At 45.2% G+C, this 144179-nt stretch overlaps 2 protein-coding genes across 6 annotated transcripts; both read left to right on the forward strand.

Annotated features, from left to right (window-relative positions):
- The first annotated feature begins 10881 nt into the window (after positions 1 to 10881).
- Positions 10882 to 115178, forward strand: STARD3NL (STARD3 N-terminal like). 5 transcript variants are annotated; one of them, XM_040434165.1, is made up of 11 exons: positions 11035 to 11229; positions 26168 to 26226; positions 52589 to 52735; positions 64513 to 64796; positions 68384 to 68461; positions 73168 to 73245; positions 75947 to 76000; positions 78679 to 78796; positions 94530 to 94628; positions 95695 to 95751; positions 110927 to 115178. In XM_040434165.1, exons 4-10 carry the CDS (start codon positions 64572 to 64574, stop codon positions 95748 to 95750), a joined length of 708 nt encoding a protein of 235 aa, XP_040290099.1. In that variant the 5' UTR covers positions 11035 to 11229; positions 26168 to 26226; positions 52589 to 52735; positions 64513 to 64571; the 3' UTR covers position 95751; positions 110927 to 115178. The 5 variants fall into 5 exon arrangements, with proteins under 5 accessions (XP_040290101.1, XP_040290103.1, XP_040290099.1 ...); XM_040434166.1 differs by having other exon boundaries at positions 26168 to 26222; XM_040434167.1 differs by lacking the exons at positions 11035 to 11229; positions 26168 to 26226 and adding an exon at positions 10882 to 10961.
- Positions 54027 to 57024, forward strand: LOC121002478. The gene is made up of 3 exons (XM_040433929.1): positions 54027 to 54207; positions 54745 to 54898; positions 56349 to 57024. Exons 1-3 carry the CDS (start codon positions 54027 to 54029, stop codon positions 57022 to 57024), a joined length of 1011 nt encoding a protein of 336 aa, XP_040289863.1.
- Positions 115179 to 144179: the final 29001 nt, after the last annotated feature.

Below are 144179 nucleotides of genomic sequence, written 5' to 3' on the forward strand. Positions count from 1 at the left end.
AATGCTTCTAAAAATTGCTAAGTAACCATGGCAACCAGGACTGTGATGACTAATGCACTGGAAGAGCTGAAGGACCTGTGGTGACATCACAGGTCATGTGACCAATAAAACAGGCTTTGGTTGAGGAGGACCTGCGATGATGTCACCATCATGTGACCAGTGCAGGAGATGACGGCAGTGAAGAGAAGTCCTGGGGAAGAAGCTGTGGTGATGTCTGCCACATGAGGAGAGGCAGAGGAATGCTGGGAGTTGTGGGTATTTAACTGGGACTGTATGTTAGGGCTGAAGAGAGGGATTTTATTTACATGGGACTGTGTGTTGGAGGTGGTTGGGGAGGGGGTCATGTTATTTACATAATACTGTATGTTGATGGTGGCTGTAGGAGGGAGTGATTCTATTTACATGGGACTGTATGTTGATGGTGGCTGTAGGAGGGAGTGATGTTATTTACATGGGACTGTATGTTGGAGGGGGCTGGGGGAGGAAGTGATGTTATTTACATAGGACTGTATGCTGGAGGCAGCTGTGGGATGGAGTGATGTTATTTACACGGGACTGTATGTCGGAGGGGGCTGGGGAGGCAGTGATGTTATTTACGTGGGACTGAATGTTACAGGTGTCTGAGGGAGAGAGTGATGTTATTTACAGTACAGACCAAAGGTTTGGACACACCTTCTCATTCAAAGAGTTTTCTTTATTTTCATGACTATGAAGGCATCAAAACTATGAATTAACACATGTGGAATTATATACATAACAAACAAGTGTGAAACAACTGAAAATATGTCATGTTCTAGGTTCTTCAAAGTAGTCACCTTTTGCTGTGATTACTGCTTTGCACACTCTTGGCATTCTCTTGATGAGCTTCAAGAGGTAGTCCCCTGAAATGGTCTTCCAACAGTCTTGAAGGAGTTGCTTAGCACTTGTTGGCCCTTTTGCCTTCACTCTGCGGTTCAGCTCACCCCAAACCATCTCGATTGGGTTCAGGTCCGGTGACTGTGGAGGCCAGGTCATCTGGCGCAGCACCCCATCACTCTCCTTCATGGTCAAATAGCCCTTACTTTCAAAGTTTTCCCAATTTTTCAGCTGACTGACTGACCTTCATTTCTTAAAGTAATGATGACCACTCGTTTTTCTTTACTTAGCTGCTTTGTTCTTGCCATAATACAAATTCTAACAGTCTATTCAGTAGGACTATCAGCTGTGTATCCACCTGACTTCTCCTCAACGCAACTGATGGTCCCAACCCCATTTATAAGGCAAGAAATCCCACTTATTAAACCTGACAGGGCACACCTGTGAAGTGAAAACCATTTCAGGGGACTACCTCTTGAAGCTCATCAAGAGAATGTCAAGAGTGTGCAAAGCAGTAATCAAAGCAAAAGGTGGCTACTTTGAAGAACCTAGAATATTACATATTTTCAGTTGTTTCACACTTGTTTGTTATGTATATAATTCCACATGTGTTAATTCATAGTTTTGATGCCTTCATAGTCATGAAAATAAAGAAAACTCTTTGAATGAGAAGGTGTGTCCAAACTTTTGGTCTGTACTGTACATGGGACTGATTGTTGAGGGGGCAATGTTATTTTACATGGGACTGTATTTTGAAGGTAGATAGTGGGGGGAATGATATTATTTGCACGGGACTGAATGTTGAGGGGTTGATGTTTACATGGGGTGCATGTTGGAGGCAGCTGGGGAGGGGGTCATATTATTTACTTGGGACTGTATGTTGAAGGCAGCTGGGGAGGAGGTGATGTTATTTACATGGGACTATATATTGGAGGGGGCTGGAGAGATGGTATGATGTTATTTACATGGCACTCTAAGGCGGAGGGAGGGAAATAGTGTTATTTACTGGGGCACTTTAGGGTAAGCATTATAACAGCAGGGGGCTGTATAAATACGATGGGCACTGTAGGGGTATTATAAATCCAGGGAAAATTATAGGCATTCTTATTACTACTGGGGGCTCTATAGGAGGGACTTATAGATCCAAATTATTTCTACTAAGCGCACTATGGGGGGCCTTATTACTACTGAGGGGTCTGTAGAGAGCTTTATTACCACCGGAGGAACAATAGGGGACCTCTACTGGGGGCTCTGTGAGGGTATTATTAATAGTGGAGGGCTCTTCTACTAATGGGGGCACTCTTGGGGAGCATTATTACTGTTGAGGGCACTGTAGGGGCAGTATCACTAATGAGGGCATTCTAGACGGGAATTACTATTGGTGGAACTATGAGGAGCACTATTACTATGGGGGGCACAAATTTTTCTTCAGGATAGTATTTGGGGGTATTGGGGAGCACAGCGAGCAGCAGGATAACACTGTGAGGACTCCAGGTTGGGGGATGAATGATAGAAATATGAGGAAGCTAAGAGAACTGGGCTTGGGCCCCGGATATTTTGAGACCCAATCAACGTCCCTGAACAGCAGAGACCTGTGGTTAATTATCGTGACCGGCAATAATGCCAATTGCAGTAATTAAAGGCTTTAGATGCCGTGATCAAGTGATATCATGGCATTTAAATGGGGCTGTCGTTAGTTGCTCTGAATACTATAAGCTTCGCTGATAAGGCTTATGCTGGGTTCACACCTGAGCGTTTTACAGCGCGTTCCTACGCGCTGTAAAATGCTCAACAGGCAAGAACCAATGATCCCCTATGGGCATGGTTCTCACCTGAGCGTTTTACAGTGCGTACGAACGCGCTGCAAAACGCCCTACGCCCCAAGAAGTATAGGAGCTTCTTTGGGGCGTATGGTCGCGCATTCCCGTACATAGACTTCCGGGAACGCGCGACAATGGGCGTTGCTTGTTGCCGGAGCTGCGTCTGTAAACGCCCGATAAAATCGCGCATGTGTGAACCCAGCGTTATAGTATTCATGCTGCAATTCTTATTTTGGCCACCAGATGGCAGGCCAACATAAGAAATGAGCAATGGACAGTCATAAACTCAATTGAAAAATCCCTGATTGTACTAAATCAGTGATGCCCAACCTACGGCCCGCGGGCCAAATGCGGCCCGCGAAGCCGTCTCATTCGGCCCGCGCACTAACAGGACTTTAACAGCGCAGGGCTGGCTGCGAATGGCACGGGCAGCAAAGCGATGCTGCCTGTGCCTGCAATCTCCCCGCCCAGCGCCACCTCCAAGCTAATTTATTCACTGCACTTGCCTCTGTGAAATTGAAGAGAAGCTCCATAATCTCGCACAGGCGCACTGGCAGAGGAATCGAAGTGCGCATGCACCGTCTTCCTGGCCTCTGCCAGTGCGCCTGTGAGGGATTACGGTGCTTCTCTTCAATTTCACAGAGGCAAGTGCAGTGAATAAATTAGCTAGGAAGCGGCTCTGGGTGGGGAGGAGATCTGTGGATGACACTGAGGGGGGGATCTGTGGATGACACTGAGGGGGATATTTGTGGATGACACTGAGGGGGGGATCTGTGGATGACACTGAGGGGGGGATCTGTGGATGACACTGAGGGGGATATCTGTGGATGACACTGAGGGGGATCTGTGGATGACACTGAGGGGGATATCTGTGGATGACACTGAGGGGGATATCTGTGGATGACACTGAGGGGGATATCTGTGGATGACACTGAGGGGGATATCTGTGGATGACACTTAGGGGGATCTAGGGAGGGGTGTGGGGATGTTGGGGTGGGAGGTCCTGGAGGGGTGTTTGGGTGGGAGCTCTGGAAGGGGTGGGAGGTCCAATAGGTATGTGGGGGTGGGAGATCCGGGAGGGGGGGGGGGGCCCATAAAATGTTTTGCTATGGGGCCCAGTCATTTCTAGCTACGCCCCTGATTGGTAAGATTGGGCAGGCACTGGAGCGATAGAGCGCCCTGCTGTAGAAGAAGCCGGCGGGAGATGAAAGGAGGAGGGGCCAGCTCCTGGTGGTGTCGGGCACACGGCGCAAGCATGGCGGTGGAGGATCTGACTGAAGCCTAAAGACCAGACATCAAGTTAGACCTGCAGAAGAAAGTGACAGCGCAGTATGTGATGTATACATGTGTGTAATGTATGTAGTGCAGTGTGTGATCATCACATATTGCACTACATACATTACACACATGTATACATCACATGCCCCCTCACAGTAATAATGCCAAGATGTGCCCTCTTCACAGTAGTAATGCTCACACATGCCCCCTCACAGTAGTTATGCCCAGATATGTGCCCCCTCACAGTAATAATGCCAAGATATGTGCCCTCTTCACAGACGTAATGCTCACACATGCCCCCTCACAGTAGTTATGCCCTGATATGTGCCCTCCTCACAGTAGTTATACCCCGATATGTGCCCCCTCACAGTAGTTATGCCCAGATATGTGCCCCCACACAGTAGTTATGCCAGATATGTGCCATCTTAACAGTAGTAATACTCACACGTGCCCCCTCACAGCGTTTGCATTTCTTTCTGGCAAAGCTACCTGGTTCTGGCCCACAAAATTTATACCAAGTCTAGTGCGGCCCTCAGACGAAAAATGGTTGGGCACCACTGTACTAAATTAAAAAACAGAATTTATAGGCTCATATATGAGCTTCAAAATAATTGCACATTTTTTTTTCAAATTGTTAAAAAATATAAAAGTTTAACCACTTCAGCCCCCAGTGCTTAAACACCCTGAAAGACCAGGCCACTTTTTACACTTCTGACCTACACTACTTTCACCGTTTATTGCTCGGTCATGCAACTTACCACCCAAAAGAATTTTACCTCCTTTTCTTCTCACTAATAGAGCTTTCATTTGGTGGTATTTCATTGCTGCTGACATTTTTACTTTTTTTGTTATTAATCGAAATTTAACGATTTTTTTGCAAAAAAATGACATTTTTCACTTTCAGTTGTAAAATTTTGCAAAAAAAACGTGATCCATATAGAAATTTTGCTCTAAATTTATAGTTCTACATGTCTTTGATAAAAAAAAAATGTTTGGGTAAAAAAAAAATGGTTTGGGTAAAAGTTATAGCGTTTACAAACTATGGTACAAAAATGTGAATTTCCGCTTTTTGAAGCAGCTCTGACTTTCTGAGCACCTGTCATGTTTCCTGAGGTTCTACAATGGCCAGACAGTACAAACACCCCACAAATGACCCCATTTCGGAAAGTACACACCCTAAGGTATTCGCTGATGGGCATAGTGAGTTCATAGAACTTTTTATTTTTTGTCACAAGTTAGCGGAAAATGATGATTTTTTTTTTATTTTATTTTTTTCTTACAAAGTCTCATATTCCACTAACTTGTGACAAAAAATAAAAACTTCTATGAACTCACTATGCCCATCACGAAATACCTTGGGGTCTCTTCTTTCCAAAATGGGGTCACTTGTGGGGTAGTTATACTGCCCTGGCATTCTAGGGGCCCAAATGTGTGGTAAGGAGTTTGAAATCAAATTCTGTAAAAAATGACCTGTGAAATCCGAAAGGTGCTCTTTGGAATATGGGCCCCTTTGCCCACCTAGGCTGCAAAAAAGTGTCACACATCTGGTATCTCCGTACTCAGGAGAAGGTGGGGAATGTGTTTTGGGGTGTCTTTTTACATATACCCATGCTGGGTGAGATAAATATCTTGGTCAAATGCCAACTTTGTATAAAAAAATGGGAAAAGTTGTCTTTTGCCAAGATATTTTCTCACCCAGCATGGGTATATGTAAAAAGACACCCCAAAACACATTCCCCAACTTCTCCTGAGTACGGAGATACCAGATGTGTGACACTTTTTTGCAGCCTAGGTGGGCAAAGGGGCCCATATTCCAAAGAGCACCTTTCGGATTTCACAGGTCATTTTTTACAGAATTTGATTTCAAACTCCTTACCACACATTTGGGCCCCTAGAATGCCAGGGCAGTATAACTACCCCACAAGTGACCCCATTTTGGAAAGAAGACACCCCAAGGTATTCCGTGAGGGGCATGGCAAGTTCCTAGAATTTTTTATTTTTTGTCACAAGTTAGTGGAAAATGATGATTTTTTTTTTTTTTTTTTTCATACAAAGTCTCATATTCCACTAACTTGTGACAAAAAATAAAAACTTCCATGAACTCACTATGCCCATCAGCGAATACCTTGGGGTCTCTTCTTTCCAAAATGGGGTCACTTGTGGGGTAGTTATACTGCCCTGGCATTCTAGGGGCCCAAATGTGTGGTAAGGAGTTTGAAATCAAATTCTGTAAAAAATGACCTGTGAAATCCGAAAGGTGCTCTTTGGAATATGGGCCCCTTTGCCCACCTAGGCTGCAAAAAAGTGTCACACATCTGGTATTGCCGTACTCAGGAGAAGGTGGGGAATGTGTTTAGGGGTGTCATTTTACATATACCCATGCTGGGTGAGATAAATATCTTGGTCAAATGCCAACTTTGTATAAAAAAATGGGAAAAGTTGTCTTTTGCCAAGATATTTCTCTCACCCAGCATGGGTATATGTAAAATGACACCCCAAAACACATTTCCCAACTTCTCCTGAGTACGGCGATACCAGATGTGTGACACTTTTTTGCAGCCTAGGTGGGCAAAGGGGCCCATATTCCAAAGAGCACCTTTCGGATTTCACAGGTCATTTTTTACAGAATTTGATTTCAAACTCCTTACCACACATTTGGGCCCCTAGAATGCCAGGGCAGTATAACTACCCCACAAGTGACCCCATTTTGGAAAGAAGAGACCCCAAGGTATTCGCTGATGGGCATAGTGAGTTCATGGAAGTTTTTATTTTTTGTCACAAGTTAGTGGAATATGAGACTTTGTATGAAAAAAAAAAAAAAAATCATCATTTTCCACTAACTTGTGACAAAAAATAAAAAATTCTAGGAACTCGCCATGCCCCTCACGGAATACCTTGGGGTGTCTTCTTTCCAAAATGGGGTCACTTGTGGGGTAGTTATACTGCCCTGGCATTTTCCAGGGGCCCTAATGTGTGGTAAGTAGGTAAATGACCAGTGAAATCCTAAAGGTGCTCTTTGGAATATGGGCCCCTTTGCCCACCTAGGCTGCAAAAAAGTGTCACACATCTGGTATCTCCGTACTCGGGAGAAGTTGGGGAATGTGTTTTGGGGTGTCATTTTACATATACCCATGCTGGGTGAGAGAAATATCTTGGCAAAAGACAACTTTTCCCATTTTTTTATACAAAGTTGGCATTTGACCAAGATATTTCTCTCACCCAGCATGGGTATATGTAAAATGACACCCCAAAACACATTCCCCAACTTCTCCTGAGTACGGCGATACCAGATGTGTGACACTTTTTTGCAGCCTAGATGCGCAAAGGTGCCCAAATTCCTTTTAGGAGGGCATTTTTAGACATTTGGATACCAGACTTCTTCTCACGCTTTGGGGCCCCTAGAATGCCAGGGCAGTATAAATACCCCACATGTGACCCCATTTTGGAAATAAGACACCCCAAGGTATTCAATGAGGGGCATGGCGAGTTCATAGAAATTTTTTTTTTTTGGCACAAGTTAGCGGAAATTGATATTTTTAATTTTTTTCTCACAAAGTCTCCCGTTCCGCTAACTTGGGACAAAAATTTCAATCTTTCATGGACTCAATATGCCCCTCACGGAATACCTGGGGGTGTCTTCTTTCCGAAATGGGGTCACATGTGGGGTATTTATACTGCCCTGGCATTCTAGGGGCCCTAAAGCGTGAGAAGAAGTCTGGAATATAAATGTCTAAAAAATTTTACGCATTTGGATTCCGTGAGGGGTATGGTGAGTTCATGTGAGATTTTATTTTTTGACACAAGTTAGTGGAATATGAGACTTTGTAAGAAAAAAAAAAAAAAATTCCGCTAACTTGGGCCAAAAAAATGTCTGAATGGAGCCTTACAGAGGGGTGATCAATGACAGGGGGGTGATCAATGACAGGGGGGGTGATCAATGACAGGGGGGGTGATCAATGACAGGGGGGGTGATCAATGACAGGGGGGTGATCAGGGAGTCTATATGGGGTGATCACCACAGTCATTGATCATGCCCCTGTAAGGCTTCATTCAGACGTCCGGATGCGTTTTGCGGATCGGATCCATCTATCAGTGCATCCGTAAAAATCATGCGGACATCTGAATGGAGCTTTACAGGGGGGTGATCAGGGAGTCTATATGGGGTGATCACCACAGTCATTGATCATGCCCCTGTAAGGCTTCATTCAGACGTCCGGATGCGTTTTGCAGATCCGATCCATCTATCAGTGCATCCGTAAAAATCATGCGGACATCTGAATGGAGCTTTACAGGGGGGTGATCACCACAGTCATTGATCATGCCCCTGTAAGGCTTCATTCAGACGTCCGGATGCGTTTTGCGGATCGGATCCATCTATCAGTGCATCCGTAAAAATCATGCGGACATCTGAATGGAGCTTTACAGGGGGGTGATCAGGGAGTCTATATGGGGTGATCACCACAGTCATTGATCATGCCCCTGTAAGGCTTCATTCAGACGTCCGGATGCGTTTTGCGGATCGGATCCATCTATCAGTGCATCCGTAAAAATCATGCGGACATCTGAATGGAGCTTTACAGGGGGGTGATCAGGGAGTCTATATGGGGTGATCACCACAGTCATTGATCATGCCCCTGTAAGGCTTCATTCAGACGTCCGGATGCGTTTGGCGGATCGGATTCATCTATCAGTGCATCCGTAAAAATCATGCGGACATCTGAATGGAGCTTTACAGGGGGGTGATCAGGGAGTCTATATGGGGTGATCACCATAGTCATTGATCATGCCCCTGTAAGGCTTCATTCAGACGTCCGGATGCGTTTTGCGGATCCGATCCATCTATCAGTGCATCCGTAAAAATCATGCGGACATCTGAATGGAGCTTTACAGGGGGGTAATCAATGACAGGGGGGTAATCAATGACAGGGGGGTGATCAGGGAGTCTATATGGGGTGATCACCACAGTCATTGATCACGCCCCTGTAAGGCTCCATTCAGACGTCCGGATGCGTTTTGCGGATCCGATCCATCTATCAGTGGATCCGTAAAAATCATGCGGACGTCTGAATGGAGCTTTACAGGGGGTTGATCAATGACAGGGGGGTAATCAATGACAGGGGGGTAATCAATGACAGGGGGGTGATCAGGGAGTCTATATGGGGTGATCAGGGGCTAATAAGGGGTTAATAAGTGACGGGGGGGGGGGGTGTAGTGTAGTGGTGCTACTTTACTGAGCTACCTGTGTCCTCTGGTGGTCGATCCAAACAAAGGGGACCACCAGAGGACCAGGTAGCAGGTATATTAGACGCTGTTATCAAAACAGCGTCTAATATACCTGTTAGGGTTTAAAAAAAACACATCTCCAGCCTGCCAGCGAACGATCGCCGCTGGCAGGCTGGAGATCAACTCTCTTACCTTCCGTTCCTGTGAGCGCGCGCGCCTGTGTGCGCGCGTTCACAGGAAATCTCGGCCATCGCGAGATGACGCATATATGCGTGACTCTGCGCAGGGCTGCCACCTCCGGAACGCGATCCTGCGTTAGGCGGTCCGGAGGTGGTTAAATCAGACCCCCCTTTCCGTATAATAAAAAAAAAAAAAAATAACAATAAATATAAACATCATGGGTATCACCGTGACCGAAATTGTCCATACTATTAAATTCTAAAAAACATTTTCCAAAACAGCGAATGGCGTAACGGAAAAAAGTCAAAATGTTATTATTGCTTCTGTTACAACAAAAAAACGTAATAAAATGTGATCAAAAAGTCACACACACTCTAAAATCGTATCAATAAAAACTACAGATTATCCCACAAAAAATGAGCCTCTGTACAGTTCTGTAGACATAAGTATAAAAAAGGTTTGGAGGTCAGAATATGGTGATGTAAAAAAAAAAAAAAAAAGTTTAAATTTATGTTTACACTACAAAACCTATACATATGGGGTATCGTTGTAATCGTACTGACCCGGAGAATGAAGGGCATGGGTCAATTTTTCTGCAAATTAAACACCGTGGGAACAAAACCTGTAAAACGGTGGAGGAATTGCGTTTTTTTTCAATTCCACCCCATTTGGAATTTTGTACCGCTTCCAACTACATTGTATGCCATAATTATTGGTGGCATTAGAAAGTAAAACTTGTCCGCAAAAAAATAAGCCCTCATACAGCTATGTAAACGAAAATATAAAAAAGTTATGGCTCAAAGAAGATAGGGAAGAAAAATGAAAATGCAAAAAAAACACAAAAAAAAACCCTCTGGTAGTGAAAGGGTTAAATCTTTATTTTCTCTTATCTTGGATGACATTTTGGGGCTTTGGAACCAATTACTCAACATACAATGGTCATCCTGTAACTTGAGGGACCACTTGTATTATAATTTATGGTGGAGCTATGAGGTGGGAATATTTCACAAGTGTTATGGTGGAGCCTTTCACATGAGGTAACAAGTGTTATTATATGGTGGAGCCATGAGGTGGGAATATTTCACAAGTGTTATGGTGGAGCCTTTCACATGAGGTAACAAGTGTTATATGGTGGAGCCATGAGGTGGGAATATTTCACATGAGGTAACAAGTGTTATTATATGGTGGAGCTGTGAGGTGGGAATATTTCACATGAGGTAACAAGTGTTATTATATGGTGGAGCTATGAGGTGGGAATATTTCACAAGTGTTATGGTGGAGCCTTTCACATGAGGTAACAAGTGTTATTATATGGTGGAGCTGTGTGGTGGGAATATTTCACATGAGGTAACAAGTGTTATTATATGGTGGAGCTATGAGGTGGGAATATTTCACAAGTGTTATGGTGGAGCCTTTCACACGTGTAAGTGTTATTATATGGTGGAGCTGTGAGGTGGGAATATTTCACAAGTGTTATGGTGGAGCCTTTCACACGAGGAAGTGTTATTATATGGTGGAGCTGTGAGGTGGCAGAACTGCTGCTCTCCTCCGCTCACAAGCTGCTGCGCAGAACTGCGTCTGCACGGTCACCGCTGCACTGCCCAGGTAACCAGCGGCCGCCGTCTCTCTGCCACACACAGAAGAGGCAGACGCTGGGTTGCCAGAAGTGACGGGAGGAGGCGGGGTCACACCGGGGAAGTGACGGGAGGCTGCCGGGATGTGACTGCGGCCTGAGCGACGTGAGCGTCTGACGGGCAGGATATAGGGAAGAGAGAACAGCGGGAGGGAGAGGCGTTGGCGGCAGAGGCGGACGCTGCATGTAGAGCACGGCGCCCTGCTGCTGCCTGTGACAGCGAGGAGAACTGTGGCACTGGTAAGGACAACTCATCCCCTGATATACAGTAATGGGGAGAGCTCCGCTGGAGCTGACATAATGGAGAAAGCTGTACTGCACCTGACACACTGTAATGTGGAGAGCTCTCCTCGACCTGACATTATGGGGAGAGCCCTACTGCACCTGACACACTGTAATGTGGAGAGCTCTCCTCGACCTGACCTTATGGGGAGAGCCCTACTGGACCTGACACACTATAATGTGGAGAGCTCTCCTCGACCTGACATTATGGGGAGAGCCCTACTGGACCTGACACACTGTAATGTGGAGAGCACTACTGGACCTGACATAATGGGGAGAGCACTACTGGACCTGACATAATGGGGAGAGCCCTACTGGACCTGACATAATGGGGAGAGCCCTACTGGACCTGACATTATGGGGAGAGCCCTACTGGACCTGACACACTGTAATGTGGAGAGCACTACTGGACCTGACATAATGGGGAGAGCACTACTGGACCTGACATAATGGGGAGAGCCCTACTGGACCTGACATTATGGGGAGAGCCCTACTGGACCTGACACACTGTAATGTGGAGAGCACTAGTGGACCTGACATAATGGGGAGAGCTCTACTGGACCTGACATAATGGGGAGAGCGCTACTGGACCTGACACACTGTAATGTGGAGAGCCCTACTGGACCTGACATAATGGGTAGAGCCCTACTGGACCTGACATAATGGGGAGAGCCCTACTGGACCTGACATAATGGGGAGAGCCCTACTGGACCTGACATAATGGGGAGAGCCCTACTGGACCTGACATAATGGGGAGAGCCCTACTGGACCTGACATAATGGGGAGAGCCCTACTGGACCTGACATAATGGGGAGAGCCCTACTGGACCTGACATAATGGGGAGAGCCCTACTGGACCTGACATAATGGGGAGAGCCCTACTGGACCTGACATAATGGGGAGAGCACTACTGGACCTGACATTATGGGGAGAGCTCTCCTCGACCTGACATTATGGGGAGAGCCCTACTGGACCTGACATTATGGGGAGAGCTCTACTGGACCTGACATAATGGGGAGAGCTCTACTGGACCTGACATAATGGGGAGAGCCCTACTGGACCTGACACACTGTAATGTGGAGAGCACTACTGGACCTGACATAATGGGGAGAGCTCTACTGGACCTGACATAATGGGGAGAGCCCTACTGGACCTGACATAATGGGGAGAGCCCTACTGGACCTGACATAATGGGGAGAGCACTACTGGACCTGACATAATGGGGAGAGCTCTCCTCGACCTGACATTATGGGGAGAGCCCTACTGGACCTGACACACTGTAATGTGGAGAGCACTACTGGACCTGACATAATGGGGAGAGCTCTACTGGACCTGACATAATGGGGAGAGCCCTACTGGACCTGACATAATGGGGAGAGCCCTACTGGACCTGACATAATGGGGAGAGCACTACTGGACCTGACATAATGGGGAGAGCTCTCCTCGACCTGACATTATGGGGAGAGCCCTACTGGACCTGACACACTGTAATGTGGAGAGCACTACTGGACCTGACATAATGTGGAGAGCACTACTGGACCTGACATAATGTGGAGAGCACTACTGGACCTGACATAATGGGGAGAGCACTACTGGACCTGACATAATGGGGAGAGCCCTACTGGACCTGACATTATGGGGAGAGCCCTACTGGACCTGACACACTGTAATGTGGAGAGCACTAGTGGACCTGACATAATGGGGAGAGCTCTACTGGACCTGACATAATGGGGAGAGCGCTACTGGACCTGACACACTGTAATGTGGAGAGCCCTACTGGACCTGACATAATGGGGAGAGCCCTACTGGACCTGACATAATGGGGAGAGCCCTACTGGACCTGACATAATGGGGAGAGCCCTACTGGACCTGACATAATGGGGAGAGCCCTACTGGACCTGACATAATGGGGAGAGCCCTACTGGACCTGACATAATGGGGAGAGCCCTAATGGACCTGACATAATGGGGAGAGCACTACTGGACCTGACATAATGGGGAGAGCTCTCCTCGACCTGACATTATGGGGAGAGCCCTACTGGACCTGACACACTGTAATGTGGAGAGCACTACTGGACCTGACATAATGGGGAGAGCTCTACTGGACCTGACATAATGGGGAGAGCCCTACTGGACCTGACATAATGGGGAGAGCCCTACTGGACCTGACATAATGGGGAGAGCCCTAATGGACCTGACATAATGGGGAGAGCACTACTGGACCTGACATAATGGGGAGAGCTCTCCTCGACCTGACATTATGGGGAGAGCCCTACTGGACCTGACACACTGTAATGTGGAGAGCACTACTGGACCTGACATAATGGGGAGAGCTCTACTGGACCTGACATAATGGGGAGAGCCCTACTGGACCTGACATAATGGGGAGAGCCCTACTGGACCTGACATAATGGGGAGAGCACTACTGGACCTGACATAATGGGGAGAGCTCTCCTCGACCTGACATTATGGGGAGAGCCCTACTGGACCTGACACACTGTAATGTGGAGAGCACTACTGGACCTGACATAATGGGGAGAGCTCTACTGGACCTGACATAATGGGGAGAGCCCTACTGGACCTGACACACTGTAATGTGGAGAGCTCTCCTCGACCTGACATTATGGGGAGAGCCCTACTGGACCCGACACACTGTAATGTGGAGTGCACTACTGGACCTGACATAATGGGGAGAGCCCTACTGGACCTGACACACTGTAATGTGGAGAGCACTACTGGACCTGACATAATGAGGAGAGCCCTACTGGACCTGACACACTGTAATGTGGAGAGCACTACTGGACCTGACATAATGGGGAGAGCCCTACTGGACCTGACACACTGTAATGTGGAGAGCCCTACTGGACCTGACATAATGGGGAGAGCCCTACTGGACCTGACATAATGGGGAGAACCCTACTGGACCTGACATAATGAGGAGAGCCCTACTGGACCTGACACACTGTAATGTGGAGAGCACTACTGGACCTGACATAATGGGGAGAGCCCTACTGGACCTGACACACTGTAATGTGGAGAGCCCTACTGGACCTGACATAATGGGGAGAGCCCTACTGGACCTGACATAATGGGGAGAACCCTACTGGACCTGACATAATGGGGAGAGCCCTACTGGACCTGACATAATGGGGAGAGCCCTACTGGAACTGACACACTGTAATGTGGAGAGCACTACTGGACCTGACATAATTTGGGAGAGCCCTACTGGACCTGACATAATGGGGAGAGCCCTACTGGACCTGACACACTGTAATGTGGAGAGCACAACTGGACCTGACATAATGGGGAGAGCCCTACTGGACCTGACACACTGTAATGGGGAGAGCCCTACTGGAGCTGACACACTGTAATGTGGAGAGCGCTACTGGACCTGACATAATGGGGAGAGCCCTACTGGACCTGACATAATGGGGAGAGCGCTACTGGACCTGACACACTGTAATTTGGAGAGCCCTAATGGACCTGACATAATGGGGAGAGCCCTACTGGACCTGACATAATGGGTAGAGCCCTACTGGACCTGACACACTGTAATGTGGAGAGCCCTACTGGACCTAACATAATGGGGAGAGCGCTACTGGACCTGACATAATGGGGAGAGCGCTACTGGACCTGACATAATGGGGAGAGCCCTACTGGACCTGACATAATGGGGAGAGCCCTACTGGACCTGACATAATGGGGAGAGCCCTACTGGACCTGACATTATGGGGAGAGCCCTACTGGACCTGACATTATGGGGAGAGCCCTACTGGACCTGACATTATGGGGAGAGCCCTACTGGACCTGACATTATGGGGAGAGCCCTACTGGACCTGACATAATGGGGAGAACGCTACTGGACCTGACATAATGGGGAGAACGCTACTGGACCTGACACACTGTAATGTGGAGAGCCCTACTGGACCTGACATAATGGGGAGAGCGCTACTGGACCTGACATTATGGGGAGAGCCCTACTGGACCTGACATAACGGGGAGAGCCCTACTGGACCTGACATAACGGGGAGAGCCCTACTGGACCTGACATAACGGGAGAGCCCTACTGGACCTGACATAACAGGGAGAGCCCTACTGGACCTGACATAACGGGGAGAGCCCTACTGGACCTGACATAACGGGGAGAGCCCTACTGGACCTGACATAACGGGGAGAGCCCTACTGGACCTGACATAACGGGGAGACCCCAACTGGACCCGACATAACGGGGAGACCCCAACTGGACCCGACATAACGGGGAGAGCCCTACTGGACCCGACATAACGGGGAGAGCCCTACTGGACCTGACATAACGGGGAGAGCCCAACTGGACCTGACATAACGGGGAGAGCCCTACTAGACCCGACATAACGGGGAGAGCCCTGCTGGACCTGACATAACTGGGAGACCCCAACTGGACCCGACATAACGGGGAGAGCCCTACTAGACCCGACATAACGGGGAGAGCCCTGCTGGACCTGACATAACGGGGAGAGCCCTGCTGGAGCTGACACACTGTAATGGGGAGAGCCCTGCTGGAGCTGACACACTGTAATGGGGAGAGCCCTACTGGAGCTGACATAATGGGGAGAGCTCTGCTGGACCGGACATGATGGGGAGAGCTCTGCTGGAGTTTTTAGAATTGGGCAGGTTGGGAGTTGACCTCTGTGTGTTCTGATTCCTTCCCGTTTCCTGTGCCCAGTCTGTTTCTGCAGAATACAGGTTGTAGTAAACTGCGACTGCATAACATACTCTGCTAACACACGGGCAGAACAGCAGCACGATATTTCGGGGGTCATTTGTTACAAAATATACGCCACTTTTTGGCACATGGGGTTTTATGGCAAAACCATCAACTTCTTCCTGCTCACACTACTTTTCCGAGGTGGCGAAAAAAGGGTGTGTGGCGTGGATGGGGCAGAGGGCGGTCCAGATGGCCCGTCTCATTTACTTTTTTCTTTGGAAAATGGTCTTAAACTATGCAAGGGAGCTGACGTACCGTAGTTTACGCCGGGGGAACCAAGTGCCAAGGTTATGTAGCTCCCTGCACCTCTACATAACTTGGCACATCTGCCACCAGCACAAGGGTATTAAAACCGGCATCTAAATGGCTGGTCTTAATAAGTGCCCCCCTTCATTTTGTTCTTGGGTGCCCTCTCTATTTTTGGATTGCTTTTCTGCCTGACCCTGCTATGCTATGTAGTCTGCAGTTCCCCAATGTACATGTAGACACCCACGACAGGTAAGTGGTCCTTGTAATAACTGACTGCTGCTATTCCCGGGGGTAATAACTGACTGCTGCTATACAGCACCTTGCTGGTTTTTCTGTTTTCTTGCATTTACGGCCTGGCATTCTATTGGATTTTTGGGAGGTTTATCCCATTTCATTTACACAAGGGGTCAAGTATTCATCCCCTGAAAGGCAGTGCTTTGTGGAGCCACCGTTTTCTGCAATTGTATAGACAGATCTCTTGGGTTATGTCTCTATTAGCTTCCCACATCTAGACACTTATCATCCCCCACACCAGTTTTCTGGCCGAAAAAGTCACTTACACTGGCGTTTCTCTACTGGTGTAGATTTCAGTTTTGGCACAAAAAGGGAGAATTAGCAAAACTACTGTAAAGTAGAACTGGATCAGCTGCCCACAGCAACCAATCAGATTCCACCTTTCATTTTCCAAAGACAATGTGAAAAATGAAAGGTGGAAGCTGATTGGTTGCTATAGGCAACAAAGTCAATTTCCCTTTACACCAGTATCGATAAATTTCCCCCAGCGATGGCCGGAGAGGTGCATCATTTATGACTAAGCGTGTGGCTCATAAATAACGTGTTTCTCCGAAAATAAGACATACCCATAAAATAAGCCGTAGCAGGATTTCTAAGCATTTGCGCAATATAAGCCATACCCCGAAAATAAGACCTAGCGATAGGCGTAGCAGTGTACCGGCACGGAGCGGTAAAGAAGACGGGCTGCCCTTCTCATCTGTACCATCGTGACAGCTGCCAAGCTGCCATCTCAGAGGTGATCGGAGAGGTGCGGGCAGCCCCATCAACAAGATGAGCTCCCCATGTCAGGTCTCGGTCGTTCTTTGCATGCTGCAAGCTGAGACATAGAGAGAGACATAGAAAGTGAAAGTAAAAGTCTCCTCGGTGAAGTGAGGAGCAGGACACTCTGCTTTAGGTATTGTGTGTCCTCAGGGGGAAGTAAAGCTGTGGCTGCCGGTTTACACAGCACTGTGGGTCTCTCTCCCCCAGCACTGACCAGTAAAGCAGCTGCTCCCCAGCACTGACCAGCAACAGTCTGTGGGTCTCTCTCACCTTCCACAAACACCAGTAAAGCAGCTGCTCCCCAGCACTGACCAGCAACAGTCTGTGGGTCTCTCTCACCTTCCACAAACACCAGTAAAGCTGCTGCTCCCCAGCACTGACCAGCAACAGTCTGTGGGTCTCTCTCACCTTCCACAAACACCAGTAAAGCAGCTGCTCCCCAGCACTGACCAGCAACAGTCTGTGGGTCTCTCTCACCTTCCACAAACACCAGTAAAGCTGCTGCTCCCCAGCACTGACCAGCAACAGTCTGTGGGTCTCTCTCACCTTCCACAAACACCAGTAAAGCTGCTGCTCCCCAGCACTGACCAGCAACAGTCTGTGTGTCTCTCTCACCCCCGACAAACACCAGTAAAGCAGCTGCTCCCCAGCACTGACCAGCAACAGTCTGTGGGTCTCTCTCACCTTCCACAAACACCAGTAAAGCTGCTGCTCCCCAGCACTGACCAGCAACAGTCTGTGGGTCTCTCTCACCCCCGACAAACACGAGTAAAGCAGCTGCTCCCCAGCACTGACCAGCAAAGGTCTGTGGGTCTCTCTCACCTGCCACAAACACCAGTAAAGCTGCTGCTCCCCAGCACTGACCAGCAACAGTCTGTGGGTCTCTCTCACCTTCCACAAACACCAGTAAAGCTGCTGCTCCCCAGCACTGACCAGCAACAGTGTGTGTGTCTCTCTCACCACCCACAAACACCAGTAAAGCTGCTGCTCCCCAGCACTGACCAGCAACAGTCTGTGTGTCTCTCTCACCTTCCACAAACACCAGTAAAGCTGCTACTCCCCAGCACTGACCAGCAACAGTCTGTGTGTCTCTCTCACCCCCGACAAACACCAGTAAAGCAGCTGCTCCCCAGCACTGACCAGCAAAAGTCTGTGGGTCTCTCTCACCTTTCACAAACACCAGTAAAGCTGCTGCTCCCCAGCACTGACCAGCAACAGTCTGTGGGTCTCTCTCACCTTCCACAAACACCAGTAAAGCAGCTGCTCCCCAGCACTGACCAGCAACAGTCTGTGTGTCTCTCTCACCTTCCACAAACACCAGTAAAGCTGCTGCTCCCCAGCAGTGACCAGCAACAGTCTGTGTGTCTCTCTCACCCCCGACAAACACCAGTAAAGCAGCTGCTCCCCAGCACTGACCAGCAAAAGTCTGTGGGTCTCTCTCACCTTCCACAAACACCAGTAAAGCTGCTGCTCACCAGCAACAGTCTGTGGGTCTCTCTCACCTTCCACAAACACCAGTAAAGCTGCTGCTCCCCAGCACTCACCAGCAACAGTCTGTGGGTCTCTCTCACCCCCCACAAACACCAGTAAAGCTGCTGCTCCCCAGCACTGACCAGCAACAGTCTGTGGGTCTCTCTCACCCCCTACAAACACCAGTAAAGCTGCTGCTCCCCGGCACTGACCAGCAACAGTCTGTGGGTCTCTCTCACCTTCCACAAACACCAGTAAAGCTGCTGCTCCCCAGCACTGACCATCAACAGTGTGTGTGTCTCTCTCACCCCCCACAAACACCAGTAAAGCAGCTGCTCCCCAGCACTGACCAGCAAAAGTCTGTGGGTCTCTCTCACCTTCCACAAACACCAGTAAAGCTGCTGCTCCCCAGCACTGACCAGCAACAGTCTGTGGGTCTCTCACCTTCCACAAACACCAGTAAAGCTGCTGCTCCCCAGCACTGACCAGCAACAGTCTGTGTGTCTCTCTCACCCCCGACAAACACCAGTAAAGCAGCTGCTCCCCAGCACTGACCAGCAACAGTCTGTGGGTCTCTCTCACCTTCCACAAACACCAGTAAAGCTGCTGCTCCCCAGCACTGACCAGCAACAGTCTGTGGGTCTCTCTCACCTTCCACAAACACCAGTAAAGCAGCTGCTCCCCAGCACTGACCAGCAACAGTCTGTGTGTCTCTCTCACCTTCCACAAACACCAGTAAAGCTGCTGCTCCCCAGCACTGACCAGCAACAGTCTGTGTGTCTCTCTCACCCCCGACAAACACCAGTAAAGCAGCTGCTCCCCAGCACTGACCAGCAAAAGTCTGTGGGTCTCTCTCACCTTCCCCAAACACCAGTAAAGCTGCTGCTCACCAGCAACAGTCTGTGGGTCTCTCTCACCTTCCACAAACACCAGTAAAGCTGCTGCTCCCCAGCACTCACCAGCAACAGTCTGTGGGTCTCTCTCACCCCCCACAAACACCAGTAAAGCTGCTGCTCCCCAGCACTGACCAGCAACAGTCTGTGGGTCTCTCTCACCCCCTACAAACACCAGTAAAGCTGCTGCTCCCCAGCACTGACCAGCAACAGTCTGTGGGTCTCTCTCACCCCACACAAAAAGCTTCAGCTTTTGTAGATTGTTCTACTATACGTAATCAAAATAAGACATCCCCTGAAAATAAGCCATAGGCCTCATGCACACGACCGTTGTTTTGGTCCGCATCGGAGCCTCTGTTTTTGCGGCTTGGATGCGGACCCATTCACTTCAACAGGGCCGCAAAAGATGCGGTCAGCACTCCTTGTGCTGTCCGCATCCGTTGCTCCGTTCCGTAGCCCTGCAAAAAAAATCTAACATGTCCTATGCTTGTCCGTTTTGCGGACAAGAATAGGCATTTCTACAATGGGCCACCCGTTCCGTTCCGCAAATTGCGGAAGGCATACGGGCGGCTTCCTTTTTTTTTGCGGATCTGCGGTTTGCGGACCGCAGAAAATGTAACGGTCGTGTGCATGTAGCCATAGTCTGTCTGTCTTGAGGAAAAATAAATATAAGACTGTTTGTTTTATTTTCGGGGAAACATGGGTAGGCACATCTTACGGCAGTGCAGGGGAGATCGTAGACTGGAGTAAGATGCCGTTCTATCATAAATCTCCCCCTGGGATTTTTGCCCACAATTCCAGGGAAAGCCTACTACAATTCCTTCAAGATGGGTTAAGTTGGGTTGGTGGATTGAGGCCTGGGCTTTGACGAGGTCAGTGTTTTCCCTTCCATGATTCCAGTGTAGCCCTAGCAGTATGTTAGGTGTCATTGGGAAAGATTTATCAAAACTGGTGTAAGGCTGCGTTCACACGGGCGAGATTTCCGCGTGGGTGCAATGCGGTAGGTGAACGCATTGCACCCGCACTGAATCCGGACCCATTCATTTCAATGGGGCTGTTCAGATGAGCGATGATTTTCACGCATCACTTGTGTGTTGTGTGAAAATCGCAGCATGCTCTATATTCAGCGTTTTTCACGCAACGCAGGCCCCATAGAAGTGAATGGGGTTGCGTGAAAATCGCAAGCAAGTGCGGAGGCGGTGCGATTTTCACGCATGGTTGCTAGGTGACAGTCTATTCACTGTATTATTTTCCCTTATAACATGGTAATAAGGCAAAATATTAGCATTTTGAATACAGAATGCTTAGTAAAATAGCGCTGGAGGGGTTAAAAAAAATAAACAAATTAATTCACCTTCTCCTCTTGATCGCTTAGTTCCCGGTCTCTTCTTTACTGATGAGCTGTCGGCTAAAGGACCTTTGGTGACGTCAGATCACATGCTCCAATCACATGGTCCATCACCACGGTGATGGACCATGTGATTGGAGCATGTGATATGACGTCACCAAAGGTCCTTTAGCCGACAGCTCATCAGTAAAGAAGAGACCGGGAACTACGCGGAGGAGGTGAGTTATTTTTTTTTATTTTTTTTTAACCCTCAATTGATCACCTACTATGCATTCTGTATTCAGAATGCTATTATTTTCCATTATAACCATGTTATAAGGGAAAATGATACAATCTACAGAACACCGATCCCAAGCCCGAACTTCTGTGAAGAAGTCCGGGTTCGGGTCTGAGTACCACAGTTGGTTTTTTATCACGCGCGTGCAAAAAACATTGCACCCGCGCGATAAAAACTGAACATCGGAACGCAATCGCAGTCAAAACTGACTGCAATTGCATTCCTACTCGCGCGGGTTTGCCGCAACACACCGGGACGCATCCGGACCTAATCCGGACACGCTCGTGTGAACCCAGCCTAAAGTAGAACTAGCTTTGTTGCCCATAGCAACCAATCAGATTCCACCTTTCGTTTTTCAGAGCTCCTTTGGAAAATGAAAGGCGGGATCTGATTGGTTACTATGAGCCTCTAGGACAGTTCTACTTTACACCAGTTTTGATAAATCTCCCCCACTGCCTTCTGGAAGGTAAACTTCCCATCACAGGCTCAAACCTCTGTCAGAATGAAGCAGGTGCCCTGTATTTACTGCCGTCCCTCTTTCCTTCAATCCTGTCCAGTTTTCTAGTCCTAACGGAGGAAAAGCCTCTGCACAGTATGAGGCCTTATTCACACGAACGTAAGGGGCCCGTGCTGTGGACCGCAAATTGTGGTCCGCAGTGCACGGGCACCGACCGTGGGGCAGCCACATGCGGATCGCAGACCTATTCACTGGAATGGGGTCTGCGATCCGCCCGTTCCGCAAAAAGATAGAACAAGTTCTATCTTTTTGTGGAACGGTAGCACAGAACAGAACACCACAGAAGCACTCCGTAGTGCTTCCGTGGTGTTCTGTTCCGTGCTTCCGTTCCGCACCGCGCACCTGGATTTGCGGACCCATTCAAGTGAATTGGTTCGCATCTGTGATGCGGAATGCATGCGGCTGTTGACCCGTGTATTGCGAAACTGCCGTATGCGGTCTGCAACACGTCTATGGGTGCACTACGGCCGTGTGAACAAGCCCTGAGGCTGAATTCGCACTTCAGTGATTTGGTCAGTGTTTTCCCTCAGTTATTGTGGGTCAAAAACACAGAACAGATGCCGATCCTTCCCTTATCCTTAACCTCTCAAATGTATGTATACTAATGCCAGAAGCCTGACTAATAAAACTGGTGAACTGGAATTAGTGATGTGTGAGGAGGACTATGACATAGTGGGAATAATTGAGACATGGCTGGATGATAGCTATGACTGGGCAGTTAATGTACAAGGTTACAGTCTGTTTAGAAAGGATCGTCAAAACCGGAGAGGGGGAGGGGTCTGCCTTTATATAAAGTCCTGTCTAAAGCCCACAGTCCGAGAAAATATAAGTGAGGGACATGAACATGTGGAGTCACTGTGGGTAGAGATACATGGAGCTAAAAACAACAATAAATTACTAATAGGAGTTTACTATAAACCACCGAATATACCAGAGTCCACAGAAAATCTACTACTAAACGAGATAGACGAGGCGGCAAATCATAATGAGGTGGTTATTATGGGGGACTTCAACTACCCAGATATAGACTGGGAAACTGAAACTTGTATATCTCATAAGGGAAACAGGTTCGTGGCAATAACCAAAGACAATTACCTCTCCCAACTGGTTCAGGACCCGACTAGAGGGACGGCCATACTGGACTTAGTATTAACCAATAGACCTGACAGAACAACAGACGTGCAGGTTGGGGGACACCTGGGAAATAGTGACCATAAAGTAATAACCTTCCAATTATCATTCAAAAGAGCGTTTCTACAGGGAGGAACAAAAATACCAAACTTCAAAAAAGCTAAATTTAGCCAACTAAGAGAGGCCATAGGCCAAACTAACTGGGACAAAGTCCTCACAAATACAGACACAAAATGGGATATCTTTAAAAACATCCTAAAAACTTATTGTGAGAGGTACATACCGTATGGTAATAAAAGGTTAAGGAACAAAAAGAAACCAATGTGGATAAATAGAACTGTAAAGAAAGCAATAAATGACAAAAAGAAAGCATATAAAACACTAAAACAGGAGGGTAGCACGGAAGCACTGAAAAACTATAAGGAAAAAAATAGAACATGTAAAAAACAAATAAAAGCGGCCAAACTAGAGACCGAGAGATTAATTGCCAAAGAGAGTAAAACTAACCCTAAAATGTTCTTCAATTATATAAATGTTAAAAAGTATAAATCTGAAGGTGTCAGCCCTTTAAAGAGTAATGAGGGGGGAGTCGCAGAGAGCGACGAGGAGAAAGCAAAGCTGTTAAATATTTTTTTCTCCAATGTATTCACTGAGTAAAATAAATTGTCAGATGACATGCAGAATGTAAAAATAAATTCCCCATTAAAAGTGTCCTGTCTGACCCAGGAAGAAGTACATCAGCGACTTAAAAAGATTAAAATAGACAAATCGCCAGGACCGGATGGCATACACCCCCGTATCCTAAAGGAATTAAGTAATGTCATAGCCAGACCCTTATTTCTGATATTTGCAGACTCTATACTGACAGGGAATGTCCCACAGGATTGGCGCGTGGCATATGTGGTGCCAATATTCAAAAAGGGGCCAAGAACAGAGCCTGGAAACTATAGGCCGGTAAGTTTAACATCTGTTGTGGGTAAACTGTTTGAAGGTTTTCTGAGAGATGCTATATTAGAGCATCTTAACGGAAATAAGCAAATAACGCCATATCAGCATGGCTTCGTGAGGGATCGGTCATGTCAGACTAATTTAATCAGTTTCTATGAGGAGGTAAGTTCTAGACTTGACAGCGGCGAATCAATGGATGTCGTATATCTGGACTTCTCCAAAGCATTTGACACTGTACCACATAAAAGGTTAGTATATAAAATGAGAATGCTCGGACTGGGAGAAAACGTCTGTATGTGGGTAAGTAACTGGCTGACGGATAGAAAACAGAGGGTGGTTATTAACGGTACATACTCAGATTGGGTCACTGTCACTAGTGGAGTACCTCAGGGGTCAGTATTGGGCCCTATTCTCTTCAATATATTTATTAATGATCTTGTAGAAGGCTTGCATAGTAAAGTATCAATTTTCGCAGATGACACTAAACTGTGTAAAGTAATTTACACTGATGAGGACAGTATACTACTACAGAGGGATCTGGATAGATTGGAGGCTTGGGCAGATAAGTGGCAGATGAGGTTTAACACTGATAAATGTAAAGTTATGCACATGGGAAGGAAAAATGCAAGTCACCCGTACATACTAAATGGTAAAACACTCGGTAACACTGACATGGAAAAGGATCTAGGAATTTTAATAAACAGCAAACTAAGCAGCAAAAACCAGTGTCAGGCAGCTGCTGCCAAGGCCAATAAGATAATGTGTTGCATCAGAAGGGGCATAGATTCCCGTGATAGGAACATAGTCCTACCACTTTACAAATCGCTAGTCAGACCACACATGGAGTACTGTGTACAGTTCTGGGCTCCAGTGAACAAGGCAGACATAGCAGAGCTGGAGAGGGTTCAGAGGAGGGCAACTAAAGTAATAACTGGAATGGGGCAACTACAGTACCCTGAAAGATGATCAAAATTAGGGTTATTCACTTTAGAAAAAAGACGACTGAGGGGAGATCTAATTAATATGTGAGGGGTCAGTACAGAGATCTATCCCATCAGCTATTTATCCCCAGGACTGTGACTGTGACGAGGGGACATCCTCTGCGTCTGGAGGAAAGAAGGTTTGTACACAAACATAGAAGAGGATTCTTTACGGTAAGAGCAGTGAGACTATGGAACTCTCTGCCTGAGGAGGTGGTGATGGTGAGTACAATAAAGGAATTCAAGAGGGGCCTGGACGTATTTCTGGATCTTAATAATATTACAGGCTATAGCTACTAGAGAGGGGTTGTTGATCCAAGGAGTTATTCTGATTTATTCCCCTAAAGTGGAGAAAATTGGCTTCTACCTCACAGGGTTTTTGGCCTTCCTCTGGATCAACTTGCAGGATAACAGGCCGAACTGGATGGACAAATGTCTTTTTTCGGCCTTATGTACTATGTTACTATGTTACTATGGTGGAGGTCACTGAGCAAAACGCTGACCTGTGAACTAGGCCTCGTGCTGCCCCCACCATGCTTCACTGTGGGAAGGTTCTTGGGGTGATGGCTTCTTGGTGAGGGTAGCAGTGGTCAAGCAGGCTGTGATAGGGTGTTTGTCGCTGGTCCTGTGTGTAGGTGATGGACAACCCTTCTTTTTTTCATTCATTCATTCATTCATTCATTCATGCATGCTCCTGAATACTATTCGATCATGTTCTATAAGTCATGAAGTCCCAGTCTGAAGAAGTCATTGCATTGTAACATAACAATGTTTATTGCTTCAGGGGCCTACGGCGCCTCTCACACGAGCGATGTGGATTGTGTCAGGACCCGTTCAGGGAAAACTGCTGGTTTTGCACGCTAGTTCAATCAGTTTTGTCTGCGATTGCGTTCTGCCTTTCAGTTTTTTCCACGCGGATGCAATCAGTTTTGATGCGTTTTTCACGCGTGTGAATAAAAACTTAAGAATAACACTCAACGTCCAGCATCATCAGTAGGAAATGCATTGTATCCGTATTGCAGCTAGATGCCGTGCATTTTTCACATGAGGCCCATTCATTTCTATCGGGCCAGGGCTGCATGAAAAGCGCACAATATAGAACCTGCTGGGATTTTTCCTGAACGCAGAAATGATGCGAGAAAAGTGCTGAGGGCGGCGCAGAGGATCCAGTGGTGACAACATTTTAACACCTAAAAAGAGCCAAAGGGAGATAATAAGTCTCCCCCATGTGTGTTCCTATGTGACATCACTAATGGCCACCTGGTGTGTGTTTTTTTTTTTTTAGGACAAGGCTGCAATGTGAAAAATGTGAAAGGGTCTGAAGACTTTCCAGATACACTGTAGGTGTGTTTTCTTATTTTTTTTAAATTAAAAGAAAGATGTGGGTACAGAGCCAGCACAGGAGACGCCACATTCACCGCTCCCGGGTCCTCCTGTTCTAATAATCGCTTCCATTTTTGGGGGTGAAATATACAGTATGTAACAACTGCTATAAACCCTGCAGACAGACTGTGATCTGCAGGAACAGGTTCTAGTATATATACATGTGCTTGGGTCACACTAAATGTTTTCCGCCCTATTTACTATTAAATTACATTAAAGGGCTTCTGTCACCCCCCAACCCCCAATTTCCAGTTTTTGACTTATTATATTTGTTAATGTAAGCAGATTCCATATATGCCCCTCTTACCTCGGGCTGTGCAGTAATTACAGTAAAAAACGTACTTTTAGTATATGTACATTTCTTCACTACCAGCAAGTTGGGCGGACTTGCTGGTAGCAGCCGCATCCTCTGTTTGAAAAAACGCCCCCTTCTCCACTTGATTGACAGGGCCAGCGAGCGCTCTCCTCCTCTCGCTGGCCCTGCCTGCAGCCTCAAATCCCGCGCCTGCGCCGTAACGGTCGTCATTCAGCGCAGGTGCTCTGAGAGAAGGAGCGGCCGTCCTTCTCTCAGAGCACCTGCGCTGAATGACGACCGTTACGGCGCAGGCGCGGGATTTGAGGCTGCAGGCAGGGCCACCGAGAGGAGGAGAGCGCTCGCTAGCCCTGTCAATCAAGTGGAGAAGGGGGCGTTTTTTCAAACATAGGATGCGGCGGCTACCAACAAGTCCGCCCAACTTGCTGGTAGTGAAGAAATGTACATATAATAAAAGTAAGTTTTTTACTGTAATTACTGCACAGCCCGAGGTAAGAGGGGCATATATGGAATCTGCTTACATTAACAAATATAATAAGTCAAAAACTAAAAAATTGTGGGTTGGGGGGTGACAGAAGCCCTTTAAAGCAAATTAAATCTTTCTTGGCTAAAAATACTTCTTGAAAATGCTATGAAGGGGATTTTTACTCTGCTGAAATTTAGTGCGACCTCTGTTTAGTATTGCTTTATGGTTGCTTGTTCCCGTTGTCTTTCAGTAATTCTGTGTTTTAGATTTTCTTTGCCTATTCTGCCATTATTGCATTGCAGACATTTCCAGAGAAGTAAGGGCTCATTCAGACGGCCGTATGCTGTCCGCAAAAAAACGGATTGCATTCCGTTTTTTTGCTGACCCATAGACATCAATGGGGTCATGTCCTGATTTTCACTGACAAGTATAGGACATGTTTTATTTGTTTTAATGAGCTGTGCAATAGAAGAAAAGTCCCCATTGAAGTGAATGGGACAGCATCTAATCTGCAAAAAAACTGATCCGCATTTTTGCTGACAGCATACGGCCGTCTGAATGAGCCCTAAAACAAAGCATGTATTCAGCTGGCAGCCATCCCACTCATTCCTGCTGTATCTGCTATCTGAATATTCGCTTCTAATGAACGGCATGCATTTAGTTACATTTCTGTACCGAAGAGGACCTGTCTGCGCTACTGACATATTTATTAGTAAATTCTTATTCCATTTGGAATAACAAAGCTGAGTGTTTAGGGACAGGTGCTACTTGCCTTTGTTCACATCTGAAGAATATTGCAGATTCTGTTAAAAAGATGGACAAAATATCCCATGGCCAGACTGTCTAACCGAAATCCCGCAGACACCATGGTAATCAATGAGATCTATCGGGTGCCACTTGTGTCTGTTATACAGCAGACTGGCACTTGCATTATTATTGTTCTTCCCCTATAATGGAGCAGAACAATGGAAATAATTAGTGCAGATGTGAACAAACCCTTACAAGAGGAAAGGTGCTTCAGAACCCAGCATTCTACTGAGCGTTGAAGACGTCTCAGTAGAACTCTTTTAGTCTACTTGCAAAAAGGGCGGCTTTACTAATAGATTTTGCACGTGGATTTTGACTGAGATTTGACCCCGATCTCAGCCTTTGCATTGCAATCCGCACAAACAATTAACATGCTGCAGATTTCAAAATCCGCATGGCGGTGAATTTACGGACATCATGTTACACTTTAAACTTGGTACTGTCCTCGAAATCAGATGAAACCATAAAAAAAAATACTTTGCCTCTTGCCCTGTACATCAGATGAGGAATACCTAACACTCTGTGTAATGGAACCATACATATTTCGTCTGCCATTGCTTCTAAGGGACATTATCTCCTGAACAAAGGATGTGATGGATGTACCTCAAACTCAGTTTGCCCAAAATAATAATTATTTTCACCTGCACATATAACATCTGTCTCAGAGAGACACTTTGTTCCTCTGAGAAGCAATGCTTCTAAGGAACATTGCTGCCATGTGATACAGTGACGTGCCTATGTTGTTTGGCACCCGGGGCGGGTCCTTTCTCTGGCATGCCCCCCTAATATTTTTTTAAAAATCGAACCCCCTCACAGTAGTATTGCCCTCATTGTGCCCCTTTCACAGTAGTAATGCCCTATCTGTGTCCCTTCACAGTTGTAATGCCCTCTTTGTGCCCCCTTCATAGTATTAATCCCCATTGTAACCCCTTCATAGTTTTAATCCCCATTGTGCCTCCTTCACAGTAATAATGCCCCTTATTAGTAGTAATGCCCTCTGTGCCCCCTCCATAGTAGAAATCCCCATTGTGCCCCTTAATAGTAGTAATGCCCTCTGTGCTAGTAATGCCCATTGTGCCCCCTTCATAGTAGTAATGCTGTGCACTGTGCCCCCTCCAGAATATAAAAGCCCATCGTGCCCCCTCCATAGTAAAAATGCCCACTGTGCTCCCTTTACATTTGCAATGCCCCTTGTGTCCCCTCCATAGTATAAATGCCCATTGTGCCCCCTCCAGAGTAGAAGTGCAAATTGTGCCCTCTCCAGAGTAGAAATGCCCATTGTGCCCCCTTCAGAGTAGAAATGCCCATTTGTGCCCCCTCTGTGTTAAAAAACAAACAAACACAATACCTACTTACCTTGTCCCGTTCCTGAAGCTCACATCCAGCTCTCCATTGCAGGCGCTTTGCAGCAGTGTGTGGGAGGAGTAAAGGCAGGCTCCTCCCACACAGGTCGGCAGCACGATCTGTGCCTGCAGGATGAATGGTTGTCTTCCGGCTTCTCCATTCAGAGTGCTGCCGGCCTGAAGGAGGGGAGGAGCGTGGGGAGCTTAGCGGTGAGTGACAGGACTGCAGCTCCCAGCGCTCCAGCAATGAGTGCTTCCATCTGTATTGATGGAAGCGCTCATTGCTTCTGGACTCTGGCACCCCCTGAGAGCCGGCACGGGGGTTCTCCTTAGCACGCCACTGATGTGATATGTAAAATCATAGGTACACACATTGGCATGTTATGGACCCTTACAACACAGATCTGCAAAGATGGGTTCACAACTAGCACAGTGGGTCATTGGTTAGCACTGGTGCATCCCAATAATCCACTTATTTACTTTTTCTTGTGTTTTATAACATAAAAAAAGAAAAACTTTGAAAAAAAAGTTTTTTTTTTTCTTTGCATCGTCATATTCTGACCCACATACTTTTTATATTTACATCTATGGAGCTGTGTGAGGGCTTGTTTTTTGCAGGGCGATCTGTATTTTAAATTTTTAATTTTTTTTTGTGTGTATGACCTGTTGATCACTTGTTATTCAGTTGGGAGGTGAAGTAACACATGCCATAGTTAGATCCGTACTCCAATAGACAGCAGTGAATTACCATTACAGCCTATTGGAGATTCAGTGTGTTTGTATGGAGCCATAAGCACATCACTGTGGTTAGCCTAGGAGCCTCTAGCAGGCTCGAGGCTGCCACAACAATTGAATGGCTCCCGCGATCTCCGCATGGGAGCGCAGTGCTGCTGGGGTAAAGCCTCTGAGGTGCTGTGATCACAATTGCTCATGGCATCGGAGTTATTACTGATCACAGACATTAGCTCCAGGTGTCTGCTGTTTAACCACTTAAGGACCACAGGTTTATACCCCCCTAAAGACCAGGCCCTTTTTTACAAATCGGCACTCCACAACTTTAGCGGTTTATTGCTCGGTCATGCAACTTACCACCCAAATGAATTTTACCTCCTTTTCTTCTCACTAATAGAGCTTTCATTTGGTGGTATTTCATTGCTGCTGACATTTTTACTTTTTTGGTTATTATTTGAAATTTAACGATTTTTTTGCAAAAAAATGACATCCATATATAAATTTTGCTCTAAAATTATTGTTCTACATGTCTTTGATAAAAAAAAAATGTTTGGGTAAAAAAAAAAATGGTTTGGGTAAAAGTTATAGCGTTTACAAACTATGGTACAAAAATGTGAATTTCCACATTTTGAAGCAGCTCTGACTTTCTGAGCACCTGTCATGTTTCCTGAGGTTCTACAATGCCCAGACAGTACAAACACCCCACAAATGACCCCATTTCGGAAAGTAGACACCCTAAGGTATTCGCTGATGGGCATAGTGAGTTCATAGAACTTTTTATTTTTTTTCACAAGTTAGCGGAAAATGATGATTTTTTTTTCTTTTTTTTTTTTCTTACAAAGTCTCATATTCCACTAACTTGTGACAAAAAATAAAAACTTCCATGAACTCACTATGCCCATCAGCGAATACCTTGGGGTGTCTTCTTTCCAAAATGGGGTCACTTGTGGGGTAGTTATACTGCCCTGGCATTCTAGGGGCCCAAATGTGTGGTAAGGAGTTTGAAATCAAATTCTGTAATAAATGGCCGGTGAAATCCGAAAGGTGCTCTTTGGAATTTGAGCCCCTTTGCCCACCTAGGCTGCAAAAAAGTGTCACACATGTGGTATCTCCGTATTCAGGAGAAGTTGGGAAATGTGTTTTGGGGTGTCATTTTACATATACCCATGCTGGGTGAGATAAATATCTTGGTCAAATGCCAACTTTGTATAAAAAAATGGGAAAAGTTGTCTTTTGCCAAGATATTTCTCTCACCCAGCATGGGTATATGTAAAATGACACCCCAAAACACATTCCCCAACTTCTCCTGAATATGGAGATACCACATGTGTGACACTTTTTCGCAGCCTAGGTGGGCAAAGGGGCCCATATTCCAAAGAGCACCTTTCGGATTTCACTGGTCATTTTTTACAGAATTTGATTTCAAACTCCTTACCACACATTTGGGCCCCTAGAATGCCAGGGCAGTATAACTACCCCACAAGTGACCCCATTTTGGAAAAAAGACACCCCAAGGTATTCGCTGATGGGCATAGTGAGTTCATGGAAGTTTTTATTTTTTGTCACAAGTTAGTGGAATATGAGACTTTGTAAGGAAAAAAAATAAAAATAAAAAATCATCATTTTCCACTAACTTGTGACAAAAAATAAAAAATTCTAGGAACTCGCCATGCCCCTCACGGAATACCTTGGGGTGTCTTCTTTCCAAAATGGGGTCACTTGTGGGGTAGTTATACTGCCCTGGCATTCTAGGGGCCCAAATGTGTGGTAAGGAGTTTGAAATCAAATTCTGTAAAAAATGACTGGTGAAATCCGAAAGGTGCTCTTTGGAATATGGGCCCCTTTGCCCACCTAGGCTGCAAAAAAGTGTCACACATGTGGTATCTCCGTATTCAGGAGAAGTTGGGAAATGTGTTTTGGGGTGTCATTTTACATATACCCATGCTGGGTGAGATAAATATCTTGGTCAAATGCCAACTTTGTATAAAAAAATTGGAAAAGTTGTCTTTTGCCAAGATATTTATCTCACCCAGCATGGGTATATGTAAAATGACACCCAAAACACATTCCCCAACTTCTCCTGAATACGGAGATACCACATGTGTGACACTTTTTTGCAGCCTAGGTGGGCAAAGGGGCCCATATTCCAAAGAGCACCTTTCGGATTTCACTGGTCATTTTTTACAGAATTTGATTTCAAACTCCATAACACACATTTGGGCCCCTAGAATGCCAGGGCAGTATAACTACCCCACAAGTGACCCCATTTTGGAAAGAAGACACCCCAAGGTATTTGCTGATGGGCATAGTGAGTTCATGGAAGTTTTTATTTTTTTGTCACAAGTTAGTGGAATATGAGACTTTGTAAGGGAAAAAAATAAAAATAAAAAAATCATCATTTTCCGCTAACTTGTGACAAAAAATATAAAAGTCTAGGAACTCGCCATGCCCCTCACGGAATACCTTGGGGTGTCTTCTTTCCAAAATGCGGTCACTTGTGGGGTAGTTATACTGCCCTGGCATTTTCCAGGGGCCCTAATGTGTGGTAAGTAGGTAAATGACCTGTGAAATCCTAAAGGTGCTCTTTGGAATGTGGGCCCCTTTGCCCACCTAGGCTGCAAAAAAGTGTCACACATGTGGTATCGCCGTATTCAGGAGAAGTTGGGCAATGTGTTTTGGGGTGTCTTTTTACATATACTCATGCTGGGTGAGAGAAATATCTTGGCAAAAGACAACTTTTCCCATTTTTTTATACAAAGTTGGCATTTGACCAAGATATTTATCTCACCCAGCATGGGTATTTGTAAAATGACACCCCAAAACACATTGCCCAACTTCTCCTGAGTACGGCGATACCAGATGTGTGACACTTTTTTGCAGCCTAGATGCGCAAAGGGGCCCACATTCCTTTTATGAGGGCATTTTTAGACATTTGGATCCCAGACTTCTTCTCACGCTTTAGGGCCCCTAAAATGCCAGGGCAGTATAAATACCCCACATGTGACCCCATTTTGGAAAGAAGACACCTCAAGGTATTCAATGAGGGGCATGGCGAGTTCATAGAAAAAATTTTTTTTGGCACAAGTTAGCATAAATTGATTTTTTATTGATTTTTTTCTCACAAAGTCTCCCTTTCCGCTAACTTGGGACAAAAATTTCAATCTTTCATGGACTCAATATGCCCCTCACGGAATACTTGGGGGTGTCTTCTTTCCGAAATGGGGTCACATGTGGGGTATTTATACTGCCCTGGCATTCTAGGGGCCCTAAAGCGTGAGAAGAAGTCTGGAATATAAATGTCTAAAAATTTTTACGCATTTGGATTCCGTGAGGGGTATGGTAACTTCATGTGAGATTTTATTTTTTGACACAAGTTAGTGGAATATGAGACTTTGTAAGAAAAAAATTATAATTTCCGCTAACTTGGGCCAAAAAAATGTCTGAATGGAGCCTTACAGAGGGGTAATCAATGACAGGGGGGTGATCAATGACAGGGGGGTGATCAGGGAGTCTATATGGGGTGATCACCCCCCTGTCATTGATCACCCCCCTATAAGGCTCCATTCAGATGTCCGTATGTGTTTTGCGGATCCGATCCATGTATCCGTGGATCCGTAAAAATCATACGGACATCTGAATGCAGCCTGACAGGGGGGGTGATCAATGACAGGGGGGGTGATCAATGACAGGGGGGTGATCAGGGAGTCTATATGGGGTGATCACCCCCCCTGGAAGGCTCCAGGGAGACGCCTGTATGTGTTTTGCGGATCCGATCCATCTATCAGTGGATCCGTAAAAATCATGCGGACGTCTGAATGGAGCTTTACAGGGGGGTGATCAATGACAGGGGGGTAATCAATGACAGGGGGGTGATCAGGGAGTCTATATGGGGTGATCACCACAGTCATTGATCATGCCCCTGTAAGGCTCCATTCAGACGTCCGTATGCGTTTTGCGGATCCGATCCATCTATCAGTGGATCCGTAAAAATCATGCGGACGTCTGAATGGAGCTTTACAGGGGGTTATCAATGACAGGGGGGTAATCAATGACAGGGGGGTGATCAGGGAGTCTATATGGGGTGATCACCACAGTCATTGATTATGCCCCTGTAAGGCTCCATTCAGACGTCCGTATGCGTTTTGCGGATCCGATCCATCTATCAGTGGATCCGTAAAAATCATGCGGACGTCTGAACGGAGCTTTACAGGGGGGTGATCAATGACAGGGGGGTAATCAATGACAGGGGGGTGATCAGGGAGTCTATATGGGGTGATCACCACAGTCATTGATCACGCCCATGTAAGGCTCCATTCAGACGTCCGTATGCGTTTTGCGGATCCGATCCATCTATCAGTGGATCCGTAAAAATCATGCGGACATCTGAATGGAGCTTTACAGGGGGGTGATCAATGACAGGGGGGTAATCAATGACAGGGGGTGATCAGGGAGTCTATATGGGGTGATCAGGGGCTAATAAGGGGTTAATAAGTGACGGGGGGGGGGTGTAGTGTAGTGTGGTGCTTGGTGCAACATATTACTGAGCTACCTGTGTCCTCTGGTGGTCGATCCAAACAAAGGGGACCACCAGAGGACCAGGTAGCAGGTATATTAGACGCTGTTATCAAAACAGCGTCTAATATACCTGTTAGGGGTTAAAAAAAAATGACGGTGGACTGATGCCTATAGGGCCACCCTAGCCCTCCTCACTGCTGCTGGCCTGGTACATACAACGGGGGGAACAATGGGGGTCATTATTAGAGGGCGTCCAGGCAGCATGCTGAAGGTAGGGCTGGTCTGGTGTTGTGGCCCACGTCTCGCTTCCCAAGCACCCTGCTCCATATCCATATTGGAGACAATTGGAGGAGGAGGACAATGACAAAAATAGGGCAGCTATTGTATTTTGTGCCACACTAGGGTATTTGGTTCTGATGAATAGTATTCTGAGCACCACCTTCTGTCAGTTTGGAGCAACCTACAACATTGGGGCCACTTTAATTTCCCAATCTGCCCAGAATGCCAGACCTGCGCCGTACATGTATGGCAGGGTCTGGAAGGAGTTTAGTGCCCTGAGGGCACTCTGTGCACCGTTGCTACTCTTGCTTCCTCTTCCAGCTGCTCCCTCTACCTGATTGATAGGGCCAGGTTTCTGCATGGTCATCTCAGCTTGCCCTTTCAAACAAAAAGTATAGGGAGAGGTTGGAAGAGGAAGCAGTAGGAGCTTGGCAAGGCTTGGGCCTTCCGCCAGGGCACCTAACTGTTCATTTGCATCTGTATTAAAAGTACTAGGCCTCCGGAAAGAAGCAATGGGTCTCTAAGTGAAAGGTATCATTACATTCATCTGAGGCATTGTGCCTGGTTTATCAGTAGGTTTCCTGCTGACATTCCCTTTAAGGGAATTATAAAATCTGGCTGACAACAATGTTCTGCTTTGCACTTCTAATCTTATCTGTCAGAACTTCCTCAGTCTTTAAACCTGTTTGTCATTTGCTATATAATACCGTACTAATGTATTGTTATTGTTCATATTGCCTCCTTTGCTGGCTGGATTATTTTTTCCATCACATTATACACTGCTTGTTTCCATGGTTACGACCACCCTGCAATCCATCAGTGGTGGCCATGCTTTAACACTATAGGAAAAAGTAACAGCCTCTCTGGTGACTGGGACCATAGGAGCTTACATAGATTGGTTAGATTATTTTTTTTATTTTTTTTGATAGTATGCAAGCACGACCACCACTGATGGACTGCATGTCCAACAGTGTATAATGTGATCGAAAGATGAATCTAGCCAGCAAAGGACGCAATATGAATGCAATAATACATTAGTAAGTGGCTTGTTAACTGTGACACAACCCCTTTAAGGCCTCTTTACAGTGATGGAGCAGACACTTGTTGGAAAGAAAGGTTCCTTCCTGACAATTGATTGCTCGTCAGTGGAAGAGATACTGCATTTACATGCAGCGATCTCCTCCACAGTATGGGGATGAGCGATCACTAATGCCAGCACTTGTCCCCATACAGAATCATTGTTTGCCTGCAGCTGATGATGTTTAAACGGCACAATCTACTGCCGGCAAACAATGATTTAGTTGACTGCACCAATGATCTATTACCTGATAAAGGAGCGTTCACCGGGTAATCGGCGGCATCTTAAAATGGGCCGACTATCCCTAAGTTAGCAATAATGTTCTTGAATAACGGGCAGTGTAAAGTGGCGTTTAGGCTGGCCTTACATTACCTGCAGAGGTCGCACTACATTTTTTCCAGAAGAAAAAAAATTCTCCTCTGACCATTTTTGAGGAGTATTTTTTACCCAAGGAGGAGTACGAAAGTTGCGGTAATTCAAATACATAATATATGGGCCTGCACTCGCTCACATCTGCGTTGGAGGCTGTTGCAGATTCTGTTGAAGGACCAGACAAAAAAGCCTCATATGCAGCTCTTTTTTTAGTCTGGTAAGAAGACAGGTACTGAATGGACTCCTTCATAGTCGTCGGAATCTGTTCAGCTTCTTCCTTGTCAGTTAGACTTGGTTCACATCACATTTTTATCATACATTTAATGTACAGGAAAAAAAAGTATATATGTAAAAAGACGCCTCAGACAGATGCCATACTGTGGCATCCGTCACCATAGATTTCCATTGTACGTATCCTTTTTTTTTTTAAGCTACCATGTTTTTTTTGATTGATTTTACAGGAAGGAAAAACGTGGTACATTACGCTTTTCCATCCTGCAGAGTTATACTTTTTTGTTTTGTTTTTTTACAATGGAACTCCATGGTGCTGGAGGTCACCTGTCTGAGGCGACTGTTAATGTATACGGTTTTTCTGTATGTTGAAGGTATGACAAAAACCCACCCTTACGTGCCCGATCCAGCACTTCCGTTATGTTAGTTTTTCTACTCGGGTAACTGAGCAGAACAACATAAATAAATGGCGGTGGTGTGAACGGGGCCAAAGAGGTGAGTATTTATGTGGGGGACCATTACTGATCTGAATAACAGCAGACAATTATAGCAAAGTGATAAAGTCCAGTCCAATATGGCGGATCTTTCCTGTACTTTATCACTTGGCACTCCACACTGCACCAAATGCATCACACTAGGGTTGTTTCGGGTATCGAACTTTCGATACCCAATTGATACTTTTAGCCCGGTATCGATACGATACCGGGATTTGCCTTTTATCGATGCTAGGCTGTGCTACTGCACAGCCCAGTAGCAGAGAACATGGATCGTGCTGCTCTCAGCGTGCACCATATTCCCTCAGCAGCACAGGGAGAAGGAAGCAGTCTCTCCCACCCCCTGTGCTGCTGCTGCCACTGCCACCAATGAGAGCGCAGAGGGGCTGAGGAGGGAAGGGGCTGTGGCCACTGCGCCACCAATGATATCTAATGTTTAATACATTACAAATACAAGCGGCAGAAACACATTGCTGACACCCTGCCTCTGACAGGGCGCTGCGATCCACGACAATTAACACCTCAGGTGCCGCACCTGAGGGGTTAACTGACGCTGATCGCAGCGCCCTGTCAGAGATCGTGTGCCAGCAATGTGTTTCTGCCGCCAGCTGTATTTGTATATTAAACGTTAATTATTATTGGTGGCGCAGTGCACCCTCCCCCCAGTCCCCAGTATTAAAAACATTGGTGGTGCAGTGCGCCCTCCCCCCCTCCTCCACAGTATTAAACATTGCTGGCAGTAGCCACAGAGTCCCCTCACCTCCTCTCATTGGTGTCAGTGGCAGCTTCTGATCGGAGCCCCAGCAGTTAATCCTGGGGCTCCGGTCGTTTACCATGGCAGCTAGGACGCTACTGAATGTGCTGTGTGCACTATGCACAGGGCAGCAGGGAGAGTGTAAGATCCTACTCACCCTAATAGAGCTCTATTTTGTGAATAGGACAAGGGATTAAAAAAATCCTTGGTTCTAGCCCCTAAGGGGGGAAATAGTTATTAAATAAACTGTAAAAAAAAAAAAAAACACCAAAATATTAAGTATAAATCACCCCCTTTCCCAATTTTACATATAAAATATACAGTCAGGTCCATAAATATTGGGATATCGACAAAATTCTAACATTTTTGGCTCTATACACCACTACAATGGATTTGAAATAAAATGAACAAGATGTGCTTTAACCGCCTCACGTCCGCCCATAGGATATAAACGTCCTATGGGTGGACGTCTATTTCTGACAGCACGTTTTAAAACGTCCTGTCAGAAATAGCAGCTGCACGCTAATCGTGCAGCTGCTGATCGGGTTGCCCGCTGTCAGTGACAGCAGGGCAACCCAGAGATAAGGCAGGGACAGTGCCCAGGTGTCCCTGCCTTCACGATCGCTGCAGACACAGCGCTCACCGAGCGCTGTGTCTGCAGAGCAGGAAGCGCTGTGCGCTTCCTGTTTCGGCCCGGCGGTCATGTGACCGCCGGGACCGGAGAGTGCAGGGGCTGTGTGAGGTCTCTCAGAGACCTCGATCAGCCCTGCACTGAGGCTGTACAGCGCAGGATTGCTGCTGTACAGCCTCTATAGGGGTGCATTTCCACTGTAACTGGGGCTACTATGTCAGCCCCAGTTACAGGAGAAATCAACAGTGAAAAAATAAAAAAAAAGTGAAGTAAATGTCCCCCAGAGGTCTTGTATGACCTTATGGGGGACGAAAAGTGTAAAATAAAATAAAAATAAAATAATGTGTTGAAAAAATAAAATAAAAAAAAGGTTCACATGTAAAAAAAAAAAAAACCCAAGTAAGGAATAAAAAAATAAAATAAAAATAGAAAAAATAAAATAAAATAGACATATTTAGTATTGCCGCGTCCGTAAAAACCAGCTCTATAAAAATATCACATGACCTAACCCCTCGGGTGAACACCGTAAAAAATAAATAAAAAAAACTGTGTCAAAACAAGCAATTTTTGTCACCTTGCATCACAAAAGGTGCAACACCAAGTGATCAAAAACGCGTATGTCCCACAAAATGGTACCAATAAAACCGTCACCTCATCCCGCAAAAAATGAGCCCCTACATAAGAAAATCTCTCAAAAAATAAAAAAACTATAGCTCTTAGAACATGGAGACACTAAAACATCATTTTTTTGGTTTCAAAAATGCTATTATTGTGTTAAAGTGAAACAAATAAAAAAAAGTATACATATTAGGTATTGCCGCGTCCGTAAAAACCAGCTCTATAAAAATATCACATGACCTAACCCCTCGGGTGAACACCGTAAAAATAAAATAAAAAAAAAAGTGTGTCAAAACAAGCAATTTTTGTCACCTTGCATCACAAAAGGTGCAACACCAAGTGATCAAAAACGCGTATGTCCCAGAAAATAGTACCAATAAAACCGTCACCTCATCCCGCAAAAAATGAGCCCCTACATAAGAAAATCTCTCAAAAAATAAAAAAACTATAGCTCTCAGAACATGGACACATTAAAACATAATTTTTTGGTTTCAAAAATGCTATTATTGTGTAAAACTTTAATAAATGAGAAAAAGTATACATATTAGGTATCGCCACGTCCGTAACAATCTGCTCTATAAAAATGTCACTTGACTGAACCCCTCAGGTGAACGCTGTAAAAATAAATAAATAGAAACTGTGCTAAAACAACCAATTTTTTGGTCACCTTGCCCCATAAAGTGTTATAATGAATGATCAAAAAATCATATGTACCCAAAAATAGTACTAATAAAACTGGCACCTTATCCCCTAGTTTCCAAAATGGGGTCACTTCTTGGGAGTTTCTACTGTATGGGTGCATCAGGGGGCTTCAAATGGGACATGGCATCTAAAAACCATGTGGAGTTCCTTTCCTTCTGCGCCCTGCCGTGTGCCCATACAGCAGTCTACGACCACATGTGGGGTGTTTCTGTAAACCGCAGAATCTGGGTAATAAATATTGAGTTTTGTTTGGCTGTTAACCATCGATGTGTTAAAGAAAAAAATTGATTAAAATGGAAAATCTGCCAAAAAAGTGAAATTTAAAAATTTGATCTCCATTTTCCTTTAATTCTTGTGGAACGCCTAAAGGGTTAACAAAGTTTGTAAAATCGGTTTTGAATACCTTGAGGGGTGTAGTTTCTACAATGGGGTCATTTATGGGGGTATCCACTATGTAGGCCCCACAAAGTGACTTCAGACCTGAACTGGTCCTTATAAAGTGGGTTTTGGCAATTTTCTTACAAATTTGAAGAATTGCTTCTAAACTTCTAAGCCTTCTAACGTCCTAAAAAAATAAAATGACATTTCCAAAATGATGCCAACATAAAGTAGACATATGGGAAATGTTAAATAATAACTATTTTATGAGGTATCACTTTCTGTTTTGAAAGCAGAGAAATTGAAATTTAGAAAATTGCGAATTTTTCAAATTTTTGGGTAAATTTGGGATTTTTTCATAAATAAAGGTGAAATATTTTGACTCAAATTTATGACTATCATGAAGTACAATGTGTCACGAGAAAACAGTCTCTGAATGACTTGGATAAATAAAGGTGTTCCAAAGTTATTACCACATAAAGTGAGATATGTCAGTTTTGCAAAATTTGGCCTGGTCAGGAAGGGGGCAAAGGGCCCAGATGGGAAGTGGTTAACTGCAGACTGTCAGCTTTAATTTGAGGGTATTTACATCCAAATCCGGTGAACGGTGTAGGAATTACAGCAGTTTACACTTGTTAAGGGACCAAAAGTAATGGGACAGTTGGCTTCTCAGCTGTTCCATGGCCAGGTGTGTGTTATTCCCTCATTATCCCAATTACAATGAGCAGATAAAAGGTCCAGAGTTCATTTCAAGTGTGCTATTTGCATTTGTAATCTGTTGCTGTCAACTCTCAAGATGAGATCCAAAGAGCTGTCACTATCAGTGAAGCAAGCTATCATTAGGCTGAGAAAACAAAACAAACCCATCAGAGAGATAGCAAAAACATTAGGCGTGGCCAAAACAATTGTTTGGAACATCCTTAAAAAGAAGGAACGCACCGGTGAGCTCAGCAACACCGAAAGACCCGGAAGACCACGGAAAACAACTGTGGTGGATGACCGAGGAATTCTTTCCCTGGTGAAGAAAACACCCTTCACAACAGTTGGCCAGATCAAGAACACTCTCCAGGAGGTAGGTGTATGTGTGTCAAAGTCAACAATCAAGAGAAGACTTCACCAGAGTGAATACAGAGGGTTTACCACAGGATGTAAACCATTGGTGAGCCTCAAAACAGGAAGGCCGGATTAGAGTTTGCCAAATGACATCTAAAAAAGCCTTCACAGTTCTGGAACAACATCCTATGGACAGATGAGACCAAGATCAACTTGTACCAGAGTGATGGGAAGAGAAGTTTATGGAGAAGGAAAGGAACTGCTCATGATCCTAAGTATACCACCTCATCAGTGATGCATGATGGTGGTAGTGTCATGGCGTGGGCATGTATGGCCGCCAATGGAACTGGTTCTCTTGTATTTATTGATGATGTGACTGCTGACAAAAGCAGCAGGATGAATTCTGAAGTGTTTCGGGCAATATTATCTGCTCATATTCAGCCAAATGCTTCAGAACTCATTGGACGGCGCTTCACAGTGCAGATGGACAATCACCCAAAGCATACTGCAAAAGCAACCAAAGAGTTTTTTAAGGGAAAGAAGTGGAATGTTATGCAATGGCCAAGTCAATCACCTGACCTGAATCCGATTGAGCATGCATTTCACTTGCTGAAGACAAAACTGAAGGGAAAATGCCCCAAGAACAAGCAGGAACTGAAGACAGTTGCAGTAGAGGCCTGGTAGAGCATCACCAGGGATGAAACCCAGCGTCTGGTGATGTCTATGCGTTCCAGACTTCAGGCTGTAATTGACAGCAAAGGATTTGCAACCAAGTATTAAAAAGTGAAAGTTTGATTTATGATTATTATTCTGTCCCATTACTTTTGGCCCCTTAACATGTGGGAGGCACATATGCAAACTGTTGTAATTCCTACACCGTTCACCTGATTTGGATGTAAATACCCTCAAATTAAAGCTGACAGTCTGCAGTTAAAGGGCTTCTGTCAGCCCACTAAACCGTTTTTTTTTTTGCTTAATAATAACCCCTACACTGCGATTTATCCATACATAAGTAAAATAATAATTTTGGTTCAGTAGAATTTGCTAAAACCCTATTTTTATAATATGTAAATTACCTTGCTACCAGCAAGTAGGGCGGCTACTTGCTGGTAGCAGCCGCATCCTCCGATGGTAATGACGCCCCCTCTGCTTGTTGATTGACAGGGCCAGCGGACGGGATCTTTCTCCGCTGACCCTGCCTGTTTTCATTCAATATCTGGCGCCTGCGCCGCGGCCGTACCTATCTTCAATCGGCGCAGGCGCACTGAGAGGCGGCCACTCACTCGGCCTCTTCATCCTCAATGCGCCTGCGCCGGGTGTAGATGTGACGTCATCGGCGCAGGCGCATTGAGGATGAAGCGGCCGAGTGAGTGGCCGCCTCTCAGTGCGCCTGCGCCGATTGAAGATAGGTACGGCCGCGGCGCAGGCGCCAGATATTGAATGAAAACAGGCAGGGCCAGCGGAGAAAGATCCCGTCCGCTGGCCCTGTCAATCAACAAGCAGAGGGGGCGTCATTACCATCGGAGGATGCGGCTGCTACCAGCAAGTAGCCGCCCTACTTGCTGGTAGCAAGGTAATTTACATATTATAAAAATAGGGTTTTAGCAAATTCTACTGAACCAAAATTCTTATTTTACTTATGTATGGATAAATCGCAGTGTAGGGGTTATTATTAAGAAAAAAAAAAAAAAAACGGTTTAGTGGGCTGACAGAAGCCCTTTAACCACCTCCGGACCGCCTAACGCAGATTCGCGTTCCGGAGGTGGCAGCCCTGCGCAGAGTCACGCATATATGCGTCATCTCGCGATGGCCGAGATTTCCTGTGAACGCGCGCACACAGGCGCGCGCGCTCACAGGAACGGAAGGTAAGCGAGTGGATCTCCAGCCTGCCAGCGGCGATCGTTCGCTGGCAAGCTGGAGATGTGATTTTTTTTAACCCCTAACAGGTATATTAGACGCTGTTTTGATAACAGCGTCTAATATACCTGCTACCTGGTCCTCTGGTGGTCCCCTTTGTTTGGATCGACCACCAGAGGACACAGGTAGTTAAGTAATATGTTGCACCAAGCACCACTACACTACACCCCCCCCCCCTGTCACTTATTAACCCCTTGATCACCCTTGATCACCCCATATAGACTCCCTGATCACCCCCTGTCATTGATTACCCCCCTGTCATTGATCACCCCCCTGTAAAGCTCCATTCAGATGTCCGCATGATTTTTACGGATCCACTGATAGATGGATCGGATCCGCAAAACGCATACGGACGTCTGAATAAAGCCTTACAGGGGCGTGATCAATGACTGTGGTGATCACCCCATATAGACTCCCTGATCACCCCCCTGTCATTGATCACCCCCCTGTCATTGATCACCCCCCTGTAAAGCTCCATTCAGATGTCCGCATGATTTTTACGGATCCACTGATAGATGGATCGGATCCGCAAAACACATACGGACATCTGAATGGAGCCTTACAGGGGAGTGATCAATGACTGTGGTGATCACCCCATATAGACTCCCTGATCACCCCCCTGTCATTGATTACCCCCCTGTAAGATCCATTCAGATGTCTGCATGATTTTTACGGATCCACTGATAGATGGATCGGATCCGCAAAACGCATACGGACGTCTGAATAAAGCCTTACAGGGGCGTGATCAATGACTGTGGTGATCACCCCATATAGACTCCCTGATCACCCCCCTGTCATTGATTACCCCCCTGTCATTGATCACACCCCTGTAAAGCTCCATTCAGATGTCCGTATGATTTTTACGGATCCACTGATAGATGGATCGGATCCGCAAAACGCATACGGACGTCTGAATAAAGCCTTACAGGGGTGTGATCAATGACTGTGGTGATCACCCCATATAGACTCCCTGATCACCCCCCTGTCATTGATTACCCCCCTGTAAGATCCATTCAGATGTCCGCATGATTTTTACGGATCCACTGATAGATGGATCGGATCCGCAAAACGCATACGGACGTCTGAATAAAGCCTTACAGGGGCGTGATCAATGACTGTGGTGATCACCCCATATAGACTCCCTGATCACCCCCCTGTCATTGATTACCCCCCTGTAAGATCCATTCAGATGTCCGCATGATTTTTACGGATCCACTGATAGATGGATCGGATCCGCAAAACGCATACGGACGTCTGAATAAAGCCTTACAGGGGCGTGATCAATGACTGTGGTGATCACCCCATATAGACTCCCTGATCACCCCCCTGTCATTGATTACCCCCCTGTAAGATCCATTCAGATGTCCGCATGATTTTTACGGATCCACTGATAGATGGATCGGATCCGCAAAACGCATACGGACGTCTGAATGGAGCCTTACAGGGGCGTGATCAATGACTGTGGTGATCACCCCATATAGACTCCCTGATCACCCCCTGTCATTGATTACCCCCCCTGTCATTGATCACCCCCCCTGTCAGGCTGCATTCAGATGTCCGTATGATTTTTACGGATCCACTGATAGATGGATCGGATCCGCAAAACACATACGGACATCTGAATGGAGCCTTATAGGGGGGTGATCAATGACAGGGGGGTGATCACCCCATATAGACTCCCTGATCACCCCCCTGTCATTGATCACCCCTCTGTAAGGCTCCATTCAGACATTTTTTTTGGCCCAAGTTAACACTAACTTGTGTCAAAAAATAAAATCTCACATGAACTCACCATACCCCTCACGGAATCCAAATGCGTAAAAATTTTTAGACATTTATATTCCAGACTTCTTCTCACGCTCTAGGGCCCCTAGAATGCCAGGGCAGTATAAATACCCCACATGTGACCCCATTTCGGAAAGAAGACACCCCCAGGTATTCCGTGAGGGGCATATTGAGTCCATGAAAGATTGAAATTTTTGTCCCAAGTTAGCGGAAAGGGAGACTTTGTGAGAAAAATAAAAATAAAATCAATTTCCGCTAACTTGTGCCAAAAAAAAAAAAATTTCTATGAACTCGCCATGCCCCTCATTGAATACCTTGGGGTGTCTTCTTTCCAAAATGGGGTCACATGTGGGGTATTTATACTGCCCTGGCATTCTAGGGGCCCTAAAGCGTGAGAAGAAGTCTGGGATCCAAATGTCTAAAAATGCCCTCATAAAAGGAATGTGGGCCCCTTTGCGCATCTAGGCTGCAAAAAAGTGTCACACATCTGGTATCGCCATACTCAGGAGAAGTTGGGGAATGTGTATTGGGGTGTCATTTTACATATACCCATGCTGGGTGAGAGAAATATCTTGGCAAAAGACAACTTTTCCCATTTTTTTATACAAAGTTGGCATTTGACCAAGATATTTATCTCACCCAGCATGGGTATATGTAAAATGACACCCCAAAACACATTCCCCAACTTCTCCTGAATACGGCAATACCACATGTGTGGCACTTTTTTGCAGCCTAGGTGGGCAAAGGGGCCCACATTCCAAAGAGCACCTTTCGGATTTCACAGGTCATTTACCTACTTACAACACATTAGGGCCCCTGGAAAATGCCAGGGCAGTATAACTACCCCTCAAGTGAACCCATTTTTGAAAGAAGACACCCCAAGGTACTCCGTGAGGGGCATGGCAAGTTCCTAGAATTTTTTATTTTTTGTCACAAGTTAGTGGAAAATGATGATTTTTTTTTTTTTTTTTCCTTACAAAGTCTCATATTCCACTAACTTGTGACAAAAAATAAAAACTTCCATGAACTCACTATGCCCATCAGCAAATACCTTGGGGTGTCTTCTTTCCAAAATGAGGTCACTTGTGGGGTAGTTATACTGCCCTGGCATTCTAGGGGCCCAAATGTGTTGTAAGGAGTTTGAAATCAAATTCTGTAAAAAATGACCAGTGAAATCCGAAAGGTGCTCTTTGGAATGTGGGCCCCTTTGCCCACCTAGGCTGCAAAAAAGTGTCACACATGTGGTATCTCTGTATTCAGGAGAAGTTGGGGAATGTGTTTTGGGGTGTCATTTTACATATACCCATGCTGGGTGAGATAAATATCTTGGTCAAATGCCAACTTTGTATAAAAAAATGGGAAAAGTTGTCTTTTGCCAAGATATTTCTCTCACCCAGCATGGGTATATGTAAAATGACATCCCAAAACACATTCACCAACTTCTCCTGAATACGGAGATACCACATGTGTGGCACTTTTTTGCAGCCTAGGTGGGCAAAGGGGCCCACATTCCAAAGAGCACCTTTCGGATTTCACTGGTCATGTTTTACAGAATTTGATTTCAAACTCCTTACCACACATTTGGGCCCCTAGAATGCCAGGGCAGTATAACTACCCCACAAGTGACCCCATTTTGGAAAGAAGACACCCCAAGGTATTCGCTGATGGGCATAGTGAGTTCATGGAAGTATTTATTTTTTGTCACAAGTTAGTGGAATATGAGACTTTGTAAGAAAAAAAAAAAGAAAAAAAAAATCATCATTTTCCACTAACTTGTGACAAAAAATAAAAAATTCTAGGAACTCGCCATGCCTCTCACGGAATACCTTGGGGTGTCTTCTTTCCAAAATGGGGTCACTTGTGGGGTAGTTATACTGCCCTGGCATTCTAGGGGCCCAAATGTGTGGTAAGGAGTTTGAAATCAAATTCTGTAAAAAATGACCAGTGAAATCCGAAAGGTGCTCTTTGGAATATGGGCCCCTTTGCCCACCTAGGCTGCAAAAAAGTGTCTTACATCTGGTATCTCCGTATTCAGGAGAAGTTGGGGAATGTGTTTTGGGGTGTCATTTTACATATACCCATGCTGGGTGAGAGAAATATCTTGGCAAAAGACAACTTTTCCCATTTTTTTATACAAAGTTGGCATTTGACCAAGATATTTATCTCACCCAGCATGGGTATATGTAAAATGACACCCCAAAACACATTCCCCAACTTCTCCTGAATACGGAGATACCAGATGTGTGACACTTTTTTGCAGCCTAGGTGGGCAAAGGGGCCCATATTCCAAAGAGCACCTTTCGGATTTCACTGGTCATTTTTTACAGAATTTGATTTCAAACTCCTTACCACACATTTGGGCCCCTAGAATGCCAGGGCAGTATAACTACCCCACAAGTGACCCCATTTTGGAAAGAAGACACCCCAAGGTATTCGCTGATGGGCATAGTGAGTTCATGGAAGTTTTTATTTTTTGTCACAAGTTAGTGGAATATGAGACTTTGTAAGAAAAAAAATAAAAAATAAAAAATCATCATTTTCCGCTAACTTGTGACAAAAAATAAAAAGTTCTATGAACTCACTATGCCCATCAGCGAATATCTTAGAGTGTCTACTTTCCGAAATGGGGTTATTTGTGGGGTGTTTGTACTGTCTGGCCATTGTAGAACCTCAGTAAACATGACAGGTGCTCAGAAAGTCAGAGCTGCTTCAAAAAGCGGAAATTCACATTTTTGTACCATAGTTTGTAAACGCTATAACTTTTACCCAAACCATTTTTTTTTTTACCCAAACATTTTTTTTTTTATCAAAGACATGTAGAAAAATAAATTTAGAGCAAAATTTATATTTGGATCTCGTTTTTTTTGCAAAATTTTACAACTGAAAGTGAAAAATGTCATTTTTTTGCAAAAAAATCGTTAAATTTCGATTAATAACAAAAAAAGTAAAAATGTCAGCAGCAATGAAATACCACCAAATGAAAGCTCTATTAGTGAGAAGAAAAGGAGGTAAAATTCATTTGGGTGGTAAGTTGCATGACCGAGCAATAAACGGTGAAAGTAGTGTAGGTCAGAAGTGTAAAAAGTGGCCTGGTCTTTCAGGGTGTTTAAGCACTGGGGGCTGAGGTGGTTAAAGCACATCTTGTTTGTTTCATTTCAAATCCACTGTGGTGTTGTATAGAGCCAAAAATGTTAGAATTGTGTCGATGTCCCAATATTTATGGACCTGACTGTATAAACAATAAATAAATAAAATAATACATATCGCCACGTCTGAAAAGTCCAAACTATTAAAATATAAAAAAAATATCTCCTATGCAGTGAACGCCGTAAAAGAAAAAAAAAAAGAAAAACTGCGCAATTCGATTTCTTTTTTGTCACCTTGTTCCCGGCCAAAAAATAGGACTGTTCGATTATGGGCTGGACGTTCCATAAAATGCGGAATGCACGCGGCTTTTTTGGGCATTTATTTTTTTCCGCGTGGTATTGCATGGTATCGAGTATTGCAATACTTTTTTTTATAGTATCGAAACCGAATCAAAATTTTGGTATCGAAACAACCCTACATCACACACACTGCACCACATATATCAGTGTGATGTACAGGTGAAACTCGAAAAAATTAGAATATCGCGCAAAGTTCATTTATTTTAGTAATGCAACTTAAAAGGTGAAACTAACATATGAGATAGATTCATTACATGCAAAGCGAGATATTTCAAGCCTTTGTTAGTTATAATTTGGATGATTATGGCTTATAGCTTATGAAACCCCAAAGTCACAATTTTGAGGTACCCTTTGCTCAGGGGGTATGGATTAATTAGCTGACTAGAGTGTGACACTTTGAGCCTAAAATATTGAACCTTTTCATAAAATTCTAAGCAGCATTAATGCAATTCCTTTTATTTAGCATTACTGAAATAAATGGACTTTTGCACGATATTCCAATTTTTCGAGTTTCACCTGTATGTGGGGCAGTGTGTGTGGTTAAGGTCATGATCAGGAGAATTGAGCGGTATGAGTGAAATTTAAGGTCTATGGATGCTGTTAGATTTAATGAGGCCATAACACAGAATGTTGTTGGAGAGGGAATGTGTTACTTAGGTCCATTATAGGGTTAATACTATAATATAAAAAGGAGCCAGGATTAAATCAAACCTTTAACCATTATTGAGATGGGGCTGATCTTTTCTGGACCAGTGCTGCAATTGCTTCTCTTCCAACTAATTTGAATGGCACAAACTTGGATGCTTCTGTCCCTGGCTGCGGTGGGTGGAAGAAGACACAGTTACCTGGTAACTTCGGCATCATTGGCTGCTCTGCTTGCTTCCAGGATCTTATGTCAGCCTGGGGTGGTATTATCTTCCTTTTTCAGGTCACAGCATGTTTTGCTGAGCACCAAACTGGGCCATGGCTGGCAGGGTCCTTGCGCAGCGTGCCCTTCACTCCTTGCTGCAGCCACCCCCGGGAGCTGGCCCCTCCTCCTTCCAGCTCCCGCTGGCTTCCCCTCCTGTAGGACCTTCCAGCACCCGCCCAAAATAACCAATAACAAAGCATCTTGCTGTGAGGAACTTTGTTATTGGTTATTTAAAGCACAGGCAGCATCGTTGCGCCACCCGTGCCGTTCACAGTGCTCACTGCGCTGATGAATGTGAGGGAAAAGTCTAAGGTGTATTGGTACGCCTTAGACTTTTTACATGGAGTAAAATCGCCTGAACACGCGTCTGATGCTTGTGCAGGCGTTATTGCGACCTCTGATTAAGGCCTCATGCACACGACAGTATTTTTTCACGGTCAGCAAAACGGGGTTCGGTTGGTCCGTGATCCGTGACCTTGATTTTTGGAGGATCCACAGACATGAAAAAAAAGTCGTTTTGGTGTCCGCCTGGCCGTGGGGAGCCAAACGGATCCGTCCTGACTTACAATGCAAGTCAATGGGGACGGATCCGTTTGACGTTGACACAATATGGTGCAATTGCAAACGGATCCGTCCCCCATTGACTTTCAATGTAAAGTCAGGAGTCCCTATTATACCATCGGATCGGAGTTTTCGTCCAATCCGATGGTATATTTTAACTTGAAGCGTCCCCATCACCATGAACGCCTCTATGTTAGAATATACCATCGGATTTGAGTTACATTGTGAAAACTCATATCCGACAGTATATTCTAACACAGAGGCATTCCCATGGTGATGGTGACGCTTCAAGTTAGAATATACTACGAACTGTGTACATGACTGCCCCCTGCTGCCTGGCAGCACCCGATCTCTTACAGGGGGCTGTGATCCGCACAATTAACCCCTCAGGTGCCGCACCAGTTTGAATATCATTGGTGGCCAGTGTGCGGCCCCCCTCCCTCCCTCTATTGTATTATCATTGGTAGCCAGTGTGCGGCCCCCCTCCCTCCCTCTATTGTATTATCATTGGTGGCCAGTGTGCGGCCCCCCCTCCCTCCCTTGTATTATCATTGGTGGCCAGTGTGCGCCCCCCCTCTATTGTATTAATATCATTGGTGGCCAGTGTGCGGCCTCCCCCCCCCCCCCCCCCGATTATTGGTGGAAGCGGAGAGTTCCGATCGGAGTCCCAGTTTAATCGCTGGGGCTCCGATCGGTAACCATGGCAACCAGGACGCTACTGCAGTCCTGGTTGCCATGGTTACTTAGCAATATTAGAAGCATCATACTTACCTGCTGCGCTGTCTGTGACCGGCCGGGAGCTCCTCCTACTGGTAAGTAACAGATCATTAAGCAATGCGCCGCACAGACCTGTCACTTACCAGTAGGAGGAGCTCCCGGCCGGTCACAGACAGCGCAGCAGGTAAGTATGATGCTTCTAATATTGCTAAGTAACCATGGCAACCAGGACTGCAGTAGCGTCCTGGTTGCCATGGTTACCTACCGATCGGAGCCCCAGCAATTAAACTGGGACCGTGATCGGAACTCTCCGCTGCCACCAATGATCGGGGGAAGGGGGGGGGGGGGGGGAAGGCCGCACACTGGCCACCAATGATATTAATACAATAGAGGGGGGGCCGGAGGGGGGGCGCACACTGGCCACCAATGATAATACAATAGAGGGAGGGAGGGGGGGCCGCACATTGGCCACCAATGATAATACAATAGAGGGAGGGAAGGGGTCCGGGGGGGGCGCACACTGGCCACCAATGATAATACAATAGAGGGAGGGAGGGGGGGCCGCACACTGGCTACCAATGATAATAATATAAAGGGAGGGAGGGGGGCCGGGGGGGCCGCACTGGCCACCAATGATATTAATACAATAGAGGGAGGGGGGGCCGCACTGGCCACCAATGAAATTAAAACTGGGGAGGGAGGGGGGTCTGCCCCCTGCTGCCAGGCAGCCCCTGATCTCTTACAGGGGGCTTTGATACGCACAATTAACCCCTTCAGGTGCGGCACCTGAGGGGTTAATTGTGCGGATCACAGCCCCCTGTAAGAGATCGGGTGCTGCCAGGCAGGAGGGGGCAGTCATGTACACAGTTCGTAGTATATTCTAACTAGAAGCGTCCCCATCACTATGGGAACGCCTCTGTGTTAGAATATACTGTCGGATTTGAGTCTCAGCTCTGAAAAAGCTTTTATGCAGACGGATCTTCGGATCCGTCTGTATCAAAGTAGCCTACGGACACGGATCACGGACACGGATGCCAATCTTGTGTGCATCCGTGTTTTTTCACGGACCCATTGACTTGAATGGGTCCGTGAACCGTTGTCCGTCAAAAAAATAGGACAGGTCCTATTTTTTGGACGGACAGGATACACGGATCACGGAGGCGGATGACAAACGGTGCATTTTACGAGTTTTCAACGGACCCATTGAAAGTCAATAGGTCCGCAGAAAATCACGGAAAACGGAATAACGGCCACGGGTGCACACAACGGTCGTGTGCATGAGGCCTAACTGTGATTTTCTTCACTTCATGACTTCAGATAATTCTAAGGCCTAGTTCACACGAACGTGTGTGATCCGTGGCCGTATTGCGGCCCGCAATACACGGCCACAGTTCCGTGTGCATTCCGCATCACGGATGCGGATCCATTCACTTTAATGGGTCCGCAAATCCGGAATTGCGGAACGGCCGCACCGTACGGGACCCCTCGGAAGCACTACGGAGTGCTTCCGTGGGGTTGCGTCCCGTACTTCCGTTCCGCAAAAAGATAGAACATGTCCTATCTTTTTGCGGAACAGGCGGATCGCAGACCCATTAAAGTGAATGGGTCCGCGATCCGATGCGGCTGACCTACGGCCGGCGATCGTGCATTGCGGCCCGCAATTTGCGGGCCACAGCACGGGCACGGGTCACACTCGGCCTAAGAAATGATTCTCTTGTCCTAAATTTCGGGTCATTTCACTTGTGTGAAACTTGTATTTACAGTAGTATAACTGGCAGAAGGTTTCCCTCGTCTTCCACTTACTGCTTATAGGTTTGGTTGAACTGTGACATACCGTAAATACCTTGTTAGGGTCATACACACAGATGTAGTTTTGGTCCACCTCCAATCCGCATTTTTTGGGGATCAGTGGAGGACCCATTCATCTCAACAGGGCCGCAAAAGGTGTGGACAGCACACTGCGTGCTGTCCATATCCTTGTGTCTGTTCCGCTGCGCCGCAAAGAGATAGCATTTGTCCTGTTGTCTGTTTGGCGGAAGAATATGACCTTTCTGCAGGAAGAATAATGCCGGCAGGCTCTCAGCCGGCATCCGTGTTTTAGGCTTCCGCGATTAGCAGACTGCAAAATGCCCTTAATGGGACAGTTATAAAAGGTTATATGCATCCCACATGACACACAGGAGAAGTTGTAAAATACGAATTCCTCTTTATCTTTGGACAGAGTTCAGCAGCACAGCCTTTGTTTACAATACTGTCACATGAGGAAACTGACGTTTTCTGGAATCTGGCCAATAACGGGACCTTTCAGAACTTTTTTTTCCTTCTGTCTATGGAGAAGTGTGAAGAATTGTTCGTCCAGATATGCAGAGTAAGTACTGATGCCTGCGCACATTATTGTATTTTTCACATAAGTAGAAGATAGGCAGAGAAGACTTGAGAACTGGGGCTACCCTTTACTTGAAGTAACAGCAGATAAAATCTGGGAGTGTTTAGAAAAGTACATTTATTAGTCTCGAGTTACAACGCTGTTCAAGGCATAAAGCCCCATAAAATATGTCTCGGATTTCTTGTGACGGTTTTTATTCTCATGTATCTTATGTAAAATGGAGTTTCCATGAGAGGACCACCCCAGCAGTGGGCTGTTTTTCGAAGCATTTTGTGGGGTTGACTGAAAAGATGTTTTACAGTTGCTAATAGTTTTGGCCCCTATAACTTATAATTTATAGCTATTAGTATAAAAGTTTATGTGTTGCTGAGATGAGTATGTAAAAAGGTCATTTAGACTACTTTCACATCTGCTTTGTGCTGTCCGGTTTTGAGATCCGGCACAGGGTCTCAAAACCACAGCATATTGCTTCAGTTTTGTCCCCATTCATTCTCAATGGGGACAAAACTGGAACGGAGTGCACCAGAATGCATTACGTTCTGTTTGTTGCGTTCCCATGTCGGGAAGAAAATCGATGCAAGTAGCGTTTTTGTGTGCGGTATAGGAAACTAAAGAAGCCGGATCTGGCACTAAAAACCAAGTCAATAGTGCTGGCTTTGCCCATTGACTTACAAAGGTTTTTGTGCTGGATGCGGTTTCTTCAGTTTCCCATACCCCATATCTGGGGTACTCATTACCAGTACAAGGAGCCCATTGATATAAATGGATATCCTGAGTGACAGCTTTCCTCTGTTTTTTAGTAGAGGCTCTGTTTTAATAAGGCCTCATGCACACGACCGTTGTGTGCACCCGTGGCCGTTGTTCCGTTTGACGTGATTTTCTGCGGTCCCATTGACTTTCAATGGGTCCGTTGAAAACTCGGCTGCTGCACCCGTTTTGTCACCCGCGCCCGTGACCCGTGTTTCCTGCCGTGAAAAAAATATAACCTGCCCTATTTTTTTCACGGCTAACGGTTCGCGGCCCCATTCAAGTCAATGGGGCCGTGAAAAACGCGTTTGCACACCCGTTTGACAGCCGTGCCCGCGTCCGCGTCCGCGCCCGTTTTATTTATTTCTTTTGCCATGTTCAAACTGTTTGCCAAACTTTGTGCCAATAAAATTTAAAAAAAATATGTACAGGAAGTTTAAGGTCACAGGTTATGCTAATTTCTAGCCACTTGTGCCTGGAAGCTTCTGTGTGGTGAGGCAGACGTTTAGGATAGTTTCCTGGCACCATGCCACGCTGGAATGTGGAGAGGCTCATCACCCTGGTCCAGGAGAGGCCAGTGATTTGGGATTCACGCTCCAATGACTATTCGGACCGCCTAAAAAAGGATGCTGCGTGGGAGCAAGTTGCCCGGAGCCTGAGAAAAAACGAATGGGCCAAGGCGGATAGGCGAGGCCGGGCCGATTTACGTAAGTGCTAGCAATGCAGTTGTGCTGTCCTTGGCCTGTGTGTGCCCAAAAATATAATGTTTCTAACTCCCTCTGGTCCCATTTTTGGAATTGGGGTGGTCCTGCTTTTTTGGCCAGGAAGGCCTGGACTTGGTTTACCAAAGTGACGACTATTAAATTGCATCCCCCCCCCTTTTTTATCGACAAATGGCTTTGGCTCCTTTTGCACAGTATACAGTACTCATGTCTAATCACATGTCTATGACCTTTTTTTGGCCTGCGCCATGTGCCATTGTAATTGAGCATCTTACAGTTGTCACCTTCACATATATTGCAAATTGGTTTGGACCAAATGGCTTGCACGACTAGTCTCCTCCACCTTGTTCTTCTTCATTAGTATACACACACCAGCTGCACTGTTCCATGTGCTGTTGAATCTCTCCATTTTATATATTTTGTTCTTAGTTCCTATTTTTTTACCATTTTTGTAAAGTTAATGGAGAATTGGTTTGGCAAATTTGGGACTCACAATTGTTTGTTATGTTTTATTTTTTACAGTAAAACTAACTAAAACCCGCTGGGCCAGTTGCCGGGACCAATTCCGGCGGGAGGTCACTAAAAAAGGACGGAGTGGAGAGGGGACGTCAGGGAAGCGCCCCTACATCTACACTGCCCAGTTGCAGTTCTTAAGACCGGTCATGGATATGAGGACGTAAGTTTCATTTTTTGGTTTATATGCATCACAAATTTGAATTATACACTTGCATTTAAATCTTGGTGCCCGAAAGTGTACACAAAAGTAATGGGTTGAGTGAAGTAGGAGAATGGAAGACAGATACTTACAGTAGGCCTGGCATGTCATAACTGACTTCTCCTAGCTCGTTTAAAATTTAAACACCAAGCATGCCAGAATAGCTGTAAGCTAACCAGTCCTGCTTGGAGTTGTAGTTGGGCATCAGATGGTGGGCAAGAGTTTGTACATGCCTGGTGTTGGTTGTCTACATGACTGTTTGTCAACTAGTGTGCCTCCAGCAGTTGCAAATCTCAAACTCCCTGCATGCCCACACAGCCAAAGGCTGTCGGGGCATGCTGGGAGTTGTAGTTTTGCAACAGATTGAGCCACACTGGTTTGTCACACCAGGCTCCACCGCTGAAGAGCTGTCTGATGAGACGACACGTGCCGTGCGCAGACAGCGCCTACCCTCTCTGTTTTGTTCCTGATGAATCAATTCTTTGCTGGTTCGGGAACATTGATGTTTGCAATCTGACCTAGAATAGAGATGCGAGATGACATGTGTGCACTGCATGCATTATCTCTGCAGACAGATGTTCAGTGTGTTTGACGGCTGTTGCTCCCACACCAATTTATGTTTTTAGGGGATTTTTGTTGTTTTGGTTTTCGAATTTGGAGAAATGTGTGTCCAACTAACTTTTTAATGGTAGTTTTGAAAAATATGATTCGTAAAGGGTTTCATAGGGTGTCCATATTTGGCCCATGTAATCTACAGATTTATGCCCTTTTGAAAGTTTGGAAAAATGGGACACATTCGGGATTTGCACAGTCAACTATAATGGTTTAATGTAATAGCACCAACCACGACAGGGATGCCTTACTTAGCACATATAAAATGTCAATACCATAATCCATGGAAAATGGGTATAAAAGATGTTCCACCAATGCTTGCCCAGCCGCATTAAAACTACTACTCTCCATGCTCAAGTGTGGCCTAGTTTTTTTTTATATTCAGAAGAAACTGAGGTGCTCCAAGGGTTAAACCTTACAACATGTATGTTTGGATGGTTGAAGCAGGCCACAGACTATTGAGTTGGCCAAAATATCCACACTGGTTTTATCCCTTGAATGTTTGTTCCTCTACTGGCGCAGGCCAGCCTCAAACGGCAAACAATGGTTTACCATGACATTAACATTAGCCCACGACAAGACTTGGCCATTCGTTGCATTTCCAAGGTATTTTTTAAACGAACTGCACTATTCCACCAAAAGAGGACGGTCATTGTGTTCAGTCAAATATCTGATGTATGATGCTACTCTCTCTACATTATTTTAAGAACACGCCTGGTTACACCTAATATAAATGATGTACTTTAGAAATGTTGAAAGCAAATGCTCTAATTTTTACTTTTGGTTATTTCAAATACAGAACTGTGGACAGTCTGGATCCTACGGAAGATTCCGACTCAGGTGGGAGTGAAAGCCCAGCCGTCTTTTCACCTGAACCAAGTCCAGCACCTACGCCGGCGGAGGACGTGGACGACTCCACACTGGCCCAGGCCCCCCTACCACTAGCCAGTCCATCGCGGAATCCTCAGCCGCAGCCAAGACGTCGCCGCCAAGTCCCTCCTGCCACCTCTGAGCAAGAGAGTCGTGCGGCAATTGATGCACGCCTCATTGAATTTCTTGCTCAGAGGCGGAGTGATGGTGTGGAGGACAAGATGCTTAGGGGACTTGGGCCCCTATTGAAGCTTGTTTCGCCAAATGACCAACACCAGTGCCTGGCTTCTTTGATTGTGGTCCTCAAAATGTTCACCCTTCCTAATCATGGTGACATTCTAGCGCAATTAAATAACATGAGGAGGGAAATAGAGGATGCCGCACAGCCCCCACCTCCTGACCCCTTTCAATTTGCTCCACAACACACCCAGCCACCTTCTTTCCCCCCACACCACCAGTATGGCCTACCCCAGGGCCAAAGGCAAGGTGTGGCTCAGCCCCTTTACCCGGGCAGTTTGCCACCATGTCCACCACAGCAGGCCCAAGGAAGGCCACGGTCATCCTATCCAGTGGGTTCCTTCACGCAGGACCTGCTGAATATGTGATTTGTTTGATTTTAAGTTTTGTTTATGTTTGTAAAATGTTTGGCCCTTAATTTGGGCAACTTAGTATATCGTTCTTGAACGTGCAGGCCATTTGTTTTGATAAAACAGTGTTTGTGGCCCAAAATTGTGGTCTGTTTTGTTTTTTTGCACAATACACCAAACAGTTTCCATGAACAAAAGTAATATTTTGTAAAATTACACGCACAGGAGCTCACAAAACAACACTTTATTTGTATTGACAAAAACTTTATTTAAGGCAACTTTGGAGTCGAGGTATTAGAAGATTTTTCGGACAATATACTACACAAAAAAAGATGTTTTAATCAATTTGACCAAAGCATCGTTTCCAAATAGTTATATGCAGAATTCAATATGATCTGTCCAAAAAATCTCAGCCCGCAAGCCCACGTCAAGGGTCCTCTTTATCTTGCGAGTCCCTACACTCAACTATCACAATATTTTTACGTAATCTATCTACAAAAAAAAAAAAAAACTAAAGAGCCCAGAAGATTTCAAATACTGCCACGAATAGCGTCCCTCTGCCATGGCACGGACCCCTCTGAGCTGAAAAAGTAGTCTGCATAGAGTTCCCGAACTGCAATGCCAGCAGTCCCAGGTCGTCTATGCAGGGACCTTTCCAAACCCAAATCTGAAGACGTAGGAAGATCTGCCAGGTCAACAGAAGAGGAAGCCTCGTGAATCCTGGTGAAGTTGTGGAGAACAATACAAGCTTGAATCACCAGGGTAACATTATCCGGATCCATCTGTATGGATGACAAAAACACCCTCCACTTGCTAGAGAGAATACCAAAAGCGCACTCCACATACCGACGGGCACGAGTCAACCGGTAGTTGAATATACGCCTCCTGACATCCAAACCACGCTTTGGAAAGGGCCGCATAACATGGGGAGTCAATGCAAACCCTTCATCCGCCACGATGACAAATGGAGCCGGCGGACCTGCATATCCGGGCAGTCTTCTGGACTCGGGCAGGGCAAGCTGGTTGTCACGAAGCCGCTCACCCATTCTAGAAGCACTAAAGATGCGAGCATCCGCAGTGCTTCCATAGGCCCCGATATCAACCATTATAAACCGGTAATGACTGTCAGCAACAGCCATCAGCACTACCGAAAAATATTGCTTATAATTGAAGAAACGGCTCCCTGAGTGAGGCGGCTTCTTCACACGGATGTGCTTGCCATCCATTGCCCCGATGCAGTTTGGAAACTGCGCAGAAATTTGGAAGCCCTCAGCGATCCGAACCCAATCGTCCGCCTTGGGCTGCGGCATCACCGTCTCTCGGAGTTGCTGCCAGATGACATGGCAAGTGTGTCGTACAATCCGAGATATCGTCGAGGTTCCTAACAGAAACTCAAAATGCAGGGATGCAAAAGAGTTTCCAGAGGCAAGGAATCTGTTGACAAAGGAAAAAGGCATCAGTAAATGCAAGGAAACCACAGATTCATGATTCTAGTCGAATTTTGAATACACTACATGATTGTAAACACCCTATGTGTAGAGAAGCGGAAACCTATGGGACAGGTTCCAGAGGCCCTCTGTGTGGGCACCCCCAACCATTGAAAAGTCTAGGGCTTTCCAAAAAACTCCATCGACTTTCAAAAGCATTCATCAGCACAGGGCACACTATGAAAACGACAGGCAGCCTGGAATTACACTAGGCATTTAGGGCACAATGCGAAAAGGCTTAATCGCTAAACTATATTGGACTACAGTATTCCTGCAAATTGGCCGTGTGTACATTTTGCATTAAACTGGAAGGATCGGGATTGATATTTCGCATCCCGGGCGCAAAACGGCTCGCCATCACTGCCCCTTGACCATGATTGCTTAAACTCCCGTTACGGTTTAAAATGCAAAGGGCAAACCCAAATCAGCAAATGGGGTGTGGCCAGGACTACCACAAGTAAGTTCCAACAACTGTGTTTAGCCCCTTGGAAATGGAGATAGTCATGCGCAAGTCCAAAAAGATGAGAACATTAGGCATAAAGAGTACAATAGCAGACAATCGCAGGTGTTGACAGCAGCACAATCCTCAATAATATGGAACAGACTGGTATCTAGACTTCAAATAGGGTGGTGCACGCAGCTACATATCCTGACCGAGGAACCCAATTCTTATAGACACTCCAAAAATCCAAGGCACCCAACAGCAATTGAAAAAAAAAAAAAAAAAAAAAAAAAAAAGGTTACAGCCTGCTGGAACATGGCTGACTGACTGACTAAAGCAACCTTTTACAAAACCTACTGGCGAGTGCAGAGGATTCATGGAGTGTCTGGAGGCCGTTAGCTGAACACACGTTTAAAACTTGCACAAAATAAACTAAAAACTGCAATAATGGATTCTTAGGTGGCAGGGAATAAAGGGGTAAAGCAAAAAACAGCTCTAAAAAGTTTTAAACAACAAATAGAAACGTTAACAAAGCAAACAGTAGCACATGTTTCACAGCAGCCATTTTCAAGCACATGTTACTCCTGACACAAGCACTGCACATTACTGGGTAAAGTTAAAATGTTCAATATTGCTTACCTCAACGTGACAATGAGCCTTTCCGTAGGAGAAATGCTGCGCCTCATATTGGTGTCCATAAAGGTAAGGACAGTACGTAGAGACGACAGCAAGCGATCAAATGTACCCACTGACATCCGACAGAAGGAATAGAACTTCTCAGGATGCTGCCGCAGATCATTGTAGAGGGTATGGAAGTGTCCTTTCCGGTAGCGTTGGGAAACAATCGGATGGACCCAAAATCGTCGCCGTCTAACAGGTTGCTCATTCAACAAAGGAGTGCGCGGTCCCCATTGCCGACAAACAACCCAATGCAGTAAGAACTCTTCCTCTGAATCCGACATGGTGAAACAGCAAAGAGAAGCAGCCAAAATAACCTCTGTACTCTGGAAAGACTACAGAAAATGGCCACAAAACCAAACTCAGGTGCCCTTCATTTATACCAGTATCCAGGGTGGAGCTATTAAAATCACATTCTTTAAACCATCCCATGTTTTATGACGGGCCGCAAAAAAAACGGGAACACGGACACACGGAAGCACAACGGTTGCAAAAACGGTCACGGATCACGGACCAACGGAACCCCGTTTTGCGGCCCGCAAAAAAATACTGTCGTGTGCATGAGGCCTAATCCTGCTTAATTCAAAGTTCCCTATTAGTGCACTTTAGGGGAATGTATTATCAGAATAATTACTTATTGTTTAAATCATATTTTTATTTTAAAACTAACATCGCCAAAAATGATTTAAAAATGTTAAATTTTGCAGGTCCATAACTATTTTTTAAAAATAAACAAAATCCTGCAGTTTTCTCACTGGCCACTAAGCCTAATAATAGGAGCCACTTCTTAGTCTGTACAGATCACTTTACTGCAGTTATCTGCTTCTCATTACAGGTAGTAGGGCAATGACAGATATCACCTATGTATAGATAACACAGGATCCACCATTCACAATAGGTGATATCGCAGCTTATCTACTCCCTCCTAACCTCTGCACAGGTCATACAGCATGCCTAGAAAACTCTTCTATAGAAGTCAATGAGGTCCCCTCCTGTCCATTGTGTCTATGGCACCTGCTGGTTGCTGTAAAGCATATCTCTCTAAATGCTTTTAAGAACAGCTCAGGCAAGATAGTCACCCCCATAATCATGTTCAGCAAATAGAATAAGAAAATCTGAAATCAGAAAATAAAAACAGATTAGAAAAAAAAATAGTTGCTGCTACCTGGTTTTTAACTGGCAGAAAAGATTTTAAGTGGCTCATTCCTGTTAAACCTGTTATACAGTGGTACTTAAGGCATTGACAAACCAGAACACAATTCTGCAGAGGAAGTATAGTCCAATTAACATTGAAAGGCAATCTGGTTGGCACCACTGCTGTACTCCAGACACTGATATATGTGCTGCGTGATGGCAGAAAAAATCATGACACTCATAATCTTTGGTAAGTGTTGTCATTGGAATCTAATGAGTTGAACATTCTTTTTAGCCTTTGCCCTCTAAGTTCTTACAGGAGATGTTACTGTTGGGCGTGGTGAAATGGTAATCTGCCCAGTTATGTAGAGATCTATCCTATGTTACTAAATAACTCTGGAACTAGTTCTCACTACTAGGGATCGACCGATATTGATTTTTTAGGGCCGATACCGATACCGATAATTTGTCAACTTTCAGGCCGATAGCCGATAATTTATACCGATATTCTGGGTATTTTTATTTTTGAGGAAAAAAAAAATTTCCTACACAAATCTGCTGAAAATTAATGTTTATTGTTAACGTGTATTATTATTTTATTTTTTTTGTAAATCTTTTTCATTTATACTTAATGTTTTTGTGTTTTTTTTTACTAACTTTTAGCCCCCTTAGGGACTAGAACCATTGTCCCATTCACCCTGATAGATCTCTATCAGAGTGAATAGGATCTCGCATGCTCCCTGCTGCCCTGGGCTCTGTGCACACAGCAGCATGGAGCTGACTATGGCAGCCAGGGCTTCAATAGCGCCCTGGCTGCCATGGTAACCGATCGGAGCCCCAGGCTTACACTGCTGGGGCTCCGATCGGAGGAGCAGGGGAGAGCGGATCCTGTGGCCACTGCCACCAATGATTAGAACTGGGGGGGGGGGGGGCGCACTGCGCCACCAATGTTTTCACTATTGGGATGGGGGTGGGGGGCGCACTGCGCCACCAATGACTAATACTAGGGGGCTTGAGGGGGGGGGGCGCACTGCGCCACCAATGTTTTTACTATTGGGGTGGGGGGCGCACTGCTTGAGGGGGGGGGGGGGGGGGCGCACTGCGCCACCAATGAAGATACCTCTCTTTCACATACAGGAGGCGGGAGCTGGCTGCAGAATCACATAGCCGGCTCCCGACCTCTATGAGCGGTAGCTGCGATCCGCGGCACCTAAGAGGTTAACTACCGCGGACCGCAGCTGCCGTTCATAGAGGTCGGGAGCCGGCTATGTGATTCTGCAGCCAGCTCCCGCCTCCTGTATTTGAATTAATGAAAGACTCATCTTCATTGGTGGCGCAGCGGCCACAGCCCCTCCCCTCCTCTTGTCTTCCGTCCTGTCATTGGAGGCAGCGGCAGCAGCATCACAGGGAGAGGAGACACTGCTTCCTTCTCCCCTGTGCTGCGGAGGGAACACAGAACGCGCTGAGAGCAGCGCATTCTGTGTTCCCAATACGTTATCGGTATATCGGCAAAATCGATGCCGATACCGATAACGTTCAAAATCCTCAATATCGGCCGATAATATCGGCCAAACCGATAATCGGTCGATCCCTACTCACTACCATACCAGTCACTACCATATTCGGTTATGACCCAGCTTTCCCAGGAAGAGAAATATTTAAGACAGAAGATGACGGCGGATTTTAATGTCTTTTTTTAGACTATACATGCAGTCATCCACTCTGGAGGTCTGGTATTTCATTAAAACCAGCTTAGAAATCTGGTTACCCACTCCCCTTTCCTTCATCCACATCCCCTCCCATCCCTCACTCAGTGGACATATATGTTATTTTTTTTCCAACCATACTTTTTATTTATCTGTGTAACCATACCACGGCTGGAGAGTATCGTGCACAGGTCCAATTCAAGTTAGTTGGCCCAATGCATTATACTCCTTTGGGTGTGCACCTGCAACTGTACCGCCAAGTATGCAGGAGTGCTGCGTCACAACAGATGGTCAGTGCGCCCATGGGCATGCGACCAAAGACTGCTGTGTAGCCAGCTAGAATTGCAAATAATGAAGGAGAATAGGGTCACGTGGAAACCCAGAAGTTGCCATGACCTGACAGTCGCAAACAATTCAACCTTGAAAGGGTTGTCTGATCACAGACAATCACTTTGATATGAGACCTGCTACAGCCTCCGAGTCCTGAAACCCCAGTCCTGAAATAACCGCATTTGTGAGGATAGTTTCCTTAGGATGCTTATTTGCTGGTGTAGCTGCTACATGATGAGAAATGCAGTGTTACATATGGCCATTCCGATATATACAGCCATTCAGGAAATGCATAAATGGATTGGATTGGTTAAAGCGGCTCTTTGTTCTGGCTCATGTGCCGCTTGGGAGACACGTCACTGCTGTGTCCAGTGATTGGCTGCAGCAGCACACGTGACCCCGTTTGTGGCGCTGTAAGCCTGGAGAAGACATTGGTGAACCCTAGGAGCTGTAAGCAAGCGTCAGGGAGCACAGTTTGCTTCAGCCAACAAATCTTTTAGGGGTGGGGTGGGGCGGTTGAAAATGTATAGGCGGTTGGACAACGCCTTTACTGTAAAAGACTTGCCATTAACACAATAAAAATAATATTCAGAGCCGAGTGACCATCGCTAGGGGCCCTTTCACCAAGGATCAGAACAGTTATCAGGATGTTCGTATGAAGTATGAACGATCATTTCTGATTATTTAATTGCATAAAGAGGCTGCTGATCAACCATACAGAACCTGAAATCGTCATTTGTGGGCAGCACATCGCCCTATGCATACAGGAATGCATCTGTGGGCAGCAGAGAAGAACGATTGCATTAACGATCATTCAGCCCTGTACGTAGGAGATGATTGCTGCATCTAAATAAAGTTCTACAGCATATGAATCTTCAGGAAGGAACAGTTAAAGGGGTTATCCAATTATAAGAAAACCTCCCCACATGTGCTGGGCCCCTCACCGGTAATATACTTACCCCTCTCCCGGCGCCGCTCCTGGTCCCCGCACTGCTGCTGCTTCTCTCTGCAAACAGATGAAAACATCTGGTGTCGGGTGGGGGGAGGACGAGCCTCCCTAGCATCAGTGGTGACGCTAGGAAGGCTCGTCCGTGTCCCCGCCTACCATTGGCTGCTCCCCCACGACACCGGATGTTTTCATCCATGTGCAGGGAGAAACGGAGGTGCGGGGACCAGGAGCGGTGTCGGGAGCAGGGTAAGTATATTACTGGTGAGGGGCCCGGCACATGTGGGGGAAGGGGGTTTCTTGTAATTGGATATCCCCTTTAAATCCCCATTATTGCCTTGGGCATCGGCCAGTGTAAAATACTTTCCAAGACTTTATAACTGATGACTTATCCTCCGAATAGGTGATCAGTATCTGACACCCGGTAACCCTGCCAATCAGCTGTTTGAGATGCCACAGGCGCACCTGTGAGAGCCGCAGCCTTCTTACAGCTCACCAAGCACAACGCCGTACATTGTATAGCAGCTGTGTTTGGTATTGAGCTCCGCCCCATTCACTTCTATTGGGTTGAGCTGCACCTAGGCCATATGACAGCTGAACGTGTCGTCACTGGCCTAGGGAAAGCTGAGAGAAGGTGAGCGCCGCTGCTTTCTCAAACATCTGATCAACAGGGTCCTGAGGATAGATCATCAGTTAGAAAGTCTCAGAAAACTTTTTTAAACATAGATCATTCTTGACCTTAATATTAAGTAATATATGAATAATGACAATTCATTTCCACAGATTCAAATACTTTTAGGTGATGATACAGAAGAGAAGAAGGCATCCTCTGCTCAGTCACAATGAACCAGCAGCAAATTAACAGCGACTATGCACGGAGCAGTGTCGTGGATTCCCATGGTTCACTGCTGGACGTCCATTCAATTAATAGTGCTGAGTTGGTGGCAAGACTTGAATCCTACGAGAGCTCAGGGAAAAAAAGCATATCTGATGTCAGAAGAACATTCTGCCTCTTCGTCACCTTTGATTTCCTGTTTGTCACTTTATTGTGGATCATAGAGCTAAACGTGAGTTATTGCTTATTTCTGACTCTTCAGATTAGTAGAGCAATTATTCACCTTGCGAATTATATATTTAATGTTAACAGGAAAAGTTTATTATTTATGCAAATTTATTTTTTGCTTTTATTTTTACTAAGAAGCACCCACGCATTTGAGGGTCACATTTCATTAAAATAAATTGGAGAGCCAAGTGCGCTTACACAACTGTTTTGTATTTTTCTATTCCCAAGGGCAATCTCTGCTTCATTTTTGAGTGTGATACTCTTACTTAATGGTGTTGTCCAGCGGGGAGAAATTGTATGCAGAGGTCTGAAGTTAGGTTAAAAATATAAAAAACACCATACTCCCCTCACTAATCCCCTGCCACTCCTGATCTGATGCTTACAGGGTCCTCACTGTTCTCTAATACTTGGTTGTCTCTTTGCACAAATGGAATGGTCACCGCTGCACCCAGTGATTGAGCGGAAGTAGAGACCAGTGGGGACCTGGTAAACATCAGAACTGTTCCGGTCGGGGACCCTTAAGGTGAGTATCAACCTACTCTAACCATTTGCATACAATTTTCCTACATTGGTCATTCTCTTTAACGTGTCATGCAAGTATATAAGTTGGAAACCTCTTTAATATTGCTGTACAGTGCAAGCAGACATCCTGTTGAAACCGCTAGTTTGAGAGAGAACCCTAAGGCTGCTTTCACATTAGCGGCAGCCTTCTCCGGCAGGCTGTTCTGGCGGGTGAACAGCCTGCCGGATCTGTGCTGCCGCTAGTGCACGTGTGCCGCCAGAAGTCCGCTCCAGACCCGCTCGCTGTAATGGGGGCGGGCCACAGGTCTGGCCGCAGCACGGCAAACATGCCGAGAGGTGGCCGGATTAAAACTACAACATGTCGGAATTCTGGCGGCACGCATGCACTAGCAGCAGCACAGATCCGGCAGGCTGTTAACCCGCCGAGACAGCCTGCCGGGGAAGGCCACTGCTAATGTGAAAGTAGCCTAATCTTGGCCGTTCAACACTTTAAATTCCATGATCTCTAGAGACCCAGTCATCCTATTGGTGACTTTGTTAAAAACTATACATATAGGATATAGCGCGGTCTATTTATACTGCTCAGTGAGCATGTAACACAGTGGTGGCATAGCTGTTTTTTATTCACTCCTCCATGAAAAAACTAATAAAGGTAAAATATATATATATATATATATATATATATATATATATATATATATATATACAGTCAGGTCCATAAATATTGGGACATCGACACAATTCTAACATTTTTGGCTCTATACACCACCACAATGGATTTGAAAAGAAACAAACAAGATGTGCTTTAACTGCAGACTGTCAGCTTTAATTTGAGGGTATTTACATCCAAATCAGGTGAACGGTGCAGGAATTAAAACAGTTTGCATATGCGCCTCCCACTTGTTAAGGGACCAAAAGTAATGGGACAGAATAATAATCATAAATCAAACTTTCACGTTTTAATTCTTGGTTGCAAATCCTTTGCAGTCAATTACAGCCTGAAGTCTGGAACGCATAGACATCACCAGACGCTGGGTTTCATCCCTGGTGATGCTCTGCCAGGCCTCTACTGCAACTGTCTTCAGTTCCTGCTTGTTCTTGGGGCATTTTCCCTTCAGTTTTGTCTTCAGCAGGTGAAATGCATGCCCAATCGGATTCAGGTCCGGTGATTGACTTGGCCATCGCATAACATTCCACTTCTTTCCCTTAAAAAAACTCTTTGGTTGCTTTTGCAGTATGCTTTGGGTCATTGTCCATCTGCACTGTGAAGCGCCGTCCAATGAGTTCTGAAGCATTTGGCCGAATATGAGCAGATAATATTGCCAGAAACACTTCAGAATTCATCCTGCTGCTTTTGTCAGCAGTCACATCATCAATAAATACAAGAGAACCAGTTCCATTGGCAGCCATACATGCCCACGCCATGACACTACCACCACCATGCTTCACTGATGAGGTGGTATGCTTAGGATCATGAGCAGTTCCTTTCCTTCTCCATACTCTTCTCTTCCCATCACTCTGGTACAAGTTGATCTTGGTCTCATCTGTCCATAGGATGTTGTTCCAGAACTGTGAAGGCTTTTTTAGATGTCGTTTGGCAAACTCTAATCTGGCCTTCCTGTTTTTGAGGCTCACCAATGGTTTACATCTTGTGGTGAACCCTCTGTATTCACTCTGGTGAAGTCTTCTCTTGATTGTTGACTTTGACCCACATACACCTACCTCCTGGAGAGTGTTCTTGATCTGGCCAACTGTCGTGAAGGGTGTTTTCTTCACCAGGGAAAGAATTCTTCGGTCATCCACCACAGTTGTTTTCCGTGGTCTTCCGGGTCTTTTGTGTTGCTGAGCTCACCAGTGCGTTCCTTCTTTTTAAGAATGTTCCAAACAGTTGTTTTGGCCAGGCTTAATGTTTTTGCTATCTCTCTGATGGGTTTGTTGTGATTTTTCAGCCTAATGATGGCTTGCTTCACTGATAGTGACAGCAACAGATTCCAAATACAAATAGCAAACTGGAAATGAACTCTGGGCCTTTTATCTGCTCATTGTAATTGGGATAATGAGGGAATAACACACAACTGGCCATGGAACAGCTGAGAAGCCAATTGTCCCATTACTTTTGGTCCCTTGACAAGTGGGAGGCACATATGTAAACTGTTGTAATTCCTACACCGTTCACCTGATTTGGATGTAAATACCCTCAAATTAAAGCTGACAATCTGCAGGTAAAGCACATCTTGTTAGTTTCATTTTAAATCCATTGTGGTGGTGTATAGAGCCAAAAATGTTAGAATTGCGTTGATGTCCCAATATTTATGGACCTGACTGTGTATATATATATATATATATATATATATATATATATATATCTATCCTAAATTAGTTCCAATGAAAACGCCAACTCATCCCACAAAACTAGCTCACTAATTAATTAAATAATAAAAAATAATTTTTAATAAAATTGATATAAAGTGTTGTGCTCCCCTTACTGATCCCCTGTTGCTGCCGCAGCAATGTCTCCTGGGTCTACTTCCAGTGTCTGCTTCCCGGGTGGAGAGGGACCAGCATGTAAAGATCAGTGGGGAACCTGGGAAAAGCAGTAAGAGCCAATGTTTCTTTGCGGGCGCTTGCTTTTTATAGTGGAAAAAATGGCACCAAAATGCATTGCTATTGCAGTCCATTTTTTTAGCCAAGTACTTATGATGGAACTTGGTTTCTTTTCTTTTTTTATCTTTGTTTCAGAATGTATTTTCATGGTGACAGTATTGGTAAAGCGGGAGACAGAGAAGTTGCATAGGTTCCCCTTTGAAAGGAATGGGATGAGACCGTATGCTACAGTCAGAATTATGGTGCACTCAGAAATTGCAGAAGCAATATGTCAATGCAGCTATTACTGTATGTGACCACTATTCTAAAACCCATATCATGCGCTGACATTTCCACACATAATTTTTTACTCTGTGTGGGTCATTCAAGTACCCGCATACTGAAATTCACTGTCTCTGGTGGGTCTTTAGGTGTTGTGATAAGTTGTAAAATGTATAGTAAAGTACTTTTGTTTTCTCCATTTAGGCAAATGTTAATATACTAGAGGCCTTGCAGAAAGAGGTTTTACACTATGACTACCGCTATTCGTTTTTTGACATCTTTGTAAGTATTTTTGAGTGAAGTGAGACTTGTTCGGTATCTGTGCAGCTGTGGTATAGTGATTGTAAACTTGAAGGCAGCGTGCATGGAGTATCTGGTACTTGGGGAGCATTCACACGACCATATCTGTTTTGCAGTCTGCAAACCGCTGATCTGGAAAACACAGATAACAGTCGTGTGCATACCACACTTTCTACGGGCCTTATTCTAGAACTGTTTATTGTCTTCCACATGGACAAGTTCTATAAATTGTGGAACGGCCACATGGATCTGGACAGCACACACATGATATACTGTTTTTTTCCATATTAGAAATCAATGGATCTGCTTTCAAGTTAGCAAAAATGCTTCCTTAAGGCCATAAAAAATTGCGACAGCGGTACCGTATGTTGTTATAAGGTCACATGTGCTTGGATCAGCTGTTTATTCCAGGCACTTTATCAAGGTACCCGCTAATTTTATTTGTCACTGCAGTGATGGCAGTCAATACTTTTAGAGTACTGACCTACTGAAGTCCACGTGCCAGTGTTGCGAGGGAGATGAGGCTGATGCTGCTCGCTGTCCCCGCCCTCCCCCGTCTTTAGATGATAAATAACAGTTTTCTTTCCTGATGCACATAGGAAAGAAACCTGTGAATCATCATCCAGAAGTAGGGAAGGTTAGGCTTGTAGTACAGCTGACAGGTTCCCTTTAAAGAGGTTGTCAGCGGAGGCCAGTGATTGGTCGCTGCAGCCACTTATGCAGTGGCAGATGGGGAGAACGGAGTAATAATAAAAGCAGCAGGAGATATCTATCTGCTGTTTCTTCTTGCTGGCTTTTGTTCACCTGGCTACAGCAATGCTTTTTTGTATTTCGAAGCCCAGCGGGGAGAGCTGGAGTGGTACTGCTGGATAATAAGCAAATCATCCTGCTTTTATTAGTTTATGCTATTTCCCCGCCTTGGCTCTTTTTTTTGGTTCAAAATGGGCACCCCTGCCATATATATGCAAAAAGGTTACCTGGTGGGGCAGGTTTTGAAGTTGTGAACATGTTTAGTACGTTCCATAAATATGAGGAAAGTGTATTCTTCATTCTTGTCTACCTACTGTACATCTACAGTGTAAGGGTGAGTATATGAGTATATAAGATTTACTCCAAACAGGGCTTTACACACGTGGGGGCAGTCTCCAGACAAAAGATATCACGCATTTTGAACAGAATGCAGTGATTTGTAAGTCTCATATTTTATAGAACACATACTTTTATGAGACATTTTACCATTTCATGAAAAAAAATTATAATAATTTAGAACCTGATGGCAGCAATGCATCTCAAAAAATATGGGACAGGGCCCTGTCTACCATAGTGTAGCAGCCCCTTTTCTTTTAACAGTCAGTAGACATCTGGGAAGTGAGGAGACCAATTGCTGGCGTTTCGGGAGATAAATGTTGTCCCATTCCTTTCTGATATAGGATTCTATTTGCTCTACAGTCCTGGGTTTTCCATTTCATGATGCGTGAAAGTTCAGCACCCGGACTCTTCTTCTGTGAAGCCATGTTGTTCTGATGGATGCAGTATGTAGTGTAGCTTTATCTTGCAGAAATACGCAGGACCTTTCCTGAAGACAATGTCTGAATGGGAGCATATGTTGTTCCAAAACAGGGATGCTCAACCTGCGGCCCTCCAGCTGTTGCAAAACTACAACTCCACGCGTGCCCTAATAGCTGTAGGCTGTCCAGGCATGTTGGGATTTGAAGTTTGGCAACAGCTGGAGGGCCGCAGGTTGGGCATCCCTGTTCTAAAACCTCTACCTACATTTCAGCATTGATAGTGCCCTTCCAGATGTGTAAGCTGCCCACGTCATTGGCACTAATGCAACCCCATAGCATTAGAGATGCAGGCTTTTGAACTGTGTGCTTATAACAAGTTAGTGGTCCCTCTCCTTGAGTCTGCAGAACACAGCGTCCGTATTTTCCAAAAATAATTTCCCATTTTGATTTATCTGACCATAGGACAGTTTTTCATTTTGCCTCAGTCCATTTTAAATGAGCTTTGGTCCAGAGAAGATGGCAGCATTTCTGGATCATGTTGACTTGCATTTGTGGAGGTGTTCCTGAGCCCATGCAGTGATTTCCAGCACAGAATCATTCCTGTTTTTAATGCAGTTCTGCCTGAGGGTCCAGAATATGAGCATCAGATATTGACCGTCGACCTTGTCTCTGGCGCACATGGGTTTCTCCAGATTCTCGTAATCTTTTGATGATCTTTATGTACTGTAGATGGTGGAATATTCACAGTTTTTTACAATTTTATGTTAAGGAACATTTTTCTGAACTTGTTCCACACTTTTTAAACACCTTTTTTGGCAGATTAATGAACCTTTACCCATCTTTGCTACTGCGAGACTCTGCCTCTCTAGCATGTTCTTTTTATACCCAGTTATATGACTTCGCAATTGCTTCTCCAGCGGTTTTTAATTTTTTATTGTGTTCTGTGATCTATTGTGTCCTAAATATGGGTCTATGAGATTTGCAAATCATTGCATTCTGTTTTTATCTATCACATCACAGTTTAGCTTTCCGTTCTTATGATCCGTCAGAAAAATAACTGACCTCCGATGGAAGTGACACATACTGATGCAAGCTGATCATAACTGATGCTCAATATAACAGATCCGTTTTTTTTCTGTTCTTTTGACGGATCAGAAGAATGGAAAGCTAAACAGTGATGTGAACTCCAGCACCCCAGCTTTTTTTAAATTGGGGTTGTACTTATAAGTAAGCATCCAGGTTCAATATTACAACACAAATGCTATAGGTAATGCTAAGTGGGACCACATAACAAACTACAATATCTACCAAGAATTCACAGCAATACCATCATTCTAAAATATAACTTTTAATATTTATGTATAAAATGGTCAATACATCCCTCTAATATATAAATAGTAGATAATAAAGTGAAAAAAAGGAAAGTAAATCAAAAACTAGGGTCAGATTGATGTTAACTAGCACAATATTAGCGGTTTGATTAGTAGATGTTAGTGAAACCTGCTTGGGGGTAATAGCCCTAATTCTGGCCCTGATGCAGTAGCCCTGCCTAATTACGGAATAGCCGCCCCGATAGGTACTCTTTGTCAAATATGTCCCCTGATGAGCCTGACACCAACCAGGCGAAACGCGTAGGGACAATTGGACATTTCACTTCTATAATTCTATGATTTTCTTTCTCATATATCTAACTTGATATTAGGATGTTGTCTGTCACCTATCTTGGGTAATTTTTTACATTTATTATTTTTCTTGTGTAGATTAGCCCAGGTGTTTCTGTAGGGTCCCTCATTACATAGGCATCCATCCCGTGACGGGGTCAATCAGGGACAATAGGAGGCACGAGAAACGGGATCGCCCCTATCGGGGCGGCTATTCCGTAATTAGGCAGGGCTACTGCATCAGGGCCAGAATTAGGGCTATTACCCCCAAGCAGGTTTCACTAACATCTACTAATCAAACCGCTAATATTGTGCTAGTTAACATCAATATGACCCTAGTTTTTGATTTACTTTCCTTTTTTTCACTTTATTATCTACTATTTATATATTAGAGGGATGTATTGACCATTTTATACATAAATATTAAAAGTTATATTTTAGAATGATGGTATTGCTGTGAATTCTTAAAGGGCTTCTGTCACCCCACTAAAGTGATTTTTTCTTTTTGGGCTAGTTAAATTAGTTATATAGCGATATATGAAAATATAATTGTGTTACTTACATTGATCCAGCAGTTTATTCAAAAAACGAAGTTTTATCATATGCAAATTCGGTCTCTACCAGCAAGTAGGGCGGCTACTTGCTGGTAGCTGCTGCAGAAATCCGCCCCCTCCTCTTGTTGATTGACAGGGCCAGCCGGGATCTCCTCCTCCGGCCAGCCCTGTCGGCTTTTCAAAAATCGCGCGCCTGTGTGGATTCGGCGCAGGCGCTCTGAGATGAGGAGGCTCGTCTCCTCAGAACTCCCTCAGTGCGCCTGCGCCGATGACGTCTTCTATTTCGGTGATGTCATCGGCGCAGGCGCACTGAGGGAGTTCTGAGGAGACGCGCCTCCTCATCTCAGAGCGCCTGCGCCGAATCCACACAGGCGCGCGATTTTTGAAAAGCCGACAGGGCTGGCCGGAGGAGGAGATCCCGGCTGGCCCTGTCAATCAACAAGAGGAGGGGGCGGATTTCTGCAGCAGCTACCAGCAAGTAGCCGCCCTACTTGCTGGTAGAGACCGAATTTGCATATGATAAAACTTAGTTTTTTGAATAAACTGCTGGATCAAAGTAAGTAACACAATTATATTATCATATATCGCTATATAACTAATTTAACTAGCCCAAAAAAAAAAAATCACTTTAGTGGGGTGACAGAAGCCCTTTAAGTTGTTAACCATTTTCTACTATAGAATACCTTGAACAGGATTATTTTCAATCTGTGAATACAATATCTACCAACCAGGTTGAGACATGTTATAGATAAGGGTACCAGAACCCACTCAGACTCCTACACATTTCACTTTTCAGAGGAAGCTAAGGGGCGAAATACATAGGTATACATTTTCATGCAGACATATTCAGGACGCTGTTTGGGATAGCATGCTAAAATACATAAGGAAACATTTGTTCCTTTACTTATGCAATCTAATATGCCATGATCTGCTTTTAATGGAATTATAATTTTTTTTCTCCACAGTTGTTATCATTCTTTCGATTCAATGTCCTAATTATTGCTTATGCAATATGCAAACTGCGCCACTGGTGGCCAGTAGCGGTAGGTATCTCTGTAGATGTATACATGCAATTATAACATTATTATCACATCTATTTTGCATAATACTAAAGAATTGTCACAAAGCAAGATCATTTGGCTGTGGGAATAATTTTGTATTGGTGCTAAGGCCACATGCACACGACCGTATGTATTTTGCGGTCTGCAAACTGTGGATCCACAAAATACGGATATCGTCTGTGTGCCATCCACATTTTCTTTGCTTTTTATGGAACACATTTTGTGGACTGAAATAGGACATGTTCTATATCTGTATTTTGCAGACCTCAAAATACATTCTGTCTCGTGCATGAGGTCTAAGGCCCCTTTCACACGGGCGAGTATTCCGCGCGGATGCAATGCGTGAGGTGAACGCATTGCACCCACACTGAATACCGACCCATTCATTTCTATGGGGCTGTTCACATGAGCGGTGATTTTCACGCATCACTTATGCATTGCGTGAAAATAGCAGCATGCTCTATATTCTGCGTTTTTCACGCAACGCAGGCCCCATAGAAGTGAATGGGGTTTCGTGAAAATCGCAATCATCCGCAAGCAAGTGCGGATGCGGTGCGATTTTCACGCACTGTTGCTAGGAGACGATCGGGATGGAGACCCGATCATTATTATTTTCCGTTATAAGGGAAAATAATAGCATTCTGAATACAGAATGCATAGTAAAACAGCGCTGGAGGGGTTAAAAATAAATAAATAATAATTTAACTCACCTTAGTCCACTTTATCGCGTAGCCCGGCATCTCCTTCTGTCTCCTTTGTTCAATAGGCCCTGTGTGAGCATTAAATACAGAAACAGGACCTTTGATGACGTCACTCCGGTCATCACATGATCTTTTACCATGGTGATGGATCATGTGATGACCGGAGTGACGTCATCAAAGGTCCTTGACCTGTAATGGATGCTCACCACAGGTCCTGTTCAGCAAAGGAGACAGAAGGAGATGCCGGCATCGCGATCAAGTGGACTAAGGTGAGTTAAATTATTTATTATTATTTTTTAACCCCTCCAGCGCTGTTTTACTAAGCATTCTGTATTCAGAATGTATTATTTTCCCTTATAACATGGTTATAAGGGAAAATAATAGCAATCTACAGAACACCGATCCCAAGCCCGAACTTCTGTGAAGAAGTTCGGGTTTGGGTACCAAACATGCGCGATTTTTCTCACGCGAGTGCAAAACGCATTACAATGTTTTGCACTCGCGTGGAAAAATTGCGGGTGTTCCCGTAACGCACCTGCACATTTTCCCGCAATGCCCGTGTGAAAGAGGCCTAAAGGTGTTTTCCAGAACTAATATATTGATGACCTATCCAATGCATAGTTTCAGTATGAGATCTGTGAGGGTCTGACACCCGCCAACCCCACCAATCTGTTATTAGGGACAGCTGTGGTGCCGGAAGTAGTGTAAAGATGTACAGAGCTGGAACACCACAGCTCCATACACTGTGTAATAGTCCCAGATAACCCCTTTAACATATTAGGACCTCCCATCCAAGAAAAATGAAAATTTTAAAAACTCCAGACTGTGATGAAGGGTCCTTCTACAGGGGCTCAGGGTGTGGCCAATTATCTGGGACAAACATTCTTAGTAATTGCCCAGTGTATGTAAACATGCCACCTTTCATCCGACAAATGAGCAAACGTTCATTTCTCATGTGATTGTGTCCACCAAAGATCCTCATTTGTCGGCAGCACATAAGCTGAGTGGGTGTCCTGCCAACCATATCTTATTGGAACTATCCCTGATGTGTATGCAGATGGCATATGTAAAAGTATAATTTACTAGATAAATCAAAGCCCCTTGAAGCATGAATTGGGCCAAATTAAAGTCTTCTTTGAGTAGACTGAAGTCTTTAAGATGGCTAAAATGAGGTCTGTGATTTGTTGTCAATAGCCAGCGACTGGGTCACCATGTGTGGTATAACAGCCTGTAGAGCATATGGAGGGGGACTCTCCTTAATATTATAGGTCCTATGGAGAATTTTTAATTTGTTTCAGAGAGACCTACTCAACAATTTACAGCACTATTGCCTACGGCGACCTCTACTTCCACGGTGACATAAGTCAGTTTGGATTCAGGTGTTGGGAAAAGGTTGATATACAGGAAGAATCCCCTTTCTGTGGTGTGCATATATATCTGTGGATTCCAGAAATGTATATGTGTTGGAGTCCTTTTACATGGGCAGATCTCCTGCTGGTATTGAGCACCGACTGACAATATAGCAAGTTGATTGCCGCTTGTTTAGACCCATACATAGAACACCAGAGCAATCATCATGACTGTGTTTGACCGAACGATCATTAATGTGATAATTCGTTCAAATACAGGTTCATCATTGTCGGCAGCACATCCTTGTTTACTTGGGGCAATGTGCTGCCAATAAATGATATTGATTTCCACGCAAAAGATGTGGTCAACCACACAGGACACAGGTCAGTGATTGGGGTGAACGTTTGTAAGAATCTTCATTCACCCGGTTGTCCGTCCAAGTGTGAGGGTGTTAAGATCCAGCAGTAAATAAAATGCTTGATAGAAATGAAAATATTTGGTTGTCGCTGAAAGGTCCCACCTGGGCGAGAGGGTCGTTAAGAGGTTTCCATTAGTTTAATGTGGATGTGGAGGTCATAAACAAGCTCATATATTATGATTTGAAGTGACTTTTTATTCTTATGCTTCTGAAGGTGACAACAGCAACAACTTGTGCCTTCCTGATAGTGAAAGTTATTGTATCTAAGGTAAGCATATATTATGTGTGGATAATTAGGTCTCTTAAAGGGGTTATCCAAGTTATTTTTTGTTCTTTGTATGTTTCTAACTACTCACATGTAAGGGGTTTTCAATTCACTTTCTTCATCTACAGTGGCCCCGTTCTCCTAGTTAGCTGAGGGTCACATGACTTGTGATGTCAGCTTCTTTACCCGCTCTGATGACGTTCCATGCACAAGCCTGAGGGAGAAGGTGGAGCAGCTCTGCCTCTGTGCACCGAATGTCACTGTGAAGGCTGTGCTGGTTGGAGAGATAAGCCACATCTCCTGCACTGCCCGATCTGCTGGCTGAGCTGTCTGCCCTGTATCTCCCATCCCACTGGATTTTTCAGCACAGTTTAACCCCTTCTACCATAAACATCACAGACTTGATGCTCTGCCTCGGGTACTGAGCAGCTGCAGGATTTCCTCTTCTCTAGGTGTGCACAGAATCTTCCCTCCCTCCTCACCCTGCAAACACAGAGCTGAAAAAGACTGGAGGAGTTCTCTCCTCTGTACTCTTCCGCTGGCTGTGAGGAAGTGTCTGCAGAGCTTTGCACAAGAACAAGAGGGGGAATGATCCTGTGTGTATCAGCAATGTCATTGTGTAGGACTACAAGTCTGAGCTGTACATACAACATGAGTATTCCAGCAGTCAGATTTCAGGCAGGGCAGCACTTTTATTGTTTTCTTTTGCTTAGTAGATGGAGGGAAAAGTCAGTCTTTGTTGACACCCACAAATATTCATGAGGAAAACTTCAGAGATTGTTGTTTCATGCCTCACGGCCCTGCAACTGCATGTAAACAAAGGGCCAGAACAGAATGAGGAAATATAATATATTTTTTTGCCTAAAACTGAGCGTATGTATATATTGCAGACCATAAGACTTGTAGTGCTTAATTTTTTGATATGACTGTGTGGGCACCTAGGCATACTGCCACATGTTCCGTTTTTTCAGGCTGAAACCAGAAGTGGATTGAAAAAAGTGCAGATGTTGTATCTGCCCTTACTTTCTCTCCTGTTATGATCAACAATTTATTTGGGCTTCAAAAACTGCTTCAAAAAGCCTGAACTTGTGGCAGCACCATACGTTCCTGGAATAATTTTGTATTTGTGTGACCAGGTTCCAGTCATTTATATTTATATCTATTTAGGGCTCCTTCAAGCACATCATTTTTCATCATTTTCTTTTTATTTCATTGTGTTTTTCATGGGGTTTCTCGCAATATTTTTTTATTTTGTAACATTTAAAACCAGCTTTATTCTGGTGTCTTTTTAAAGTCCTATAAAAAAAAGTCTATGGGGAAAAGGATACATGCACACAAACGTTTGTTTCCATGTCCGTTTTTTTTTTTTGTGGATAGGATGCGGACCCATTCATTTCAATGTGCTGTCCGCATCATTATGTCCGTTCCGTTGCTCCGCCAAAAAAATAGTGCATGTCATATTTTTTTCTAGTTTGCGGACAAGGATAGGCATTATTACAATGAATCCGAAAAAAAATAAAACGGATGCCATACGGAATGTCATCCTTTTTTTTGCGGACCGCAAAACACATACAGTCGTGTGCATGTAGCCAAAGAGTCATAAAAAAATACCATACCCAGAGCAAAGTACGGATTGAAATCAAATGGCACCAAAGTGCCACAGACCAAAAGCAACTGTATACTATGTGTTATACTGTATATTTCACTATAAAGTTTACCAGATTTTTGACCCCAAAGAAAAAACAAAACTGTGAAAAACTTTTTTTTCCCTTATGGGTAGTTTAAATGGTTTAAATATTTTGAGATTTAGCAGGAAGAATAATCTTCAGCATATTGTAGTAGCAGTAAGTAGATGAGATTTTCACACATTGCAGAAAAAATCTGTGTGGAATCCATGCAGAAATTGACCAGAGGTTTGGATTTTAGGGGGTGAAAACCAGGAGACCTCCAGGATAACACCTTTTAGAACTAGCCCAAAGTTAAACGGGTTAGTTGGTACAGTGGGTTCACCACCCTCCACTGTGCATTTCACATGTACTTCCCCCTTTGAAATACATAGAGTGGAATCTGCAGGTTATTCAAAGCAAAATCGATGGCAAATCAACAGCAGAAATTCTAGCCCAATCTGCAGTCTGTAGCGGAATTTCCACTGTGAAGAATCCACCCAGTGTGGCCGTATCTGTAATCTCCAGTGTGTCAATTTATTTTGACATTTTTCATTGCAGTTTACCCTTTGCAATGCATTGAGTGAAATGTCTAGCAAACCTGTTGCAAAATTCGCTCCAAATCCTCATGTAACTCTTGGTTCTTTCTTTCCGTGTACCCTTGAGAGACTTTCTAGTTTTGAAAATAAAGTTCAAAGGATCTTAAGTGCGGAATTGAAAAAACACTTTGAAATAATTTTTATTATAGAATGATGAAAAGTTGTATGAGAAGAAAAAAAGTATGTTTTTCCCCAGAAACATTACCACTCTTGTCCATAGATATCTGGTATTGCAGCTCATTCACATGAACAATTTTATAGACCCCCTATTCACATAAAATGTGTAAACCCCTTAGAGTTCTTTAACCACTTACTGTACATCCAATTCATCCCTAGTTATGATATACATTACATTGTTTCTTGTTTTTTTTTCATCACATAAAAATGATAAAAAGTTTGCTTATTTGCATTTTCCTAGCTGTTTTCGCAAGGTGCTTTTGGTTATGTCCTTCCCATCATGTCTTTTATCTTGGCCTGGATAGAAGCTTGGTTCTTAGATTTTAAAGTTGTACCGCAAGAAGCTGGAGAAGAAAATCGTGAGTGGTTAAGAATTGATATCTTTTATTATTTTTATTGATAACATCAGTAATCACAAGACTGGTTGCTTGAATTAATGTCAAAACATTCCCCTAAAAAATTAGCATTCTTCTGCAAGTATGGCACAAATGGAACATGCCCTTAAGGCTACTTTCACACTAGCGTTTTAGTTTTCCATCAGATCCGTCATAGGGGCTCAATACCGGAAGAAAACGCTTCAGTTTTGTCCCCACTCATTGTCAATGGGGACAAAACTGAACTGAACAGAATGCTCCAAAATGCATTCTGTTCCCATACCGGAGAGCAAACCGCAACATGTTGTAATTTGCTTTCCATCCTGGGATACGGAGCAAGACCCACAATGCAAGTTAATGGGGACGGATCCGTTTTATCTGCCTCAAAACAGATCCATCCTCCATTGACTTTCAATGGAGTTCATGAAGGATCCGTCTTAGCTATGTTAAAGATACTACAACCGGATCCGTTCATAACTGATGCAGATGCTTGTATCATCAGTAACGGATCCAGCTAAAACGCTAGTGTGAAAGTATCCTAAATACACACAGATTTTATTTTTTTGTAGTGTGAATTTAATTTAATTTTTTAACTCTGTTAATTTGCATTGTACAGTACAATGATTTGGAATCACACAGATTTGTGTCCTCTTTAGTTTTAATGAGTTTGTGGAGATATGTGCATGAAGACATGGGCATAGTTAGCATGTAGGCCTAATGTTCTGCTTGGGTTAAAATTTTACAAAAGTGTGTGAGCATTACTTTAAACAGGTGTGGACAAAAAAAGAGTAGATTTTAGGTGCCATGTATACCTCATCAAGTGCTGATTTGGCTTTTTTAATTGCCATCAAATTAGAGCTTACATAGACATCATTACAAATAGCCCAAAAGTTTAAGCACCAGTTGGTAATTTGTAGGTACACACTTGACCTCTGGTGTTTGTGAAGCCCTAAGCTTCTACACTGCCAAAGATATCCAGACATATTTGCACCTGGTAACAGAACAATTTTCGCACTTCATATGAACAAACAAAAAGTATAAATTATACAAAGGATTTAGTATTTTCCAGGCTAAACACTATGTAGTGTGTACTCCAAAATGGTGCCAAAAGAATAAAGATACATCTTCTATCATATAGCTTTGCCGAAGAAATTGAATTATTTGCTTGAACAGACAGGAAAAGAGATGGGTTATAAGGCTAAACATCTTTTTAGGATGCTTGATTAAAGAGTAACTAAACTTCTATAATAATTTTTTATATATTGTCCCTAATCCCCTAAAAAAAATTCAAATATACTTTATTTATAAATTTTTATTTTTACTATACTTTTACATCCCTAAAGCGCACAGCTCAGCGGTGTACGGAGTATTGAGTACTCATTTTATGAATGGGCAGCAGCAGAGCAGGGAGTACAGGCAGGAGCGCACATAGTACCCATGTACTATGCCAGGATTAGCTGAGCGGAGCGGGCTTCTGCCTGCTCCGCTAAGCCAAGAGAACTGCATGTCAGCTCTTAGCTTAGCGGAGCAGGCAGAAGCAGGAGCCCGCTCCGCTCAGCTAATCCTGGCATAGTACATGAGTACAGGGTACCCATGTACTATGCCGAGAGTTAGTAATTGTCCGGGGAGTACAGGCAGGAGCAGCAATATGCACTCCTGCCCGTGCTCTCTGCGCTGCTGGTGCCCATTCATAAAATGATTACTCTGTACAGCAGACTGAATGGTGCGCTTTAGGGATGTAAAAGTATAGTAAAAATAGAAAATTAATAAAGTATATTAGAATTATTATTTTTTTAGGTACAGCGCCATATTAAAAATTATTATAAAAGTTTAGTCTTTACATTTTTTTTTTATATATAACTCTATTTCATAGTTTAGAGTAAAAAAATAAATAATCCTGCCATTTTAATGACTACTGAGCCCTCAATGGACTGACACTTCTTGTTCTGAAGAGTTGACTTCTCAGCGGGTATAACTTTATCAACATTACAATGGTTGGTAACACCTCTATTATAATGCTGGGGGCAATTAACACAAGATCACACCATTGACAATATGTCCTGATTACACCTTCCTTTCTAAAGCTGGATTTATACAGCCCATTGTTCTGTCCTACGAACACTCGTTACTGATAATCTGCCCATCTAAAGGTGCCACAGGTTATCCTATGAAGGAGTGAAGTGCTCGTTCATCGGGTGCATGTAAATGAAGAACTTCACCTCCACTTAACTAGCAGCCAATTTTCGGGAAGGAACACTTCCTTCCTGACAATCAGCTGCTCCTCGCAGCATCTCAGTGGACCTAGACTACTGTCTGCACTGTGACTTCTTCACATGTCACAGGACATGCACCCACAATTCTCCTATAGAAGTCACTAAGTCTTCTTTAGTCAACATGTTGCTAAGGTCCATGTACCGTAGCTATTACTTTACGTTATGTTCATAGTCATGTACATCAAACAATAAAAAAAAAGTACAATCAGAAAATAAATGAAAGGAAAATATGTATGTAGCATTATTAGCACTTTTTCCTTTTAACATGTAGCCTCAACCAGGGACAATATCTACATGCGATTTTGTATACCGTCCCTGTGCTCTAGTCTTTAAACATAACCGTATTTCCTGCACTCTAAGGCGCAATTTTTAGCTTGTTAAAAAGTGTCTGCGTCTTAGTCCACGGTCAGGGTGATCCAGCAGTGCCAGACCTCCCTGACTGCTTAATTAATCATCCAACACAGCGCTCATACAGGGAGCACTTTGCCCGATCAGTGAGAGAAGTGTACGTCTGCACACTTCTCTCTCTCCCTGCTGAATACCAATTTGTGTGAGCTCAGTGTAGGCAGGAGAGAAGGCTGCAGCAAAGGACTATGAAAGTCGGGGGGAGGGGGGTTGTTAAACACACAGTTCTGCTACATGCGTGCACACACACACAGGCATAGGCACATTTTTTGTAATAGACATACATGTAGGGTACATCTTTAGCAATAGAAACAGGGTGCATCTTTAGTAAATAGTATAAGGTACATCTTTTGATAGAAATACCTCCTACCGAAGGTCCTCCCCAGGATGCAAGACTAAAGCTGTGTACTGGAGGGACCTTCCATGATGTCACTGGTGGGAGGGGCCAGATGGGAAGTACAGCTTTACTCATTTTGTTTTTGCCAGATTATTGTCAGTTGGTGTATGTAGTATTACTGTCTGTGTAAGTTACAGACATTGGCCCTCCACTTTATTACATCACCAAAGAAGCTTTAATAAGTAGAATACTTTTTTTGTTGTCTTAACTAGAGTTGAGCGAACACCTGGATGTTCGGGTTCGAGAAGTTCGGCCGAACTTCCCGGAAATGTTTGGGTTCGGGATCCGAACTCGACCCGAACTTCGTCCCGAACCCCATTGAAGTCAATGGGGACCCGAACTTTTCGCCACTAAAAAGGCTGTAAAACAGCCCAGGAAAGGGCTAGAGGGCTGCAAAATGTAGGTAAATTCCCTGCAAACAAATGTGGATAGGGAAATGAATAAAAATATAAATAAAATAAATAAAAATTAACCAATATCAATTGGAGAGAGGTCCCATAGCAGAGAATCAGGCTTCATGTCACCCACCACTGGAACAGGCCATTGTCAGATATTTTTAGGCCCCGGCACCCAGACAGAGGAGAGAGGTCCCATAGCAGAGATTCAGGCTTCAGGTCATAGCAGAGATTCAGGCTTCATGTCATAGCAGAGAATCATGCTTCATTTCACCCACCACTGGAACAGGCCATTGTCAGATATTTTTAGGCCCCGGCACCCAGACAGAGGAGAGAGGTCCCATAGCAGAGATTCAGGCTTCATGTCATCGCAGAGAATCAGGCTTCATGTCATCCAACACTGGAACAGGCCACTGTCAGATATTTTTAGGCCCCAGCACCCAGACAGAGGAGAGGTTCATTCAACTTTGGGTTGCCCCGCAATATAATGGTAAAATGAAAATAAAAAGAGGATTGAATGAGGAAGTGCCCTGGAGTACAATAATATATGGTTAAGGGGAGGTAGTTATAAATGTCTAATCTGCACAAGGGATGGACAGGTCCTGTGGGATCCATGCCTGGTTCATTTTTATGAACGTCACCTTGTCCACATTGGCTGTAGACAGGCGGCTGCGTTTGTCTGTAATGACGCCCCCTGCCGTGCTGAATACACGTTTAGACAAAACGCTGGCCGCCGGGCAGGCCAGCACCTCCAAGGCATAAAAGGCTAGCTCTGGCCACATGGACAATTTGGAGACCCAGAAGTTGAATGGGGCCGAACCATCAGTCAGTACGTGGAGGGGTGTGCACACGTACTGTTCCACCATGTTAGTGAAATGTTGCCTCCTGCTAACACGTTCCGTATCAGGTGGTGGTGCAGTTAGCTGTGGCGTGTTGACAAAACTTTTTCACATCTCTGCCATGCTAACCCTGCCCTCAGAGGAGCTGGCCGTGACACAGCTGCGTTGGCGACCTCTTGCTCCTCCTCTGCCTTCGCCTTGGGCTTCCACTTGTTCCCCTGTGACATTTGGGAATGCTCTCAGTAGCGCGTCTACCAACGTGCGCTTGTACTCGCGCATCTTCCTATCACGCTCCAGTGCAGGAGGTAAGGTGGGCACATTGTCTTTGTACCGGGGATCCAGCAGGGTGGCAACCCAGTAGTCCGCACACGTTAAAATGTGGGCAACTCTGCTGTCGTTGCGCAGGCACTGCAGCATGTAGTCGCTCATGTGTGCCAGGCTGCCCAGAGGTAAGGACAAGCTGTCCTCTGTGGGAGGCGTATCGTCATCGTCCTGCGTTTCCCCCCAGCCACGCACCAGTGATGGGCCCGAGCTGCGTTGGGTGCCACCCCGCTGTGAACATGCTTCTTCCTCATCCTCCTCCACCTCCTCCTCGTCCTCCAGTAGTGGGCCCTGTCTGGCCACATTTGTACCTGGCCTCTGCTGTTGCAAAAAAACTCCCTCTGAGTCACTTCGAAGAGACTGGCCTGAAAGTGCTAAAAATGACCCCTCTTCCTCCTGGGCCACCTCCTCTTCCATCATCGCCCTAAGTGTTTTCTCAAGGAGACATAGAAGTGGTATTGTAATGCTGATAATGGCGTCATCGCCACTGGCCATGTTGGTGGAGTACTCGAAACAGCGCAACAGGGCACACAGGTCTCGCATGGAGGCCCAGTCATTGGTGGTGAAGTGGTGCTGTTCCGCAGTGCGACTGACCCGTGCGTGCTGCAGCTGAAACTCCACTATGGCCTGCTGCTGCTCTCACAGTCTGTCCAGCATGTGCAAGGTGGAGTTCCACCTTGTGGGCACGTCGCATATGAGGCGGTGAGCGGGAAGGCCGAAGTTACGCTGTAGCGCAGACAGGCGAGCAGCGGCAGGATGTGAACGCCGGAAGCGCGCACAGACGGCTCGCACTTTACGCAGCAGCTCTGACATGTCGGGGTAGTTGTGAATGAACTTCTGCACCACCAAATTCAGCACATGCGCCAGGCAAGGGATGTGCGTCAAACCGCCTAGTCCCAGAGCTGCAACGAGATTTCGCCCATTATCCCACACCACCAGGCCGGGCTTGAGGCTCACCGGCAGCAACCACTCGTCGGTCTGTTGTTCAATACCCCGCCACAACTCCTGCGCGGTGTGGGGCCTGTCCCCCAAACATATGAGTTTCAGAATGGCCTGCTGACGTTCACCCCGGGCTGTGCTGAAGTTGGTGGTGAAGGTGTGTAGCTGACTGGATGAGCAGGTGGAAGAATAGGAGGAGGAAGCCGAGTAGGAGGAGGAGGCTACAGGAGGCAAAGAATGTTGCCCTGCGATCCTTGGCGGCAGAAGGACGTGCGCCAAACTGCTCTCCGCCTGGGGCCCAGCCGCCACTACATTTACCCAGTGTGCCGTTAGGGAGATATAGCATCCCTGGCCGCGCTTACTGGTCCACGTATCTGTGATTAGGTGGACCTTGCGACAGATGGCGTTGCGCAGTGCACACTTGATTTTATCGGATACTTGGTTGTGCAGGGAAGGCACGGCTCTCTTGGAGAAGTAGTGGCGGCTGGGAACAACTTACTGTGGGACAGCAAGCGACATGAGCTGTTTGAAGCTGTCTGTGTCCACCAGCCTGAATGACAGCATTTCATAGGCCAGTAGTTTAGAAATGCTGGCATTCAGGGCCAGGGATCGAGGGTGGCTAGGTGGGAATTTACGCTTTCTCTCAAATGTTTGTGAGATGGAGAGCTTAACGCTGCCGTGTGACATGGTTGAGATGCTTGGTGATGGAGGTGGTGGTGTTGGTGCTACATCCTCTGTGTGCTGGGCGGCAGGTGCCAACGTTCCTCCAGAGGCGGAGGAAGAGGCCGAGGCGGCACCAGCAGAGGAGGCCGAGGCGGCAGCAGCAGCAGAAGAGGTAGCAGGGTGAGGCTGAGTGACTTCCTTGTTTTTAAGGTGTTTACTCCACTGCAGTTCATGCTTTGCATGCAGGTGCCTGGTCATGCAGGTTGTGCTAAGGTTCAGAACGTTAATGCCTCGCTTCAGGCTCTGATAGCACAGCGTGCAAACTAGGGATCGACCGATATTGATTTTTTAGGGCCGATACCGATAATTTGTGAACTTTCAGGCCGATAGCCGATAATTTATACCGATATTCTGGTAATTTTCATTTAAAAAAAAAAATTAAATTCCTACACAAATCTGCTGAAAATTAATGTTTATTGTTAATGTGGATTTTTTTATTTTTTTTTAATCTTTATTTCATTTATACTTAATATTTTTTCACTGACTTTTAGCCCCCTTAGGGACTAGAACCCTTGTCCTATTCACCCTGATAGATCTCTATCAGATCTCTATCAGGGTGAATAGGATCTCACACTCTCCCTGCTGCTGTGTGCTTTGTGCACACAGCAGCATGGAGCTTACCATTGCAGCAAGGGCTTCAATAGCGTCCTGGCTGCCATGGTAACCGATCGGAGCCCCAGGATTAAACTGCTGGGGCTCCGATCGGAGGAGCAGGGGAGAGGGGATCCTGTGGGGGGGGGGGGGGGGGGGTTGGGGGGGGGGGGGGGCGCACTGCGCCACCAATGTTTTTAATACTGGGATGTGGGTGGGGGTGGGGGGCGCACTGCTCCCGCCTCCTGTATATGAATTAATGAGAGATTTCTCTTCATTGGTGGCGCAGTGGCCACAGCCCCTCCCCTTCTCTTGTCCTCCTTCCTCTCACTGGCTGCAGCAGCAGCACAGGGGGGAGGGAAACACTGCTTCCTTCTCCCCTGTGCTGCTGAGGGAACACGGAGAGCGCTGACAGCAGCGCGATCTGTGTACCCAAAACGTTATCGGAATATCGGCAAAATAGATGCCGATACCGATAACTGTCAAAATCCTGAATATCGGACGATAATATTGGTAAAACCGATAATCGGTCGATCCCTAGTGCAAACCACTCGGGTCTTGTCGTCAGCACATTGTTTGAAGAACTGCCACGCCAGGGAACTCCTTGAAGCTGCCTTTAGGGTGCTCTGTCACAGATGGCGGTGGCCAGTAGCAGGCGGACTCTCTTGGCCGCTGGTGTTCTGCTTTTGCCCACTGCTCCCTCTTTTGCTACGCTGTTGGCTCGGTCTCACCACTGCCTCTTCCTCCGAACTCTGAAAGTCAGTGGCACGACCTTCATTCCATGTGGGGTCTAGAACCTCATCGTCCCCTGCATCGTCTTCCACCCAGTCTTCCTCCCTGACCTCCTGTTCAGTCTGCACACTGCAGAAAGACGCAGCAGTTGGCACCTGTGTTTCATCATCAGAGACTTGCTGAGGTGGTATTCCCATGTCCTCATCATCAGGAAACATAAGTGGTTGTGCGTCAGTGCATTCTATGTCTTCCACCGCTGGGGAAGGGCTAGGTGGATGCCCTTGGGAAACCCTGCTAGCAGAGTCTTCAAACAGCATAAGAGACTGCTGCATAAGTTGAGGCTCAGACAGTTTCCCTGATATGCATGGGGGTGATGTGACAGACTGACAGGCTTGGTTTTCAGGCGCCATCTGTGCGCTTTCTGCAGAAGACTGAGTGGGAGATAATGTGAACGTGCTGGATCCACTGTCGGCCACCCAATTGACTAATGCCTGTACCTGCTCAGGCCCTACCATCCTTAGAACGCATTGGGCCCCACCAAATATCGCTGTAAATTCTGGCGTCTACTGGGACCTGAGGTAGTTGGTACACTAGGACGTGTGGCTGTGGCAGAACGGCCACGTCCTCTCCCAGCACCAGAGGGTCCACTAACACCACCACGACCATGTCCGCGTCCCTTACTAGATGTTTTCCTCATTGTTACCATTCACCACATTAAGAAAAAAATTATTTGGCCCAATGTATTGAATTCAAATTCAGGCCTTTTTTTGCAGGCACCTAACACTATCTGGCTATCTACTTAGTTACCGTATTACACTAATACAGGCACAGCAGTAACCACAGATTTAGCTGAATATAAATTGTAGGCCTAATATTTAGGCGGTGGATGACAGGTATACGTTTACGGACAGAATTAGACTTGGAGATGCACGGTAGCGTTTGAAGTTATTGAGAATGACCCTATCCGCACCTTCAATCTAATATACCCTTTTATGGATAGATTTAAACTTGGCCTGATACAGCAGAAACCACTGATTTAGGGAATTGCTAAGTTGGGAATTGTATTTCAACCCAGAAAAAAATATATCCTTTGCCAGACAGCAGACAGTATTGTAATTGGCTAGCCACAGCTGAAACACCAGATTTAGGATACTGCTATTTTGGCAATTGTATAATTTCACCCCTCAATAAAATAGCAAGCACAGCCAAGCCCCTGATGTAGGATATAGCAAAAATAAACCCACACTATTTATGGTTAAATGTACTTGGTGGCAGCTTGTGCTGGCGCACCACAAGACACAAAATGGCCGCCGATCACCCCTGAAAAAAGTGACTGAAAAACGCTCTGGGCAGCCTTAAAACAGTGAGCAATTGAATAGCAGAGGTTGAATGATACACAGCTCTACATCGATCACTTCAGTAAGTAAATCCCTGCCTAATCTGGCCCTAACAGCAGCAGCTGCATCCTATCCCTACACTGATCAGAGCAGAGTGACGTGCGGCGCTACGTGACTCCAGCTTAAATAGAGGCTGGGTCACATGCTGCACTGGCCAATCACAGCCATGCCAATAGTAGGCATGGCTGTGATGTCCTCTTGGGGCAAGTAGTATGACGCTTGTCTATTGGCTGCTTTGCAGCCTTTCAAAAAGCGCCAAGAAAGCGCCGAACACCGAACCCGGACTTTTACGAAAATGTTCGGGTCCGTGTCACAAACACCCCAAAATTCACTATACAATTCGGGTTCGCTCATCCCTAGTCTTAACCTGAGGTGCAATTTATTGTCCAGTGCGTCTTATTGTGCACAAAATACGGTAAGTGTAAATGGTTTTCATACAGTAAGAATAGTCACTTATTAGTGTTATGTAACTGAGATGCTTCTGTAAACAAATCTTACACACCGTTATATGACTATGCTCCTAGTGTTCATTTCCTGCTTGTGTGACATCCAGCACTCTGAGCATGTGCTTTTTGCCACTCTGTGTAGTACAAGACATCTCACATAGCATGCATTTCATCTTTGCTGCTTAGGGGCTTTTTGCTCCCCTCTTTTTCTGGAGGAATGGTGTTTCACATGCTGAGCAGCAGATAATGCAGTCAGTGAGCTAAAGAATAGCAGGGCAGACAGGGACTAATTATAGCGCTATTTTGCAAATTGTAATAGAAGGGCATGCAGGCCGCTGAAACTAGAGGCAATGTCTGAAGGGAGCAGAATCATGGGAACGGTCTACCATCATAATCGTGATGCCACCAACTCCCCATTCACCCTTTGTGTTTTTGCATGTGGCAGATGTTAGTCGTTCCTTATTTGTATATATTTTTTTATTATATTGTAAGATAGAAAACAGAAACTATATAACTATAGTTATTTGTGCATGATACATCCTATTAAAGCTTAATACGATGGTATAAACCTTTTGTTTAGAGGTGTTGACTATTTGGCAAGATGCTGTAACTTCCTCTAGTGTATTAGCATATTACTCCCAGGAATTCGCCTTCTGCTTGTTGCTAAAACACTTCTAAATCTGGCATTCTGCATTCCTAGCCAATGTCATAACTTCAAAGCAGCAATCGAAGAGCTTTTCCTTACAAATAAAATAAATCCAGTATGTATCCAGTTTCATATATTTATCAAACTGGTGTAAATTAGAACTGGCTTAGTTGCCCATAGCAGCCAATCAGATTCCACCTTTCATTTTTGACAGCTCCTTTAGAAAATGAAAGGTGCAAGCTGATTGGTTGCTATGGGCAACTAAGCCAGTTCTACTTTATACCAGTTTGATAAATGACCCCATTGGTTTTTAAGGCCTCTGATAAAGCTTTATGGCAGATGATCATGTGACAGGTATTAATATGTACTATACTTCCCCTTTAAATCTGGCACCAATGCCATGCAGTCCACACTGTGCTCAGCCCCCATGTATTGTTGTCCTTTGTGGGCGATGATGTTTCATCTGCAGTTAGGCAACGACACGCATGCCACAATGGTGATGTCCCTGAAATCGTTCTTGAATATATCTTCATGGAATGTGGTATATGAGACCCTGAAGCTCATGTTGCTAAGATTGGGAATAAGGTTGAAGGCTCATAATATCTATTAGTGAGACAAGCTAAAAGGAATGTGTCTAAAATCCTAGTGCCATACAGCTACGGTACGCTAATCGGGCCGCTGCAGGAGCTGTGCCTACCCGATCAGCTGCAGGGGTCCGGCAGTCACTGATAGCCGGACCCCTGCTGTCACCAATGCCGGTGCATTAACCCTCACAATGCTGACTGCGGCATGTGCAGTATCCTGATAGGTCCCGGTGTCCATCGGGTCCCCGCGCTGCTGTGACGGGGCTCCAATAGCTGGGATGGCAGCCCGATGCCTTCCTTAGGCATCGTGGCTACCTTCCCTGTTAGGCTCCATTCACACGTCCGCAAATGGGTGCGGAACGGGTGCGGACCCATTCATTTTCTATGGGGACGGAATGGATGCGGACAGCACACAGTGTGCTGTCAGCATCCGCATTTGCGGAGCGCGGCCCCGGTCTTCAGGTCCGCAGCTCCGCAAAAGATAGAACATGTCCTATTCTTGTCCGCAGCTTGCGGACAAGAATAGGCATTTCTATAGGGGTGCCGGGCGGGTGTGTTGCGGATCCGCAATACACCACGGGCGTGTGAATGGAGCCTTAGCCTGTGAGACCCAGCCCCAATCTATCAAAATCTGCACTGCAAAAAGCCATATGGTGCCCCTTCCGCTCTGAATCCTGCCATGTGCCCCCACAGCAGTTTGACTACATAGAGGGTGTTGCCGTATTCAGGAGAAAATGGGTATTAAATTATGGGGTGCTTTTTCTCTTGTTACCCATTGTGAAAATGAAAAATTTGGGGATAAAACAACATTTTATTGGAAGGAACAAAACTTTTCATTTTATACAGCCAAGTGTTCCCAAATTCCATAAAACGGGGGGGGGGGGGGGGTCAAAGTGCTCAATAACCCCCATAATATATTCTTTAAGGGGTGTAGTTTCCAAAATGGGGTCACTTTTTGAGGGTTTCCACTGTAGGGGTAAGTCAGAGTTTCTTCAAATAGAAAATTGTGCCTAAAAACCATTCTAGCAAAATCTGCCTCCAAAATCCATATGGCGCTGCTTTCCTTCTGACCACTGCCACGTCTCCATAGAGCAAAAAAAATTATTAACGTAAAAGATCAACCAAAAAAATGAAATGTTGAAATTTCACCTCCATTTTCCTTTAATTCTTGTGGAACACCTCAAGGGTTACCAAAGTTTGTAACATCAGTTTTGAATTATTTGAGGGATGTAGTTTCTAAAATGAGGTCATTTATGGGTGGTTTCCATTATGTAAGAACCTCAAAAATCTTTTTATAACTTAATTGGTGCTTAAAAAAATGGTTTTGGAAATTATGTTGAAAATTTGAAAAATTACTTCTAAAATTCTAAGCCTTCTAACATCCTAAAAAAATAAAATGACATTTAAAAAATGATGCCAACATAAAGCGGACATATGGGGAATGTCGATTGATAACTATTTAATGAGGTATTACTATCTGTCTTAAAAGTAGAGAAATTCAAATTTAGAAAATTGTGAATTTTTCAATTTTTTTTGTAAATTTGGGATTATTTTATAAATAAAAGTGAAATGTATCAACTCAAATTTACCACTGTCATGAAGTACAATGTGTCCCAAGAAAACTTTCTCTGAATGGCTTGGATAAGTAAAAGCGTTCTAAAGTTATTAGCACATAAAGTGACACATGTCGGATTTGCAAAAATCAGCCTGGGATTTAAGGTGAAAAGTGGCTCGGTACAGAAAGGGTTAATTAATAATGTTTTCCAACCAAAACCTAATTAAAGGGAAGTGCCAAATAAACATGCTTGTACTAATATGGGTCTATGACAAACCATACAGTTGTACAGAAATATTGGTACGGTGAACACAATAGTGTAATTTGGGTAAGGCTACATTCACACAGCCGTTATTAGAACTAATTGAGGTCCGTGTTGCTACTCCGTTAATAGCGGCTGTCAAAAAAAAATAGAATATGTCCTATTTTTGTCAGTTTTCACAGCCAGACGGACCCCATCGAAATCAATGGGACAGTTTTTTTGTTTTTTTTTATCAGATAGTTTTTATTAACAATTTTTTGTAAATTACAAAAAATGCTTGTACAATATCCATGTAACAGCCAATAAAAGGATTACCAAAGCATCACATGGTCCGTCACGTTGTTAATGGCATGTGTATGATATATAACAACCATCACAGTAGTAGAAGTAATTGAAATTAATCATCACTATATCACAGTGCCAATTGTACAAACCAAATTTTCCACCTTTTTTGATTTAAAAGTAAAGGAACATCCCTCCCTGTCCAATGGATGGAACTTCAAGAGGTCAGCGCATGGTGTACTCCTTGCATCAGTCCAAGAGGCCACCTCGCACCCATCATACGTCATTCCATTCATATTGAGTCAACATTCAAGACAAAAGAAAAGGAAAGCTAACAGAAATGGGGGGAAAAAAAGGGAAAAGAGAAACAGGGCCCTCTCTACTTCTTAAACACAGTATCTTTAACAAACTTCGCCACACACTTTCTCTTGGTATATACACCTATTTCTAGGCGCAATATGTCCGACATCCTATTTATAAATTCTCCCCTGGACGGAGTCTGGGGTCTAAGCCAGTATCTAGCTATCAGTTTCCTAGCTTGGAATAGCAGACGCTGTATTCCCAGGCGGTGATGACTATTTTTGATGTCAAATATCCCGACCACACTCGGCCCAGGCAGAACCGTTATATTGTAGGCATCTTTTATAGAGGCCAAAACCGCGGTCCAGAAGCTCCGGAGCTGCGCACATTCCCAAAACATATGCAACAAGGATGCAGGACTAATACCGCATCTAGGACAATCCGCATTCTGCCCGAACACCTATCCGGCATAAAAATTCCGGAGTCCTATACACCCGGTGTAATAATAACAGCTGGGACATACGTTGCCCCTCACACACAGACAGTTGTGGAGTTAGCGCTAGGAGCGACTTCCATTGCTCCTCTGAAATCGGCCCAACCTCATCTTCCCATTTATGTTTAACTGCTAAAACGTCTTGCTTCAGTGATTTCACATACAAGTTCGTGTAAATGGATGATATCAGACCACTCGAGGAATTGTTTGTGAGAAGCTGCTGAAACAGCGGAACCGTAGTACATTTCAGCGATAATAAATTCGCCTGCGTCTGGAAAGCGTGATGCAATTGCAGGAATTGATAAAAGGCCACGTGTGGGAGACCTAATTCACTTCTTAGCTGTTCAAAGGACTTAAAGACGCCAGCACTCTGTAGCTGACATAAAAATCTCACTCCTTTACGCTCCCATGGCCAAAAGCCATCTAAATGGAACAGTTCAGGCAGGTGCGGATTTTTCCATATAGGGGAAAACTGCGTAAACCCTTGTACTGAAGGCAGCGCCCGACATTTCTGCCAGACCTTGTGTATCATGAAAAGTGTGGGATGACCTGTCATCTTACCAGCAAGTCCACTATTTTCCAATAGTCACCGGGGAATCATGACCTATGATGTGTGCCACAAACCTGGCAGATGCACTATCCGCAAGAGTCCTCCCCCAAGTCCTCAGCTGCTGCAATTGGGACGAGATGTAGTAGAGCCATGCGTTCGGGACTGAAAGCCCTCCCGCCTCTTTCCCCCTCTGTAGAGTGTCTAGTCTAATCCAAGCTCTTTTATGACGCCAGATCAGGTCCCTAAATAGTCTATCTATTTTAATAAATATCCTACGAGGTATCCATATCGGGGAATTATGTAAGACATACATGAGTTTGGGCATGAGAATCATTTTAAGAAGGTTACTCCTCCCAATTTCAGACATTGGCAATTCAGACATCGGCGGTTCTACATTATGTTTAATATAGCTGTTGGGGTTCGCGGTAACCAATATCCCCAAATACTTAACTTGATAAGCAGCCTGTAATGGGCTGGACTGGGGAAGGAGAGCCATAGCAGATTCATCTAACGGTAGGAGAGTGGATGGGACAGTTTTTAACTGCCATTAGACAGGAGTGCACCTGTCTAACAGCTGTTAAAAAATGGGTACACTAGTGCAAAATGGCCTTTTGGGGGTTAAAAAAAAATATATTCACCTCATCCACTTGCACAAACAGAGGTAGGTGCTCCTCTCTTGATGCCAAAGGACCTGCGCTCAAGCCTGATGATGTCACCATGCACTCCCAGCGCTCGTGGCAATTTTTCGTCATGTAAATGAAGCCTAAGGATAACCTAACCCTGATATACTCTTACAATGCCCTGATGTAGCATAAGGCCCCGAAAGGGGTGAGCCCCATCCAGTGACAGTAGCCACCATAGAGCTGGGACGGTAGCACTGTCAAGTACAAACAATAGGAGATGGGATCCTTATGGATCTATCCTAGGGATGAGAGAATCGATTTGTACGAATCAGTTTATTCATCTGAATTAGGCTGAATGCACACGGCCGTGTTCCGCGGCCGAGAGCGGTCCGTGGTAACCCGGCCGGGATTCCTGCTGACAGCAGGACCGCACGGCATCATTGGTTGCTATGACACCGTGCGCTTCATGCCGCCGCTGCTGTACAGTGATACACTGGTATAGATCATACCAGTGTATCACTGTACAGCTGCGGCGGCATGAAGCGCACAGCGTCATAGCAACCAATGACGCAGTGCGCTCCTGCTGTCAGCAGGAATCCCGGCCGGGTTACCACGGACCGCTCTCGGCTGCGGAACACGGCCGTGTGCATTCAGCCTTAATTTTACCTCTGTGAGGGAGCATCTTTCTACAGGCGGTTTTCTAATATGCCTGCAGATTAACATGGCCGGATATTTTGTGCAGCTGTGATAATCTTCTGCATGTGCAGTTACTGTGATTATGGGCACATGCACAAATGATCTGCCTGGTAAACCGAATCAGTTATTATGCACGTGTCACTAAAATTTGTTTAGCAGCGCAAGCAAATTAGTTGTTGCGATTTGGTTTTGATATCGCACGTTTCGCATGTTTTATTTCTGTATTTTCTATCCCATAACTAAATGTACACTTTTCTCTTGTTTATTAGGTCGTTTAATGATACAGAGCGTTTCTGAACGTGCTGCACTTTTACCACCAGGACCAAGGTCGGATGGACAGTTCTACTCTCCCCCAGAATCTCCTGCAGGTAGGTCTATTTCAGCTGTAGTTGGGAATCAACCTGAGCACTGTGTTTCATTTGAGAGTTATGCTACATGTGACTGCCATTGACCAAACTGAGCAGTCCTGAGCGGTTAATTGTGGCGGATCACAGCGGGCAGTCATAGAGGCCGGGTATGGGATATGGCCGGCACCCGCAGCCTACGTTTGTATTCAAGCATTAACTATATTCATTGGTGGCGCAGTGGCCACAGTCCCTCCCTTCTACTCTCCCTCTTCTCAGTATAAATTGCGGTTCCATCCCCCCCCTACTCTACTCTCCCCCTCCCAAGGTATGAAATCATTGGTGGCAGTGGCACCAAGGTCCCCTCCCCCCTCCTCACTCGTTGGTGGCAGTGGCACAGTGGCAGCTTCTGATCGGTGCCCCAGCAGTGTAATCCTGTGGCTGCCTTGGTAAGCTCCCTGCTGCTGTGTGCACTATGCACAGGGCAGCAGGGACAGTGTAAAGTCCTATTCACTCTAATAGAGCTCTATTAGGGTGAATAGGACAAGGGGGCTAATAGTTAGTAAATAAAAAGGAAAAAACAAAAAAAGTTTAAACCCTTCCCCCCCCCCCCCAAAAAAAATAAATATGTAATATAATATATCACGATATATTGTTAAATCGCACATGCTTCAAATTATATTGCGATATAGATTTTAGGCCATATTGCCCAGCCCTAATTTAAGGCAATGAAATTTGCAGCGAAAATCCACTACAGAATGAGCATGCTGCAGTCTTGAAAATCTATAAAATACTCATTTCTGCTGGTGTAAAATCTTTGCAGCATGTAGATATTGAAATTTGTACAATCTCATCCACGTGCCTGGTACTGTAATACACTGCAGATGTTACCTGCACAAATTCACAGTTAAAATCCACAGTGAATCCGCCATCTCTCAATCGTGTGTTGGATGAAGGGATCAGCCGACCTTCTCCCTACTGTATGTGTATGGCCAGTTTTAGACATTGAGTCTGTTGTATTTTTTTACATGTAACTATAGTGCGTATAATATTTTTCTGATGCCTTGATTTTGTCTTTGTTTGCTTGCAGATTCGGATGATGATGCTGTAGAGAAACAAGACAGTGAAAAATCTCTCATTGAGTAAAGTAAGAGTGTAATAATATTACTGTGAGACACTATAATTATTCATTACAATGTGTCACACTATACTGTATCTTTAACGACCCGTACAATAGTAATCTATTATGTATGGTGGTTGGCAACCAAGACCTCGTACAGGTACGCCAGCAAAAAAGGTTAAGTCCTTTGGCCTGTGGGAGGGAGAAAATAAAATAATTATTCCAATCACCTGAGCAAATGCAGCACCAAACTTTCTAACAGTGAAGTGGCAAGCAAAGCAAATGTATAATTTGTTATACATATGCATAAAAATTTAGCATGCTGGCCAAATAAAATAACTTGGCAATAACTAAAGACAATTATGTTTCCCAACTAGTTCAGGAACCAACTGACAGCCATACTGGACTAGGGATGAGTAAAATTCATATTTTGAAGTTCGGGTTGGGGTATATGCTGAATTGCGTTATGGGTTCCGTTACTACGGACCATAACGCAATTCCATAACAGAATACCTTTAGAGGCATTCCGTTATTCATTCTGTCATAATAGAAGTCTATAGCCAGAGAAACCGGACGGATCCGTTATGCAGGCCATAGACTTTTATTATGACGGAATGAATAACGGAATGCCTCTAAAGGCATTACATTTTGGAATGGTTATGGTCCATGGTAACGGAATCCATAACGCAATTCAGCTTATACCCCAACCCGAACACGAACTTCAAAATATGAATTTCGCTTATACTTACCAATAGACTGACAGAACAACAGATGTGCAGGTTGGGGGACACATGGGAATTGGTAACCATAAAATAACCTTCCAATTGTCATTCAAAAGAGTGTTTCTTCAGGGAGGCAGAAAAATACCAAACTTCAAAAAAGCTAAATTTGATCAGCTAAGAGAGGGCATTGGTATCACTAACTGGGACAATGTCCTAAAAAATAAAAATGGTGCCACAAAATAGGATACTTGTTTTTAAAAACATCCTAAACTGTAATTGTGAGAGGCACATACCTTTTATGGGAATAAAAGGGTGAGGAACAAGAAAAACCAATGTAGATAAATAGAAATGTAAAGGAAGCAATCAATAACAAAAAGAAAGCATTTAAATCGCTAAAACAGGAGGGTAGGGAGGAAGCATTGAAAAACTATAAGGATAGAAATAGAATATGTAAAAGACAAATAAAAGCAGACAAACTAGAGACAGAGAGATTCTGTGATGGTGGGTAGGATACAAGATACAATAAACACACAGAAAACCTCAAAACAAGCGTCCAGGCCAGAAGCTGGGGATAAAGGTCATCTCCTGACAATTCCCTACCAGCTCTCCCTGAACTTCTGTGCACACGTTCAGACCCTAAAGGTGAGAATCAACGTGCCCCCGTGCCTAAGGCTGAAGATTCCCTAAAGTCCCTAAGATTGTGGAAAGGGGGAAAGAGCAGCCTGCTTCCTCAGGTTCTGGAGGAGGCAAGTGTCTCTCTAACAGCCTAGACAGAACACAAAAAGGAAACCAAAACCAACTTATCTTGTAGCAGAGGAGAAACAGCAAATCCACCTTTCCTCAGAGCAAGATAGAAGCTATAACCCGCACAGGACACTGGGAAGGGGCATAATTTAAACTCACACAAACGACCCCATCCAGTGCACCTGAAGGGAGGCGGATACAGCTCAACTCCACACCCAAAACAAACAAAAAAAACTACACACTTGCTGCTAACCTGGCAGACCTCCGCACATAACCTGAGCAGGGCATGACAGTCCCCCCCCCCCCCTTCTACGGGTGACCTCCGGACACCCCGGACCAACTTTATCCAGGTGGGCCCTGTGAAAGGCCCTCACCAGTCGGCTGGCACTAACATCCACAGACGGAACCCACATCCTCTCCTCGGGGCCGTATCCCCTCCAGTGTACCAGGTACTGAAGGGAATCCCGAAGAATACGTGAGTCAAGAACCCTAGAGATCTCGAACTTTAAATTGCCATCAACCAGAACAGGGGGAGGAGGCAATGGCGATAGTTCCACCGGTTTCACATATTTCTTCAGTAAAGACCTGTGGAACACATCATGGATCCTCCAGGTCTGCGGAAGATCCAGACGAAACGCCACTGGATTGACAACCGCAGATATTTTGTAAGGTCCAATAAATCTTGGACCCAGTTTCCAAGATGGTACTCTCAGTTTAATATTTTTAGTAGATAACCACACCAGATCACCCACACACAGGTCCGGACCAGTCATACGTCTCCTGTCAGCCATTCGCTTATACCTCTCACCCATCTTCTCCAAATTCACTTGTATCCTCCGCCAGATAGAAGACAAAGCAGAAGAAAATCTCTCCTCCTCTGGCATCCCAGAGGAACCAGTCCCAGAAAAGGTGCCAAACTGAGGATGAAAACCGTATGCGCCAAAAAATGGAGACTTACGCGTGGGCTCATGCCTACGGTTATTCAAAGCAAACTCTGCTAGAGATAAGAATGAGGACCAGTCCTCCTGGTTCTCAGCCACTAAACACCTCAAGTAGGTCTCCAGGTTTTGGTTAGTATGCTCTGTCTGCCCATTCGACTGCGGATGGAAAGCCGAAGAGAACGAAAGTTGAACACCAAGACGAGAGCAGAACGCCCTCCAAAACCTGGAAACAAACTGCGTGCCCCTATCAGAAACCACATCCGAGGGAATGCCATGTAATTTCACGATGTTATCAACAAAAACCTGAGCAAGAGTCTTAGCATTGGGCAGACTAGCTAACGATATAAAGTGAGCCATTTTACTAAAACCGTCCACAACCACCAAAATCACAGTTTTCCCGGAGGAACTCGGCAGATCAGTAATAAAGTCCATAGACAAGTGCGTCTAAGGACGAGATGGAATAGACAAAGGAAGAAGTGAACCAGAAGGTCGAGTGTGAGCAACCTTTGACCGTGCACAGGTCTCACAAGCTGCTACGTAACACTCTTACGTAACCTGGGCCACCAGAACCTCAGAGAAATAAGATCAAAGGTGGACTTGCCACCAGGATGTCCAGCAAGGACAGTATTGTGATGTTCCTTGAATACCTTGTATCGCAGTCCAGCAGGAACAAACAACCTCCCTGGGGGACAAGAATCAGGAGCCCCCTCCTGGGCTCCCAACACCTCCATCTCCAACTCTGAGTACAGAGCGGAGACCACCACCCCATCAGCCAAAATCGGAGCATGATCCTCTGAATCACTTCCCCCAGGAAAACTACGAGACCATGCATCTGCCTTGACGTTTTTAACCCCTGGGCGAAAAGTAACCACAAAATAGAACCTAGTAAAGAACAGTGACCATCTAGCCTGTCTAGGATTCAGACGCTTGGCAGATTGCAGGTAAGCCAAATTCTTATTATCAGTATATACCGTAACGGGATGAGACGCCCCCTTCAACCAGTGACTCCATTCCTCAAAGTCCAATTTGATGGCCAGCAATTCCCTATCTCCTACATCATAATTCCTCTCGGCGACCGAGAGCTTCTTGGAAAAAAAATGCACACGGATGCCATTTGCCAGGAGATGAACCCTGCGACAACACTGCTCCAACCCCCACCTCTGATGCATCCACCTCCACCACGAATGACTGAGACACATCTGGCTGCATCAGAATAGGAGCAGACGCAAAACATTCCTTTATAGCTGAAAAGGCCTGCAATGCTTCATCCGACCAGACATAGAAGTGGACGCTTTCCCTAGTCATATCGGTCAAAGGTTTTACAATGGTAGAGTAGTTCAAGATACATTTTCTATAATAATTGGTAAACCCCAGAAACCACATCAAAGCTTTCTGATTCTCCGGTCAGTCCCATTCCAGAACCGCCCGGACCTTTTTGGGGTCCATACGAAAACCAGAGTCAGAAAGCAGATATCCCAGAAACGGAAGCTCCCGAACAGAAAACACACATTTCTCCAATTTAGCATATAATTTATTCTCCCGAAGGATCGACAAAACCTGTCTCACGTGATCCTGATGGGTCTTCAGATCAGGAGAGTAAATTAGTATGTCCTCCAAGTAAATTACAATGAACCTTCCCACTAAATGATGGAAAATGTCATTGACAAATCGCTGAAACACCGCTGGCGTGTTAGTTAACCCAAAAGACATAACCAGATTCTCGAAATGACCCTCGTGCGTGTTGAAGGCCGTTTTCCACCCATCCCCCTCCTTGATTCTGATCAGATTGTAGGCCCCTTATAAATCTAACTTGGAGAACACCTTGGCTCCAACAATTTGATCAAAAAGTTCAGAAATCAAAGGAAGGGGATACGGATCACGTTTAATTCCTGGAAATCCAAACAAGGTCAAAGCGATCCATCCTTTTTCTTTACAAAGAATAAACCAACTGCGACCGGAGACTTAGATGGCCTAATATGACCCTTTGCCAAACTCTCGGCAATATACTTCCGCATGACCTCTCTTTCGGGTTGAGAAAGATTGTATAGCCGAGACTTTGGCAACTTAGCCCCTGGGATGAGATTAACCGGACAATTATATTCACGATGAGGAGGCAACTCCTGAGCCCCACCCTCCGAAAAGACATCCGCAAAATCTCAGAGATACTGAGGTAGAACCGTAGTAGACACCCCTGAGATAGATGCACTAAGACAATTGTCCGAACAAAATTCACTCCAACCAATGATCTGCCTTGCCTGCCAATCTATAGTAGGGTTATGTTTTATCAACCACGGTAAACCTAAGACCATAGGAGCGGGCAAGTCCTTCATGACAGAACAAGAAATGATCTCAACATGTGAATTGCCCACTCTTAAAGAGGACCTTTCACCAGAATAAAACATCTAAACTAACTATACAGACATGTAGAGCGGCGCCCAGGGATCCCCCTGCACTTACTGTTATACCTGGGCGCCGCTCCGTTCTCCCATTATAGCCTCCGGTATCTTCATAGTTAGGCTCCACCCAGGGGAACCTGGCGGCGTCTCTTTCTCCCATGCTGTAGCGCTGGCCAATCGCAGCGCTCAGCTCATAGCCTGAGAGAAAAAAAAACCTCTCAGGCTATGAGCTGAGCGCTGCGATTGGCCAGCGCTATAGCATAGGAGAAAGAGACGCCGTCAGGTTCCCCTGGGTGGAGCCTAACTATGAAGATACCGGAGGCTATAACGGGAGAACGGAGCGGCGCCCAGGTATAACAGTAAGTGCAGGGGGATCCCTGGGCGCCGCTCTACATGTCTGTATAGTTAGTTTAGATGTTTTATTCTGGTGAAAGGTCCTCTTTAACTGAATACCATGAGCAATATGAGTGAGACTCCTTTGAGAAAGAGAGGAAGAATTAATTGCGAACACCGGAATCTCTTTCTAAAGTGCAAGTACTTAAGCCCAGATTTTGAAGAAAAAGAAAATCAATAAGGTTTACCCCAGCACCACAGTCAATGAATACTTCAAAATTAAATTTTCCTGATCCTAGCGCCACCATAGCTGGAAGGAGAAAATGAGTATTGCAGGGATATTGCATACCTGCTTGCTCCGACACCCCATTCACACTACCAAAAGTCGGGGATTTTTCTTTTTTTTCCTTTATGTAAACGTCTTTGTGGTTCTTTATCATCAACTTGCGGTTTAACAAAAGGACAAGCATAAACAAAATGACCACTTTCTCCACAGTAATAACATAGCTTATGCAACCTTCTAAAGTTACTATTATCAGAACGGAAAGACACCTGTCCCAGCTGCAAGGGTTCCTCCCCTACCCCAGAATTACATGTCATATTAACCTGGGGAATCGGTGAGACGAAACCACTCACAGAAGGGATCCCTCGCGCGGAAGGAACCTTACACCGCTCTCTAATGCGTCTATCTAACCTTACTGCTAAAGACATAGCATTCTCCAACATATCCGGATACTCATGAAAAGCGAGGGCATCTTTCAATCTCTGACAACCCCTGACAAAACTCACTCAGACTCCGTAGCCCATCTCCTAAACTCTGCAGTATGTTCTCCTTGTAATAAATTACGCAACTTAGATTCCGCCATCGAGACCCGATCTGGGTCATCATAAATGAATCCCAAGGCTTTAAAAAAATTAATCCACCGACCAGAGGGCCAGAGAACCGGTCGGCAGAGAAAAGGCCGAGGACTGCGCATCCCCTTTAAGCAGGGATATGATTATCCCTACTCTCTGACTCTCATCACCAGATGAAGACGGCCCAGCTGAAAATACAGCTTGCATGACTCTCTAAAGCGGATAAAGTCATCCACACCCCCTGAAAATCTATCAGGGAGAGCAACTCTAGGCTCCCCATAAATTTGACTTCCTCCTATAGCACCTGATGCCAGAGCATTCTGACACTGTGCGACAGAATTACGCAGATCAGCAAAACTCTAGGGATAATCCTTGCATGCAATCAACTAACGCATCAATTGACTCCATCTCAAAGCAGCTGAGAAATGGCAGTCTAGGTATTGGCGGGTTTTAATGTCACGGTGGGTAGGATACAAGATGCAATAAACACACAGAAAACCTCAAAACAAGCGTCTAGGCCAGAAGCTGGGGATAAAGGTCACCTCCTGACAATTCCCTACCAGCTCTCCCTGGACTTCTGTTCACACGTTCAGACCCTAAAGGTGGGAATCAACGTGCCGCCGTGCCGCCGTGCCTAATGCTGAAGATTCCCTAAAGTCCCTAATATGGTGGAAAGGGGGAAAGAGGCAGCCTGCTTCCTCAGGTCCTGGAGGAGGCAGATGTCTCTCTAACAACCTAGACAGAACACAAAAAGGAAACCAAAACCATCTTATCTTGTAGCAGAGCAGAAACAGCAAATCCACCTTTCCTCAGAGCAAGATAGAAGCTATAACCCGCACAGGACACTGGGAAGGGGCGTAATTTAAACTCACACAAACGACCCTACCCAGTGCACCTGAAGGGAGGCGGATACAGCTCAACTCCACACCCCAAAAAAACTACTCACGTGCTGCTAACCTGGCAGACCTCCGCACATAACCTGAGCAGGGCATGACAGATTCATTGCCAAAGAGAGTAAAACTAAGGCTACTTTCACACTAGGGTTCCTATTTTCCGGTATTGAGATCTGTCATAGGGTCTCAATACCGGAAAAAAACCTTCTGTTTGTCCCCATTTATTGTTGATGGGGACAAAACGTAACTGAACAGAATGCTCCAAAACACATTCCGTTCCGTTTGGTTGCGTTCTCATACTGGAGAATAAACTGCAGCATGCTCGTTTTTTTTTATTTATTTTTTCAGTCATGGGATGCGGAGCAAGACAGATCCGTCATGACCCACAATGCAAGTCAATGGGGACAGATCCGTTTAACTCTGACACAATAGAAAACTGATCCGTCCCCCGTTGACTTTCAATGGGGTTCATGACGGATCCGTCTTGGCTATGCTAAAGATAATACAACCGGATTCGTTCATAACGACTGCAGATGGTTGTATTATCAGTAACGGAGGAGTTTTTGCTGAGCCCTGCCGGATCCAGCAAAAACTCTAGTGTTAAAGTAGCCTAACCCTAAAAAGTTCTTCAATTATATAAATGGTGGGAAAGTATAAATCTGAAGGTGTTGGCCCTTTACAGAGTGATGAGGGGGGAGTTGCAGAGAAGGATGAAGAGAAAGTAAAACTATTAAATATATTTTCTTTACTGTACTCACTGAGAAAAATAAACTGTCAGATAAAATGCAGAGTGTAAAAGTAAATTCCCGTTAAAAGTGGCCTGTCTGACCCAGGAAGAGGTGCAGAGGCGTCTTAAAAAGATGGAAATAGACAAATTGCCAGAACCAGATGGCATACACCCCCGTATCCTAAGAGAATTAATCACCCCCCAAAATGCTCGCGCTCCTCATACAGTTATACTTACCCCGCTCCCTGGCACCAGCGTCACTCCTGATGACCGCACAGCCGCCAATGAATCACGGGTGATGTTGCCGCCCGCTACTAGCTAATACCATGCCCCCCCACCCCTTTCGCCTGATGTTTTGATTCGAGCGACAGGGACATGCAACGGCGGCTGTGTGGGGTGCCCAGGTATTTTGGGGGGCCTTATAGGTGTTGGATAACCCCTTTAAGGATTCTATATTGACCCAGGAAATTATAGGCCAGTAAGTTTAACATCGGTCGTGGGTAAACTGTTTGAAGGTTTTCTAAGAGATGCTATCTTGGAGTACCTCAATAAAAATCATCAAATAATGCCATATCAGCATGGCTTCATGAGAGAAGGGTCGTGTCAAATTAATTTAATGTTTCTATGAGAAGGTAAGTTCTAGACTTGACCGGGGTGAGTCAATGGAGGTTGTATATCTGGACTTCTCCAAAGCATTAGATACTGTCCCACTTAAAGGTTAGTATGTAAAATGAGAATGCTCGGACTGGGAGAAAATGTCTGTATGTGGGTAAGTAACCATCTCAGAGGGTGGTTATTAATGGTACACACTCAGATTGGGTCACTGTCTAGTGGGGTACCTCAGGGGTCAGAATTGGGCCCTATTCTCGTCAATATTTATTAATGATCTTGTAGAAGGCTTGCATAGTAAAATATCAATTTTCTCGTGCTTTTTTCCATTGGGGGACACAGACCATGGGGTATAGCTTGAGGTATTAGTAGGAGGGACACTATGCAAATGAAAGAGCTCCTCCTCCTCAGGCTATACCCCCCGACTCCACCAGGAGGAACTCAGTCTTTGCTTAGTGTCTGGTGAAGGAGGTTAACACTCTCTGATTCTACTCCTTTTTGTTATTTTTATTCTAGATGGGGACACAGGTCGGCATGGCGCCTTCCTGGTCCCCCGTGGAGTGCCCGCCGCCGTCTTTGGGACGTTGCCTGGCTGCCTCCATTTCCCCCCAAGAAGATAAGTGGATCCGGGCTCGACCTGTTAGCTCCGGCATCCCACCAGCTCCTGCTGCTGCCCTCCCCCCAGAGCACTGCACTCCTGGAGTCAGACGTCTGAAGAGGTGAGCCCTGCTGGTCCTGAACGGAGGGAGAAGACTGCAGGAGCAGATAAGTATAACTGCATTCGCTCTGCTTCCCCTCCCCTCCCTGTCTTATGTCTATGGGCCGCCTGGGTGAACTGAGGATGTTCTCTGTCCGGGGGTTCTGGGGCATGGAGGCACTATACTGGCTTATCTCCCTGCTGGGACTCTCTGCTCCCCCTTTATGAGGCATGACTTTTCCCTGGCGGCGCCAGCTAACCTTGGACAGAACAAGGATTTTGGGCTGCAACTGCAGGCAGGCGTGCGTTCCTTGTTAACCCCCGCTTTGCTGTGTTCAGCACTGGGGGACATGTTTTCAGGAAGCACAGGGAATGGAGCGCGCGATTTTTTCGCGCTTCTATGATGCGGCCGGGGGCGGAGCCTGACGCGGCCGGGGGCGAAGCCTAGCGCTTCGCTCCGGCATCTTCCTCCGTCTGCTACAAAGGTTCCCACGCTCCTATCCGCTCCCCTGCTTCTCTCTGAACATGGATTAAGGGTGTCAGCCTAAATGGGCTGTGTCATTTTACCATTTCTTTTTTCATGTGCAGCACCATACTGGTCCACAAGGGTATGTGTGGTATGGCATTTTAACCCTATTCAATCTGCTTCTCTCTGAACAGCTGTGTATGTGTGTGTATAAATGCCTTGCTTCTGATGTAAACGATCTCTAGTTCGATTCCCAGAAGACACTTTTAAGGTTTCTTTTCTCTAATTTGCGTAGTTATCATGCCTAAGCCAAGTCACCTTCTCAGGCTCCAATGGGGTCCTGTTAGACCACTGGTGTTTGTGCCTCCTGCCCTGGCCCTGGACAGGATCTCCTTCCTGCCCTTTAAAAAAAAAAAAAAAAAAAAAGTGGGAAAAATGCTTATTTCTGTCCCAGCAGAGCTGGCGGTACCCACCTGGGCATCTGCAAGGTCCTGCGCGGCCGCTGATTTGGCCTGAGTCGCCAAGGCAGCCATGTCCTTTTTGGACCGTATGGCAGTTGCCAATCCAGTGGCCCCTACCACTCCGTCTCCCCGCAGTGGTTCCCGCTGAGGTCGCCTGACTAATAAGAGGCAGCATGAGCGGTAGCATCCATCTTGGATGACTCCGATTTTCCCCCCTCGTCTAGAGGTGTGTTCAGACGACTCTCCCCCCCCCTAAGGAGCGCAGGTCTGAAGGGGGATTGTCCGGCTCGGACGAGGTCATGGAGCGGGTCCCTCCGCCTAAGCTCCCCACGTTTGGCGGACTTAGTAGCGGCTGTCCGTGACACCTGTAATCTCCAAGGGGATTCTCCTGTACGCGGGAGTTCCCCCCTTTTTTGGTTTTCTGTCCAAGAAGCCATAGGTTGCCGCATTTTTTCCTATCCATGAGGAATTTCCGCGGTCATACCCAGAACCTGGGACAGGATCATCCTTTTACGACTGAGCAGTGTGGAGGGCTGATCTTCTCCTAGGGTGGATCCCCCAGTGTCCAGGATCACGGCCTTCCCTGTCTTTACCGGCTCCTCTCTGCAGGACGTTCTGGACAGGCGCCTAGATTCTCTCTCAAGAGCCATTTATCTCTGGCGGGCACGTTAGGTCAGTGTTCTCCCCAAGTGTGGTTGCAGCGCCACCGGCGGAACATGATGCGTCTACTGACACACCGGATTTGGTTCTCCAGGTGTCTCAGTCTTCCAAATTCCTTTGCGAGGCTTCCATGGGCATTGATTCCCTCTTTACCCGCATTGCAGCCCTCTCGGTCATTCTGCACAGAGAGGTTGGGTTAATAGGGTGGGACGCTGACGCTTCTCCAAGTGTCCCCTTACTAACCTCCCCTTTGAGGGTTCCAGGTTTTTTAGGGCTCAGCTGGACGAGTTCTTCCCTACCGCTATCTGGGGGCAAGAACTCTTACATTCCACACCTACGTCCTAACGTCCTTTTTGAACCGGGTCCTCCGGTTCCAGTACCAGTCCTTTCGCTGCCCCGCCGCTGGGGGGGCTACAGGACTCCCGCAGGAACCTCCCCCCTTCAAGCCCCAGCCGTCATGGTGTCCAAGGACGCAGTCGGCCTCCCTGCTACTTCCACAGGTTTGGAGGGCTCATGTTCAGGAACGCCTGGGCTCTAAGAATTGTAACGTCGGGTTACAAGATAGTTTACATCCAGCGTTTCGGGGGATCCGTTCCGCGCCTCGGATCTCTGGATGGCAGTTTCTTCCCTTCTGGACCAGGGGTATTATTACCCCGGTTTCTCCAGAGGAACAGGCCACGGGTTTCTTTTCAGACCTGTTCATCGTTCCAAGGAAGGAGGGGTCGGTGCGTCCGACCCTGGATCCGAAGCTGCTCAAATTTTTTCCTCCGGATAAGGAGGTTTCAATTGGTATCCCTCCGGTCCGTTATTGTTTCTCTTCTTCAGGGTAATTCCTCGCGTCCGTAGACTTCCAGGACGCCTGTCCGCATGGCCCGATCACAGAATCTCACAACGATTCCTGCGCTTGCCATGGGTGGCCGACTCTATGTATTTTTTTCGCCCTCCCTTTCGGGTTAGCGACTGCCCCTAGGGTCTGTACCATGATCCTAGCGCCTTTGATGGCTCTCCCTCGCACCAAGGACATTTCTTGGCGTCCGGATCACTGTTCAAATTAAACAGCTCGGATGGTTGATCGACTTCCACGATCCTTCTCCTCCCGTCCCTGAAGCTCTCCTTCTGGGGATATTTTTGGATGTATTGACCAAGAGATTTTTTCTTTCAGACAACTAGGTCTTCTGGATCCAGATGGCGGTGTCGCACCTTCTGCGCTCCCTGTGTCTCTCCTTTCGGGGGTACCTGCGGGTCTTGTGGTGGCCTCTTCCGAGGCCGTACCATATGTCCAGTTTTTTTTTCTCACACTCTGTCGCCGCGACAGGAGATCTTTCCCTCTGGGACGAGACCTCTCGTGGTCTGTATGCTTACATCTGCAGGTGGCACGTTCTGTTTTTTTCTACAGAACCTGACGGCGGGAAGATCGTTACTCCCGTTCTTTTCCTGGACCACTGATGCCTGCCTCTGGCTGGGGCGGTGTTCTCCGGTCCCACTCGATTCTGGGGGTTTGGTCGGCGACGGAATAGTTTTTTCCTATCAACATCCTTGAGCTGAGAGTGAATTACTTCAGCCATCAAGGTGGGACCGCAGCCGAACAGTGAAGCGGGAAGTAAAAAAATAAATAAAAAAATTCTGCTGTGGGCAGAGTCGCACGTTCCGGTGTGGCCAGCAGTATTCCTTCCGGGAATAGGCATCTGGGCTGCGGACTTTCTAAGTCGAAACAAGGTGGAGCCAGGCGAGGGTCTCTGCATCCGGGTGTCTGCGATGACGTGCGTGGCAGGTGGTGCCGTCCGGATGTGGATCTGATGTCGTCATAGGTTCAACAACAAGCTCCCAGGTCTCCGGCTCGCGCCCGAGGTCCGAAGGCGTATGGGGTGGACGCGCTGGTGTCTCCGTGGCAAGTCTTCAGCCTCCTCTATGTCTTCCTTCCGCTTCTCTTCTGTCGAGGGGTCTACGCAAGATTGCGGTGGATGGGATTCGACCGTCCTCATCACCCCAGATTGACCTAACCGCGCATGGTTCTCGGACGTGGCTCGGATGCTGGCGGATGACCCATGGCTTCTTCCCGACAGGGAGGTTCTACTGTCTCGGGGTCCTCTCTTCCTCCGGAATCTACGGTCTCTTCGTTTAACGGCGTGGCTGTTGAAACCGCCATCCTGAAGAAGAGGGGATTCTCGGATTCGGTGGTTAGAAACATGATCAGGGGAAGCCGGCTTCCTTCCGGATTACTATCGTACCTAGTAGGCCTTCATGACTTTTTGTGAGAACTCTGGGTTCCCTCCCCTCGCTTTTCCATCCCGATGGTGCTGTCTTTTCTTCAGTCCGGACTTGAGATGGGACTGTCGCTGAGTTCCCTGAAGGGTCAGGTTTCAGCGCTGCCGTCCTTTTTCAAGGGTCCCTTGCTCTTATGGGTCCTGTGAAGTTCTTTCTTCAGAGGGTGGCACATTCGGTTCCCGTATGTTCCCCTTTTGCCTCCTTGAGATCTCAATTTGGTCCTGCGCGCTCTGCAGACGGCCCCTTTCGAACCTCTGAGAGAGGTCTCCCTGACCTTTCTCACCTGGAGAGTGGTCTTCCTTGTGGCCACATCTCCCATCAGACGGGTGTCGGAGCTGGCCGCTCTTTCCCGCCAGGAGCCCCTTTCTAGTTTTTCTCCAGGATACGGTTGTGTTCCGTCCGGTTCCCTCCTTTTTGCCCGAGGTGGTCTCTTCTTTCCACCTTTAGCAAGGATCTTGTCCTGCCCTCCTTTTGCCCTTCTCCGGCAAACTCCAGGGAACGCGCTCTACACTCCCTGGCTGTCGTCCGGGCCTTGGAAGTGTATCTCACGGCTACCACTTACGTCCGCAGTTCTGATTCCTCCTTGTGGTTCCTGAGGGACGTCGTAGGGGTCTGGCGGCCTCCAAGGTCACTGTGGCGCGATGGATCCGCTCTGCTGTTGTCGCGCTCGTGTTAGGGTTCCCCCGGCACGAAATGCTGCTCACGCCACTAGGGTGGTGAAGGCTTCCTGGGCAAGGCGCAATCGTGCCTCTGCGTCTAAGCTGCGTAAGGCGGCCACCTGGTCGTCCTTACGTTCCTTTACGAAGTTTTATCAGCTGCATCCCTGATGCTGTCTTTGACCGCAGGGTTTTACAGGCTGTGGTTCCTGTTTGACGTTCCTCCTGGCGGTGCTGAGATTTTTTCCCACCCCGTGGACTGCTTTAGGACGTCCCATGGTCTGTGTCCCCCAATGGAAAAAAGCACGAGAAAAGGAGATTTTTGTGAAACTCACCTGTAAAATCTTTTTCTCGTCTTTTCCATTGGGGGACACAGCTCCCACCCATTCTGTCTGTTGCAGGAGGGGTCTTCAATTCAGTTTTTGCTTATGGTTGGACCTTATGGCTTGGTCCGATGGTTTCCATAATTTTTTCTTGCTCCTTCTCCTACTGCTTGTGCAACGCCTGAGTTCCTCCTGGTGGAGTCAGGGGGTATAGCCCGAGGAGGAGGAGCTCTTTCATTTGCATAGTGTCCCTCCTACTAATACCTCAAGCTATACCCCATGGTCTGTGTCCCCCAATGGAAAAGACGAGAAAAAGATTTTACAGGTGAGTTTCACAAAAATCTCCTTTTTGCAGATGACACTAAACTGTGTAAAGTAATTTACACTGAAGAGGACTGTATACTACTACAGAGGGATCTGGATAGATTGGAGGCTTGGGCAGATAAGTGGCAGATGAGGTTTAACACTGACAAATGTAAGATTATGGACATGCAAAGGAATAATGCAAGTCACCCGTACATACTAAAAGGTAAAACACTCGGTAACACTGACATGGAAAAGGACTTAGGAATTTTAGTGAACAGCAAACTAAGCTGTAGAAACCAGTGTCAGGCAGCTGCTGCCAAGGCCAATAAGATAATGGTTTGCATCAGAAGGGGCATAGATGCCCTTGATGAGAACATAGTTCTGCCACTTTACAAATCACTAGTCAGACCACACATTGAGTACTGTGAACAAGGCAGACATAGCAGAGCTGGAGAGGGTTCAGAGGAGGGCAACTAAAGTAATAACTGGAATGGGGCAACTACAGTACCCTGAAAGATTATCAACATTAGTTGTTCTTCAGTTTAGAAAAAAAGACAACTCGGGAGATCCAATAACTATGTATAAATATATCAGGGGTCAGTACAGAGATCTATCCCATCATCTATTTATCCCCAGGACTGTGACTATGACGAGGGGACATCCTCTGCGTCTGGAGGAAAGAAGGTTTGTACACAAACATAGAAAAGGATTCTTTACGGTAAGAGCAGTGAGACTATGGAACTCTCTGCCTGAGGAGGTGGTGATGGAGAGTTCACTAAAAGAGTTAAAGAGGGGCCTGGATGTATTTCTGGAGTTTAATATTACAGGCTATAGCTACTAGAGAGGGGTCGTTGATCCAGGCCTTCCTCTGGATTAACTTGCAGGATAACAGGCTGAACTAGATGGACAGATGTATTTTTTCAGCCTCACAAACTGTTACTAGACCTTTGCTGTTAAACTGTTGTCCACTAGGTGGCGATTTATTAACATGTCTTTTTTTTCTTGTAATACCCAGTGTGCATTTATACATTTTGAAAAAAAATATTTACTGGCGAAGTACTGTAGCCCTGAAATATAAGCACACATTGAAATTGTTTTAAAGTACTGTAAAACAAAATGGTCTACTTAGCACACTCTTCTCCTTACAGATTGAAGGCATTCTACTGCAAGGAACCTTTTTGCAAAGAGTGATGCATCCATGGTTACAACGGAAAGTAAAGCCAATTAAAGCCTTTCAGTAGAGTACAGATGGGGCTGCTCTAGTGGATTGTTCTACAAGGCTGCTAAACTACTGTTGAAGTTGCTGTGGGCACCAGTTAAAACTTACGTTTGTAAGAAGAGAAAAATACAGTGCATACTTTAGTGCATAGCAGATACTATAACAACGCTGGCTTAGTAATACTATGTTGTAAAAGAGCCGCAAAACTGGACCAACTTGTATTGTACTTTCCTGGAGTCCACAGTGTCTGATTTCAGTGCCTTTGTGCTCTCTATGATGCAGAAACAAGTGCAAACCTAAGGATGGGTTCTCTGGTGAGACTAAAACTGTGAAGATGATGTGGGATTTCATTACAGAATTAGCTTTTTGTCGTATTGCATCGTGCCATCATGTACATGATGTTTTATGTAACAAATACTGACCTTTTTTTTTTTTAACATGTGGCACACTGGCAAGTAACAAAGAAAAGATTCAGTTTACCAATGTTCCTACACTGGGCATGACTTAGAGGGGTTGTCCAGTTGGCACCCTGCACCCCCGCTGATCAGCTGTTCTGTTTAGCTCCAACACCAGAAGTCTGCACTTGAGCTACAGAGCACCATCAGCTGAATGGCGGGGGTGTGGAGTAGGACAGGCCATCACTTGAAAAAAGCTGGACAACCCCTTTAAGCATTCATGTATTTGTTATTACTCCTTGCACAAACCTTTTTTCTTAGCTGCTATTCTGATTTTGTTCTCATCTTTATATATATTGTGTGTTTTTGAATTGTCTCCTATTGTTCTATTGTTTGTCCTTCAGCAAAGTTTCCTAAAATCCCACTCCAGATAATTATTAATTTTAGTTATGTACTAAGCACTTAAATGGTTTGAAACTATCAACAGTGAAATTGTAACTATTATTCTTAAATTCTACCGATTTATTCTTTGAGTTATCAGGCTTCTAAAAAAAAAAAAAAGCCCTAATGCACCAAAAAAGGGATGTTGGAATCAAATTAAACTTTATATGCGTGATTGTAATGATATATGTAAGAAGTGATTACAGTATTCGGCATAGGATCTCAGTACTGGAGGAAAACGCTTCAGTTTTGACGCCATTCATTGTCAATGGGGACAGAATTGAATAGAATGCACCAGAATGCATTCTGTTCCGTTTGGTTGCGTACCAATGCTGGACAGAAAAATGAGGCAAACAGTGTTTTTGAGTTTGTCATGGAAAGCGGAGCAAGACGGATCCAGCATGAAAAACAATGTAAGTCAATAGTGCATGGCTGTTTTAGAGATAACGCAACCGGATCCGTTCATCCTATAGTGGCAAGACTCCGGGTCTAATCAGACCACACCAGTAATCATTTACATATCTGTCTGAGACATAACTGCACGCTGAATTTTGCTGTAATCTGACATTTTTTTTCTGGGTGCAATTCTTTCTTTTTTTTTTTTGTCAGAGTGTATATATTTTAAGATTTCCCATCCAGCAACATCAGATTTGATGAATTTGACACATTCCTGTGTATTATTTTGAGTAAATGAATTATTTAGTACATTGACATTTTTTCATGGCATCCAAAAATCCAGAAATTTCGGTAACCATTTCAGATTTTGTAAGATCATAAGCAGAAGACATAGCAGAATGAACCAATTAAGAATTCTTAAAAAAAATACTAAGTAACATGTTTTGTATTAGAGTACCCATCATTTCAGTTTTTTCTCATAAATCAATAGTACCTGCAATTAAAATATAGAGAAAACTATACTTGGGCACCTGTCCTTCTACTGAGCTGATCGTGCACTCTCAATTCACTGGTAAAATCAGTCCAGAGAGGCAGAGATGACTATCAATTATCAGCTCACTGAAGGATGAGTTTACACTTGCTGCCTATAGAAGTCTATTGAGAGAGGAGGAGGAGTTGCTGCTGATTTTTAGCAAGTGTCCTATCTCACCTCATTGCTGGATTCACATTAACATTGCCCATTACTGCTGTTCAATGTCCATCATGTGCTGTTCTTCCTGAGGGTTTGCCACAAAGAGATAAGCAACATCATAGTGCATGGGAGACCTCATATCAGCTGGTCTCCACCCACACTGGAATTTCATTCAGGGGAAACTGACAATTAGAGATGGAGTCTGTGGAGGGAAAAACTGCTGGAAAATGCCAGATAAAAGTAATATGTGCTTATTCTTCATGTACACACACAGCCAATTCTGAAATGTCACATGAAATGACAGTTGAGGCCTTGTTCACACTTCAGTTATTTGATCAGTTATTTCCATCAGTTTTTGTGAGCCAAATCCTGGAGTGGAGGCTACACAGGGATAAAGTGTAATGAAAAGGTCTGCACCTGTCCTGTGTTTTTGACCCGCACCTGGTTTTGGCTCACAATAACTGATTGATTGAAATAACTGATGAAAAAACTGACGTGTTAACAAGGCCTAATCTTTAACATTTTATTTTGGACTTTTTCCTGAAGGTTCTCCCAAGTGAGGTTTTATACGAACATGTCCTCCCTTACCTTTCCTCTTGGCTAAACAAATTCTGAGAGAGAGTGAGATTACTTTTGTTTTTTGGGAAACATGATATAAAGTGTAGCCATTCAGTAGTTGTGTTGTACATTTCAGTTTGCAAGGGTTTTGATGTTATCTTGAATATTTTTCCAGAGAGATCTTAGTCATTAACCAATTTCAAGCAAATGTAAGGACACATCTGTATTCTTCTTTGTCTAGTAATCCAAAACATCAGATAATCTGCTGCAGATTCTATTGATGTCATGTTGAAGGAGGTTTACTATACCCAGATGCCCTATTCATAGTGATCAAGGGCAATTTATAAAATGTCTCCCCTCACAACCTATAAGTGCCATATCATTTAATGAACCAATATGGTAACCTCCTTCTGAAAGAAAACTCTGCTTGGTTTTAGCATTAAATAAGCTCCCATATGATCTTCTGTCTGCCACTTAACCCTTTTCTATATGCCAGAATTTGGTATTGGAGTGTATAAGGTCATTCTGGGATGAGAATGGAAGCTCTATAGCCATAAAGACCCATTCCATAAAGGACCCCATACAGATTTGATGAGTCATCCAAACCTGCCAATTTTGGTGATATTGACCAACTAAGGCTGAGTTCGCACATCAGTTATTTGATCAGTTATTGTGTCCTAAAACCAGGTCCGGGTAAAAAACACAGAGCAGGTTCAGATCTGTCCATTATACCTTATCTCTGAGGAGGCTTCACTCTTGGTTTTGGCTCACTATAACTGATGGAAATAACTGACCAAATAACTTACATGTGAACTTGGCCTAACTAATATCCACGAGTGTGTCCCATCTGGTATGATGGATGTCTCCATGGGCGAAAGATAAATCACCCCTTTTACCCATGACAAAAATGAGGGATATGTGTGCAGACAGTCTATGGCACACTTTATATACCCACCAAGCCTACTCACGACACTTGACTTCTTCATGAGATATGCACTGCCAACGTTGAAAGGAGAAAGTGTTCACAATAATGTGACTCAACCATGTATGTGTGTGTGGTTAATATAACAACTAACTGAGAATGTCTCATGGCTTATTTTGTACAACTTTGGTTTTTAACACATTATTTTACACCATAACTTGTGTCATGTTATAATATGCTTGTGGTCTCTGCAATGTGAGTATAATAGAAACTTGTTACAAGCAGATGATTATTAAGATTTCTACTTTGACGATGGGTAGCCCTAAAACTGTGTTCTGCTTTTTGTCACCTACACCTGTGTGTGTCGCCTACAAAACTGATTTGCTCAGTCTACAGTATCTATTATTGACAGCAGTTTCTGGAATTAGAACTCTGGGCTACTTTTAACTAATGGTTATGATTTTCTTACATCATCAGGGTAGGTTGCCATTGTTACTGGCAGCATTACATCCCAACTAAATATTTGCATTAACTGTATGAACGAACCGAAGAATCTGTCCCAATGTATTGTGAATGTAATATTTTTTACTTAAGCTGTTTTTTCTAAAAACTGCAAGTAGATATACAGAAATTGTGTTGTAACCTGTAGCAAGCAACTGGGCTTTTCCATTTGATTTTTGAACAAATGGAGATCCAATTGGGTTTTTAAAGGTCACAGCCAAAATCAGCTCTTGAAAAATCAAGTTTGAGCTCAGATTTTCCACCTAGATTTATTTTACAAAAATTTGGTTAGTACAAGGAATTAAATCTGGCCATACAATAGGGATTTCAGAGGACCATTTTTGGAACAACCTAATCTGCCATTCAGATGAACAATTGACTAGAAATGAAACAGTCCAACGCGGCATTTCATCTTTTTGACAGATATCTGTTTTGGGTGCGCATTTGCCACGCTGGTTTGTGTCACAAAAGGGTTGGTATTAAAAAGTCTAAATAAATCTGTTTCGGATGTCCAGAATCTCTAGTATGTGGCCAGTTTAAGTAAATTGAAAGGCATTATCCTCTTAAACGTTTTATCCCTTCGCTGTCCAAAGCTGGAGACCTGAGTCATCTGAAAGATCTTTAGGAATTCTTGCCAAAGAATTGCATTGGAAAGACTTTGGTTGCTAGGCAGTGCAGCCAGACAGTCAGGCATCAGTCAACTTAAATATTGATTGGCACTGTGCCTACAACAGCTTGGAAGCGCTATTCTTATGCTATGACTAGTGATGAGCGAATTGACTTCGGATGAAACATCCTAAGTCGATTCGCTCATCCCTAGCTATGTATTCAGTCTGCAAGATTTTTAAAACAATTTATTTTGATGGAATGTCCCTTTAAGCAGCATAGACCACCCTCTGAAGCCATAATCATGGATCCAGAGAGCAGACATTTATGGTTCTGTATTCATACTACCTAGACTGCTTTAGCAGTTCCTGCGATAAAAATACTGACATGTAACAAACATTGGTCTCTGGTGAATTTCATTCACTAGCAAAATAGATGGTCTATAAAAAAAAAAACCTCTCCTGTGGATTTCTGTGGTGAACCTCTATAATTGTGTATCGTCTGACATCCTAACAGCATTTTGTTAGTGACTTAAAGGGGTATTCCAGACAATTAACAGTTTTCAGTAGGATACAAATTGTGTAAATAAAAAATTACAGAGCTTATGCTCCTCTCACCAATCCCACAAAGCTACTGTTCCGACAAGTCCCTTCTGCACTCTAGTTCCTCCTGACATACCGATACAGCAGAAAATGGCTGGGAATGCTGCTTATCCAAATACTGTCTGAGGCGGATCATCACTGCAGTCATTGATTCGCTACGTGGCATTCATAGCCATTTTCTGCCGTGTTGGGACAGGGGCAGGAACTAGAGTGCAGTGGGGACCCATACACCATCAAAACAGCAGTGGCTTGGGTTCGGTGAAAGGAGTATAAGCTGTTATTTTTTTTCCACCATTTGTATCTTGCTGCATCCCCTTTTATCTGACTGGAATACCCCTTTGAATTTTCCAGTAATCAGGGACGGTATAGAAATCAAATGTGAGCTTCCTGAACCCATGTAGTACATGTATATCCTAATGCGTAAATCTGCTTTTAGAAAAAGTGCGTTCATAATAGAAATCAATCAGATCTCCTTTCTTCGGGGCAGGGTTAAAAATAAAGGAGGCAAACGTATTTGTCGCTCTGGGCAACACTAACAATTTTTGTTATGCATGAGAAGCAGAGCATGAGATTGTGCTGAACAGCTCTCAAATATGAATGCTCAAGTTTTGAGTTCCTTTTATGCCAAGATTAGTTTTTATGAATAGCTGTCTATAATTGGGTCAACATGTGAAATATATTACTGTATTACTGGTCATTGACCTGAAGGCCAATAAAGACCATGTTTGTATTTGTCCAACTGATTTTGAAACAGGGGATTTATCAAACTGGAGGGGCTCTGAAAAATGAAAGGTGGAATCTGATTGGTTGTTATGGGCAACTGTGCCAGTTTTCCTTCATACGAGTTTTGATAAATCTAACCCTAAGTGTATATATCATATAGTTTTTTCTGTTTACTCTGAATAGGTTAATCATTCTTTTCTGATTAATTTTATAATATACCTTTTATAGAGACTGGATCCTATTCTGATTTCTCGATATCCCTCATACAGAGATACACAATAAAATACTGCCTGGGATGGAGTGCCTGCAGAAAACCTCTGAGCTATATAAATATATAACATGATAGTTGATAGTGAACTTCCAGTTATAAAAAAAAACCTCTAAGAATCAATAACACCTGCAAAGATGAGAAACATTGTAATATATCTTATTTGGGGAAAATACCTCCCTGAACTTTTCAAGCTCCTTACCTCCCCCTGCATCTTAAAATGTTCACTCACTGTGAATTCAGTAATCAAATTAGATCTGTGGAGAAAGCTTTTCAGTTTAAAGAGGTTCTCCAGGAACTAAGAAAATAAAATTGCTGACCATAATTAAATGTTACTTTATTATATATGCATTCCCAAATTGCTTTCATTAGTTATAATGGCTTGTTTTGTCTCAGGTGCAATCTTTAGGAAAAAATAAAATGGCCACCATCCACACAAAACCTGTCCTAATCACACAGTTTTATTATTATTATATTATTTTATGCACTTATATACATATTAACATAGTACATAAGGCCGAAAAAAGACATTTGTCCATCCAGTTCGGCCTGTTATCCTGCAAGTTGATCCAGAGGAAGGCAAAAAAAAACTGTGAGGTTACTATATTCCACAGCGCTTTACAGACATTAGCATCTAACTGTCCCCAATGGGGCTCACAATCTACATTCCCTAACAGTATGTTTTTTTGGGAGTGTGGGAGGAAACCGGAGTACACCCACACAAACACGGGGAGAACATACAAACTCCATGCAGACCCCAGCGCTGCAAGGCACCAGTGCTAACCACTGAGCCACTGTGCTGCCCATGTTACTTCACAACATTGATGTAGAGAGCTGCCTCATCCTCCTCTCCTACTTCTCAGGGATTATGATTCTGAATATGATGTTCAGAGGGTGGGGTTGAGGGTATTGAGCCGCAGTCTCCATTACCACAACCCCACATTACCAAAGTCTGTCCTGTCAATCGCCTCTGTACTTCATGTCTTCTCATGAACTCCATTTCCAGAGATTCATCTGAAGATCTTATCAGCTGTATTTAGGATCATAATCCCTGACAGGCAGAGAAGTGAGAAGGAAGATCTTTAGCTCAGTGTTCTGAAGTAACTTGTCCTCCTATGTGATTAGGACAGGTTTTGTGTGTACTAATAGGATGGTGGCCATTGTATTTCTCCTAATGATTGCTTCCTAGAAAACTAGCCATTATACCTAATGAAAGGTATTTGGGAATATATTTATAATAAAGTAATATTTAAGTACTGCACCATCATGTTAGAAATATAAAGCACAAGTCCAGCTCACCTGTTGGTAATTCCCAGAAGCACGGATAACACCTGGATCAGGTGTAGCAATCTTGACACAAAAATATGTAGACATCCAGATTGCATAAAAATCTTTAGTTTATTTATGCAAAAAGATAAAAAGCCACACACACAGAGAACATCGTCTAAGCATTTTGGTTCATTGCATACAGACTTACTATTGACAACGTAGTTTATTGTGCAAAAAAATAAAATAAAAAGCCATACACAAAGAGTCTACGCGTCAAGTCCTGAGTAAGGATCTGTGTGCAATGACCCGAAGCGTAAACGCTGTTGTCTGTGTATGGCTTTTTATCTTTTTCCATAAATAAACTACAGATTTGTATGGAAGGTGGATTTCTCTATATTTTCATGCACTATAATGTCTGCTGCTGTTTCTGAGCTGAGGGTGTGCTACAGAGAGATAGGGGAGCATGATATGTTCTTTTCTCTGTATGTATCAGCTAATCTGCTCCTCCTCTCCGTAGAATTTTATGGGCAGCATGGAGACCTGATCCTTTACTGAAACTGAAAAGCGATCTCCTCTCTGAAGATGGATTTTCATCGGTGAATTTAGAATAAGGTAACATTTAGGCCACCTGAAGGCTAATATGATCAGCATGAATTTCCTTGCGTATTTATGTGCGTTTCTGCAACACATCCGCACCAAAATCCACAATTTCAAATTGCAGATTTTGGTGCAGATTAGAAGTGGTTTTGCCGTGGATCTCATCCTTCATTGGAAAAGGGTGAAATCCAAAGCTAAAACCACAAACCTAATTGACATGTTGCAGATTTGGAAATCCACACAGCAGGTCAAATTCCGCACAGAAAAAATGTTCATACCAGAAAGTGTACATAAGATTTGTGTAATCTCATACACTTTGCTGGTAATTTACTACTCTGTGGTTTTTCCACAGGTATTCTGCAACGTGTACAGGTGGCCCTAAAGAAGCTTGTACTGTTGATTTATAGAAAGTTAGTAATTGGATTTACACTTTAAGCTGAACAATATTTGCAACTGTTCAGATTAAAAACAATGAAACAATAGGTACATATTAATATGTGCTAAAAGGGGACTTTAATATATACCTTTCTTTAAACTTGGTAATATTACCTTCTTGACTCCATTAATGCGAAGGTGTAATGATTGTGCCTTGTAAATGATTTTGTATATATTGCATTGAATGGCAGTATTGCTTAAAGGGAATCTGTCACCAGATTGTGACCTTATAGACCGCTTACATAGCGCTCTAGCATAGCAGTCTATGATTCTAATGGTGCCTTTGATGTTTTCTTGTGAAGTTCCCCCAAGGCAAAAACAGACTTTTATTCATATGTAAATTAGGGCTCGCAAGTGCCCAGGGCGGCGTTCACCTCGTTGGTGCCCAGGCTGTTCTGCCTCTTTTCGTCATATCCCCGCCCCAGCCTCTTCCTCTGCCCGCCCCGCTCTTCCTTTGCGTCCTCCTTCTCTGCAGCGAGATCCCGCGCCTGCGCTATCCATTGCTTGGCCGGGGCATGCGCACTGCGAGGCCCATTGTGGCGGCGAGGAGGCGGACCAGAGACACCCACAATGGGCATCGCAGTGCGCATGCCCCGGCCAAGCAATGGATAGCGCAGGTGCGGGATCTCGCTGCAGAGAAAGAGGACGCAAAGGAAGAGCGGGGCGGGCAGAGGAAGAGGCTGGGGCGGGGATATGACGAAAAGAGGCAGAACAGCCTGGGCACCAACGAGGTGAACGCCGCCCTGGGCACTTGCGAGCCCTAATTTACATATGAATAAAAGTCCGTTTTTGCCTTGGGGGAACTTCACAAGAAAACATCAAAGGTACCATTAGAATCATAGACTGCTATGCTAGAGCGCTATGTAAGCGGTCTATAAGGTCACAATCTGGTGACAGACTCCCTTTAATTGTATTTAGTGGGCTGCTAAGTGTGTGTAAAAGTGTATTTTTTCAAATAAATATATTATAATATTTTATCTTGTCTAATAGCTTCTATGTAATTAATAATGCAGTTAATTTCAAACTATCATATTAAAAGTCGGCGATATAAAGCATCACTCATTTAAAAGAAATAATAAACCATATAAAAATGTCCCTCGTGTTCCAATTTATGTCCTCCTCCTGTCTGCTCTATCGATCAAATGACATCACTTTCTGTTTCACTGACTCTAGCTTCTAGATAGGGCAGCTTGAAGCTTTACTCATAGAGGAAAACATTGATGTAGGTGGTGTTATGGAAAGAAGGCAAGATTCTTCACATAGTTGGATTGTTTTCAAACTCCAACAAATGTAATGTTGTCCCCAAAATAGCTATTTCATTATTCCGCTTAGCATTTTCCACAATTCCAAGTCATGGATATGGTCGCCGCTTAGGGCTCTTTCACACCTGCGTTATTGTCTTCCGGCATAGAGTTCCGTCGTCGGGGCTCTATGCCGGAAGAATCCTGATCAGGATTATCCTAATGCATTCTGAATGGAGAGAAATCCGTTCAGGATGCATCAGGATGTCTTCAGTTCCGGTACGGAACGTTTTTTGGCCGGAGAAAATACCGCAGCATTCTGCGCTTTTTGCTCCGGCCAAAAATCCTGAAGACTTGCCGCAAGGCCGGATCCGGGATTAATGCCCATTGAAAGGCATTGATCCGGATCCGCCCTTAAGCTAAACGTCGTTTCGGCGCATTGCCGGAGCCGACATTTAGCTTTTTCAGAGTGGTTACCATGGCTGCCGGGACGCTAAAGTCCTGACAGCCATGGTAAGTGTAGTGGGGAGCGGGGGAGCAGTGTACTTACCTTCCGTGCGGCTCCCCGGGCGCTCCAGAGTGACGTCAGGGCGCCCCAAGCGCATGGATCACGTCATCCATGCGCATGGGGCGCTCTGACGTCATTCTGGAGCGCCCCGGGAGCCGCACGGACTGTAAGTATACCGCTCCCCGCTCCTACTATGGCAACCAGGACTTTAATAGTGTCCTGGGTGCCGTAGTAACACTGAAAGCATTTGGAAGACGGCTCCGTCTTCAAATGCTTTCAGTACACTTGCGTTGTTACGGATCCGGCAGGCACCTCCGGCAACGGAAGTGCATGCCGGATCCCAACAACGCAAGTGTGAAAGAGGCCTTAGTTTACTTATGATCCATGGCCATCTCTGCTTTGTTTTCCTAACAAACCTATAATGCCCTATGCAGCTTGTCTACTAGCCTGAGTGTCTCCCAGAGAAAGTTGCGCCTCCCTTTTGCCCACCCACTCAGTTAGGAACTCCCCAAACATCTCCTTTAAAGGGCCCACTTCTCCATGATCCGGAGCAAGGATTCTGGCACCGTCCACAGACTGCCTGTTCCAACTAGAAATGTAGTCACCAGTGTTGATCGAGCACCAGCTTGGGTGTCACCAGCTTGGGTGCTTGAGTCACCAGCTTGGGTGCTTGAGTAGAACAGCTCGGGTGCTCTACCGAGCACAATGGAAGTGAATGGGAGAACCCGAGCATTAAACCAGGCACCCGCTGCTCTGAAGAGGGGAGGGTGTCTGGTTCACATGAAAATGTCAGAAATTGATGGAAACACCACTGAAATGGTTCGGGAACAGCATAGGGAGGATGTCTGGATGCATCTTGGACTCCCAGGTCGCTGCTGAGAACGAAGTTGTCCGAGTAGTACGCCAATTTTACAGACTGACAATAGTATGCACAAAACCGTAGATAAAATTGATTTTAGAGGAAAAATTGTTAGGAAACATTCTTTCCTGTATATTTACTTGTATATTAAGTGCAAGGAAGAGGCACTCCTATACAACCTGTATATCACATAAAGGAGGGCCTCATTCACATTGTGGTACAATTGTTCGGGTAGTGGGACTCCTACACTCATAAAGCCTATGCACTAAGTGAAAGGGCTGCCACACCCTTGAAGAATTATGATTGATGGCCTGCTGGTTTCCCCTTTAAAAACATTAGGAGCAAGGGCCTGCTGGTGACCCTCTAAAGCATAAGGGGCGAGGGCCTGCTGCTGATCTGACCATCTAAAACATTAGGGGCGAGTGCCTGCTGCTGAGCTGACCATCAAAAAAATTATGCTTGAGGGCTTGCTGCTGAGCTGACTCTCTAAAACATTATGGGCGGTGCCTGCTGCTGATCTGACCATTGAAAAAATTATGGGGCGAAGGCCTGCTGCTGAGCTGACCATTGAAAAAATTATTGTTGAGGGTCTGCTGCTGAGCTGACTCTCTAAAACATTAGGGGCGAGTGCCTGCTGCTGAGCTGACCATCGAAAAATTATGGTTGAGGGCCTGCTGCTGATCTGACCATGGAAAAAATTATGGACGAGGGCCTGCTCTTGAGCTGACCATCGAAAAAATTATGGTTGAGGGTCTGCTGCTGTGCTGACCATCGAAAAAATTATGGTTGAGGGCCTGCTGCTGAGCTAACCATTGAAAAAATTATGGTTGAGGGTCTGCTGCTGAGCTGACTCTCTAAAACATTAGGGGCGAGGACAGCCAAGTAAGCATGTTGATATGATGGAGGAGAAGGATGAGAAAAGGTAGATTGAACCATATACCTTTTTTTGTGGTGGAAGGGGTGCATGGGAATACAGTGTAGTCTTTCACATGGGCGAGTTTTCCGCGCGGGCGCAATGCGTGAGGGGAACGCATTGTACCCGCACTGAATCTGGACCCATTCATTTCTATGAGGCTGTGCACATGAGCGGTGATTTTGACGCATCACTTGTGCATTGCATGAAAATCGCAGCATGCGATTTTTCACGCATGGTTTCTAGGTGACGATCGGGATGGGGACCCGGTCTTTATTTTCCCTTATAACATGGTTATAAGGGAAAATAATAGCAGTCTTAATACAGAATGCTAAGTAAATTAGGGATGGAGGGGATAAAAAAATGTTTAACTCCCCTCATCCACTCACATTCTGTCTTCTTCTTTGATGACCTGGGAGGAAAAGGACCTTTGGTGACGTCACTGCGCTCATCACATGATCCATCACCATGGTGATGGATCATGTGATGAGCGCAGTGACGTCACCAAAGGTTCTCAAAGAAGAAGAAAGAAGACGAGCCGGGCTGCACAAACAAGTGAATGAGGTGTTAAATTTTTTTGTATTTTTTTATTTTTATTCCCTCTATCCCTAATTTACTTAGCATTCTGTATTAAGAATGCTATTATATTCCCTTATAACCATGTTATAAGGGAAAATAATAAAATTTACACAACACCGATCCCAAACCCGAACTTCTATGAAGAGGTTCGGGTCTGGGTACCAAACATGCCGATTTTTCTCCCGCGAGTGCAAAACGCATAAAAACGCTTTTGCATTTGCGCGGAAAAATCTAGCATTTTCCCGCAACGCACCCGCATCCTATCTGGCCTTCACAAACGACGCCCGTGTAAAAGAGGGCTTAAAGTGCCTTCATGTTCAGCCGCTTTCCTCTGGTGAAGTAGAGAAGTCAGGGGCAATCTAGCCCTTGTTCATTTTGATAAGAGTCAACCTGTCAGCATTTTCAGTTGACAGTCGGATGCGCTTATCAGTTATCCCCCCAGCAGCACTAAATACACGCTATGACAAAACGCTGGCGGCAGGGCAGGCCAGCACCTCCAAGGCGTAGAGCACCAGTTCGTGCCATGTGTCCAGCTTGGACACCCAATAGTTGTAAGGCACAGAGGGATCATTGAGGACACTGACACGGTCTGCTACGTACTCCTTCACCATCTTCCAAAACTTTTCTCTCCTTGTGACACTAGGCCGCGCATCAGGGTGACGTTGCTGGCGGGGTGTCATGAAACTTTACCAGGCCTTAAAGAGTGTTGCCTTGCCTCTGTTGGAACTGACGTGTAGTGATGGACGAACATCGGCTGGGACGGTTCGCGATTGCGCGAACGCGATCAAATGTTCGCGAACCGCAAGTTTGCTGCGGGCCCCATTCACTTTAATAGCAGGCAAACCTGAAAAACCTTCAGCTCATATTTGCAGCCAGCAAACACTTACTAGAAGTACAGAAATGGTCCCACAACATATACCAGAGGGGGATCATTGGCAAAAAATATGTATTTTAATCAAGGGCCATTTTTATGCGTCTTAAAGGGAAACTCTCAAAAATGTGCCCTGCTGGAGCCTAGAAAATTTTATTTCCTATTGGTTTGATGTATACAAATATGCAGCACTCTTTTTCTACCATGGAACTGTCTGGTGAACGAACGCCACTGTACGGCATCAGTCTGAGGCTTCTGTTAACGCATACATTTTTGGTATGCATTAAATGGATAGCAAAAATAGGATATGAACCCAGCCCTAGTGTCAGAATAGGCACCAGTACATAGCGGAGCAGCGTGGCGACAGGGGAGGCCGCCATGTACTAACAGAGCGCTACCTGGTCCTGGTGGACAGGGATGAGGACTGTGTTTCCCAAGGATCATTTTCTACTGGGAAATACAGGGCACAGTATTATACACTAGAATCTATATAATATAAAGATATTAGCCCTACACTCGAATAATAATACAATTAGGTGGTCATTTATTATATAGAAATAAGTCTATGCTAGGCGTATTTCGGACACAGATTGTGGCGCAAAGGTACTTGGCACCGCAATCTGCATATTTCTTCCGCTCATGCCAGGTCTAAAAAAGGATGGCGTGGGCAGGGAAAATGATACAGTTATGGCCATCCAGATAGATATTGGATACCACCGCCATACATTGAACGGATAACACCGCCATACCTTGACCGGATAAAAGAGTATTAGAGGGCACAGTACAGGGAATGACTAGGGGCATTGCACAGGGTGTGGTAAGAGGGCACAATGCAGGGTATAAGGGGGCACAGTCACATGACCCTGTGACATTAGAAGGTCCTTATTGTGAATGCGGTTCATACGCCACCATAATGAGAGGCAGAGGAGTGAGACAAGGGTGTGAATATGTGGCTAGAGATAAAAAATTTAACTGTCGGCCAGTACAGGCCCCAAAAATGTGGAAATAGGCATTCACCTGACAGCACAGAACTTTGGATTCTGTGGCTAGAGGTACATTAGGCGGTCAGAGGATAAATATGTAACTGTCGGCCAGTATAGGCCACAAAAATTAGGCATTCAAAGGCCTTTTATGCCGCTGTATTTACCTAAGACAGGGACCATGATTTGTTCTGGGTGGTGGCAGATATTTGTGGGCTGTCATGAGGAAATTCAATCAAATATGGTCGACTGGTAGTCCATTAACATGATGTAATCATACACCTATCAGTCTAGGCGTTCCCTGAGGCTGGATCCCGAGGACGGCTGTTGATGGGTTGGCTGCAAGAATGATCTCCTATCCGAAGCCACCAACACATCTTCAAACCGCCCTCTTCTTGCAAGCGCTGTTGGATTGGTACCTGCAACTGTTTCTCTTTGAGTGGAAATTCCTCTGCCAGCACCCGCAAAAGCAGAATGCAGCATTTCTTGAAGCAATGCCTGGAAGTGCTGCATTCTGACAGCCCTCTGTGATGGTGGTATCATTTCCGCTATTTTGTGTTTGTATCGGGGGTCTAAGTACGTTGCCACCCATTACTGGTCCTTACCCTATATGCTTTTTATACGGGGTCCCTCTTCAAACACTGGAGCAATAAGGCCCCCATTTGCACTAAACTGGAAGCGGTGGAGTGGCCTGGCTCCTGCTCATCATCCAGGATAATGCCGTCCTCGTTCTTCTCCCCCCAGCCACGGACAACACCAGGGATCCCAGAAAAGTTTAAAGCATGCTCTAATTGCTCCTCCTCAACCCTGGCACCATCCTCCTCTGACTCCTCTTCAGACTCCTGTTGTTGACTTGTCTCAGATGGAGTAGCCCCCCTGGGAATTCATCCAGCATTGCAACTTCCTCATCTTCCTGCTCCTCGACGGCTTGATCAATGACACGACACAATGCACGCTCCAGAAAGAAAGTGTAAGGTACTATGTCACTGATGGCGCTCTGGCTGTGACTGACCAGTTTGGTGATCTTATCAAATGGCCGCAGAAGTCTGCATGCGTCGCGCATGAGCAGCCACTGGCACAGTGAAAAAAAACTAAGCTTCCCAAAACCTGTCCTGCTGCAGAGTTTGTACAGGTAGTCGTTAACTGCACATTTCTGCTGGAGTAGCCTTTCAAGCATATGCAAGGTGGAGTTCCATCACGTCGGGCAATCAAAAATCAGACGTCTGACGGGCAGGTGGTGTCGCCGCTGAATGTCAGCAAGGAGAGCCATAGCCGTGTAAGATCTTCTAAGATTTCCCTGGCCTGCCGCAAGACGTCCTGGACCCCGGGCTATTTGGCAACGAATCGCTGCACGACTAAGTTCAGGACGTGTGCCATGCACGGCACGTGTGTCATTTTTCCCTGTTTCAGCGCGATCAGCAGATTGGCACCGTTGTCGCACACCACTTTACCAACTGTCAAATTGAGCGGGGTTAGCCACTGATCGGCCTGTGACAGCAAAGCTGAAAGGAGTGCAGGACCAGTGTGGCTCTTGGCTTCCAGGCACAACAGACGCAGCACAGCATGGCAACGTCTCACCTGGCGCGTCAAATAGGTTCTGGGGGGTGCAGCGGAAGAGACGGTAGCAGTGGAAAAGGAGGAGTCAGCCAAGGAGGAGATGGAGTAGGAGGAGGAGGAGAAGAAGAGGCAGGCCTGCATGCAATCCGTGGCGGTAACACCAAATCTACCCGGGTTCCACGGATTGCATGCTTGACGGTCGTCAGAAGGTTCACCCAGTGGGCAGTAAAAGTTATGTACCTTCCCTGCCCGTGTTTTCTAGACCACGTGTCTGTGGTCAGATGTATCTTGGCACCGACACTGTGTTCCAGAGATACATTCACTTGCCGCTGAACATGGCCATATAGCTCTGGGATGCCCTTCTGGGATAAATATTTCCTTCCGGGGACCTTCCACTGCGGTGTGCCAATGGCCACATATTTTCTAAAGGCCTCCGAGTCTACCAGCTTATATGGTAGTAGTTGGCGGGCTAGCAGTTCTGACAAGCCAGTGGTCAGCCATTGGGCAGGAGGGTTATCTGGCGTCATTATCTTTTTTCGCTCGAACATTTGGGGCAAGGAAGCCTGCCTTTTGCCAGATGAATGCGACGACGGCACAGTGGAAGGTGGAGTGGAGGACAACTGGGCGGAGAAGGAGAAGAGGCAGCACAAGGACAGCCGGTAGTGTTGCTTTGTGGATTCACACAGTGTTGCACCCACTGGGCTCGGTGATGGGAGGCCAGGTGCCTTCTTAAGGCAGGCGTCCCTAGGTGAGTGTTGGGCTTACCTCGACATATGTTTTGACAGCACAGGCTGTCGATTGCAACACTATTGTCAGCAGCGGACATGTTATAAAAAGCCCACACTGCGGAGCCATGTGCTGGCGTCCTGGGAGCGCCAGATGTGACCGTGCATGGTGGATGGCTCGTTCCAGATACATTAGCAGTCTGCTTTTTGCCTCCTGTGCACTGTAAGTTTTGCCTGCTTCTCCTCCCTATCTGCTGCTCTGTCTCTCCCTCTGAACTCCCCTCCTCTTCCTCTCTTGTGGGCACCCACGCGATGTCCATCGACACGTCATCATCGTATTAATCACCTTCACCACCACTGAGAGATCTCGGAGTAGGCAGCAACAGCGGGGACCACCCTTCTTGGGCTGATCTGGGTACTGTCTTCAGACTGCTGGGTGGCGACTGTTGATACCTCCTCTTCCTGATCCGATGCCAAGAATGGCTGCGCATCAGTAAGGTCTTGTAATGGATGGGAAAATAATTCCTCTGACTCGAGAGGAGGGGATATGGTGATGGCGGTGGTGTCTTTTGGGGTGCACACAGCAGAGAGTGAAGAGGGTGCAGATAGAGAGGATGAGGAGGGTGCAGAAGCGGAAGGCTGAGTTAGCCAATAAACCAAGCCTGGTGCGTCCTTTGACGTAATCGCACGCACCTTCTGCAACTTCCCACTTAGTCTCCGGCCTGGTGCACCTGCCCGACCCCTACCACCCCTGCGGAATGGCTGGCCTCTTCCTCTGCCTGTCATTTTCTAAGTGACCCTGTGACAAAAGTCCCTATAGAAGAGCAGTATTGTGGAAGAAGGTATATCACACCCCTGCCTCAATCATTTTTTTTGGGGGGGGCAACTGGTAAATCACACCAGTAGAAATTATTTGTTCCAATAGCATGTCACTCTGTGTAGATGCGGTAACATAGCAAAACCGCAAACAAATCTTGCACTACCTAAATGCACTATATAGAAAGTATATTATTGGTATATAACACCCCTACTTCAATCAATTATTTGGGGGGGCAACTGGTAAATCACACCAGTAGAAATTATTTGTTCAAATAGTGTTTTTCATTCTGTGTAGATGCAGTAACGCAGCAAAACCACAGACAAATGCTGCACTACCTAAATTCACTATTTAGAAAGTATATTATTGGTATATAACACCCCTACTTCAATCAGTTTTTTTTGGGGGGGCAACTGGTAAATAACACCAGTAGAATTTTTTTGTTCCAATAGCATTTGGCACTGTGTGGCTGCAGTATCGCAGCAGAACCGCACACAACTGCTGCACAAAACAATTGCACTATTTTATACTTTCAATGTTAGAAAGTATATTATAAGTATATTACAACCCTCAATATGTTACACCTATCGTTAGCACACCTATACCAGTCCTAAAAGGACTTTTGTGGCCCTATTAGCTAGCGTTTGTCCCTGACAGTCTGTCCCTGCTCCACACAGCAACCTCTCCCTACACTGGCAAAAAACTGAATGGCGGCCAGATCATTTTTTTTTTTTATAAGGTAGGTGGTATGTCCATATGCTGAAACGTCTCAATTGGCTGTCCTGTACTACCTGATGGATGTGTCATGGGTCAAAGTTCTTCACAATGTAAAAGAATATATGGCGGGCGCGAATATCGCCATATGTTCACCTGTTCGGCGAACAGCGAATGAGCAAAGTTCACAGCGAAACGACCTCCAGACTGCTGTGTGTTCCCGTCATCTCCCCTTCTCGGTTGCCCAAGGAACTACGTACTCTGCTGGCAGCGTTGTCAGCTGGAAATTTTTGGAGCAATTTTTCCACAAGGACCTTCTGGTATTGCACTATTTTGCTAGTCCTCTCCACCACAGGAATGAGAGATGAGAAGTTATCTTTGTAGCGGGGGTCGAGAAGGGTGAACAACCAGTAATTGGGGTTGGCCAAAATTCTTATAACGCGAGTGTCACACTAAAGGCAGCATAACATAAAGTCAGCCATGTGTGCCAAAGTCCCAACAGACAAGACTTCACTGTCCTCATCAGGAGGATGACTCTCAATCTCCTTATCCTCTTCCGCCCATCCACGCTGAACAGACAGAATAAACCTGCTGTGGGTACTACCCTCTGTCGCGGAGGCAGCTGTCTCCTCCTCCTCCTCATCATCATCTAATTCGTGCTGAGAAGAAGAACGGAGGGTGGTCTGGCTATCACCCTGTGTACTGTCTTCCCCCATTTCCACCTCTTTCACATGCAAAGTGTCCTCCTTCATTGTGAGCAGCGAGCATTTCAGTGGACAGAGAAGAGGAATGGTTACACTGATAATAGTGGCATCGCCGCTCACCATCTGTGTTGATTCCTCAAAGTTGCGTAAAACCTCAGAGGTGAGACATCCATGCCCACTCATCGCTTGTGAAGAGTGGAAGCTGACTGTAAAGGCGACGACCATGTTGCAGCTGGTATTCCACTACTGCCCTCTGCTGCTCACAAAACCTGGCCAACATGTGGAACGTGGAGTTCCAGCGCATGCTCATGTCGCACAACAGTCGGTGAACTGGCAATTGCAAGCGCTGCTGCAGTGCACCTTAACCAGTAGCTCAGGCAAATTGGGGTAGGTTTTGAGAAACCACTGAACCACTAGGTTGAACACGTGGGCTAGGCATTGTATGTATGTGAGCTTGCCGAGCACCAAAGCCGCCACCAAGTTACGGCCATTATCAGACACAACCATGCCTGGTTCTAGGTTAAGTGGCGAGAGCCAAGGCTCAGTCTGGTCCCTTATACCATGCCACAGCTCTGCAGCGGTGTGCTGTTTGTCACCTAAACATATTAGTTTCAGCACGGCCTGTTGCCACTTCCCTGCTGCAGTGCTACACCGCTTCTAGCTACTGACTGGTGCTGCAAGATAAGAATTCAGAGGTGGAAGTGGAGGAGGAGAAGGGGGGGGGGGTTGCAGCCACTAATGTAGGTGATGACGGAAATCCTGATGGAAGTAGGGCCCGCAATCCTTGGCGTCGGTAGCACCTGTGCCATCCCAGTATACGACTCGCTTCCGGCCTTCACAACGTTCACCCAGTGTGCCATCAGGAAAATGTAGCGTCCCTGGCCACAAGCACTTGTCCATGTGTCAGTCATTAAGTGGACCTTCCCAATAACTGTGTTGGTCAGGGCACGGGTGATGTTAAGGGACACATGCTGGTGTAAGGCGGGGACGGCACACCGAGTAAAATAGTGGCGGCTGGGGACTGAGTAACGAGGGACAGCCGCCGCCATCAGGCTGTGGAAAGCCTCAGTGTCCACAAGTCTAAATGGCAACCTTTCCAGGGCCAGCAATTTGGAAAGGTGCACATTTAATGCTATTGCCTGTGGGTGGCTGGCTGGGTATTTGCACTTTCGTTCAAAGGCCTGGGGTATGGACATCTGTATGCTGCACTGGGACACAGAAGTGGATGTGCTAGCTGATGGTGCTTGCGAAGGTCCAGGTGCAGGACGGGAGGCATCTTGGCCTGCGTCTTGGACGGGATTGGCCAGCACGTAACACGGGAAGAGGAGGCAGTGGTGTGACCCACAGACACCGATTGTGGACCCAGGCGTTCGGCCCACAAATTAGGATGCTTTGATGCTATGTTTCGGATCATGCTGGTGGTGGTGAGGTTGCTAGTGTTCACGCCCCTGCTCATTTTGGTACGGCACAGGTTGCAAATGACAATTCTTTTATCATCCGCACTTTCCTCAAAAAGGGCTAGTCTGCGGAACACCTAGCCCTTGGCAAGGGAAATTGCCGCAAGGGGGTGCTCCTGGGAACAGTTGTGGGCCTGTTTGGTGTGGCCCGCCTTCTCCCTTTTGCCACCCCACTGCCTCTTCCAGCCTGTTGCCGTGCTGCGGATCCCTCCCCCTCTGTACTGCTGTCTTCGCTCGGCTTGCCACCTTCCCAGGTTGGGTCAGTGATTTCATCGTCCACCGCCTCCTCTTCCACTTCCTCACTCTGGTCATCCTCCTGACTTGTTGACCTAACAACAACCTCACTTATTGACTACTGTGTCTCATACTCATCATCAACCTCTTGAGACACTAATTGCCGTTGACTTATTGGCAACTGTGTCTGTCACGATAGGTAGATAAGCGGGGAAATAACCAAACACAGGAAAACAAACAGAACAAAAGACTAGGCCCAAAAGCTAGGGAGAAAAGGATCACCTTCTAGTGATCCCTAAAAGTTTTCCCTAAACTGCTGTGCCCATGTGCATACCCTAATGGTGGATATGCACATGCCCTCGTGCCTAAACCTATACACCCTGGGCAAACCCTAAGTTGTAGGGAAAAGGCAAGAGGTAACCTGCTTCTTCAAACCCGGAGGAAGCAAGCGTCTCCCTAGAGGCCTAGATAAAAGACACAATGGGAAATAACGGAGAGTACTTATCTAGAGTAGAGCTGGAGCAGATGATCCACCACACATCCAGAACTCACAGGAAAGAACTATAACCTGCACAGGCCACTGGGGGAAGGAAGGATAAATAGCCTCACTAACAATCAAACCCAGTACACCTGAGTGAACGTGGATCCAGCTCAAACCCAAACAAAAACAAACAGAGAAGTCAGACATGTGCAGCCAGTCTGACAGACCTCCGCACATTCACAGGGCAAGGGGTGACAGTACACCCCCTTCTACGGGTGACCTTCGGACACCCCGGACCAACTTTATCCGGGTGTGCTCTGTGAAATGCCCTCACCAGGCGGCTAGCACTAACATCAGTAGCCGGAACCCACATTATTTCCTCGGGACCGTATCCCTTCCAGTGCACCAGGTACTGAAGGGAACCCCGAAGAACACGTGAGTCGAGAATCCTAGCGATCTCAAACTTCAAATTGCCATCCACCAGGACAGGGGGAGGTGACAATGGAGATGGTTCCACAGGTTCCAGATATTTCTTCAATAAAGACCTGTGAAACACAATATGGATCTTCCAGGTCTGCAGAAGATCCAGACGAAACGCCACCAGGTTGACAATAGCAGAAATTTTGTAAGGGCCAATAAACCTTGGACCCAATTTCCAAGATGGTACCTTCAGCTTAATGTTTAGTGTGAATACAATTCTAGAGAAGCTCCACCAGCAAACAACTGGAGCCCAGCCTATCAGTTACCAGCTGACCTAAATAGAAAATAAATCAATAATAAAATGATGTACTATGTTACTATGTTATGTACTATGTAAATTAGGCTGGCTCACAGTATATTTGCATACACAAAATGTATTACCCCAATAAATGTATTGATAAAAAATTAAAATCGATTAGTACGTGACCTTATTCCATATTAGCATATACATGTATAGATAAATATAATGCCGAGCTCACGCATGTATCTATAAAACTGGAGTACTCCAATATATGTGACCTCTTTCTGAAAGCAAAGAGGTCACATATATTGGAGTACTTCAGTTTTATAGATACATGCGTGAGCTCCGCATTATATTTATCTATACATGAATATGCTAATATGGAATAAGTTCATGTACTATCCTATTTTAATATTTTTATCAATACATTTATTGGGGTAATAAATTTTGTGTATGCAAATATACTGTGAGCCAGTTTAATTTCTTATTAATGTTTTTAGTGGACAGCCACACCGAATTACCCACACACAGGTCCGGACCAGTCATACTGTACGTCTCTTGTCAGCCATCCGTTTATATCTTTCACCCATCTTTTCCAAATTAACTTGGATCTTCCGCCAGATAGGTGACAAGGCGGAAGAGAATCTCTCCTCTTCTGGCATCCCAGAAGATCCTGTCCCAGAAAAAGTACCAAACTGTGGGTGAAAACCATATGCGCCAAAGAATGGTGACTTATCAGTGAACTCCTGTCTATGGTTATTCAAGGCAAATTCGGCTAGAGACAAGAACCAGTCATCCTGGTTCTCGGCAACAAAACACCTCAAATAGGTCTCCAGGTTTTGGTTAGTGCGCTCTTTCTGACCATTCGACTGGGGATGAAAAGCCGAAGAGAAAGACAGTTGAATTCCTAGACGAGAGCAAAACGCCCTCCAAAACCTGGAAACAAATTGCGTCCCCCTATCAGACACAACATCAGAGGGAATGCCACGTAAATTCACAATGTTATCGATAAAAACCTGAGTGAGAGTTTTGGCATTGGGTAAGCTAGGTAACGGTACAAAGTGGGCTATCTTACTGAAGCGGTTCACTACCACCAAAATCACAGTTTTCCCAGAGGAACTCTGTAAATCGGTAATAAAGTCCATGGACAAATCCGTCCAAGGACGAGACGTGATGGACAAAGGAAGAAGGGATCCTGAAGGACGAGTGTGAGCCACGTTTGAATGTGCACAGGTCTCACAAGCTGCCACATAACCCTCCACACCCTTGCGCAAACCTGGCCACCATCTCTGGGAAATAAGATCTATGGTGGATTTGCTTCCAGGATGTCCCGCAAGGACCGTATCATGATGTTCCTTGACAAGAATCAGGAGCCGCCTCCTGGGCCCCCAACACCTCCATCTCCAACTCTGGGTACAGAGCGGAAACCATCAGCCAAAATCAGAGCGGGATCCTCCGAATCACTCCCCCCAGGAAAACTACGTGACAACGCATCTGCCTTGACGTTTTTAACCCCAGGGCGAAAGGTGACCACAAAATTTAACCTAGTAAAAGAAAGTGACCATCTAGCCTGTCTAGGATTCAGGATCTTAGCAGACTGCTGGTAAGCCAAATTCTTGTGGTCAGTATATACCGTAATAGGATGAGTAGCCCCTTCCAACCAATGACGCCATTCCTCAAAGGCCTATTTGATGGCCAGTAATTCTTTATCTCCTACATCATAATTTCTTTCAGCGGCCGAGAGTTTCTTGGAGAAAAAAGCACACGGACCCCATTTGCTAGGGGATGAACCCTGCGACAGAACTGCTCTGACCCCCACTTCTGATGCATCAACCTCCACGACGAACGGTTGAGACACATCAGGTTGCATCAGAATGGGAGCAGACGCAAAACATTTCTTAATATCAGAAAAAGCCTGTAATGCCTCAACCCACCAGACAGAGAAGTCGGCGCCTTTTTTTGTCATATCTGTCAAAGGTTTTACAATGGTGGAATAATTCAAGATGAATTTTCAGTAGTAATGGTAAAACCCAAAAACCGCATCAGAGCTTTCTGATTCTCAGGCCGGTCCTATTCCAGTATCGCCTGGACCTTTTCAAGGTCCATACGAAAGCCAGAGTCAGAAAGCAGGTATCCCAAAAACGGTAGCTTCTGGACAGCAAATACACATTTTTCCAATTTTGCATACAATTTATTCTCCCGCATCGACAACTCCTGTCTCACGTGATCCTGATGGGTCTCCAAATCACATGAGTAAATTAGTATGTCATCAAGGTAACATCATTGATAAATCGCTGAAAGACCACTGGTGCATTAGTTAAACCAAAGGGCATGACAAGATTCTTGAAATGACCTTCGAGTGTATTGAAGGCCGTTTTCCACTCATCTCCCTCCTTAATTCTGATCAGATTATAAGCTCCTCTTAAATCCAACTTGGAGAACACCTTGGCTCCGACAATTTGATCAAATAGATCAGAAATCAAAGGAAGGGGATACGGATCACGGACCGTAATGAGATTCAATTCCCGGAAATCTAAACACGGTCTAAGTGATCCGTCTTTCTTTTTTACGAAAAAGAAGCCGGCTGCCATAGGGGACTTAGATGGCCTCATATGTCCCTTTGCCAAACTCTCGGCAATATACTTCCGCTTAGCTTCTGTTTCGGGTTAGGAAAGGTTGTATAGCAGAGATTTTGGCAGTTTAGCTCCAGGGATAAGATTAACTGGACAATCATATTCTCGATGGGGGGGCAACTCCTGAGCTCCACCCTCCGAGAATACGCCTGCAAAATCAGAGAGAAAGTGAGGTAGAACCGTAGTTGACACCCCTGAGATAGAAGCACAAAGACAGTTGTCCGTACAAAATTCACTCCAGCTACTGATTTGTCTTGTTTGCCAGTCAATAGTAGGGTTATGCTTTATCAACCACGGTAAACCTAGAACCATCGGAGCAGGCAAGCCCTTCATAACAAAACAAGAAATGAACTCAACATGTGAATCACCCACCCTTAACTGAATGTCATGAATGATATGAGTAAGACTCTTTTGTGAGAGAGGGGAGGAATCAATAGCAAACCCTGGTATCTCTTTATCTAATGTGCTAGTTGTAAAACCAAGATTTTGGAGGAAATCAAAATCAATAAGGTTTACTCCCGTACCACTGTCAACAAATACCTCAAAATCAAAATTTCCCGAGTCTAGCGCCACCATGGCAGGCAGAAGGAAATGGGTATTGCAGGGAGAATGCATATTTGCTTGCTCAGACTCCCCATTCACACTACCAAGAGTCAGGGAATAATTTTTTTTTATGTGAATACCTCTTTAGTTTTTCATTACCGCTTTGGGGTTTAACAAATGGACACGCACAAACAAAATTACCTTCTTTTCCACAGAAGTAACATAGCTCATTCAGCTTCCTAAAATCCCTACCACCTGAGCAAAAGGAAACCTGGCCCAACTGCATAGGCTCCTCTCCTGCCCCAGATTCAAATGTCATATTACCCCAGGGAATAGGTGGGACGGATCCACTTTCAGACGGGACCCCCCGCTCGTGAGGAATCTTATACCTCTCTCTAAGACGTCTATCAAGCCGCACTGCCAAAGACATTGCTGTCTCCAACGAATCGGGATACTCATGAAAAGCAAGGGCATCTTTCAACCTCTCAGATAGCCCCTGACAAAACTGACTCCGGAGTGCAGGATCATTCCACCCCGAGTTAGTTGCCCATCTTCTAAATTCTGCACAATACAACTCCGCAGTACGTTCTCCCTGTAACAAACTGCGCAACTTAGATTCAGCCATATAGACCCGGTCTGGGTCATTATTTAATTCAAGCCCAAGGCTCTAAAAAAAATTCATCCACCGACCGGAGGGATGGTGAACCGGTCGGCAGAGAAAAATCCTAGGACTGTGCGTCCCCTTTGAGCAGAGATATAATGATCCCCACTCTTTGATTCTCGTCACCAGATGAAATAGTCTGCAAACGAAAATACAACCTGCAGGACTCCCTGAATCAAATAAAGTCATCAACACCAACTGAGAACCTATCAGGGAGAACGACTTTAGGCTCTAAGCAGACCTGATTTCTTCCAATGGCGCCAGACGCCAGAGCATTCTGACACCGTGCAACAGAACTGCGGAGATCAGCAACCTCCAGTGATAATCCCTGCATGCGATCAACCAAAGCATCCATAGCCTCCATTTCGCAAACAGCAGGGAAATGTCAGTTTTTTAGGTGGGTTATAATGTCACGATAGGTAGGTAAGCGGTGAAATAACCAAACACAGAAAAACAAACAGAACAAAAGACTAGGGACAAAAGGGTCACCTCCTAGCGATCCCTAAAAGTTTTCCCTAAACTGCTGTGCCCATGTGCATACCCTAATGGTGGATATGCACATGCCCTCATGCCTAAACCTATACACCCTGGGCAAACCCTAAGCTAAAGGGAAGAGGCAACCTGTTTCTTCAAACCCAGAGGAAGCAAGCGTCTCCCTAGAGGCCTAGATAAAAGACACAATGGGAAATAACAGAGAGGACTTATCTAGAGCAGAGCTGGAGCAGACGATCCACCACACATCCAGAGCTCACAGGAAAGAACTATAACCTGCACAGGCCACTGGGGGAAGGAGGAATAAATAGCCTCACTAACAATCAAACCCAGTACACCTGAGGGAAGTTTGACAGACCTCCGCACATTCACAGGGCAAGGCGTGACAGTGTCTCAATATCATCATCATCCACCTCGTGAAATACTAATTGCCGTTCCCCAATGTCATCTTCTTGTGACTGTGGATGCTCAAGAGTTTGGGCATCAGTGCACACAATCTCCTCATGTCCCTCTTCAAGCGGGCTTGGCGAGAGGCCCAAATCAAGGAATGGCGATAAAAAGAGCTCCTCGGAATATCCGAGTGTGGGATCACACTCTCCATTGTGGGAGGAAAGAGGATCAGGGTGAGGATTCTGTTGACCAGACTCTTGACTACTGTGACTGGACTTTGTTGATGACATGGTCGTGCTTAACCGACTGGAAGCATTATCTTCTGCAATCCAACCGACCACCTGGTCGCACTGGTCTGACTTCGAGAGTGGTGTCCTGCGCCACCCTGCAAACTGGAACATGAAGCTAGGCATGAGTGTGTTTCTTGTGCTCTGGCAGCAGGCACAGTTTCACCGCGCCCAGGACCACAGCCTCTGCGTGCACCATCAGCAGTACAGCCACTTCCCTGTCCCTTACTGCTTCACCTTCTGCATATTAAATGGTATATATGCTTGCAAGTATGTCACACGTACAATAGCGCAGGTTTTGTAAGTGTATGCGCAAATAAATTAAACTGAATGTCACTGATATTTAGGATGTGCAAACGTTATACAGGAGATTTAGCTCAGGTAATGTCGTTGCTGTCACCAGCGGCTAATAAAAAATTACAGGGAATGTCACAGCTACAGTTGCAAGAAAAAGTATGTGAACCCTTTGGAATGATATGGATTTCTGCACAAATTGGTCATAAAATGTGATCTGATCTTCATCTAAGTCACAACAATAGACAATCACAGTCTGCTTAAACTAATAACACACAAAGAATTAAATGTTACCATGTTTTTATTGAACACACCATGTAAACATTCACAGTGCGGGTGGAAAAAGTATGTGAACCCTTGGATTTAATAACTGGTTGAACCTCCTTTGGCAGCAATAACTTCAACCAAACGTTTCCTGTAGTTGCAGATCAAACGTGCACAACGGTCAGGAGTAATTCTTGACCATTCCTCTTTACAGAACTGTTTCAGTTCAGCAATATTCTTGGGGTGTCTGGTGTGAATCGCTTTATTGAGGTCATGCCACAGCATCTCAATTGGGTTGAGGTCAGGACTCTGACTGGGCCACTCCAGAAGGCGTATTTTCTTCTGTTTAAGCCATTCTGTTTTTGATTTACTTCTATGCTTTGGGTCGTTGTCCTGTTTCAACACCCATCTTATGTTGAGCTTCAGCTGGTGTACAGATGGCCTCAAGTTCTCCTGCAAAATGTCTTGATAAACTTGGAAATTCATTTTTCCTTCGATGATAGCAATCCGTCCAGGCCCTGACGCAGCAAAGCAGCCCCAAACCATGATGCCCGCACCACCATACTTCACAGTTGGGATGAGGTTTTGATGTTGGTGTGCTGTGCCTCTTTTTCTCCACACACAGTGTTGTGTGTTTCTTCCAAACAACTCAACTTTTGTTTCATCTGTCCACAGAATATTTTGCCAGTACTGCTGTGGAACATCCAGGTGCTCTTGTGCAAACTGTAAACGTGCAGCAATGTTTTTTTTGGACAGCAGTGGCTTCCTCTATGGTATCCTCCCATGAAATCCATTCTTGTTTAGTGTTTTACGTATTGTAGATTCGCTAACAGGGATGTTAGCATATGCCAGAGACTTTTGTAAGTCTTTAGCTGACACTCTAGGATTCTTCTTCGCCTCTTTGAGCAGTCTGCGCTGTGCTCTTGCAGTCATCTTTACAGGATGGCCACTCCTAGGGAGAGTAGCAGCAGTGCTGAACTTTCTCCATTTATAGACAATTTGTCTTACCGTGGACTGATGAACAGCAAGGCTTTTGGAGATACTTTTATAACCCTTTTCAGCTTTATGCAAGTCAACAATTCTTAATCGTAGGTCTTCTGAGAGCTCTTTTGTGCGAGGCATCATTCACATCAGGCATTGCTTCTTGTGAAAAGCAAACCCAGAACTGCTGTGTGTTTTTTATAGGGCAGGGCAGCTGTAACCAACACCTCCAATCTCATCTAATTGATTGGACTCCAGTTGGCTGACACCTCACTCCAATTAGCTCTTGGAGATGTCATTAGTCTAGGGGTTCACATACTTTTTCCACCTGCACTGTGAATGTTTACATGGTGTGTTCAATAAAAACATAGTAACATTTAATTCTTTGTGTGTTATTAGTTTAAGCAGACTGTGATTGTCTATTGTTGTGACTTAGATGAAGATCAGATCACATTTTATGACCAATTTGTGCAGAAATCCATAACATTCCAAAGAGTTCACATACTTTTTCTTGCAACTGTATTTGGGATGCGCAAACTTTTTACAGGAGATGTAGCGCAGGTAATGTCGATGCTGTCACCAGCGGCTAACGTTATACAGATGATATAGCGCAGGTAATGTCACTGCTGTCACCTGCGGCTAACGTTATACAGGAAATGTAGTGCAGGTAATGTCGCTGCTTTCACCAGTGGCTAAGAAAAAATTGCAGTCAATGTCACTGATATTTGGGATGCTGAAACGTTATACAGGAGAGGTACCACAGTTAATGGCGCTGCTGTCAACAGCGGCTAAGAAAAAATTACAGTCAATGTCACTGATATTTGGGATGCAGAAACGTTACAGGAGAGGTACCACAGGTAATGGCACTGCTGTCAACAGCGGCTAGGAAAAAATTACAGTCAATGTCACAGATATTTGGGATACGGAAAAGTTATGCAGAAAGGGTACCACAGGTAATGGCGTTGCTGTCACCAGCGGCTAAGAAAAATTTACAGTCAAAGTCACTGATATTTGGGATGCGCAAATGTTATACAGGAGATGTAGCGCAGGTAATGTAGCTGTCCGCAGCGGACATAGTTTACAGAAAAAGTACACTGGGTGTCACAGATATTTTTGGTATGCGCACACGTTAAACAGGAGATATAGCGCAGATAATGTCGCTGTCCGCAGCGTCTACAGAAAAAGTACACTAGATGTCACAGATATTTTTAGGCTGCGCACACGTTACACAGGAGATGTAGCGCAGATAATGTCGCTGTCCGCAGTGTCTATGGAAAAAGTACACTGGATTTCACTGATATTTTTAGGATGCGCAAACGTTATACAGGAAATGTAGCGCAGGTTATGTAACTGTCCCCAGCGGACACCGACTACGGAAAAAGTACACTGGATGTCACAGATTTATTTAGGCTGCGCACACGTTACACAGGAGATGTAGCGCAGATAATGTCACTGTCCGCAGCGTCTACGGAAAGAGTACACTCGATGTCACAGATATTTTTAGGATGCGCAAATGTTATACAGGAGATGTAGCGCAGGTAATGTAACTGTTCGCAGCGGACACTGTCTATGGAAAAAGTACACTGGATGTCACTGAATTTTTTAGGCTGCTCACACGTTACACAGGAGATGTAGCGCAGATAATGTCGCTGTCTGCAGCGGCCAAACAATTGCAAGCTATTTAGTGCAGGTTGCGCTAAAAATATATATTGCTGCCAGATACAACAATAGTCCTTAAAAGGACTTTTGGGTCTCTAACACCAACCCTGCCTAACAAAAAAATAAAATTTTATTCACTACACTATCTGTCCCTTCTACAGCACAGCTCTCCCTGACTAAGACTGAGCCGAACCACGTATAAAGCACCTGATGACCCGTTCTGGCCAGCCAATCTCTGTAATGCCAGTAACCGACATGGCTATGGCCATAACAGTGAGTGGCAGTACTCACGTGCAAGTTTATTGGCTGCGTAGCAGCCAACAAACTTGCGGGAGGAGACTCTAGAATCGCGCTCGAGCACACGTGGTATTCGGACGAACACTGCAATGTGCCGAGCATCGCGATGCTTGAGCCGAACTGGTGTTCGGCCGAGCATGCTCGCTCAACACTAGTAGTCACGTTCTCATAGACTCTAAGGACTGGAAAACTGACTAGCAGAGCAATTGACGAGGAATGACCGTTCCAGTTGAAGTTATTAAAATACTGACATTTTAAAACCCTTTTAATGTATTCACACGTGACATATGACATTTCTCATGTATAGGATGCAGATTCAGGTCACACGGTTCATCATTGGTACAAACAATGAAGCAACATGAATAGCTGTGTAGCCTTCAATTTAGAAAATAATTTACATTATAGCACAATGAGTATCAAGCGAATAGATATGATTAACAAGTTTGTTTGAATTTATTAGATTGTAGTTGGCATATGAAATATCATGCTAATTGTTATGTGGTTTATGCCTCTTGTAGGTGAACATGGTATACAGCAGCAAAGCTGTACAGTTTAAATATATTTATATAGTCACGTTATTCCAGTGTTGTGTGAATCGGTGTCAGAGACTAGGTGACATCTTGACTTATGACCAAACCTAAAAATAGTCTGAAGTTTTCCCACATGTCTACTTGAAGACTCAGTGTCCCATACCCATCTCATGTCAGAATCTGTAGTCTGTACACTTCAAAATAGTCTAAGTAGAATAGCAGGTAAATTAACGGATATACCTCTCTTAAAGGTAGGTACCGGCTTGTGAGAGGGTGGCCTGAGTGAAGTAATGTTTCAGATGTCCACCACTGTGTACATTTTCATTGAGTCTTTCAACAATCTTTTCATTAATCAAAAGTGCAGTTTGTGTACATGAGGAATAACATTGTTTCTGGACATTATATCACTTGTATCAGACATTTTTAAGCAGTTTTCCCTCTGTGTTTGCGGAATATCTAGTTTTCAGTCCTCCCAGACATGGTGGGTGAAGACAACCACTGCACACAGAGTAGAGAGAATCTCCTTTCTAACTGACCTGTATGTTTGTAAATGAAGCACTTGTGCTGAACTATAACTTTCCTATGTAGCTCTGCAGCCTCTCTTTGTCAGTGCCTGTCTCTGATTTCCTGCTCACTCCTCCCCCTCTCCTCTCTCTCTCTATATATATATATATATATATATAGAATAAATGAAATCCGCAGCACATCCAAGTAGTGAAGAAGTAAAAGAAGCTTTAATCACCAAGCATGCGACGTTTCAATCCTCTCAATGGGATTTTTCTCAAGCAGTGACATAGTGGGCAGTGCATAGTACATATTTAAACACATTGACATAATCAAACAATCAATGAGTAAATTACAATCATTTAGAGTGATATATTAAAAAAATCATGACAACAGCAGTGTTATCATTGCAAAATAGCATTTCATAAAATTACATACAGTGTTACAGCGAAAGCAATACCCGTATCAAATCCAACGTACAGTATACAGGAAAAATACTTTACTAACAATCATAATTAATTCAGGTGTATATCATTACAATAACCAAAATGTGCAGGTGTACCTCAGTGGACTGATGAGTTGGATCACAGGAGTGTGCGATGGGGTCGATGCACATGGGTCACGGCGTCTCAGACATACCAATGCGCATGTCTCAGGACCTTCCTGGGGATTCCGATCACATGATCACCCATTCTGGTCATTCAATGAAGTGCGCATGTCACAGGACCTGTGAGCATGTGATCACAGCATGTGATCACTCCTCCGGTCATGTGTTCAAGTAAATCCTCCGGTCATGTGCTTCAGTATGTCACATGATCGGAATAGACAAACTTAAAGATTCAAGTGTTCAGTGGTATTCAAAACACATAGGAAAGCATGATTAATTAGGTCAATTTCCAAATATCATTATACGGGACATATATATGACACCTAAGGTAAGTTATGGATATCCAAAGTATAAAGAAATATGTCGTCTTAAAAACATAAGATTATGTAGGCAGGCATAAAAGTAGCGGAGTGTATATGGCAGTGTGGGCACCTGGTACAGGATCACTGCTACCCCAGGCGCATCAAATCACAAGGACAGTACCATTCATGAGTCACCAATCAATCAGGGAGATATAGATGGCTGTATACAACTGGAAGTACCATTGTTGTGTACCGGAAAGCTATATGTAATAAGCGGGAGTACCGCCGCTTTCCTTACTATATAAAGACTTGGTTTATTAATTATTAAATAGCCCCCTAGTCTAAACGAGGAATTCAGTATATGCGACTTATGTGGTTATCACAAAGTCCCAACCTGACTTGTCCCCCCTGTCCGTTGGATACCATCCCTGGAAATCCAACATGGCAGACTCGGGATCATCCTCTAGATTCCGGGGGCACATTAATGTACTGTATATCCATAAAACATGTCAATCCTCTCCCCGAGACTGATGGCTCAAAAGGCCTGTCCATATGTAAATCCGAGCACATGGGTATAGCAACCAAACCTCCCCAGGTTTTCCAACATCACCTGTGTACGATCAAATGCCTGCATGCAAATCAGAAAAAGAAAAAAAGTGTCAAGGAAATCAATAATTCGTGCACCTGCACTGAGAACAATCATATGTCATGTTGTGCATAAGACATGACTGTATAACCTGCTGTGCACAGAAACATGATCCCACCAATCTTGATATAAAGACATCTTTTTCTAAAGAAGAGGCAAATAAGATTGTATATAACAATTAGAACCTGGATAAGAAAAGGATAAAAGGTGTATATATATAAGTCCCATCATGATCCAGTGGATGAACCTTCCAGCGCTCACCCCTTATTGTGGGTACGCACAATATTCACCATCATCCTGAGGGTAATAAAAACAATATATAAGAAC

This window comes from Bufo bufo, chromosome 5 (assembly GCF_905171765.1).
Source record: "Bufo bufo chromosome 5, aBufBuf1.1, whole genome shotgun sequence".
Lineage (NCBI taxonomy): Eukaryota > Metazoa > Chordata > Amphibia > Anura > Bufonidae > Bufo > Bufo bufo.

Bases quoted from the DNA above. Each gene is read 5' to 3' on its own strand.
- LOC121002478 (XM_040433929.1), top strand. From the start codon at position 54,027: ATGCCACGCTGGAATGTGGAGAGGCTCATCACCCTGGTCCAGGAGAGG. The intron at 54,208-54,744 runs GTAAGTGCTAGC...TATTTTTTACAG, and splicing joins GCGAGGCCGGGCCGATTTAC to TAAAACTAACTAAAACCCGC. The intron at 54,899-56,348 runs GTAAGTTTCATT...TTTCAAATACAG, and splicing joins CCGGTCATGGATATGAGGAC to AACTGTGGACAGTCTGGATC.
- STARD3NL (XM_040434167.1), top strand. From the start codon at position 64,572: ATGAACCAGCAGCAAATTAACAGCGACTATGCACGGAGCAGTGTCGTG. The intron at 68,462-73,167 runs GTAAGTATTTTT...TTTTCTCCACAG, and splicing joins ATTCGTTTTTTGACATCTTT to TTGTTATCATTCTTTCGATT. The intron at 78,797-94,529 runs GTGAGTGGTTAA...CTTGTTTATTAG, and splicing joins AGAAGCTGGAGAAGAAAATC to GTCGTTTAATGATACAGAGC.